The sequence below is a fragment of the Phragmites australis genome, chromosome 8 (assembly GCF_958298935.1).
Source record: "Phragmites australis chromosome 8, lpPhrAust1.1, whole genome shotgun sequence".
Taxonomy (NCBI): Eukaryota; Viridiplantae; Streptophyta; class Magnoliopsida; order Poales; family Poaceae; genus Phragmites; species Phragmites australis.
In genome coordinates, this window is record NC_084928.1 from 23,862,314 (window position 1) to 24,006,492 (window position 144,179).

Sequence of the window (144,179 nt, forward strand, 5' to 3'; positions counted from 1 at the left end):
GCTGGTGATGGGCGAGAGTAGTGCCATCTACTCGGGTGATGTCCTTTTGGGGTGGTGCCTCTGGGCAAAAGGATCCACCTATCTTTTGTTGTACTAGACTTTATATTCTACTACGTAGTATCTCTAAGTGGCTAGGAGGTTAAGTTGTGCTTTTGTCCTCTTGGCATACGTTTCTGTAAATGGATGAAAATTTGTAATAACTTAAAGACTTGTAATATAATTTTATTACTCGCTCTTTATTATACCTTGATGTGATAAATCATGTTGTAAAAGTTTGTGTTCCGATTTTGAGTATAAAACACTTGCCAAGACTACCAGGATTAGATTCTGGTTAATCATTATGGTCATGATTGTGTAAATAATCACTTTAATGATTAATTAGAATACAATTTGGACGGTTCCCCACATCACTCTCAAATGGATGGCTCTTGATCACAACCCTCCTCTTGTATTTATAGGCCTTTGGAGCTTTCTTGCATCCCAAATTTTCTAGATTTCTTGCATCCTAAGTTTCCTACATTGCTTGTATCCCAAGTAACTTAGATTTCTTGCATCCCAACTAATCTATATTTCTTTCATCCCAACTAACCTTCCTGATTATAACGCGTGTACTCTATCTTGTGATCTTGACCGCCAGCAAGTGTCTCCCGCTCCTGATCCCTCTGATCGTCATGTCACTTGCATCGACATCCCTTTAACTTGATTTTGTCAACATGCTATCTTCATCCACCTTCTCAAGCTTTGCTTGCTCTCCATGTGTATAGATAGGATCACTCTTGACTCTGTCCGACACTAAACACCTCGTTTAGCCTCGATCATCCCACCGTCGAGTGCCAAGTTGCATCCATCATCTACATATCATGAGACAAGTAGACAAGTTTCTCCAACTCCATTTCTCTTCATCTTCGGTTAGTCATAATCATAATCATACATTGTAATCCATAGATATGCTCATGCAAACCAAATTCAACTCAACTCAATCTTTATCAATGACTCATCACATATAAACCAAGGTACATGTCCATTTGGTTTTTCAGGTTGTATGTAATAATGATGCTAGCATCTCATAATCTTTCTTGTTTTCATTTTGAAATGATCAGGCAAGCTCACAATGATGAAGCAACTATATATAAGAGATACTAAAAGATTCCCTTCTTTTGAAATTTTCTTGAAAGATACACTACGTGAAAAAAGGTTATAGGTGACGGGTAGTATCCGTTATTAGTGACGGGTCCCGCACCTGTTACCCTGAATGTGACACTGATGAGTTGTCATTGATGATGGGTCTTACTGTCACCAATTCAGTCATAGGTGACATGTTACAAATTGACCCGTCACTTATGAAGGTCATCAGTGATGGGTCACTTATGACTCGTCACTTATGAAGGTCATAAGTGACGGGTCACCCATCACTTATGACTTTTTTGCATTTTTTGACATGAAAAAAGTAAAATATATATTTTTTCACTCGAGCCATCTAACACAGGGCCCATCACATATGTCCCACAAGTCACACTATTTTTCAAACCGCTTTCAGTCTTTGCGTTATTTGGGAATCAAACCCATGACCTCCCCTTACGCGCGTACCCCTTACCACCTCAGCTATCACATCGTTGTGATAGGAAGCATATATTTTATCCTTTTAACCTTCGTCGCCGAATGTCATAGGTGATGGGTCATAACTGTGACCCATCACCTATGACTGATTAGGTGATGGGTCACTATTATGATCCGTCACCTATGACCATATTACCAAATAGGTGATCTAGAGCGTTTTCGGTAAAACGGGTATAATTTTTACATACGGACTTCGATTTTGACGTTTTTTTGACTCTACCGACATCTAAAAGAAGTTACATATGTTTCTTCCTTGGTTTATCGGGTTTGGTAAATTTTTCGAGGCTAAAAACAGTTTGAAAGATTGAGTTCTCTCCCCCCTAAAGTTTCTACACCATTTTCGGAACATATATTTTGTGTCCATAGCCGTCATCTCTTACATCAAACTAAAGCAGAAATATACAATGATTCCTATTCTAATCCTGCTGAGGTGAGAAAAATAAGAGAAAAATAAAAGAAAAATAAAAAATTATAGTATCATGCTATGTACATATTTACTATATAAGAAAAAAAAAAGTAAGTTGTGATAGAAAATTGATTGACTAATATATCTAATGATTGATTAATTAAAATTCCTTCATCTGCTCTGTTTCATCAAACTGATCATTAGTGACGATCACAATTTGACCCGCTACTAATAACTCTTTAGGATGATCCGTCACTGATGAGTTAGTCATTAGTGACGGGTCACAACTTACCTGTCACTTATAACTAGCTTAGGATGACCTATCACTTATAACTGGCCTAAGATAATTCATCACTTATAATTGATAATAAGTGACAAATCACAACCCGTCACTATTATCATAAGTGACGGGTTATATTACGATCCGTCTCTATTTTCGTATCTACTTTGTCTATTTTTCACTTCGTGATAAGAACACGTACTTCTCGCTGTTGTACGTCCATAAGGATCCAGCTAATTTGCACTTAAGTAATACAGTACTTGTCAACAACGGCTCTCATACTTAATCAAATTTATGAAATAAACAACCAAGCCGTTTGATAATTAGTTGATTCTCTGGCTATTCGATCAGATTTTGAATATAAACAAATGAAAATGCTTGACACTGGATCCAGAAAAATCACTTTTCTTTTATGAATGAGTCAATATTGGACGCTGGCAAATTCACTAGGGGAATTGAGGAAAATAATTGGCGTTATATATATTCAAGGAGCGAAGAGATATGCACGTGCGTCCTGCATATAGATATATACTACAATACCTATAGGCAGGTTTCTAAAGTACATAATTAACCTTGCAAGTAGTTGCCGCCTCGGGCTAATTAATCTGCTAGTGTACATATTAATTATATGACACATCGTCTAGAGGATGGACAAGGTGAATCTTAATTTTATCTTAGCATGTGCATTCATATGCTGATGCAGATGTACCTGATCTTTGGACGCTGCTATTTAGCGCGCGAGTTGGCAACTCGCGCTTCCTCTCCGGCAACATACCGACACGTGCGTGCATTAGAGCGCACGAGGAGAAGCGTGTGCGGCTGTAGCGGGCTGGTGTGGGCTATCAGGCCCTTGGTGGGAGGATGGACGCTCAGGTGCGGATCTATTTTTTGGAAAAATTTCCACAAGAAAACTTTGACTAAAAAATTACAGTACAAAACTTGTTCACAAAATTTATACTGCAAACTTGTACACAAAACTTGTACTACAAACTTTTTTACAATTTTTTTTTTCGTGTAAAACTTATCTATAAAAATTATCCACGAACAAAATTTTAGTACATAACTTGTTCACAAACTTGTACTACAGATTTATTTACAAAATTTATACTACAAACTTATCTATCCACGATAACTTTACCATAAACTTTTCAAACTAGCCAATCGTCGCACCACGCCATACGTCCCACCCGGCCTCAACACACGTGTAGGCGCGCGGGGGGCCTAGCAGCACTTGGTGCGGCCAATTAGCACGCGTTGCCCGCCGACGATCGCTAGTTAGTCCATAGGCCGTTCGGACTAGATCCTTCGCGAGGGAAGAAACGAGCGCGCGCGCTCGAATCCGGAATCGCGTGGTCTCTGGACAAATGGTCCGCTGCATTTGCGTCATCACATGACAACATACGGCAAGATTAGATCTGATACATATCGCCGGCGGCGTACCTAGATCAAGTTCCCAATAACCTCATGCATAAACTCAGCAACTCTATGCGTCTGTTTGGATGAGAATGATTTGTCTAGTAACTTTTGAGATTTAGTTCAAGTTTGAGCTAAATCCTAGCGATTTGGATCCAAAAACACCTTTTCCAAATCGGTCTCCGACACTGAAGGCCAAACAAGATGTGATCAAATAAGGCTGTATAGGAGTGTGACTATCAATTAACTAGATCAAAATAATTCCTTGCATTAATATGATGCATGGGCAAGTTGTGGTACGATAGTTCATCGATCTTATCATTGCAGATTGGATGCCACATGCTCCATCACATGGTTTCTGTCATTCAGCATGTGGTAACGTCTGTTCCAATTAATCTTCTGGAACGGGGATTAGATTAACAACAGATAGAAAACAAAATTGCTTGGGGCTTCCGTACAAGATCGATCGAGTTGACCTTAGCACAGAAAAATCGCATGGTGATGGCGATAGCTTATCATCTTAATCGATTGTGTCCCGCCGTACGGATGATATGTGTAACCAGATCTTAGTGTCCAGCAACGTACAGTGACACACTAATGTACGTTATGCATGAACTGGATCGTTAGATCCTGATCTAGCTAGCTACTCTGTCCGGTCCGATTTACCTGTTATCCACGACATAGACGATTGTGGAGCGTCTCGCTGACACGTCACCATTGCCTGCATCGCCCCCATTAGCCCCTCGGATGCGCACAAGGTTGAGTCATGGCATCAGCAAACCCAAGGTATGACGGTACGATGCGGTACCTACTGAACAAGGGTGCATTCCTTGCAACTACTACCTATATCGCATGAGGAGGCTGCTAAGTTCCGTGAGTGGCAAGCTACAATGGATACTGAATATGAGGCCTTAATGCGAAATAGGACATGGCAACTCATTCCTCGTCAGTGCATCACAATGTTGTTGGTTGCGATTGATTTTCAAGGTAAAATATAAAGCAGATGGCAACTGGATCGGTACAAGGCGATACTTGTTGCAAAGGGCTTCACAGACACCACCATAGAAAGGTCATCCACGCCTCCTTTCATTGCCGGTTCTTAAGCTCCAGACGAAAAAAAAGTCATGCCAGTAAGAATGGACAATGATAATCACTATCACTGTCAGTTTATAATATGAACCGGCAATTATGTTCAAATTATCACCGCCGGTTCTTAAAAGATGTGCCTTTAATAAACAACAATGATAATATTTATCTCAACCGTTTCATATTTGAATCCGGCAGTGAAAAATGTTTATCATTGCCAATTCTAAAAAGACTTGCATAAAAAGACACGCCTTTAATAATCAATAGTGATAATGTTTATCTCTGTCAGTTCGTATTACAAACTAGCCATGATAATTTTTATCACTGCAGGTTTGTAAGCTGCACCGATAGAGCAATAATTGAGGACGACGAACTAACGATGTTAATTATTATCACTATCGGTTCGTATTCCCAACCGGCAGTGATATTTTTTCTATAAATTGAACCCGTCTCCCTTAGCTGCACCCATGTCTCATTTTTGCTCTCCCCGAAGCCACTCTCGGGATGTAGCGGCGCTCGAAGTGGAGTGGTCTCCACTATGGCCACCTCTATCCCTCGTGCCCAACTTCAACACCACTCACACAAGCTCCTCGCCACAGCCACCATTTACCAAGCTCGACATCCGTCGTGCCCGCAGTCTACCGAGCCAACTCGTGCCTTCCCCATCCCCTCATCTCATCTCCTCATGTTCTCCTCTCACCATCCTCCGAGCAAGTTACCACCTCACGTATGTTTACGAGCTTGCCATCTCTCGAGCCAATGCGCGGCCACGTGTCTTCTCTGTCTCCTCATCTCCTCTCTCCACATCTCCACTGCAAGAATGTTGGGAGAAGATGGTTGTGGCAATAGATAGATCTAAAGGAATGGCAAAAGGCACAGTTGCTTCGAGCTAAGTTTGAGTGTTAAAGATTGTGATTTTACCGTTCATTTAGACTTACTATTGTCACTCTCTCGGGTAGTAAATTCAATCGGCTAGCGCACAAGATGTATAATGGATGGGGGTCACTCTCTCGGGTAGTAAATTCAATCGGCTAGCGCACAAGATGTATAACGGATGGGGTAGGGCTGCTGTATCGGGAGCTCTTTGATGTGGAATGTCTGAAGATCTCTTGGTACAATAGCTTCACAACATCTGTTTCAATTTTTAGATTTAGGTCTAAATACTCTACCACAAACATTTCGGCATAGGATTTATGTTTTAAGTTTGACATCAAACTTAAGACAGATCCTCATGCTGAAGAGTTCACGATAGAGTTTTGCACATCTAAAAAGATTATCACTGCCGGTTAACGCCTTGAAATGGTAGTGATACTTACTATCACTGCCGTTTAATAAGCCAGCAGTGATAATCCATGCCTTGAATTAGCAGTGATAGTGGTTAAACAAACAGTTCAATACCCTCCCGTTAATTCATTGCCTGTTCAAAAACTGGCGGTGATGTCAATTTTGAACCAGCAGTGATGAACTTTTCTGTAGTAGTGACAACGGGAAGGCATTGATTACAGAGACACATTTAGCCTTGTGGTAAAGCCCACGATGGTGTGCCTAGTGTTGTCATTGGCAGTGTCTCATGGATGGCATCTATGATATAGATTTACATCCAAAATGCTTTTCTCCATGGAGATCTTTCCAAAGGCATTTTCATGCAACAAACACCGGGTTATGAGAGCTCTCAGCATCCATATTATATATGCAAACTTGATAAAGCTTTGTATGGTCTCAAGCAGGCTCCATGTGCACGAAATACTAAGCTAAGTATGAAGCTTTTGTCGCTCTTTATCTTGCATCAGCCACAATATGCATTTATATGTTGGTATATGTGGATGATATAATCATTGCAAGATCTAGTGTTAAGGCTTCAGATCAGCTTCTTAGTCAGTTGTCTCGTGAGTTCGCTGTTAAAGATCTTGGACCATTGCATTATTTCCTGGGGATTGAAGCTTCTCATCATCATGATGGAGTAGTGCTCACACAAGGAAAATATGTTCAGGACTTGCTGCGTTGAACCAATATGCAGTTGAGCAAGCCGTCAGACACGTCAATGTCAAACAGTGAGAAACTGTCAAAGAAGGATGGCAAGGCTTTGAGTGATCATGATGCATTGTACAGAAGCACAGTGGGGGTGCTCCAGTATTTAACTCTCACTTGTCCAAATATTTTCTTGTTTACTCGATAAACAAGGTGTGCCAATTTTTATATTGTCTAATAGATGTGCATTGGGCAGCAATCAAACATATACTCTGTTATCTGAAAGGTGCGTGTTATGTTGGACTGAAAATTCGTTGTTCTTCCTCCCAAGATCTTAGTGCCTTCTCGTATGCCGATTGGGCGGGGTGTCCTAATGATCAACGTTCAATGGGAGGTTTCGCAATGTTTTGTGGATCAAATTTGGTGTTGTGGAGCTCTCGGAAGCAACCAACTATCTCGCGGTCAAGCACAAAGGTGGAATACAAAGCTGTAGCAAATGCTACGGCAGAGCTTGTATGGTTGGAGTCAGTACTACATGAGCTGAAGGTTCCATTACTATAGCCACTAAGCTTCGGTGTGACGATATAGGTGCAACGTACCTTGCAGCAAACCTGGTGTTTCATGCTCGCACGTAACACGTTGAAATAGAATTTCACTTTGTGTGAGAAAGGGTTATGCAATAGCAACTCGAGGTTCAATTCATTTCTTCAGGAGATCAAATTGCAAATATTTTCACGAAGCCACTCGAGTTTGGTTCAGGTTTAAACCTGATTCAGTTGTGATCATATCCAGTCCCTATTGTAGTCGGTTTCTATCTGTAACTTGGTGAATATAAATAGAAGAGCTGCCCACAATTGACTATGAGACAAAACACCTTAATCATAATGTCAATCTTCTCATTTTCAGTGTTTAGTCTCACATTGCTACGGAGTTGGAGAAAGACCAACTTAAAAGGAGTTGTGTCCTCCATCCCCCTTAGCACATGTGGATGAGAAGACTAGAAGACGACGCACGCGCGCACTAGGGTGCGGGTGCACGCAGATGAGTGTGATGCCTTCCTTTTGTAGTTTTATTCTTTTGCTGCCACTACATGAAAAATAGATAAAAGAGACATAAAATTAGTGATAGGTCGTAACATGACCCGTCACTTATGATAATAGTGATGGGTCAAAATTGTGACCGGTCACTTATGACAACTCATCAGTAACGGGTCGTTGTAGGCCAGTCATTAGTGATGGGTTAAGATGTGACCCATCACTAATGATCAACTTATCAGTGACGAGTCATCCTAGACCAGTCATTAGTGACGGGTCAAGTTGTGACCTATTAATAATGACTAACTTGAACAGGGCTTCTGGTATGAATAGGAACAATAAGCATTATGCTATATACTTTTTAATTTTTCTCTTATTTTTTGTTACCTCAGCAGTACTAGAATAGGAATCATTGTACATTTTTGTTCAAGTTTGATGTAAGGTGTGGTGGCTATAGACACAAACGTGTGTGCTAAAAACGATGCAAAAACTTCAAGGGGTGAGAATTCTATCTTCCAGGCCGAATTTGGCCTCAAAAAATTTGCCAAACCTGACAAAGTGGAGGTGGGAACAATGGATGTAACTTTTTTTTTTTGATGTTCGTAGAGTCAAAAAACATCAAAATTAGAGTTTGTATGCAAAAATTATGCCCATTTTATCGAAGGCACTCTGTGTCACCTATGAAATTACGATCGTTGGCATGAGATATTAAAAAATTCATAAAATATTTGTACAACTATGGATGAAGAAAAAAATTATATGTAAATCAACAATTCACTGAATTTAGTATCAAACAATTTAGAACAATTTGGCAAACACCGTCATCAGTGACGGGTCATAACAGTGACTGTCGGTGACACAGGAACTAGGGGTCCCCGAGTTCCGAGGCCAGATCAGCAGATTGCCACGTGGCGCCCTCCCGTGGGGATTATCTCCCCGAGGTACGAGAAGACCAAGTCCCCGGAGAGGGTGCTCGGGGCCATGAACAGTGGTCCCTGAGTACCTGAGTTCCCCGATGACCCGAGAAGACCAAGTCCCGGGAGAGGGTGCTCGGAGCCATGAACAGTGGTCCCCGAGTACCCGAGTTCCCCGATGACCCGAGAAGACCAAGTCCCGGGAGAGGGTGCTCGGGGCCATGAACAGTGGTCCCCGAGTACCCGAGTTCCCCGATAACCCGAGAAGACCAAGTGCCGGGAAGAGAGTGCTCGGGGCTGCGAACAGCGGCCCCCGAGCACTAAAGTCCCCCGACGACAAGAAAAGCCAAGTGTTGGGAAGAGGGTGCTCGGGGCTGCGAACAGTGGCCCCCGAGCACCCAAGTTCCCTGAGGACTCAAGGGAAGTCAGTTCCGGGAGAGAGCGCTCGGGGCCGTGAACAGTGGCCCCCGAGCACTCGGTTCCTTGAGGACCCGAACAGTCAGTTCCGGGAGAGAGTGCTCGGGGCCATAAACAATGGTTCCCGAGCACTCGGTTCCCCAAGGACCAAGAAGGGCATATCCGGGAGAGAGTGCTCGGGGCGGCGAACAGTGGCCCCCGAGCACTCGGTTCCCCGAGGGCCTAAGAAGTCCTTCGCCGGTGGCCCCCAGAGAGGCCCAGCGGTGAGGTGTCAGCTGGTGAGAGGCCCGATGTTGTATTTAAGAGGGCGCGTGGCCTGTCACTTCCAACTGCTCCCCCCACGCTCGCTGCCAGTCCCTGCCACAGCCTGGCAGGGAGGCGTGGGGACATTTAATGCGCAGGTCCCATCGCGCGACATCCGGCGCGCCTCGGGATAACATCACGAAGCCCAAGGCGCCCCGCCTGCCGCCCTGCTGTGTCAGGCTTGCTCTAACCGGGCGGGCACGTCGGTCTGCTCGGTGGCTGCCTGGTGGGCCCTCCCTGCGGCGCCCGTTGAAACACGGCATGATGACGAACAAGACCGGACGGGGCGCGTTTTCAACCCTCCCCGTCACCTCGCGCAGCTGCCCATGATGGTTGCTTTCCATTTATGGCGCCTTAGAACTCGCGCCATCCCTTTCTGGGCACGCTACAGCCTCGGCGGGTATATATGCCGGGCGGGCTCGCCGAAGAACAGGGGAGGACTGAGTGAAGAGGACCAGTTCGTACCAGCTCGAACTCTCGACAACCGACGACGAACACCGAAGAACAAGGAGCACGAAGCTCTAGACTAGACAAATATTCTTGTAACCCAGCAGAACCTCAGAGAGACATTCTCAGAGCATTTATAGCATACACACAGGAGTAGGGTGTTACGCTCAGTGCGGCCCGAACCTGTCTAAAAATCCCCTGAGCATTTACTACTTCCTGCATCCGATCATTCCACTCCACCTGCATTGCATTTATGCCCATTTATTTCACCTGCAAAGTGAATTCAGAATCATCCCCCAGCCGAATCTCAAAGGGGGTCCCTCCGGATCCCCGCTTGAGGAGTTCACCCTCCGACAGTGACCCATCACCAATGACTTGTCATAAGTGACGGGTCACAGTTATGATCCGTCACTTATGACCTTCAGCAACAAAGGTTAAAATGATAAAATATCCAGTTTCTATCACAATGACGTGATAGCTGAGATGGTAAGGGAGTTTGCGCGAGAGGGGAGGTCGTGGGTTCGATTCCCACGGAACACAAAGACTAAAAACAATTTGAAAAATGTTGTGGCTTATGGGGCATATGCGATGGGTTCCTGTGTTGGGGTGCTTCGGGTGAATTTTTTTGACTTTTTTTCATGTTTAAAAATGCAAAAAAATGTTCATTAGTCATAAAAGACGGGTCACTATTATGACCCATCACTTATGTTCAGTCATAGGTGACGGGTCATAGTTAAACCCGTCACCTATGACCTTTATTAGTGATGGGTCAATTTGTGACCCACGACCTATGACCTCATTGGTGACGGGTGGGTCTTTACCCGTCACCAATGACAACTCATTAGTGACGGGTTCGGGTGACAGGTGCGAGACCCGTCACTAATGACGGTTACCACCCATCACCTATGGCCTTTTTTCACGTAGTGTGCGTGAGAAAATGATCTACGGTTGTATACTGAAATTGTGTTGCTTAAGTGTCCGATCGTGGCACGTCATCGAGTCCAATCATGAAACGTCTCAATCACGCGGTTCTCTCTATATGTATCTACATGCCACCACCACAAAAGACACACCCGATTTAGGATTTTGCCTCCTTCTATGTGATATGCCACCACAAGTAGATTACTCAATCCTATTGCACTGGCGTGCACCGATGATCGGGAGAGTAGGTCCCCAGAACCTGACGTCCTTAGGGTCCTACACCAGGAGAGGGCGAATAAGGTTTTTGGAAAGTGCTTCGCATGACTGCTCATGATATACTTCCTCATCGCCATCGACTACTCGCGATTTGCTTCTGTCGCCATCGATTGGTCGCTATCGATCTGCTTTCTATTTGTCATCGCCTTTTCTATCGTCATCATGGGGGGCTCTTGCATCCATTGCTGTCGATTGGTACGTTCTCTATGATAATTCTTTACTTAATCATGTTTGTCATGCTGAGCATTACTTTGATGTTCCTGCTATCAAGTATATTTGAGAGTTACATATGTAGTTTTGTTATATACATGTCTACATATATTGTATTATCGCTATAGGATGTTAGTTTATCAGTTTATGTTTATGATTTATTTAGGGATTAAACTTAATCTAAAAGTGTGTTTTTATCCAGCAGAGAACATGCTTTTGCTATTGTTAATTACCAGACGTATGTTATTATTCTGAAGGAAAATCCAAAGGTAGTAATATATTCTGAGAACAAATGGACATGAAATACATTATGATGAGTTGTTAATGAGAAATCAAGTTGAAATGTGCCTTCGTTTATATGTGATGAGTGACTGACAAGGTTATGGATTATGTTTGATGATTGTTGGATTGCATGAGCATGTATATGTAATGCAATTATGGTCATGACGAACCCAAGTTGTAGAGGAAATGGAATTGCACTACTACTACAAAAAAAACCCTTCACTGCTGGCCCATAAAAGGGTTTCGCTGCCGGTTTAGAGTTGGTAGTGGGCAACGGGTAGTGATAGTCCCCGACTATCACTGTCGGCTGAAGGCTTTAGCCTGCAGTGATAGTCGGGTGCCAAATTGATATTTTTGGGGCCAAAAAAATTGAAAAAAAAAATTTGCACCCAAGGAACCCCTACGCCCACGCCGTCGCAAGTCACAAGTCATGCAATTTTTCGCGCCAAATACGCGCGGTTCATGGCACTCTGATGATCCCATGGCTCCTTCGAATATGATCAATACCACCAATAATCCTCAAATCATACAAGGTCCAATTACAAGAGCACGTGTATGACAATTAGACCACCAGGTGAACTCGTTCCTTGCTGTTCATGTTTCCTTGGATGGATTACTAATAATTCTTGTGATGTTTTATTGCATAGGAATGTGAGAGAAGCACCACAACCTTACTTGGATGTCACTCCTTGATGACAAAGTCTACTCGGACTCAAGGCTGAGCTCTAGTCATGGTCGAAGTCGTGGTCGTGGTCGAAGTTTTGTTCCAGGAAATCACGTCAGTAAAACGGGCATAACTCTCATCCGAAGTCTGTTTTAGGCAATCTTGTATATTCTGAAAAACTTACGACGAGCTCTTTCCAATTGATATGAGCTCAACCAAATATCCATTATAGTTTAATTAGAGTCAAGGAATATGGTGATGTGTCATTGTTTTGAACCCTGTCGGGTTTTGTAATCGTGTCGGAGTCGGAGTCCAGGTTGTGCATGCCTCTCTCCACGGTTGCACAACCCTAGGTCAACCTCCTCATGCCCCCCTATATATACACAGTAACCGTCATAGTTTAGGCTTGGGTTTAGCTTAGATTATTCTATTTAATACAGTTTTGCCTTTTATCGGTTTGTTAAACCCCAAGCTCGAGTGCTTCATTGGTAATTAGCAATATTTAGATTGCATCTACCTTTTCTTGCTTGTGTTCGCGATTCGCTTGCAGGAAAAGCCTTCTTGGTGAGGTCAATTGCGTCTTGGCACGGTTGATAACCAGTTAGTAGTGGTGTAGTGGTTGCAAGAGTTCTTGATTTGTTCTGATCGGAGCCTTTGGATCATCAACTTCGGAACTCCACTAATCGACTTATCATATTAACTTCGAAAGATCGGGCAAACACGCATCAAGTGATATTAGAGCCTCGGTTGCCCGTTAGGTAATCTCAGTTATCCCTTTTGTTTCATCAATTTCCTTTACCTAGAGTCCAGAAAATTACTCCACAAAAAAAAAGGATTTAGATCTTAGTTTTCCGCTGTCCAAACCACTTTGTGCCTTTCGTAATTTTGTTTTCAGTTTTCACGTTATTGAGTTTGAGTCCATCAACAGTGTCTTGTTGCTGGTCGAGTCATCGTGTTCTAGTTTCTAGTGTCGAGTCTTTGCTAATTTAGTCATTGAGTTACTCGGCTTGCTTAGTCTGCTATAGCCGAGTTTGTGTCCCACTCGGGGTTTCGACCAATCACTCCGACCACCCCACGGATCCCGACCACTCACTCCAACCAGTCACTCGGGGTCCCGACCAGTCACTCCAACCACCCACCAATCACTCTAACCACCCACTCGGCGTCCGACCAGTCACTTTGACCAACCACTCGGGGTTCGACCAGTCACTTTGACCAACCAGTCGGAGTCCGACTAGTCACTCCGACCATCCACTCATTGTCTGACCAGTCACTCCACCACCTTCTCGAATCCAACCACTTAGTTAGAGTCGTCCGCCTTCTCGGATCCGACCATCATAGCAAAAATAGAGGTAGCCAGAGTTCAGAGAGAGAGGTCATCCACCTTCTTTTTATTACCATTATATCCCTACTCTCCGATAAAAATGTTTGTGACCCACATACCTCGCTGGTCTTAGAGAAGGTGGTAGAAGAGTTTTGAGTTTGTGTCACATTCGCAAAAAAAAAGAAAGAAAAGAAAGCAAGAAGCAAAGAAAAAAAGAGAAGAAGCAAGAGAGTGCAAAAAAAAGACAGAATTCAAAAAAAAGGAATCAGTTTGTATTGAGAATTTTGTTCCATTATGCTAGTGTCTGTTATAGTTTTCGGCTTGCTTGAGCTAGTTCTAGAAATGTGTTCGAGCCAGCAACTGTGACGAGTATTGTGGACTTTTATTCAGCTTTGCTAATCTGATTTCAATTATTGCTATTCCTTGCTACTAAATATTGCTTGTCCAAGCTACACCTTCTCTCGATCAAAATGGTTTCTCCCCTTGCAACTACCTCACTCGCACCCGATAAGGTATCACGAACCAACCACCGGTTGTACTAACTGCTGTGTATAGTAAGAACACTTGCAAGAGCGTGGTAAGATGCTTGAGAGTGTGTGAATCGACCTCCACCACCTAGTAGTCGATAGGGATAATATCTTTTTGTTATCTTATGTCTACTACTAACCATGGTAGGTGAAACATCGGATGTGAAATAGTTTGTTTTGAGAGAAGAACTTACAATGTTGTTGGATGATCATTGGCAAACTATTAGTGATGACATTGACAAGAAGCTTACGGAAACCAATACCGCATTGCAACGACTCAATGAAAGCATTGCAATACTTAATACATGCTTTGATCGATTGGTTAATCTGCCACCGAAAAATGATCGACTGGATCCTCATGTTGCAGCTCATGAACAAGAACAGTCCGTCGTGGATGAAGAAATTTTGAGGCAAGAACGTGACGCCTTTGATGCACGACTGTGGAATCGATTGAACTTCAACTGTCAAGGTATGAGAGGTAATGATTTTCAGCAACATAACCCACGTGTTAATGATGATCCATTTGCTAAGGTTAATTTTACTATACCATTTTTTGTGGGTGCTTATGATGCTGAAAAGTATTAAGATTGGGAGATGACGGTCGAACAGAAGTTTAATGCTCATTTGGTACCTGAAGTGCATAGAGTTAGGCAAACCACTAGTGAATTTAAAAATTTTGCAATCATTTGGTGGAATAGAGTTTGCATCGATGGATTAGCGCCTACGACATAGAATGCTTTAAAGGTTGCTATGCGTAACAGATTTGTTACACCCTCTTTTAAACATGATTTGCGTAAGAAATTATAGCGCTTAAACCAAGGTGATAGATCCGTAGAAAAATATTATCAGGAGCTACAAATTAGTATGTTGTGTTGTGATATTATTGAGGATGAAGAGGCTGCAATGGCACGCTTTTGTGAGGGTTAAGGCGTGAAATTCAGGACATAGTTGATTACAAAAAATACGATAGTGTTCCTACATTGTTCCAACTTGCGTGTTTGGCAGAAAAAGAATTGCAGGGATGACAACAAAGGCCAAGGAACAATTTTGGAAGCTCGACTTCTTCAAAATCATTGCCGGGTCAAGACAAAATAGCCCCACGATCAGCTTCACGGTCTGCTGCCCCCTTCTCGAGTAGGGCGCGTTCAGCAATACCCTCAACACCGTCACACGCTCCTGAGGTAAGCAAATAAGTAAGTGTGCAGGGTCCAGCCAAGAGCTCTTCTTCGGTTGCCTCTACAGGCCAATCAACTAGAATTGTATGCCACTGATGCAAGGGAATGGGCCACGTCATGAAGGTTTGCCCAAGTCAGCGAGCATACATTGCAATAGAGGAAGGTGGATATGTAAGTGCTAGTGATGTTGAGGATGAATATGCTCTTACAGCTAACCTTGCAGGTAAAGTGGACGAACTCAAGACAGATATCGACCATGAGGAAGAATTATACAACAATTATTGTGCAGTGAGTGTTAAGTACTCAAATGGAGCAAGCAGAACAGTTACAATACCATAATCTATTTCAGATGTTCCTCATAGTCAAGGACTTTCGTGTTCGAGTCATTATTGATGGAGAAAGCTGCAACAATTTGGTAAGTTCAGATTTGATCAAGAAATTTTCCTTGCCGATAAGAACACATCCTCATCCATACCGCATTCATTGGTTCAACAATAGCATTAAGGTGAAGGTAATGCACATAGCTAGGGTGCATCTTTCTATTGGTTCATACCATGATTGTGCTGATTTTGATGTCGTTCTCATGCAAGCATGCTCTCTTTTGCTAGGATGACCATGAGAGTTTGATACTGATGCAACACATCATGGTAGAAGTAATAAGTACACTCTTATGCACAAAGAAAATAAAATAACTTTTCTACTTTTAACCCTTGCTGAAATTATGAAATGTGAACAAGAGATAGCTGAAAATAAGAGAAAAGAGCTTGAGAATGAATCTGAAAATTAGCAAGTAGCGGAGAAAGTTTTTCCACCCAAAAAGGAGAAAGCAACAACAACTTCTAAATCCGATGGAACTAAACTGAGAGGGTGTGTTATGCTTGCCACTAAATCTGACCTTGCTGAAATTTATGATAATGAGCTACCATGCTCTGCTTTGATATGCAAAGATGCTTTAGTTTCACTTGAGGGTATATCTACCTTTTTGCCTCCTGCTGTTGCTAACCTTTTGCAGGAATTTGTGAATGTATTTCCAGCTGAGGTACCCCCGGGATTACCACCTATTCGAGGGATTGAGCATCAAATTGATTTGATTCTGGGAGCAACTTTGCTAAATCGTGCTGCATATAGGACCAATCTGGAAGAGACTAAGGAATTCAGCGACACGTTCAAGACCTTTTGGACCACGGGTATGTACGAGAGAGTCTTAGCCCTTGTATTGTTCCCATTCTTTTGGTTCCTAACAAAGATGGTAGTTGGCGTATGTGTGTTGATTGTAGAGCTATCAATAATATTACTATCAGATATCGTCACCCTATCTCTAGGTTAGATGACATGCTTGATGAATTGAGTGGTTCTATAATTTTCACTAAAATTGACTTGTGAAGCGGATACCACCGAATTAGAATGAAACTTGGAGATGAATGGAAGACTGCATTTAAAACTAAGTTTGGTTTGTATGAATGGTTAGTAATGCCTTTTGGGTTAACTAATGCACCTAGTATTTTCATGCGATTGATGAACGAAGTTTTACGTGCTTTCATTAGAAGATTTGTGGTAGTTTATTTTGATGATATCTTGATTTACAGCAAGTCATAAGAACAACACTTTGATCATTTACGTGCTGTTTTTACTGCTTTAAGAGATGCACGTTTGTTTGGTAACCTCAAAAAGTGCACCTTTTGCACGGATCGAGTTTCTTCTCTTGGCTATGTTGTTACTCCATAGGGAATAGAGGTGGATGAAGCAGAAATCAAAGCCATAAAGAGTTGGCCGACCCCTAAGACTGTTACTCAAGTAAAAAGCTATCATGGTCTTGCGGGTTTCTGTCGACGATTTATGCGGGATTTCAGCACCATTACTGCTCCATTAAACGAGTTGACAAAGAAATGAGTAATTTTTAAATGGGGACCTGCATAAGAAAAACATTCAAGTTGTTGAAAAAGAAACTTACCCATGCTCCATTGCTCCAACTCCCTGATTTTGGTAAGACCTTTGAACTAGAATGTGATGCTAGTGGGATTAGAATTGGAGGTGTGCTAATTCAAGAAGGTAAACATGTTGCTTATTTCAGCAAGAAATTAAGTGGGCTAAGTCTGAATTATTCCACTTATGATAAAGAATTGTATGCTTTAGTTCGTGTTCTTGAAACTTGGCAATATTATCTATGGTCCAAAGAATTTGTTATATATTCTGATCACGAATCGCTGAAGCATATTAGAAGTCAATCTAAATTGAATAAATGACATGCTAAATGGATAGAATTTGTTGAGTCATTTCCATATGTCATAAAACATAAGAAGGGAAAAGACAATGTGATTGATGATGCGCTTTCTAGACAGTATACCATGTTATCTCAACTTGATCATAAGATTTTTGGTTTAGAGACCATTAAAGACTTATATGATGTTGATTTAGACTTCAAAGAAGTGCTTGAACATTGTACAAAAGGGAAAACATGGAATAAATATGTGTTGAATGACTAATTGCTCTATCGTGCTAACAAGCTATGCATTCCAGCTAGCTTCGTTCGTCTTTTGTTATTGCAGGAGGCGCATGGAGGAGGATTGATGGCACATTTTGGAGCAAAGAAGACTGAAGATGTGCTGGTCGCTCATTTCTTTCAGCGAAAGATGAGACGTGACGTCGAGCGCTACGTGTCACATTGCAGCACTTGCAATAAAGCTAAGTCTCTTTTAAATCCACATGGCCTTTACATGCCTCTTCCTGTTCCTAGTGTACCTTGAGAGGATATTTCCATGGATTTTGTTTTAGGATTGCCTAAGACAATGAGGGGAAAAGATAGCATATTTGTAGTTGTGGATCGATTCTCTAAAATGGCACATTTTATACCTTGTCACAAGAGTGATGATGCTACAAACATAGCTGAAGGAAATAAAATTTGAACCGGGAGATTTAGTTTGGCTGCATTTGAGGAATGATAGGTTTCCAGAACTAAGAAAATCAAAGTTGATATCTAGAGCTGATGGACCATTTAAGATAATTGAGAAAATCAATGACAATGCATACAGATTAGACCTACCTGCAGGTTTTGGGGTTAGTCCCACGTTTAACATTTCAGATTTGAAGCCATATTTGGGAGAAGAAGATGAGCTTGAGTCGAGGACGACTCCAATTCAAGAGCTGGAGGATGATGAGCCCATGGCTCCTTCGGATACGATCAATACAATCAATAATCCTCAAATCATACAAGGTCCAATTACAAGAGTACATGCACAACAATTAGACCACCAGGTGAACTCGTTTCTTGATGTTCATGTTTCCTTGGATGGATTACTACTAAATTCTTATGATGTTTTATTGCATAGGAACATGGGAGAAGCACCACAACCTTACTCGGATGTCACTCCTCGAAGCCCAAGTATACTCGGACTCAAGGCTGAGCTCTAGTTGTGGTCGTGGTCATGGTCGAAGTCGTGGTCATGGTCGTGAGTAAAACGGGTATAACTCTCTCATTCAAAGTCTGTTTTAGGAAATCTTAGACATTATATAAAGTTTACAACGAGGCCTTTCGAATGGATATGAGTTCGACCAAATATTCCTTATAGTTTAGTCAGAGCCAAAGGAATAAGGTGTTGTGTCACCGTTTTGAACCCTACCGGGTTTTGTAATCGTGTCAGAGTCGGAGTTCAGGTTGTGCACACCTCTCTCCATGGTTGCACAACCCTAGGTCGACCTCCTCACGCCCCCTATATATATACAGTAACCATCATAGTTTAGGCTTAGGTTTAGCTTAGGTTATTCTGTTTAATACAGTTTCGCCATTTATTGGTTTGTTGAACCCCGAACTCATGTGCTTCAATGGTAATTAGCAATATTCAGATTGCATCTACCTGTTCTTTCTTGTGTTCTCGATTCGTTTGCAGGAAAAGCCTTCTTGGTGAGATCAACTGCGTCTTGGCACGGTTGATAACCATGGAGTAGTGGTGTAGTGGTTGCGAGGGTTCTTGATCTGTTCTAATCGGAGCCTTTGGATCATCAAAGTCGAAACTCCACTAATCGACTTATCATACTACATTCGGAAGATCGGGCAAACACGCATCACACTCGAACCTTGGGCGGGACACCAAGTCCATGTATCTTTACCGATTAACCAATTTCTCGACACTGGGGTTGATCCTAAAGAGATACCACTTCCTCATGAATTTATCTTGAATCGTGACCTTTTGGCTCAACTTTATCCTAGTTTTGCCGAAGGAGCAACCCCCTTTTTCACCTTGAATTGGTCCAAATACGCAGAATTTCTTACTTTTCGCAGAGGACTAGATCCAATAACCGGTGGCCTATGGTTGAGCGATATTGCGAACCATCATTTAGCTATTGCTATTCTTTTCCTGGGAACCTCTCAGCTCGCGCGATATGTCCTTACCATCCCACCATAGAAGTACTAGTGATACCATTAGCATATGCAATCCTTTTGACATCTTATGTCTGAAACTTCAAATGATTATTTGGATATATCAATGACATCAAATGAAAAAAGTTTCAACAACAAAGTTGTAGATCTCGTCGAGGGCTACAATTTTGATATAAAATTTGTTCCCATCCGATTTCATATAAAAAAGTTATGAATTTTTTAAAATAAGCTGTTATCCACTATCACTGTCGACTCTAGCCACAAACCGGCAGTGATACTATCACTGTCGGCTCTAGCCACCAACCGGCAGTGATACTTGATGACTATCACTACCGGCTCTAGCCACTAACCGGTAGTGATAGTCAAGGTTTCACTGTCGGCACTAGCCACAAACCAGTAGTGATAATCAAGTTTCACTGTCGTTCTTTTTTCATGGCTTTTTAGTGTCAGTCCTTAATACAAACCAGCAGTGATACTCCATCACTGCCGTCTCATAAGGAACCGACAGTGATGGGCCGGCATATAAGCCTATTTCTGTAGTAGTCTTGGAAAATTGTACACACCGAATGGTCTGACGACTGGAATTTTGAACTCAACAGATGGTCTAGCATTCCGATGGTGTACACACTAGAGCATTTCAACTCAGAAGAAACAGTTAAAGTACACGCCACATAGTCTGGTGATGGGCACTGTTAACACCGAAGCTTTTCTTGCAAAGAGGTTGTAAGTTGGCTCTAGTGGACTTACATGTGTCGGATGGTCCGGTGATAGGCATATGTACACGTCGGAGTATTTCATTCCAGAGGCAAAGATTAAAGTGTACACCAGGTGGTTCGACGATAGAGTGAAGTGAACACTAGAGCTTTTCTTGCAGAGAGGTTGCAAACTGGCTCTGGTGGACTTGTACAAGCCGGATGGTCCGACGTTCAAAAGGATGAACGTCGGATGCTTTGACGAATCATTTCTTGTAGAGAGGTTGCAAGTGGGCTCTGGTGGACTTACATGCGCTAGATGGTTTGGCGATAGGTATATGTACACGCCGGAGTATTTCATTCCAGAGGCAAAGATTGAAGTGTACATTGGATGGTCCGGTGATAGAGTGAAGTGAACGCTAGAGCTTTTCTTGCAGAGAGGCTGCAAACTGGCTCTAGTGGAAGTGTACTAACCAAATGGTCTGATGTTCAAAAGGATGAATGCTGGATGATTCGCCGGAGCATTTCTTGCAGAGAGGTTGCAAAATGGGTGGTTTGAAGAAAAAATACACGCCGGATGGTCCGTTCCTCAGGAGGAGTACACACTGTAACATCCGGCATTCATATTTTCTCTGAGATGTGCTTTGAATTGAGGACTTTGTCTTTGAGCTAACTGGAGATAGAGTTGGGATATGTGTTTTCTTCTCTAAGTTTGTGCAGGTGATGGATGCAACTTGGTGGCCGACGGCGGGAAGATTGGGGCTAAGCGAGGAGCTTGGTGTCAGACGATCGGGGAAGCCAGGCGGAGTCAAGGGTGATCCTAGCTATACACATGAAGGCTAAGCAAAACATTTGTAGGATGAAGACAATGTGGTGACAAACCAAGCGATAGGGATACCGCTGCAAGTGATAAGGCAGGCCGTGGGATCGGGAGTGGGAGAGACTAGCCGGTGGTCAAGATTGCAAGATGGAGGACACACATTGACATTGGAAGACTTGCTTATGGTGTAAGCAAGTGGCTGTGAGTCACACTTTGAGAAGTGTGCAAAGTGATATCTAGGTTTGGCTTCAAAAACCGTGGGAGGATAGAGTACTTATAGCATCATCATGAAGCTTGTGTCGAGGTGAAGCTAAATCAAGAAGGCGTCACGACTATCCGATGGTCGGAGAATAATTCAGATGAAACTACCCCCGATGGTAGGTGGGAGTGCATTGTAAATGAATGGCAGTTTAGGCACAGGATTGCTTAAAGGGTTACAGTTTAGGGACAGGATTGCTTAAAGGGTTAAGTAAGTCCCCTACGCCTATAAACAGAGGGGTATGGCTGGTGGAAACACTTGAGCCTTAGAGAGTTTTTAGAGAGTTTTGAGAGCCTTCCACTTGTGTTGTATGGAGAGGAAGAGGGGTATGCTTAGTCTATGTTTAGGTGAGAGCTTTTGAGAAAGTTACTTTGTAATCTGCCAAAAGAATGCATTCCTCTAAACTTAATGAAGAAAGTTGTTTTTGCATATGCTTGAGTTCATCTCCTTCTAGTCTCATACTTTTGGCTCTCGTGTTTTAGTGCAAGTTCTTCGTCTCTTCTTGTTGATTTTCATTTTCTTTAAGAGCTGCTCCTTTTGGGCCCCTTAAGAGGTGTTCTTCTTGTTGCTGGAGGGTTAATATTCTTATATGAGTTGGTCTTAAACCATTCCAACCCTCTGAATCTATCAATTTGGAGAATCTATTCTTCCGGTGGCAAGTTCTCTTATGTTCAAGAGTTTTCCTTCAAGTTGATTGCTTTCTTACGTTATGACTCTTGATATGGCCTTAAATGGAACCTAGAGTTCTCATCTATTGAAGAGGAGTGTTGGTTTTGGAAATCTTGCAAATCTATTCTTGTCTCTCTTGCTTGCGTATGTGGTTTTGAGGTGCGTTGGGTTCAAGGATAGGAGAACTCCATCAGTTTAGTAAGAAATTTTTTTAGGCGCCTATTCACCCCCCCCCCTCTAATCGTTGTTCTTGATCCTACAATTGGTATCAAACCCGGTTTGATCACTTTTTTACTCTAACTGGTTTTGTGATCCATGGGTGACAATGGAGAGACATGGGAAGATTCCTCTCTTTTAAGGTCAAGATTTTTCATATTAGAAGGTGCACATGGAGGCTTACCTTTTGAGCCAAAGAAGTGCAATATGGGAGATTATGGACTCCAACTATGAGATCCCTGCTACTCATACTACTTAGGTTCAAATTGAACAATATGAAGCCAACAATAAGGCAAGAAATATATTGTTCACAAGCCTAAGTCATAATGAGTTTGACAGAGTCCAGCACCTCCGTACTACCTATGAGATTTGGACTACTCTTAGTGTCTTTCATGAGGGCACTAACCAAATCAAGGCACGGCGTCAGAGCACATAAAATCAAGAATAGAAAATGTTTATGCAAAGACCCAAAGAATCTTTGGATGCTATATTTGCTAGGTTTGATGGAATTGTTAGCAATCTCAGATCCACCAGTATTTTGCCCTACTCTGATCATGAGAGGGCAATCGAGCTTCTCTATGCTCTTAACCATAGCATATGAAAAGTGAAGATCTCGAGCATTGAGGAGTCATCCAGTTATGACATATTGACTTGTGATGAACTCTTCAGTAAACTCAAATGCACTGAGATAGCCAAGGCGGATAGGATAGGCCTAGGAAAGCCCCTATCTCAGAACGTGGCATTGGTTTCAGGACCTAGTGTTCGTAGTCAGACTGGAGTTGGCTTCTCTTGTGCTAACCCTTCACCCAATGGCTTTGATTTGTCCTCTTTTGTTTCTATCACAGACGAGCAGGTGGACACACTTGATGATGAGGATCTTGCCTTGATCGTGAAGAAGTTCACCCGTTTCTAGAACAACAGAAGAGACCGGAGGAGACGTGGTTCTCAAGCTTATTATGAGTGTTGTGATACCACTCATTTCATGGTTGATTGCCCAAAGCTCAAGAAGAAGGAAGATTGCGGCCATGACCACGATAAGCACAATAAGAACAAGAAGTCCTTCTTCAAGAACTATGACAAGCTGGCCAAGAAGGCCAAGGTGGCATCTCGAGCTTTTGTGGTGGCACTTAGCGACCTCGACACTTCCTCAAGCGAGGAGGAGAGCTCGGAGGAGGAGGAGTTTTCCATGAAGAACAAGAAGAAGAACAAGGATTTCACCGGCCTTTTGCTTCATGGCAGATGACAACAATAGCGACCCCAAGCTTGATTCTTCCGAGGTATCGCTTTCCTACGACCAGCTTTCTATTCAGGTTGATACCTTGAATGATGCACTTGTTACCCAGGATAAGTTGCACAAAAAGGTGGTTAGTGCAGTTAAGGAACTCAAGTCTAGGCTAGAGTTTTCATCTTCTGAGCTTAAGATGCTTAAGTCTAGAGCCAGTGATGAAGAGTGTGATAGTTGCCTTGTGGTCATGAGTGAGCTTGCCGAGCTTCAAACTTTGCATGCTCAAGTCACCAGTCAGCTTGAGACTGCTGAGAAGAAGCTCTTTGAGGAGGAGTCTAGACTTACTCTCTTAGGCGCTTGCAAGAATTGTCCTTTGCTCTCAAAGGATGTTGATGTGAAAGCCAAGAGCATAAAGGAACTAAAGTCTAGATTGGAGAGTGTAGAGAGTTCTAAAGATGTGCAGCCAAACTGTTCCACATGCGTCATCCTTAAGGACAAACTCAGCTGGGTTAGAGGGAAAGTTAAGAAGCTCATGGTTGAGAATGAGTACCTCCTTTCTCTTGTGGAGAAGTGCTAAGAAGGTAAAGGAAAAATAGCTTTGATCTTGGTCAAGACCAAGATGTGTGCCGATAAGATGGGTTTAGCCTTAGGATTAGGTTTTGAGATGGTGTCTTATAATGGGGTTAGTAAGACTATTTTCACCTCACCTATTACCCTACAAGCCGAGAAGTCCAAAATAAATACCACACCAAAACCCATCAAGAAACCCCCACAATCCACAAAGAAGAAAGCCAGACAACAAATCAAGAGAGCTCCACATCATAAAATGAGAGCCCCTGTGAGAGAGCCTAGAGTGACCAGCAGCCAAGTTCTAGAGAGATGCTATCATTTCACCTAGTGCCAGAAAGAGGGTCACCTTGTTGGGTTTTGCTTTCGTATGAGATATGCGCGGTGTGAGTGGGAGTAGAGTACTCGGGACATGTACCGCCCCTCTATTGGTGTACATGAGTTTTTTTCTCGCTCTCGCCCATGAGTTTCTAATGCTTTTTAGTTTCTTCCTAGAATTGTGCCTAGCATGTATCTTACCATGATTCATATGGTTTTGGTTCACGTGTAAGATTTTTTGAGTTGCAACACTTTGGCATACCACGTTTTCCCTATCGTGGCACTCGCCCTTACCACACTAGTGTTGATCTACATGTACCTACTTTTACTGCTTTAGGGTAGATGACCTAGTACTGGATTCCCAAGAAGTTTTTGTCTTCAGCCCAGTACTGAGCCATCCACCTATTATTCTTCTCATATGTAGGTGGCAGGCGAGGGCTAGAGAACAAGTGGCTCATCGACTCTAGTTGTTCACGCCATATGACCGGAGATGCATTATGGTTCTGTAGCCTCACCCTGATGAAGCAACATGAGTACATCACTTTTGGGGATGATCAAAAAGGAAGGGTGAAAGCCAAAGGTATAGTAAAGGTGAATGAGAGTTTCACTCTCAAGAATGTGCCTTTGGTGGAGCATCTGAGATACAACTTGTTTTCTGTATCTCAGTTGCTAGATGAGGACTTAGAAGTGCGCTTCAAGCGCGATACTTTTAGAGTTCTTGATCCCTCAAGCGCTTTAATTTGCTGGATTTCTTGTGTTGGGAGAGTCTTTAGAGCTGATTTTTCTGAGTCTTTTGGTTTTACTCAATGCTTAATTGCTCAAATGTAACACCCTGAGTTTTAGCATTTTAGAAAAATAGCAAAATTCACTCAAAATTAAAACTTTTCTGATTATTAAACCAGTATAAAATTAATGAAATGTATATTTGAATATGTATATACTTGTATGTCTGTATTCAAATATACTATTTTGGATAAGTATACCAAAGATCACCAAATTACTTTCTAGAATTAATCGTTGCAATAAATTCAGCATATGCATTTTTGGTTTGTTGCGTTTATGGTTCTTTGCGTAGTAATTCGAATTGAATGATTCTCAATTCGAATCTGTTTTAGTTCCTTTCGGCAATTACTTCTCCAAATCAACCCATGAAAATCGATCTTCCAATCCAACTCAAATATTCTTTTTGAATCAATCTCAAATCCAAATCTTAAATTTAAATACTCCTATTTGAATTTAATCAAAAATATCTCAAATCCAGACTCTTTCAAATCATGATGATTTAGTTTTTGAATATAATTAGAATCATTCGAGACATATTCAATTCATTCTAGCATAATAGCTTCACAAAGCAATTCTTTTCTTTTCGAATCAAGTTCCAAATTCAAATCTCATATTAAATCCATTTCCAATTCAAATCCAAATTGAATGGCCAATTTAATTTAAATTAAATACATTCATTGAATCTTTCCAAAACCAATTACCAATTCAATTTAAATTACTAACAAATCCATCACAAATTAAATTACATCAATTGAATTTAACATTCAAATGCTCCCTCTCTCATTCTCTCTCTCTCTTACATCTTTTCCCAACATCTTTTCCTCTCCCACTCTCTCTCATCTCACTACTCTCTCTCTGTTCATCTGCATCGGCCAAAGCACAACATCATACAGCACCAGGAGAAGTCCATTTTCTCCTCTCTCCCTGATCTTTCTCCCACAGCAGCCCAAAGTCCTCTCACAGCTCAAAGCGCCGCCACTTTCTTCTGCATTCACACCACACCCATGCCTCCCCCTTCTAATCTTCCACCGGTAGGCAAGTGCCATTTCTCCTCCTCGCTCTTCCTTCACGTACAAGGCATTCTCCACACCACATACACAAGCACAGACACACCCACGACATAAGCCTCACACACAGTAGCAGAGCCAACACCGTCCAGTAGCCCAGGAGCACCGTTGCGCTGACCCATGTCTCTCCCTAAGTAGCTCCGCTGATTCCTCACCGGATCGAGCCACCCGAGCTCACATTCCATGGCACCAGACCGCCGCTCGCAGCTGCGCCACCCTGACCTTTGTGTTGTCCAGTCCGTCATCGTCACACACACTGCCTTTGTGCTGTCGCGTCACCTCGTTGAGCACCCCATTCCACCCTCCAACATGTCTCCTTTTTGCCGGTCGACCTCCCTCTCTATCTGTTCTACCGACCTGAAGTGCCCCTCAGCGCTGCCCAGCCGGCATACACCGCTCGGACGTGTGCCGTCCTCCTGCACCATCGTTGTGTACGCAGCCACGCTGCCACACCCTTCGCCACTCATGACGTGTCGTGCCATGCCCTTCCATCCGCCGCTGGCTCACATCACCATCCACGTGTGTCATGCCACAGTTAGCCCATGCCACCATGCCGCCCTCACGTCGCTGGTCCACGCCACATAGTGCGTAACATGTCGACCAGCTAACCCACCTAGCCGGTCTCATCCGTGCCATCACCGTACGTGGTGCCGCCTATCCATCTTCCTCTCCGTCCGTTGCCGTCTTCCCCGGGCCTCCCTTCCTCCGTGTCACAGCTCCGGCCTGCACTGCCACTCAGTCGCGCTCACCGTCGGCTAGCCTAGCGGGTGCCATCCCTACCGCTGCGCCTCTGTCCTCCCGTCGCTCGACCTCAAGCCGAGCATGCCCCATTCCATGCGCGCCACCACTTGCTAGACACACACGTGCGTCCTCCACGCCACAACTCCTCTACGCAGCGTCGTCACGCCGTGCGTCTTGCCGCCACGCCGCGTTGCGTGCCTCGCCCGTGCACCGGCATCGCGCGTGCAACCGGAGGAGCATTGTCCCATAGTCTGCCAATCCCCTCCAGCCTCGATCACCGTCGATCTCCCTTCACACCGGCCCCTTCTTTGTTGGCTTTTTCACCAGGATCGAACAACCACGAAGAAAACAAACACACAAAAGAACGATGAGATTTTTCTCAACACACGCTGCTACTTTATTTCTCACGCACGCACACTTTATAATTCACGAACACAAATCTTTTTTTTTACACGGCACCTCTCTTCTTCTCCTTGGCACGACTCTAGGGTGCCCCCCTCCCTTCATTATATAGGGGCCAAATACTAGACTCCTAATCCTACTCTGATGCAATCCTATTCCTACTAGGACTCTAATCCTACATACCAAAACTAAACCTACCATAAAACAAGATTAATTTCCAACACTCCCCCTTAATCTTGTTTTCTTCACATTCGATTCAGGATGATGAACACTTCTTTAACACCCCGAACGCACTTACACTTAGTTCAGGATGGCGAGCACACTCCTGCCTACCTCCATGCACACTTGATTTAGGATGATGAACACTGCTTCATCAACCTAGGATGGCGAGCACACCTCTTCCACCCTGCACTTGTTTTAGGACGACGAACACTACTTCATCATCCAAGGATGGAGAGCACATCTCTTTCACCCTGCACTCACCACACACCACTTTGGACATGAATGGGCACTACATGCATGACCACACCTCGACACAAGATCACACGCTTCGCACTGCATTACACCGAGGCAGGCCTCTACCAGGGCCCACGGGCTGCACACATTTTGCTAGCATACTTGGCTGCACAGGAGCCCCACAAGCCACAAGAGCCGCACAGCATGCATGCAAGCCCATCGAGACCACGCTCCCAAACCAGCCACCAAGCAGCCTTGCCTGCTACACGTGGCAAGACCTAGACCATCTCCCACACAATAAGCCAAGCACAGAGTCCGGACTGGACACGCTTCCTGCCCCGTCCCGCGATTCCTCCAGTGCAGCACTCCAACTTGGGCCCCACCAACCGATCCGGAACCGGCGCTCGATCCCAAAACAGACACCAACGTCGCCAACCAAGTATGACTCCTGAACAGCAGCCGGTCACACAAATGTAACCAAGTTGAACTTTCGCACTCTAGTTCAACTCGTAGCGCGACCGCCTAGATGACGCTGAATCGAGTCCGAGTCACCGAATCACCCACGCCATCAACTCCCCTGTCGATCTCCACTTTCGCATGAGTCGTGCCTGGCCTCGCGAGCCACACCACGCAGCTACGCCGCACTCACGCCGCACACCCGCGATGCAGCACCAGCCTCTGGATCTCATCAACTTCTACATCTTGACAGGCTCTGATACCAATTGTTGGCTTTTTCACCAGGATCGAACAACCATGAAGAACACAAACACACAAAAGAACGACGAGATTTTTCTCAACACACACTGCTACTTTATTTCTCACGCACGCACACTTTATAATTCACGGACACAACTCTTTTTTTTACACGACACCTCTTTTCTTCTCCTTGGCACGACTCTATGGTGCCCCCCTCCCTTCATTATATAGGGGCCAAATACTAGACTCCTAATCCTACTCTGATGCAATCCTATTCCTACTAGGACTCTAATCCTACATATCAAAACTAAACCTACCATAAAACAAGATTAATTTCCAACATTCTCTCCTTGGCTCTGTGAATCGCACGCCCGCACAAAGAGCCAGCGGGCCTTATCCCTTTAGCCCCCCTCTCACACTGACAGGTTGGCCCCACATGTCCACTATCCCAGTCCACCGTGGATTGCTCTCTACCATACGCCCTGGTCCACAAAAGTCACAGACCAAGTCCATGACTTTGGTGCACCATGAACTCCCCTCACAAGCCACTCCGATTCAATGCTTCGCGGACCAAGTCCACATAACAGTAGCTCCTTTTCTTTTTCCAGAAATTCTTTTGTGGCAAATCTTCCATCGTCCATAACGCCTCTACTTTAACTCTGATTTTGGAGATTCTTTCCTTGATATTCCCCTAAAATCATAATCTATCTTTCGGCCAATTATTATAATTTTTGGAGCTCGTTTAATTATCTCGTCCGGTATTTACTTTTGTGTCACGACGTTTAACTAGAAATAGCTTTGCCTTTTATTAATTAAAGTTGAGTTAGGTAATTCGATAACCATATTTAGGTTATAATCATAGTATAGTTGCTTATGTTAATGTTACTTAACCGTAGGTTTAATCCTTATGTTAGGTAAAGAATAGGTTTTTAGAATAACTAAAGGTTTTCTCTTATTTCATGTATAGAAATAGATTGTCACTTCATGCTATAGGTTGTATATTAATCTTGGTTTAATTAATGTAATAAGATTAACCAGTGTAGGTGCTTAGGGAATAAATACCAGTCATTAGAATGTGATAGAATAATTAACATTGGTAATTATTTAATTGAATACCCTTTTATAATTAATTAATTAGTTTTAAAGAATAGTTGAACCTAGTTAATCAATTACCTGCATGATTTTACAATAGTAATAGTATATAGCTTAATTAGAGTGGCAATTAAGTAACACTAAGTAATTAAGTTTAATTACTAGATAACCACGTTATAGTGTTGTAGATTAGAATAATTAATCTCGACACTTAAAGCACATATAATCACCTAAAGTTATACTTATGTATGTATGTATACATGCTCACATACATATAGACGTAAGTATCACACATACGTTTGTGTCTATGCACATGCACTCATCTACACGTAGAAACCCCAAGTCTCGCCTTCCAGTAGTTAACCTAATAGATGCTCACATAGTCGTAATAATTGTTTAGGCTTTCTCTTAAGTCTATAAAATAACTAGGTTATCAGCTTAATCTAGCTTCGCTAAATAATCTCGATAGTCTTTTTATGTCAGTTTCGCTTAGCTTAGAGTTGTCGATTGTCTTCCCGCTAGGTTAGCTTTCATCATTTTCTTAGTCGTTCTTCTTTCGCTTTGGTGTTCCTTTGGTTTTGTTCTAGTGTTCCTTGCTTAGTCGATGCGTGCTTTTCGTCATTAATCTATGTAGGCTCAAAGTCAAGGTTCTAAGCGAGGACATGAGGAAGGAACTGAATGCGAGGCCAATAATGAAGAACTCGGGATGCTCGAACGACAAGACCAATCATGAATTGACGTTCATAAAGGCATGTCCTAATTCCTTGATTATATTGAACCCATGTTTGCAATATAATAACATGACAAACTAAAAACATGGCAATTATATTTGCATGCTATATAAAGATTTCTCTTTAATATTCCGGTATTAGTTATAACCCATTTACTGAGCCATACTACAACCACTACTCGCAATACTCAAATGATAACCCTAGATTGCTCCCAATACCTGATACAATGATATTGGATGAACCCTTGCTAACTATTACGCTTAGGGTTGGATACGTTGCTCTCTTTGGAGATGTTTGATCTCTCCTTAGAGAGTACTTAATCACTTTTATTATGATCATATGCTTTTTAAATGAGTGAAATGTGTTGAGGTGTTTGATGGTGTGAGTAATGGAAAATGGTGTTGGTGTTAAAAAAAACCATGAAAACTGCTTAGGCGGGGGTGGGCGGGGTAGTCCTCTGAAAGTTGGAGGCTATCTCATGTGGGTATTCCTTTGGGAAGGATGCTCTTGGGGGGCTTGAAGTGATACTCAGTGCCAATGTTGAAGATGCTTACCCTAGCCATGTAAGGACCGAATCAATTGTGATCATGCTAAGCCACACCATGCAACTATGCGTCCTGTATGGGCATGACTTGATCTCACACCCCATTAGTTGAGCTACGTACCCAACTTGGAGGATGTAGTGCAACAGGAGCTAGGAAAAGACTTGTGGAAATCGAAGTCAGCTGGTGATATTGGATTGGGCTTGAGGCCCCTGGTATGTAAATCCCTGGCGATGGTTACCGCGTGGTGACATGCTCGATGGGTACGGGATCTCAGTATGATTCGGTCCTCTGCTTGCAACAGTTGGAGGCTGAGCATATCATCTGGGTAAAGCTGTACAACCTCTGCAGAGTGTAAACCTATTTGAATAGCCGTATCCATGGTCATGGACATGCGGAAGTTACAAACTCACAATGGTTAGTTTTGTGGTGTGCATACCCCTTGATGTGTGAGTGGGTAGTGTGCCCGTGTTTTGGAGAAAGCCAGTTGTGAGCCATTGAATCTGGTTGGACTAGGTGTCAACCAGCCAAAAGATGGGACTATGGGGAACGGATTGCTTTCCCCCAGGGCCAACAACCTTTATCAATCAAACCTGGTTTTTGTTCAACTGGTTTAAGCTAAGTGCTACACTTTAATTAAAATTGCATATAAAACTGGCTTTGCGTCCAAACTATAGCCTTATAGCTTTATCCTTGGTTACCTCCCTTATGCATCTACTCAACCCCCTTGAAGTAGTATTAGGACTTGTTGAGTACCTTCGTACTCAGTCTTGTTACTTTCAGATTGTTGAGATGGAGATCAACCTCAACCCGGATGAAGTTAAAGAGAAAAAGTCTATGGTCCCTTCCGCACCAGAGTTGCCTGTGGCATGGGTTGCGCCATTCGTTTCGCTCCACTGTGTTGTAGGCTCTTCGGTCTAGCTGGTCTGCTGTGGATCCTTATCAATAAGACCATCTTTTACTCTTTTTTAGGTAATTTTTTACTTTATTTTATTCAAAGTATGTATTTGATATCATTCTGGAGAATTCTGTGCGTATCAGCTACTTGATCAAGGAATTGATATAGGAGGCACAGGGGAACCCGAGGTTAGGGTCCTGACAGAGTAGTTTCAGCATACTTAGCTGTAGGTCGTGACCTTAGCATGGACGTTACCTATACTTTAGTGTTATTACAAACTATTTAGTAAAAAACTCTTCCTTACTCTATCTACATCTTGTTGCTCTTACCTTGACTTGGCACTCTGTTGTAAAACTTGTTGATTCCTCCTAACCTACCTCTTCGCAAAACTTGAACTGGAGAACCTTGACCAGATTAGGGCTTAAACAAGGAGTTGTGTCAAGCATGAACCATTACCCCTATTCTCTATTGTATCATAGTGACGGAAAATTAATTGTGATTGTTTGCGTTGAAGTGCTGGCTCTTGTCGGTTGTTCGTTGCGTGTTTCTTCATTGTGTGTTGTTACACATCTACCAAAATTGAATTCTAACTCATCTTATGCTTGCTACCTTATTCCTGAAGAACAAGAAGCTACCGGATATGTCGTTAGAGAAATCAGGCGAAGATGATCAACAACTGGAGGTTAAAACCCAAGCAACAAAACCAGAAGTTGTAAGCAGCCCATCAACAAAGTCCGTACAAGACAACCACAATTAGACAGGTGACAATGTCAAACAAACTGAAGAAGACGCTCAAGGTATTGAAAATTCCAGAAACACAGGAAGTTGGTAAAGGATAGGAATTGAGTAAGGAACAAGAGAATCAAGACAACCAGAATGAACAGCACATGACACTGTAGTTAGTGCTGGAGACTTTCTCACAATAACGGATAACCAGACCCAACTAATTCAGACAATTGCTCAAGGACTCAATAACATCAGTCAAGCTCTTGGCATAGGAAATGTTGACCAAGACCCCAGAAGCACCAAGAAGAGGAAATCTAACCAAGGGCAACGCCAGAGGGCTAGTTACAAGAGATGGAAGCTAGAAAACCAACATTCTATGCAGAGTGAAGCCCCAGGATCAACCTCTAACCAAGCAAATTCAATTCCCTACAACCAAGATAGTAGAAATCTGCAGCAAGAAGGAACTCCGAAGACGCCAGACCCCAACAAGATTTGTTTCTTATGTAAGCAGCTTGAGCAATGCATAGCAAGCTATCCAGCATCGACCCAGTGCAACACCAAAGGCATGTAGAAGCTCTGCTATATTTGCAAGGATCAAGGACACGTTGCAAGAAATTGTCCCCAAAAATAACTGATCATCGCGTCAGTTTACATCATCGAAGTATCGCCATCAACAACCAGAACGACTGTAGAAGATAATGTAGGCCCTTGGAATGGATACCCATAACTAGAAACCCATGAGTTAATGGATATCAATCCCAATGGATACTCCAGTTAGTTCAACTCAAGTCGTTATTTGGCTTTACCTTGGAATTGTACTTTTCATCACCCTTCGGAGAGTGTCTCCTGCCATGGAAACTCCGATGGCTGTAAAAGTCTTTTGAGATCCCTGAACTCAGAATAAGTATAAAATATCTTTTGGACACCTTTACATTAGAATCTCTTTAACTGGGGTAGTGTTTTTAGCAAACCCTATGGCCCTGGAAAGAAATGACAAATCATAATCTTGAAATTAAGTAATTGACCATCAATAAGGCAATGCGACCTAGGAAATTGGAAGTTTACCTCAATAACCCCAGGAAAGATTGAAGAAAAATCTTGACATCAATAACCTAAAACCCGAACTTAAAGGAGTTTGCAAGTTTTCTCCTAAAAGGAAGTACTTATAGTATGGAAATGACCGTAACCTAAAGTACTCCTAGATGAACGACCCGATAGCTAGAATACCCTATCGCATGACAGTAAAGGATCTACCTGTGTAGTTTTATAAAGGAACTAAGAAGTCAATCAATAGTATTGGACTAAGAAATTGAAAGGTTTAAAATGTGTTTTGTAGCAACATCAGATTAGTGAGAATCTATGAATGGATAAAGGACTATTGTGTCGCATACCATATGGAACACCTGAAGTTAGAGCCACTTTAAGTGGGGTAGCCCCACTTTGACTTTGAATGTTATCGTTTAAGGATACAAACACAAGTATGTGTTGGAATCAAGGATGATTAGCATACAAGGACAGTTAATGTCACACCCGGTTTTAACGGCCAAAACCAGATGCGGCTTATGTGTGCCCAGGATGTTCAACACATATAAAGACGTCACAGGTGAAGTAACAAAAGCAATACTTATATAGAATAAACGTTAAAATCTTATAGCAATTGACATATATTGTCTTCTATGAAGATATCTGCAGCGGAACAGAAGCACTGGTGCCCAACAACACCACAGGTAACCAACCGGAAGACACGCGTCTAGAATGTTACAACCTCGTCTTGATAGTCTTCAACATCTTCACTCACTGAGTAATAGCACACATGTCGCACGGTGTAGGGAAAATAGCAAGTGTGAGCACATGATGCGCTCAGCAAGTGTGGGAAAAATAATGATATGGAAGCTTATATCAAGAATAGGCTAACACATGGTATATTGCATAATGCAAGTAATGAAAACATATTTGGACTCAAAAGCATTAAGCAATTATTAAGTGAATGTAACCCATACAGTCCAACACCCAGCATACAAGGCTCCCCAACTTGCATATCATAACCATCTAGTACTCACTGTACCAGAACATAACCACAACCATCTAGTACTCCCTGTACCAAATCCATAACCACAACCATCTAATCATGTGAGGATCCAAGTCTCCCATAACTGCGGGTACGACTGTTATAACAATTTTTATACTCTGCAGATGTTGTCCAACTTTTAGCCACTAGTCGTGATTTCCATGTTGCCGTGTTTGCAAAACACTTAACACACACCAGTGGCGTGCCGCCAGGAGAATCACTACGAAGCATGGTCCATCAATTAGGTCCTGGTACTGCAACGAATGTCAGCCAGGTGTCTAATTGATATACTAAGCCTTACCCATATCGGCCTCGTGTTTGGTACGGTATTTCTTGGGTTGTCGCTCTACGAACCAGTCCTTATATGTGATACTTGGGCAAAGACTATCCAACCGGGAGATAACCAATAGAACCTAACATCTCTGCTTGGAACGTATCCACAAGCCCACCACCATTATCAAACCAACAAATTTCTTGGAAGGTATCCACAAGACCACCACATAAACCACCATAGTCAAACCAACTCCTTGCCCAAGTCCTAGGGTTCCATGTTACTAACAAGTTCATCATCACCATTGCATCTATCTACTGAACATGTATATGACACTTTCCAACATCCCAAAAGCATGGTTAAGCAATTCTACCCATAAGACACCTAGCCATTAACCACTTAGGCTCCAAGGGATGATAAGGAAATATCTAGGTAAAAATCCTAACACAGGTGACTACCCATCAAATTGACAGACATTACATGCAGTTTATGAAACAAAACATTTAAAAACATAGGTTCAATATAATCAAGGACACTTGCCTTTTACCCAATGCTACTTACTGTTGTCGAAATCTTGGTCTTGAAGTCCTTCGAACTGCTCCGGAACGTTATCGACTAATCGCGAGAACTACCGACAAACAACAAAGTAAACACTAAGAACAACATATCAAACATCATTAAAAACACTTTAAAAACACTATGGTTAGATAGGGATGATTTTAGAAACATTTATACGCAAGAATTGCCTAAATCAGAGTTAAGATGAAAAGAGAACAGCTTTTGAGAGATGGATTAGACTGAAAAGGAAATGCTGATTTTCCGGAACTATCTTCCTATGGGAAAGATTTTATCGCACAATCACTGTGTCAGGCTTGACAACATCATTGCGCAATATTCAAGAAGTGTAGGGCAGACCAGACTTCGCTGACTAGGCTAAGGAGAATGATGGGGTGCTGACTTGGCATGCTATGCAAGTAACATCTTGGATTAAAGAAGGGATACACTGAGAACTAGTATCGACCACCTATGATGGATCAAAAATGCTGAAGGTTGCGCTTCGAGGTTAAGGATACTACTGGTGACTCTATGTAGCGGTGGCGGTTCGGGTTTCGTCGAAGACAGCGATCGGGCGCGTGGCCACAGACATCGATGTTGGCTTCAGCGGTGTTTCAGTGAAATGAGGGAAGCATAGTGTAGAACGTGGAAAGACTAATTCAGCGGTATGGTTGGTTTTGGAAGGGGTCATGCGAGGTAGCGGCAAAACAGCGATGACTGCTGCTAGGTTTGGTGGTGACTGGGAACAGATTCAGGAACGAAGACGCTAGCATTCCCAGAGATTGGATATGAAATTTGAGAAACCGTTTGAATAGAGGTGTTCATATATCCCAGGGACACAATTTTATGGCATAGTTTTGGGTAGATTATCCACTGAGAGGAAGAACGATCAACGGAGATGAGATGGGTGATGGCTGCGACATGCTGTGATTGGCAATAGTGTCCTGGTCGTGTTGCTGCAGAAACGGGGATGGGCTCTTAGGGTCACGTACAAGACTCCATGGTACACGCTGTGACACGATTGGTGCATCCATACGACTTTCAGATTGACGGGGAATGCGAATGCAAATCCGGTGTGCTAGCAGAACGCGTCCAGAAACCGAATAGCGAGTATGTCGACCTTGATTATGATGGTTTGGCTACTCTACTAGCCGACCTGGTTGGTGAGGGTGTGGGGAACATCATGGGACATGTTTTGGTGAAAGGGCATGGCAAACGGTGCACTAGTTTGCCGGGAACGTCGATGCCAACGACGGCAACGATCGTGGCGGTGTAGATCGGGCTTTTACCGGGGCTAGGGCTTGACTAGAAACTTAGTATAATGCTAAAACAGTAGTAAGAGAGGAGAATAAGGGATCTTCACCTTGCTTTGATGGTTGAGGAAGGAGGATTCATGGAGAAGACGATGTAGCACATCACGGGTGGCGGCGGCGGCTCCGGCGAACGGCGGCGCTCCGACGATGCATGGACATGGCAGCAGTGACTTCTATGGTTTGGTGGCATGGAATAGAGATACGAGAGGGTGTGCAACTCATATTTATAGGGCTAGGGGTGGCTGGTTGACGTGGAGTCCAAACCGAACACGATCAGATTCGAGTTCGAGTCGGTTACGGTTTCCTTTTTCGCAGCTCTGTATTATGAGGATGATATCTCCATCATCCAGACTCCAAATTGGACGTTTCTTGATTCTAAATTGTAGTAATCAAAAATATCTACAACTTTGGTAGTCATTGGAACTTCTGAAAATGTCATCGTGATTTCCAAATATTCACCACAAGATAAACTGTTTGAACTCAGACTTATTTGCGCAGCACTGATTTTAGGGGTTATAACTCCTAGCTCTATTATCCAAAAGAGGACTTCCATAGGTTCAAATCGAATCTCTCTACAAGACCTACAACTTTGGTATTGTCAAGATTTACATTTGAGGCCGTTTTGAACTACAAAACTTCATGAAAGATGATGTTGTCGAGGACTCCGTAAAAATTTATAGATTTCATGGATCCTTTGTTGGGCCATCTAGAAGACTTGGCTAAGGGTTTGGACTTGAGCAAGATTGAGCCCAAATACACTTTAGGTATATCTAGGGTTTAGAAAAGAAACTTTTGCAGAGAAATTTGAATAGGGTTTAAATTTGAATTGAGTTTAGAGTGAATTTAAGAGAAACAAAAAAATTGAGGTTGAACAAGAATAGGAGTAGATAAGGAATTTGAATTTGGGTTTGGGTAAAATTTGAGAAAGAGGAGAGATTGACTTTAAATAATAAGTTGGACTAGAGAAGGATCAAGTATAATCAAGGATTGAATAGATGATGAATTCAAGGATTTTGAATTCCAACCATTCAGATCCTTAACTCATTCACTACTGAGTTTTGTAAACACCTTTTCAAACTCTTTTTCACTCAAAACACCAAAGAGAAAGAAAAGAAAAAGAACTCTAATGCATTTATCTGGCTCCTAACAAAACTCAACATGTAATACACACAAAATAATAACCTATATTGATTGATTGTTTATGAAATAAGTTTTAAACCTATTCTACTAATGAAGCTATTCAATAATCTTAAAAAAAATTAGAAATTTGAGAAATCTGAAAATCAGGGTGTTATAGCTAAACCACAGCTATTTAGCAAAGGTTATAAGAACAGAACCCAAGATTTATTGGTATATCTAATGGATTAAAGAAAATCATTGACTAAGTCTTGGTGGATGCCACACAACCCATGGATAATCAAAGTAATCAGTGGGATCATAGACAATAATATTGGTGTTCTGGAGAGAATAACACATGAAGTTTTGGATCATCTCATGTTTTATCACTGGACCAAATTTGATTAGTGGATATCAAACATACTTAATTGTTGGATATACTCAGAATGAAGTCCTGAGATTGGAAATGTTGGAATGTCTTGGAGTCATGGAAATATTCGGTGGAAACCAATACGAACTATACGTCATGACAAATTAAGGTTAGGGAAAAACGAATGTAACTTTTTCTGTAGATGTCCGTAGAATCAAACAACGTCGAAATCGGAGTCCGTATACAAATGTTATAACCACCGAAGGCACTTCGAGTCAACTGGTTTTTATGTCTATTGTAAAATTAACATTGGTGACGGATCATAACTGTGACCCGTCACTTATGACTTGTAATAAGTAATGGGTCATAACTATGACCCATCACTTATGACCCTTGGCAAAATAGCTAAAAGGATCTTTTATACGAGTCCCTTCAGGACGCACGCGAGGTTAAGGTGGTTAGGTAGCTACACGCGCGAGGGGCCGTCGCGAGTTTGATTCCTATGGAATGCACATTCTAAAAACAGACTGAAAAATAGGTAGAGACACGTGGCGAGTGGTGATAGGCCTGAGTTGGATTGGCTTGGGTGAAAAATATATTTTTTTGACTTTTTTTCGCGTCCAAAAAGCGTAAAAACCGTATATCAGTCATAAGTGATGGCTCACAAATAAGTCATAAGTGACGGGTCGTGACCGTCACCAATGACCTTAATAAGTGACCAATGACCTTATTAGTGACGGGTAAAAACCCGTCACTTATTACGTGTCATCAGTGACGCGTTCGGGGTGACGGGTGCGAGACCCATCACCCTTGTCCATTTTTCACATAGTGTGCTATGAGAAGGAGGTCAGGGTGAGAAGGAGGCAGAGGAGTGCAAACCTGCTAGTCGGTGCGAGTGGGCGAGGCCCCTACTGCACCAGGTCCCGCCTCCTCCTCTAGCTATCAACTGCCTGCTCTCCATGCTGGCATTTGTTGCCCCCCACGATGGTCGCTCTGCCTCCAAGGCGAGGCCCACGCCCAAGGGCAGTTTGAGGGCAGCTGCGATCTCGGCGGGGGAGGTGGATATGGTGCATCTCCGCCGAGGAGGTCGAGCTGCGCGAAGGCCTTAATCTACGTGAAGATGGTGGAGGAAGGGCAGTGATGGTCGGACTCAAGAAGGTCGAGAGAGATCGAGAGAGAGAGAGAGAGAGAGAGAGAGAGAGAGAGAGAGAGAGAGAGAGAGAGAGAGAGAGAGAGAGAGAGAGAGAGATGAGCGGTGGACACGAGAAGGTTGAGAGGGATGGGCCGGATCAGATAAGGTCTCGAGAGAGAGATGAGCAGCTGAGAGACCGTGCGCCAACATGAGCCGGGCGAGCGGATGTGAGCCAAAGGTGGATTGAACAAAAATTTCGGGTCTGCTCTAACCATCACTGTCAGCTCGAATTATAAACTGACAGTGATACTATCACTACCGGATTTTAATATGAGCCAGCAGTGATAAGTTATTATCACTGCCAGTTGTTTTTTAAACCGGCAGTGATACTATTCTTTTACAAACTGGCAGTAATACTATTATTATTATAAGGTTTTAGCGATCTGATAATGATAGATAGGTATATAAAATCTATTCTGTAGTAGTTAGGATAAGGCAAGCCAGGGGTTGATGTGACTCAACCCACACTTCAGCTTGTCAGGGCACATGCGGATGAATACAAGAGCAAATTAATGGTCTGCGATCTGCGCTGAGCTGAGTACCATTCAAAAAAATAGATGATGGTTTTTCCCTCTTTTTTATTGGTCTTATTCAGAAATATTCATTACATACATGATCATGTAATTCAAGATTAATTCAATTTTATTACAGTGATATAAGTGTGACTATACTGCATCCTAAGCTAAACGCTTAATTCTGATGGTCAGAAAAAGGCAGAGTAAAGCTAGGCCACTGCCAAACGAGAGCCGGCTTGTGGACCACCACAATATCTTCCTAATTCAAATGTTTCCAACATTATCTTCCTTGTTCAATATTCCAATTTCTTGTTACCAAACACCTGTGTCCTGTCTCGATCTGCAGCCCTGTGCACATAATACCAGCACCTCACATGCAAATGCAATGCAGGGAATCGGAATCATTTCTGGGGAGAAAAAGAAAAAGTGGTGCATATACAATTATGATCTTTTGCTAGAAAATAGCCTTTCTGTTGTAACTTTATTTTCAGGGGAACACTCTCCGGCATTTTCATTGCTCTACGCATATTCTTTTTTTTTCCGAATGGGGTGGGATTTATATTAAACCAGATATACAGTAAAAAAAAAAACCCAACTTACATCCAAGACCCTGAAAGAAACGGAAATAACAACCAGGATCCTTCTCCATGGAACAATCCCGTCGACCGCCGAGACGCATCGCCTCAGAGATGCAACGAAACAGCAGCCGCCGCAGTAGCTGAACCCTCCAGCCAACCTAGGTGACAAGCCCCAAACCTTGGAAGAAGCCGCAAAAACCAACGCCCCGGGCCAACGATCGGGACGCATCTGACACACTAAAAGAATAGTGGCAGTGTCATCGTTGAAGTCAGCCAAGGAAACAAGATTGACCACTGCCGGAGCGAGGCCCGACGACCCAAAAACAGTTCGGCCTTCATTGGAGCAACACTCGGTGACCCAAAGACAACAGCAAATAGCAAGGGGGTGAAAAGCATCCCCCCCCCTCCTCCACACACACAGAAATCCTACAAACAAACCCATCACAGTAGACACCGGTGAGCTCACAGAGACCATCAACGCCACCAGAGACAACAAAGATAAACAAAAACATCTAAGTCATGTAAGAGCTTGCACACATGGGGCCAAACCACAGGTAGATCCATAGCCATAGCAGCAAAATACCAAACCTCGCCCACAACCTCACCGGAGACATCTTGGAGAAGCAAAAGCCCACATGTTGCCGTCGCCGACACCACCACCGGAGAAACCAATAAACCAACCAGAAGAAAGCTACTGGCAAGACCACGAGCCGAGAGTTTCCTCCAGAACTGAGTTGACGGACAGGACGACAGGCAGACGAGTGCCACCAGAAGGAACTACCTAACTACTCAGATATACACCTAAACCAACTTCTAACTATCCTATAAACTACGGCTGGCATCGATCCACCGAAGCCCCAACTCCTCTGACGCCGGAGAGGCAGCCGGAAGTCGGAGTTTAGCGAGATCGACTCCAGATTCCCAAATCTCCTTAGGAGTCGCCTATGGCTACTGTAGTGGGGGATATTGCTCTATGCATATTCTTGATGTGTCAGCACTCATTATCCTGACAATGCTACTAAACTTCACAAACATCTTGCCATTTACATTTTCCTATTTTCTAAAAATAACACTTCATGTGGAAGAAATATTCTTATTTGTCGTGCTGGAAGTATATGATAATACATCTCCTAGCTAAAAAGTTGGGTCCGACTAGCGGACTAGGCATAGGACATCCAACCATTGGACATTTGATGCACTAGTTTATGTGCAATACTTTTCCATCTTACATGTAATGTTGCAGCATAACTTTTAGCATCATGTTTTGCACTGCAGTAGAACAATTTTAGTAAACTATTGCAACATTTAAGCCGAAATTTTGCAACATGTGTACTATTACTGGATTTTTTTTTTCAGATGTCTGTTGCTTAAATGTTTATCTGTTGCCATTATTTTATGAAATGCAAAAAAAAAAAAAAAAAAAAATCTCACTACGCATCAACTCGTAAAACTTAGAGAGTTCCATTAGGTTAGTCCCACGCTAAACATGACTATCTCTAAGAAACAAAAGTCGAGATCCAACGCATCTTGATACCATTTGCAATTGTTGCCTTTAGTGTTACACGAACGGTATTACGTTTTCGAACCCCAACATGCTAAAATGAATCAAAGTGGGACCCACAGATCGGGAATGGGTGAGCCCACCATCATGTTTTGTATGCGTTGCAAAGCAGCGTCAGATTCCGACTGAACTCCTGAACAATTGAAGCCCAACCACAGACGCCACAACTTGCTTGAACAAAAAATACTACTATGAACTTTGCTCTGGAGGCATATGATATTCTCCTTGACATTACAGAAAGGGGAATAATGCCATTGCCCCCTGTGAAATGTTCGGTGAACAAGTTGCAGGTGCTGGTTCCACCATGAAGTGCTACTCTGCCACAGGCACATATGCATATCTTTGCAGGCCTTCCATGCAAGAGTTACATGAAGCATTTGAGGATATACTGTAGTGGGCATAAGGTGATTATGATATTGCTCTACTTGCACGCCCATGTTTGTGTGCATCTTTATTTGGTTTCAAATTGCCTCCCAAACCACACGATTCTTTTCATCATCTATAGCATCAAAAGTTTCAAAACGATATGCGTGTAATTATGAAGGGGAGCAGAATTACGTCTATACTTATGTAAAAGAAGATTCTTTGAATAATATAGGAGCACGAAAAGAATCAGCAATTTTATCCACACAATTGGCCTGACATAGACAAAGAAATCGTATGTCCCGTGTGCCAAAAGAATGTTTTGGATCGACAGCGTGTTCAAAATAAAACATGACATTAAGCAGCATCATGCACCCAATACAAACATAAGGTCCACCATTGGGTAATGGGTACCCAACACAAATAGGAGATCAGACATCAGACATTACATACATATGTACAAACCATCTCTAGTGTCTCGAGTATCAAAAGAAACAAAGAATGTTTTGTTCTGAACTTATACAACATGCAATCAAGGTTCACAAAACCGTTTTAATCCAAAAACCGGTCTCTGGCTTTAACCAAAAATTCAGGGTTATTACAAAAATCGCTCAAAATTTGGTAAAAATTCGCTCTAAATTCACTCGATCAAATTTAAAATTTAGAGAAAAAATCACTCGAATCGGTATTCGGTAACTGATCAAATTGCACCGGTTACCGAGCAATTCGATGATTTTTATCGACCAATTTTTTCATATTTTCCGCATTGTCGGTAACCATTTGAATTTGTCGCTAACCGTTCGATTCTAGCGATTTTCTTGAATTTTAGTGAAGTTTAACAAAAAAAAGACCAAAAAATATCTCAATATTGTAAAATCAATAACTAATTCATTTGAGGTTCAAATCAAGTGAAATAAATTTTGTTAATTTACTTATAATATGATCTACATGGTAAAAGTATTTATACTCATAAAAGAACTAAATATTTTCTGTGAGAAAATATATTTACTAAACCAAGTTAAATACATAGTTTACTCTTTACTAATCTAAAAATTATGAAACCAATTTTGCTAGTCTTCTTAGATGATCATATATCTTTAAAATAATACATAAACTCATAAAATAGTTATTATAACATGTATGATTATATAAATATGTTGCAACTAGATTAATTCATAACTAACCCATTACACCTCTAAAATTAGTAAAATCACTTTTATTAGTTTACTTATACTATTTTTTTATGTAGAAAAAATAATGATAGGAATGAAAAAGTTAATTACAGTATTGTTTCTTAATATATTCATTTTGTTTTAGTAACTTTACAAAAATCATGAAGAAAGTAATAAAAATCTAAATGAAATCAAACTAATTTTAAAGATCCTCTTAAGATACACCCTACATAAAAAATAATAATATGTTTACATGTTAAACTTTTCTTTAATCTAAGTTAATAAATAAGCTACATGCTTCAAATTTTTTTTCAAACTTCATCCCTATATAATATGAGGCAAACGACATTATTTTTGAAAAAAAAAATCACAAAAATTTTTAGAATTGTCTCTAATTTTTTTAGGATATTTTGATTTTTTTTGAATTTTTTAATTCAAATTTAAAAACCGTTCGGTTGAACCCTACATGCAACACAACACAAACATGAGTCTTGTTCTGAACTTCTACAACATGCAACCCAACACAAAACATTGAGATCAAACAGTAGGACAGTAGGTACAAGTGTATAGTCTGTGTGGCAAGTCTAGATGTCCATCATAACGTACTGGGCAGCAAAATTTGTACTACGGAGCATTGTTGCTTATGCTTGTCTCAGTGCAAACCATTCTTTCGGACTGCAGAGGTGCGCACTGATATTTCAACAGTATCACTTGAGTGAAAGCAATGAGGTGCACATATAAGGAGCCAAATCATAATGTTTATTTCCTGAGTTCTGATAAGCAAATCTCCTATGCACTTTAAGGATCTAGGTTGGTCGCAAGTTCATCCCAATTATGACCTATAATCTGATATTCCATCCTCAGATAATTATGGGTGGGAGTCCACATCCACGGGATGCTCATTCCCTTCACTCCTGCTGAACACATTTCCTGACATGTTAGCATCTTGGGAGGAACCTGGCGATACATTGTTGCTGCCGTTGTTGGCCCCATCCTCCATAATATCTGAAAGATTGTTCAAACTGCTTGTGGAATCATCTCTAGAAGTAATATTTTCATCAAGGACAACTCCCTCGATCCCTTGAATTTCTCCAGAGACGCCTTTCTTCTCTTCACTTGCTGGATCAGTGCCTTCACGCTTGGCCTGTTGTTCAGTACTTGAGCATTGCAAATCAGCAGGCTCCACATGTTTCTTGTCAGTACAAGTTCTGCATTCCATAGCACCAGCTGCAATGTCCACATCACTAATATACTGACTAGTATTTTCCTGAGGGATCTGTTCATGATGACTACTTGCAAGAGATCTCTCTCCAGACATAGGTGAAACAATTCTAGTAGAATCAACATCATCATGCGCAACAGTTGCTGGAAGAGATTGGAAAGCATCCCAGTCATCATCATTTACTTCATTTTCGTCCTTCTCTTGACTTGCATCACAATCAGAAACTTCAGCAATGGATCCAGGTGTTTTACTGCCACTATCCTGGACATTCTGCTCTGAGTGTGCACTCATATTCACCGGCACCGTTATCTGGCCTTGACTGACCGAAGCTCGGACCATGTCCTACAGAATATGCAAGAGTATTGGGTACTTCAGGATGCTCAGTGACAAGTGTATAAAGTATGGATGGCACTGACAAACCTTTAAAATCATCATGAACGTCAGGCCTAAACCAACATGCATTGATACAGTAGAATCAGGAGATACTAACTTGCATCAAAAGGAAAATCAGCACATATTAATGGACAATACCTGAAGCTGCTGTCTCTTTTCAGGTGGTGCAGAAAGCAATATATCTTTGATCTGTACAGCAACAGACGGAATCTGAATAAAATGAGAGAACAGCTTCATCGAAATGGTGTTTACTTCAGCAAGTTCCTGAAACAGAACATTGTAGAAAAGGATAAACAAAACCAAACTGAACAGTAGATTTTCTGGTCGCAAGACGAGAGAAAAAAAATCCAATGCTACCTGTGAACTAGTATCACTGGACAGATAAAAACCCATCAGTAAGGACTCCAGCAGAAGAATTGTAGCATCTTGCTGATATTTCTTCGATTGAGCTAGTGTGTGGAAGAGGAAAAGTAGCTTCAAACATTCATCAATAATAATGACAGATTCCTTGTTTGAACATTCCTGGAATAAGAAGTTTGTCAGAGAATACGGCCCTATTTTGCAGAAATTTCAATAATTGATATCATTCCAAACAGTACCTTCAATCTAGTCTGCATCACTGAAAACACATCTCCCAGTAATTCCCCAAGCAACATCATAAAAGAATGCATCTTTGTTTCTGAACCTTCAGTTAGCTCTTTCTGTGCACAGCTTCTCAGTACATGTATACCCAGCATTTGCACCTACTTAGTGAAATCAACTTATTAATTACCCACTAATAAAGCATGAAATTCTAGGTGCCAACAATAAGCAAAGCCAGTTATTTACCTGTACGTTAGTGCTATGAAGGGAACCCTGAATAACCTGTATGCAATGCCTGAAGCTGCCACAAATGAGCACATCATTGCTACTTTCATTTTCACTCAGATAACCAATCTCATGAACAAGTTTTGCAAGAGCAGTGGCTTCTCCCAAACAGAAAAATAGTATCTTTGCCAACAGATTGTACGAATCAGAAATCTTGTTTTTGAGCAACGAGATCCTTTTATCACATTCTGTACAGAAGTATGCCACTAGGCTAACCAAAGCTCCAAAGACAACTTTAGGATTGGTGAGCTCACCATCTGATTCAGCTCTTTCTACAAAACAAATGAGCAGCCAATTCTTAGACTAGCATGATTGTTCTCCTTGACGAATTACTGATTCATTTATATAAGGGAAGAGCTATTTTTTAGTCTGGAAATTTGCTAGGTAGGTACCTTTTAAGGTACTTATTTAGGGTCCCTTTCAAGCCTTCAGCTTTCAGGTTTGCTAGACATATAAGGAGCTGTGACCTAATGATGGGGCATCAACTGATAAATTGGCCCTATTGTAAGTGGTCAAGAGACCTACCAGAATCAACATTCCTTTTCACTGATATTTTGTTCTGAACTAAATATTAAAGTACAAACTTTAAAGGAAGCAGTGAAATGGTGAAGCCTTATAAATGAATGGAGAAAAAGGTCACCTCAGTGCTCATCTGTGTCGACACAGAAAAATGGACACTACGGAAGATGAAATGGGTGGGGTAAGTTATAGGGAAACATGGGGAATAGTCCATTTCTATTTGTCCTTTATATTAGGTTACTAGGGTCCTTATCCCTTATGTATAGGTTACTATGGTCCTTATCCTGTACTCCTTCATATACTCTCTATATATTGCACCAAAGGCTACTATTGAATACAAGTTGATATTCCTAACATGGTATCACAGCTAAGGTTTTTTTGGACGTCACAACTCGTCCAGATCCAATCTATCTCGCCCGTAGTGGCTTTCTCCCTATGGTTGGCTGGCTCCATCTCTTCCCCATCGGTTTGTCTCTTGTCGATTCCTTGCCCGTAGTTTGGAGCTAGCTAGATCTGGTTCTTCCTCCACCCACCCGCCCACCTACATCACCATCGAGCGGCTCGTGCCATGCCCTTCTCTCCGATCGGCCATCGCTCCTACCGTGCGTGGCTCCCTCGCCGTGTGCTACTTCCCCACCGAGCGTCGTACCCCCATCATGAACTACTCCTCCGCCCGGTTAATTCGGATCGACATGCCTCGATCCGGCTCATCCGCCCGCTCGATGCGCCTGACCCGGCTCCCCCACCCATTAGACGATGCCCCTTGCCCAGCGTCACCTGTCACCTCCCCGCTCGATCCGATCCGCCCGACTGCTTTACCCCGAGCTGCCCCGCCGCCCCCAACGTGCCCATGCCGGGTGATGCGCCCCTCAGTTGCGCCAAGCAGCCACCTTCCGTTGCTTCATCCTCCAACGGCAGGCATAGATCCTACCACTCCACCATGCAAGGCCGCGGCCTCCGATTCGCACCGCCACATCGTTGAGAGGTTGCGAGCGAGCGCCATTGTCATTGCCTGTTGCTCTCATCTCGGTAGGTGAACATGCGATGGAAGAAGGTTCGAGTCTCGCCTCGCTGGAAGGCGCCCGCGTGGTCGCCACTTGCCGCCGAATCCGCAAGGCCGTCATTCTATGCAGGGCCGGACTGATGTTTGTCGCCACTGGGTCTTCAATCGCCCCCGGTCGCGGGCCGGGCTACCGTCTACTGTCATTGGGTCTTCAACCACCTCCCGTCACGGGCCGGGATTCTCTAACCGTTTGCCCATAGCTGAGTGTTGTTATCGTCATGTGCTCTGCCCGATCTGCTCAAAGACAGTACCGACGCCACACGTTTCCAGCCACAAGATCTATTACAAGTCTAGCAGCCACAAAAAATCCTGCCTGTCAAGCGTCCCGATCTACAAAGTGTCGTCCGGTTTCAGCGCCTCGATTAAGCAACCGAACTGATTTTTTTGGCCTGCATTACTACACGCACACCAGTGCTTGCGCACATTTCTTTTGGCAAGGAATATTATTCCACGCACATAGAACATACCACATCAAATTGTTGCATGCACACATGCCCATGTTTTTCCGTTGTTATTTTTTTTGAAAGGGGTAAACTCAACAGGGGAGGCCCCTACTGAGAAGTATATTAAAAGATAAAAGTAAGTAAGACTATACAAAACCCAAAAGAGGGTGGAAACTCCGAGGCAGGGGAAAAGAGAGGCCAACAGGTCACTAACAGAAGAGATTTAACTAGGGCAAACTGAGATTGTCCATTCTAGAAGCTCAGTTCTTAAATCTTCCTTGATTCTATTAGCTTGAAGTAGAACTTCATCAGCAAAGGTCTTTTTCCAAGAGTGGAGAGAAGGCTGCTTCTGATCAAAGATCATATTATTTCTTTGCTTCCAGATTCCCTAAGCAGCTATTATGAAGATTTCCATAAAGAAAGGCTTGTTGAAACTTTGTCTGGCATTTTGTATCATACTGAAGAATGGCAAAGTGCGAGTCCATTTTAGACCAATTGATTCCCAGCAAGATCGACTGAAGCTGCATTCAAAAAACAAGTGGAAAGCAAGACCAATTTTTCCGTTGTTATTGATGCAATTGTGCTATCTATGTCTTTCTGTAGCTTTAGTGACAACTTTATTTGTTGTCTTGCTACTCCTCATTGCTTAGTTTGCAATTCAATGACATTCTTTTGCTGCTATCATCACGACTCTACTCATGTGCTTCGTATAACACTTCTTCGACTTGATTCGACAGGATTACAAGGCTCCACTCTATGGCAGCTTTAAAAAGACGGTTTTTGGATGCATTAGTCTAAGTTTATTAATAATGTCACCTCTTCCAAATACAATGCTATTGCATACGCCTTGCATTGGGAGGGGCGGTGTTAGGAATATACTATCTCTATATCCCTTACGTATAAGTTACTAGAGTCCTTATCATTTACTCTCTCATATACTCTCTCTATATTGCCCCAAGGGTTACTATTGAATACAAATTGCTATTCCTAACACTTTATTACCTCATTTGATTTTGTTTAATGTCTTCATATGTAAAGCACAGATCAAATGGTAAGGTTAACGTGTTCATAACTGGACCACACTCCAAATGTTTCTAGAGTTATTGCAGCTTTCTAAGTGTATTTTTATCAAGTTTTTGGGCCTTCTTTTGTCATACTCATACCTGACATGCACATAAACACCTATTTTCATGCTAGTTCAAATGATTTTTGCCGGTTTACTAAATCCTGAAGGAAGAAATGAAAGGACTTTAACTGTCTTTTTTCCATTCCTGCACGTAATTTGCTTGCGAGCAAGCCATATCCACTTATTCCAATTCGCCAACACTAGATATGTTTATTCTTTTGCAAGGGAAATTCTGAAATTAATTTTAGGAGGACAATGGCAACATTTTCTCGTAAATAGAAGTGGATCAGGACAGGTGAACATGTTTGGAGAATAGTAAGTAAAATCAAGGGAAAACAGAAGATGATACCTTTAAAACACTTCCTCATGAAAGGAAAAACATTTTGGAGAAAGGAGATGATATTTGACAAACATAAATTAGTTGACACTTGTTGAAAAGATTGGTATGATGTGGATACCAGTAACATCATCAGCTTCCACAAATGCTGCTAGATGAGACGGGCTATTAGATTCCATAAATGAATGGATATAGTTCAAGGCAATTTTGCACTAGGTATAATCAGGGGAAGTGTATCAGAATATCAGATTGCCTGGTATCACTACCTCTTTTTTCATTCGACAAACCATCATCTCGGTTGCAACAGACAATTCAGAAATCAAAGTATTACTTGAACATTTCTGAGAACTTCCATCCCTACTGCAGTGACAACAGATACAGAACTCATTGCCAATATTGAAATTAACTGGAAGCCCAGCAATGGATTTTGAAATTAAGTACATTGAGGCAAGAAAGTTTGAAATGAAGTACATCGCAGCAAGAATTACCATTGAAGTATCATGGCGAGATACTGAGAGTAGAACTCTAATGCAGAAATGACAAAGGCTTCCACCTCAAAATAATTGTCAGGGCACAGACTGATAATCTTCATGATGAAATAAAAGTTAGGCGGTAATCTCATTAGAAATAAGCAACATGCAATTAAACATTTAGCTTATTAAAAATGTGTTGTTGGATTAGCCCGGGATATTACTGAACTATATCCAAAAGGGAATGGTACCGGAGACACTACAAGTCCTTCAAAAAAAGAAAAGCATTACTCACAACAATACAGATCCACACAAGTTAATTTGAATCAGGACAATACTAGTCTTGATCAATAACACCAAGACTCAATCATTATTAGAAGCTAGAGCACAGCAGCTCCAGCTCCCAATGAGAATCAGCTGTGCCTCCTTGAGTTAAGCCAGGAAGGTGTAAGAGAACAACCAAAAAAATATGTAGCCAAATAATGTCAGCATGCTAACATGAAGAATAGAAGTCCTAGCAGATAATATCAAATTTTGAACTCACAGAATTACGATTGGCGCTGTTAGGAATATAGAGTCCTTATCATATACTCCTTATGTACTCTATATATTGCCCCAGGAGCTACTATTGAATACAAGTTACTATTCCTAACATGATTTCAGAGCCAAGTTTTTTTAGGACGCGCAACTCGTCCTGATATAGATCTATTCCACCCACCTCCGTCGACTTCCTTTCGGCTCTACTCTTCTCGGTCTAGTGCTCCCCGTCTAGGTTCCACCCGACATTCTTCTCCTCTGAGCCGCCAATCTATGTCCCGATCTGCCACTCCACCTAATACGGGCCGCACCGCCATGCTTCACCCGCCCACCCGACCTCCCGTGCTCCTACTCAACCAGCGCTACCCTCCCGTCCGACGCAACTACCATCACCACTCCTGTCCAGGCCGCGACGACCTCCTCTTTGCTCGGGTCCGTTGGACCCACACCGTCCGCGAGTCCGCTTGGATCCCGGTCACGCCGTCCTGTCGCGCCGGCCTCCCGCGCTTGCACCGGTCTCCCGCACTCCATCGACGTCTTCCCATCTGCCTGTTGTCTCCCACAGCAGGCCACCTGCCATGCTGGCAGTCTCCCACGCTAGGCCTTCCTCGAATCTGCGCCACCTCCCGCCGGCTCGACATCCCCCTATGTGCGGCATGGCCACGCTCAATCCTCTTCGTTTGACTACGTTGCCGTGGTGTCTTCTCCGTCATCTCCCACTGCCAGGAAGTCTTGTGCATGGTCGTCTTGCAAGCTTCTTTGTGACGCTGGCTCTTCGATGCTTGTCCAACGCCGCCGATGGATCCGCCGCGCGCACCCCAGGGGGCTACTATTGAATACAAGTTGCTATTATTAATAGGCGAAACAGAGCAATGTTCCCAAGGAACAAGATTATAGCACACATGATGCAGACAATTGATTTAGAGAAATGCAATAGGAATAAAAATCTTAGTAAGCTTCAAAAACAAAATCCATATGAACTGCAAAGCTACCACATAGCGACTTCTACTTTTTCATTGCCGAATTAATATTTACCATTCATTCAAAGAAATGCCATCAATATATAAATATGATAACCTAAGGAATAGAAATTGGATATAAGAAAACGAAAATCCTCAAATTTGGGTCCAAATTCATATAATAAGCACCATTTCTGCTAAGTGCAAACAAAAAAACATCATTAATTTAGTAAGTTTCAAAATAAAACAAGCAACAGAACAAACATAACAATAAAATTTGTGCATATTAATCTCCTATGACAACCAAATTTCTTATCACAGCCATATTTTAATCAAAATGACTTATTATTAGAACTTGAAATAGATACAACCAATTCTAAGTATGATTTTGTATCAAATCAAAAAAAAAAACTCGACCAACCTTAGAGGAACTATGTGGCATTGCATATAAGAAGAAATAAACATCCAAATTCGAGTTGGAGAGAACTCGAACCTGGGTGGTGGGGATGTACACCCATACCTCCCACCAACTGAGCTATGCTCAAATAATTAGCATGGCACAATGTCAGTTATTACAGCTGTAAGCCAAAAGCGATAACACTATCAAGAAAATCTATTTCGCAGCCCTGGCTAACTGTGGCTTTTTTTGGGCCATAGTGTTGCTTTTTAAGGTCTCTAAAAGCTACAGTGTACCCATAGTAGCTATTCAGAACACAGCTTTCTGCATAAAAAACGAATGAGGCAAGACAGGTGTCAGGTGAACATGTGCATGAGCCCCACAACCTGTTTGCAAACATCATCAATATACCCGCTGAGACCAATAAGTCCATCAATTGGCCGGTTGCCACTAGTTTTTGGAACCATGCTTATCCCCACCACAGAGCGGTCACATTTAGGACTACTAACAACGTATGGGCAACAATGTAATTGTTCCTTTTTTTACTTTTTCAAATTAGCACTGAAATGCGATTGATATATCTAATATAGCATGGAAGTAATTATCACCAGAATGACCTTTACCTGAGTGAACAGACGAACAATAGGAGCACTTGAACAATCAGCATATGGAAGAGCCTGCACTGACACGTGTCAATATAGGAATGGTTTTCAGAGTAAAGGATACAACACAATTGGATGTGATTTCACCAACAATAGATATTAAGGGTTGCAAGAATAAGTTAAAAGGTAGATTTAATCAGATTGTGACATATAGCATAGCATAGTATTTTACCATTATTAAAATCTAGATGGTAAACACTCATCAAGAAGCATAATGAAATATCACAGTTGGAGCATTGAAGGTATTTTTGAAAGAAATGATAGATGATGAAAAAACTGCAATAAATAAAACCCAATTCCCTCAATGGAGAAACATTTTGAAACGATAAATATTGAACTATTTTGAAATGGGGTAAGTATCTATTTCTCTCAACGAACAAAAAACAATGAACCCAAACTATTTTGAAATGTATGGATCGTCTACTGATGTTAAGGTGTAATCGTTTGTCTAGTATTGTCCCATTAGCCTACAGCAGTAATAGATTAATATATCAGTAAAATCTATAATTTTATCATGACATTGGAATGAAGACCTTAAACCCGAACCCTAGCAAACACCAAGAAACCGCTAGACGGATGTTCAATCTGTTCTCCCTGGTGCAACACTAAGAAATCCATTATGAGATTGTTTCTTACAGGCCTAAGCTTAATGAAACAGCTTCACAGATCTGAGTGGGGGAAAAATGTATTGATCCATCAAGAAATACAGGGGCCTAGCCCCCACTCGATGTAGTTAAGCCAAGCTCAAAATGGCCTAGGGCTTAGCAATAGGCAATGCCAAGCTTGGCATTTTAGGCAGTAGGCACAAAAGCAAAGAGCGGTTTGGCCAAGCCTGAATGTTACACATAAATTACTCCCACTTCCCTTCTTAAATAGTGTTATTGACTTTTCACTATCTCCAAGACATGACCTTGATCCTTACCTTTTGTGCCTTATGTTAGTATATTAGTAACATTACAACATTATGAAAGTATTCTTAACAACAAATCTTTTTTTTCTCGAACCAGCAAGAGAACTGCCCGTCATTATATTAAGAGAGGGATGGGTTCCGAAAAGAAAAACCCCGCAACAATGAGCAAACAACAGGAACAAAAGGAAAAAGGAAGAAAAAACAACACACATGCTACAAAGTCAAGCACTCATCACCAACGCGTCTAAAACAACTCAAGGAGAGTCCACAACCTAAAATGACTATGGCCACAACAGGGTCGGAAACCTAGCGTCCGTTGCACACCAAAACAAGGCTTCATCTCTAATAGCCCTAAGGAGACCCTGCACGCTTGGGCTCTCGCCCTCAAACACGCAAGCATTGTGATGCTTCCAAATGAACCAAGCCACCAAGATCACTAGGGAGTTGAACCCTTTGTGTTAATTCCTGTCAACTTGTTATGCAGCAAGGCGCCACCAATCTTGGAAGGAGGTCATTGTCATGGTCGCCGGCGCCACATGCTGCAGACCGACCTCCTACAGAGCAACCCCCCAAGTTTGCCTGGCGAAGACACAACCGACTAAAAGGTGTGTAATGGTTTCTGGTTCTTGATCGCAGAGAGGACACGAAACAGGATGAGGCAATTGCCGTTGGGCTAGGCGATCGGCTGTCCAACAACGATTGTGGCAAGCCAACCATATGAAGTACTTTGCTCTAGGAGGCGCCCAAGATCTCCACAACCTTTTCCATGGCTCGAAAGTGATACGGCCGGTGAAAAAGGTCCTATATGCTGACTGAGTAGAGAAAACACCGGACAACATGCCCAGCCATCTATGTGTATCCTCCACCCCCTCCTACAGCTCTATCTTTGAAACTAGGTCCTATAATTTGTAGAACTCAGCTATGACTTGTACTGATGCATTCCCTCTAATGTCGTTGATCCAGCATCCATTTGTGAGAGCATGTTGGATGGGGCAATTTATAAAGCGATTGGGCACTAAAGCGAGCATATGAGGGGCCAAGTCAGCAATTGACCTCCCCAGAAGCCAGCGATCCGTCCAGAACTTAGTGTTAGAACCATTACCAATCTCAGAGTGCATCATGATAGAGAGCATGGCCACAAAATTAGCAGGGACAGAGAGTCCAAGGTTTGCGAGGATCCGATTTCAACTGCCACAAGTATCGCATCCGCAAAGCCCAACCAACAACCTCAAGGTTGTGAATGCCCAAGCCCCCAAACTCCTTAGGCATACAAACTTTGCTCCAAGCCAAGAGACAATGACCACCATTGACATCCCTGCGGCCTTTCCACAAAAGGGCTCTCCTTCTCTTGTCAATTGCTTTGATTACCCACTTAGGAATATCCAACGCCATCAATTGGTAAACTGGAATGGCTGTGAGAATCACCTGGACAAGTGTGGCTCTGCCAGCAGGATGGATTAGGGCAGCCTTCCAGGACGGTAGCTGATCAGCAATCTTGTCCACTAATGGCTGCAGTGCAGATTTGGTGAGCTTCTTCACACAGAGGGGTAGCCCCAGGTAAGTGCAAGGAAAGTCAGTGACAACACATGGCAGTTCCCTTCGCACAATGTCAATATCAGCTTTTGCACACTGGATTGGTGCGCAGAACACTTGCTAATGTTAGTCCGTAACCCAGAAACCTCTCCAAAACAATGAAGGATCCTTTTCACAACATCAAGCTCCTCAGCAGCAGACTTTAGAAACAAAACCACATCATCCGCATACATTGATACCCGATGATTTAGTGCTCTAATGGAGAGTGGCTGGAGCAGACCGACCTCACTAGCCTTATTTAGAACTGAGTTCAAGACATCCATTATTAGAATAAAAAGCATTGACGAGAGCGGATTTCCCTGCCTCAAACCCCTCTGATGATGAATTAGCTCCCCAGGATCGGCATTCAGCAAAACCCGAGTAGAGGTTGTGGCAAGCAAATTACTTAGCATATTAAACCAACATTCACCGAAACCCAGATACTTGAGAACCTCCAAGAGAGAACTCCAGGAAACTGAGCCAAATGCCTTTGATATGTCCAGTTTCAGCAACACTTGAGGTTTCTTTTGTTGATGTAAGTAACGGGCAGAGTTCTGCACCAACAAGAAGTTATCTTGTGTACAACGGCCTCGGATGAATGCGCTTTGATTAGGAGCGACCAGAGCATCCAACTTCGGAGAGAACCTTCTTGCCATAATTTTGGTCACCAACTCGGTGAAACTATGGATTAGACTTATGGGCCTATAATCTTTCACTTCCATAGCATCCAGTTTCTTTGGCAAGAGTGTCAGGAAAGCTGAATTCAAAAGATAGAGCTTCCTCAAATCTCCCTTCTAAACAGCAACAACCGCATGCACAATGTACCCCTTAATAAAAGCCCAACAAACCTAGTAAAATCTACCTGTAAACCCATCCAGACCTGCCACCTTATCCAAGGATAGTTGCTTAATAGTGTCCCAAACTTCTGTCTCAATGATTGGATAGGGTGCTGAGAGATCATGAGGCTGCTGATAAAAGGATGCAAGACCTAAAGTGATTGCCCTCTCTTCAGCCGAGCCTAACAAGTTAGTATAAAAATCCAAAATAACTTTGTGCTTCTCCTGCTGACTTGTGATCAATTGGTCACCAACCTTCAGTTTGACTATAAAATTCTTACGCTTTCTATAGCAAGCTTGGGAGTGGAAGGAAGCAGTATTCGCATCACCCTCCTTCAGCCACTCGGTCCGACAGCGGAGGCGAGCGATTGTATGCTCCAAGGATGCTAATCCAAGGCTATGCTTCCTAAGTTCCCGGCGCAACCACTCCTCTTCCATGGACAAAGGCCTGAAATCTTGCGCGATCTCTAATCTGTGAAGAAACTCTTTGGCCCACAACAACTGTGATTTGATATTACCCACTGTTCATTGACTCCATGACTGGAGAGCCCTGCTCAAATTCTGGAATTTAGCAGCAAGACGAGCGGGCAAGTTTCAGCAACCGATTGTGACCAAGCTGCCTGAACAACCTCCTGAAAGCCATCCATTCTAGGCCAAAACCCTTCAAATTGAAAGCGTCTCTTCCCCTACGTGTTATCTTGAAGCCAGAGTATCAACAAACAATGTTCCGATATAAGGGAAGCAACACTTTGCAACAAACAGTCCGGGAAGAGAAGGTCCCAATCCAATGTGCAGAAAACACGGTCCAGCCGCAAGAGTGGGCGCCTCCCGTTCGTTCGACCATGTAAATTTTCGGCCAATTAAGGGCAATTCCTGTAGTTCGACCTCATCTATAAATCTTCGGAATCCACCCATCATTGCTTGATTAAAATTGGCGTTATTCTTGTCTTCAGTCCTGTATATTAAGGATGGCACGCACAAATCGAGAAATGGTCCAAATTTTTCCACCCTTTTGCAGGCCGCCCCTGATAGTGGCCACCAAAGCAGATACAAGTCCAAATCTTGTGTCATGGTTTACTCAAGGAGGGCCAGTGGACAAAAATGTTCCTCCGCACACACGCAACAGGGCACCACACTATCAACCTAGCCTGCTGAAACTCCGACGGCAAATTTCGTTAAACATCTCACTTGCCAGGTTGATGGCCTGCTCAAGCACCCTTTGACCCATGGTCGTCGACATTCGCCTAACTTCGTCCTGCGCCAGAATAAGCGACCAACGCGTGGTGCGACTTCCTCGAATGACCGCCGCACGGTGAAGAGGATCATGAACATCCATGGGATTCTAGGTGATGGGGAGCAGATGGACGACTAGACGCAACATCGTTATGCCAAGCTTTTTGAACAATAGCTTTCACAACGACATTTAGAGGCCCTTGCAGCACTCTTCGGGTGGAGGCTTCTCGAATTGACTCAACTGCTATCCGAGGCTGAACCAGAGTCCCTATAGGTGGGAGTTTCTCTTATCCCTTCGGTCGGTTTTGTTTCTTCTCAAATGAGTATCTCTTCTATTTTGATCTGGAACGTTCGCGGCCTTAATATGCGTGTGCGACGCGACGCTATCCGCGAAATGGTTCTTTCTTTGCAGGCTGACATTGTTTGCTTCCAAGAAACAAAGCTACCAAGAATATCCTGTCGGCATCTTCTTTCAGCCCTTGGGTCAGAGTTTGATCGGTTCGAAGCTCTACCAGCTGAGGAAATCAGAGGTGAGATCTTGATCGCTTGGAAAAGTGTAGCTTGTCGAGCCTTGGGATCGCGTATTGATAGATACTCAGTGTCAGTCCAGTTCGCCACAGTCGATGGCCCCAGCTGGTGGTTATCAAGTGTCTATGGACCGCAGACTGACGCTAAAAGTCCCATTCTTGCAGGAGTTGAGGGATGTTCGTGCTCTATGCCAAGGACCATGGGTCGTAGCCGGAGACTTAATGACAAATCTAGTGATATAGTTTTCATATGACCAATCTAGATAATTTAGAAACTATTTGTTTGAGTATATTCGGCTGTTATGGTAGGATACGATTTGATTAAATCTGATTGGAATGTCTGATACAATTCAGTCTTATCTCTAGGATTGTCTCGCGATCCAAATCATGTACTATATATAAACACTTCCACGAGATTCAATAATACATCTACAATTATCGCAGTATATTCATCTTTCTACATGGTATATAAGATGGCGCCACTCCTTAGCCGCCGCCTCCGCAACTTTCTCCACGCCGCACCGCCCCTAGGAGATGATCCGTTGTCCATGATCTCTCTTCTAAGGGTTGCGCAACCCATAGTTTAGTCGTGTCGCCAATCATCTGATTGGCTGCCAATTAGAATTTTCTTCCTGATCATCTCTAAATTATGTTTTCACTATATTTTTTCTGATCAAAGATAAATTTGCATCACCAACCCTACTGACCCGTCGACGCTTCTCCGCTTCGAACTTCACCAACTCGACTTCGACGACTCCGGTGTCTCCTCTCCTCCGATGATGCCGCAGAGTGACACGATGTGCTCATCAGCACAACCCCTTCTCCACGGCCTTCCGAGCGCTTCTCCAGAGTACCAGAGTCACCACTTCAAGCCATCGGTTCCGCCACACCTTCAGTCTTCGTCCACCACAACCTCATCACCAAAGTCACAATCTCTTCCCCATCTACACTTCGTTTACTCCGACAACCACGGGTTGCACCAGCACATCCTTCTTCACCGCTCTACGCGCCACAACTATCTCGGCGGCCTTCTCTGCTAGTCCCCTCGACATTGGCACACGGTTCGTGATGGTCCCATTCTTCACACGTCCGTTACTGGCAACACTGATGTGTGTGTTCGTCCCCGACGCATCAGCAGGCCTGGCAAACCCGGTGGGGTACCTTGTCTTCGACGGCTTCGACACCATCACCTTCCGGATCAAGCTGCTCCTTCACGATTGCCTACCTTGATCACGTCACCGTCTTCTTCCCAGGTGCATCCTTGCACCCTCGGCTCCATGGCGCCTCCTTGCACTCTCAGGTCCATGGCGCAACATAGTTGATTAAGATCCCATATGTCAATGACACGAAGACTCACTAGATGTAATATTCATTTTTAACCCAAAGGATCAAAATGAGATCAAAACCGAAAGTTGTGGGAGTAAAATAGCTCTATAGTAGAGCCCAAATAAGAGATGGCCAAGATAGTATTTTTCGCCTAACTGCCTCAAAAATGGCTCTTTTTTGCAACACTGCTCAGTGCCAAAAATGTTCAGATATATTCATGGCTTATAGCTCCACTGCCCAAATCAACAAAAGGTGTCCCTACCGGTGGCAACTGGCACTGCCGTCTCTAATGCAATGACAGACTTCCAAGCAGAATTTCTGCCAATCTAGGGTAAGAAGCTTTTTTTAACAGTTCGGTTTTGGACAATTTCAGGCCTGGTATACCAACTATGCTAACCTCTGGAGCTCTCTATGTTGGTCAGAAACACTGACCAGTGGCTCCACGTCAGATATGTATCTAAGCAACTCATCATTTGGAAATGCGTATAATGTTTAGTTGGGTACTTCCTTGTGCATGAATAAAAGCAACTACTATCCCTGGTCATAAATACATGTTGTTTTGGACATACATTCGATCCAACATTTGAAACTTTGACCATCAATACCTTTTAAATATTTATATTAGAAACATGAAAAACATATGTATAATATTAAAATATAAATTAAGAATCAGAGTTACATTTTGGAGGCCATGTCAATATCAAACAACATGTTTTTCTGACAGGAAGGAGTATCTTATATTAATATAGGGAGTGTTACTAAATAGGAGTCAGCAAGTTTTATAACTTAGGAAACATGAAGGTAACAGTAGCGGACTGACCTGGAGGAGTTCCTGGCAAATATCCACTGAAAGGAAATTCTTGCTGAAAAAGACTTCAGTCGTGAGGGATAACAACACAGGTAAGACCTGATCACATGGTTTTGGCTCATCTAGTCCATGAACAATAAAGTCCCCAAACTTTTTGCCTTGTCTATAGCCAAGGTTGATCTTTAAAGCACTACTCTTCACTGATTGGCATGCATGAAATAGCACAAGGACGGATAGTCCCCAAAGAAACTGGAATTCAGTTCTTTCCAGTTTGAGCATCCTATGCCCAGATATAAATGTCCGTTCAAGAAAATCTTCAGACTCATTCATGTCAAACTCCATAGGAGCAGCATCAAAAGCTGTTGCTTGAAGAATTAATGGCCAAACTTCATCAAGATACTTCTGCACCTTTGATGAGACCAGTAATGACTGAATACCATCAAGAAATGGCTTGTACTGTTTAAAAGAAGACAATGCAATCATTATGTAATTATATAATCCTTGAGATCAATAGTTGAGGCATGATACATGGTCTTACATTAATTTTTGAGTGCAAACCAAAGCTTATAGAAATATAATCCTTGAGGACTCCAACCCAATATTTTCCTAGTAGAGTTGAGCTATTTGCAAGTAAAGGTACTAATTGCTGATGTTCATCAGAAGCATTTTCCTTCATCCTCAAGAATTGATAGGTGTAGCACTTAACTGCAGCATGGGCAGTAAGAAGGCGAACTTTTATCTGTCAGATACACAACCTAGGTTAGATACTCAGACACTACCAGATATCCAATACAAAAATGGATGAGATGCATCGCTACATAACGCAATCTAGGAGAACTGAAATACCTTGCACACTACCCAGTCAGCAAAAGATGGATAAAATAGGCCCTCTATGTCACTTAGTGGGCGTGATATCAGCACAAACAAACGATTAAGAGCTACTCTGTCCCCACCAATTATGCTGCTTGTCATAACCTGGTTTTTTTTAAGCATAGATGTTTATCAATGACAATGTATAATGAACATTTGTGGTGTACAAAACAGGAAAAAAATAATCCAGACCCTTGTAGCGAGTTCAAGTCCGGCCTCCAAAAGAAGTGGACCAGAAGCAGTACTTATGGCCATTCTAACAGCAGAAACAAGTTGGGCCTGCATTTCAAAATATACAAGGGTCCTATCAAAAAAATCGGTCCATTAAATGTTTAAATAATACCTATAAAGGTAGCTATTAGTATCAGTATTCATAAGAAGTCACAGGCAAATTTTCTTCTTTCAATCATGCGGATATTACACGTCAAGGCATCAGATTTCCCCTTTTGCTCCAAAAAGGGAATATTAAGAAGTAAGGAGATTTGAAAATCACCTGAAATTGTTCCAACAAGATATGCCCAGGAAATTCAGGATCCACCGCCATCGCAAACTAGAAAAATAAAATAAACACAATAATCAGGATAGATTTTGTAACAGAACATAAGGGGACTGGAAGGCATTATATACTCGTAGCAAAAAGAGTATATAAATCATGTCCCAAAAAAAATAGATCAATCGTTAACATCATAATCCATAGCACTAGTTGAACAATCATAAGGACTACCACATGATTTGCAAAAGCAACTTTTGACTTAGAAACTAAATTATGATTTGGTAGACAGGCCAGTCTGACAAATATATGATTCCTATCAAGAAAAAAACACAAGGCAACAAATAGAGTAAGCGGGATGAAGATCAACAGTGCAGCATAGATGGCCCAGCCACATATGTGTGCATGTAAACAGGCACAAAAGCGTAATTCATTGGTCAAGAACCTATAACTTATGGTTTGATTCTTAATACTCCCTCCTGTCAAAAAGTCTTTGACCTTCGGGGTTACTATGGTCACAGAGATGCAAGTGTAACCATTATTTCTTATCACAATATATTTATAAAGTCGTATAAATATAAGATTTCTAAGGTATTTTTTATGATGCATCTAGTCATCATCTTCATATGATCAATCTAAATATTCAAAAAGATATTTTTTTGGTAAAAATACAAATATTGGATGCACAATTTCAATAACAAGAATATATCTGAAGTACAAATATGGTGAAATAAGCGAAGGAACTTTGGCATGATCATATCAATTTGGTAGTTGATCAGATTGTCTCTAAAATGTGTATTGATATACCTTCTTCACGTAATGATGTGCACATGAGTTGAATTTAGAGATTAATTGCCAACAAGTCACTATCCATCACTCGTGGATAATCAGGTGCCTAAGATTGCAGAATAAGGGTACAACAATACTCTAACACCCCAAATTTGTTACATAAAAATTTCTCTAAGAAATAAACCCAGAAAATGAATTGTTTGCAATTGGAAAAGACGAAAAACAAAAATAAAAATAGAAAAAACCTCACCCGGGCCCAATCTCTCTCTCTCTCTCTCTCTCAACCCAACCTTCCCCCTCTCGGTCCAGCCCGCTCCCGCACTCAACCTTTTTCCCCTCCGGCAAACCTCCCCCGCGTTGTCCCAATCCAGCCACCTCGGCCCACGACCGCCTCTCTGTGGCGCCCGGTCCCACACGTTAGCTTCGCCCCCTACCCCCTCCCCCCCCCGCTCCTTCCTTTTTCTCTGCGCCCATAGCCGATCCGAAAATCTCGTCGATCCACGCCTACCGAAGGAAAGGGATCCTTACGCGACAGTATAGATGAAATCCGCAACCGAAGAAACGGAAGGCAAATCAATTATGTGATTGGAGCTCAGAGCATGAAAATCCTACAGCGATTGCCGCCGGCCGCCGAACCCTAAACCGATTTGAGATTCGCCTCCCGTGAAATATATACCCCCCCCCCCCGGCCCCCCTTGAGCACCACAATCCCCCGCAGCATTTCCCCTCGAATCCCAAGCAAAAGCATCACCCGAGAGCCCTTTAGCTGAGCTCTCGCCGTCGCCAAGCCACATGAGACCTCCCCGGCGTTCACATGCCTCAAACGGGTTCACCGAAGCTCGGAGACGCTCTTCCGTCGCTCGCCGTCGCAAGCCGAGTGTCGGAGCTCGATTCAAGCGGTCTCTCGAGCTGCACCGTCGTGTTTCTTCGTCGCCATCGCCGCCCGCTGGAACCTAGGTAAGACCGATTTCCACCGTCCGATTGCGCATGTAAGGCTAGGATTAGAAGCCAGCGTATCGGTTCACTTTGTTAGATCTCGACCGTTCAATCTGAGATCGATGACCTAGATGTAAATAGGTTGAAGCCCAGTAAGCTTCGCCACGTAAACCAGCCACGCGCGCGCTTTTGTCCGACATGGCACCTAGTCAACAAAACCTCACCTCGTCAGCATCCTAGTCAGCAGGCTAACATCACCATTGCACAATAAACTTATTTTCCTATAGAAAAATAATTCGCGAAATCCTAAAATCTGAAAATACGTTTTTCGTTAATAGAAAATTTTGGTAAATTCGATAATAAATTAGATAAAGATTTAAAAATGGATAATAAAAAATTGAATAAATGTTTTAGAAAAACTAGAATAATTTTTTTAATGTTTTAAAAATATTTAAATCAGAAAAAATGGTAAATAAATATGATTAAATTTAGAAAAATTTAGAAAAAAAAACTTTTTTAGTTCTTTTCAATGTTTCTTTAATTGCTAATAAATCTTTAAATGCTAGAAAATCCAAATAATTCCATGAAACCTCCAGAAAATCCCAGGAAAATTCCTACGCCTTCCCTTCCAAGCCATATCTCCACCGTTGTAACTTCGATCTAATCGTTTCTTTCGCCAATAATTCACCAAAAATTATAAATTAAGTTGTTCTTGGTGTTTTTGGCTTTTTCTTGGCTTAGTGTTTATTTCCTTGTTTTATTTTGCGCTTAGACGTCGACGTCCAAAAGAAATTTGTAGGTTTTCAAGACTAGGAATTCAAGGAACCCGCTAAGCACCAAGGTGAAGGCAAGTTGTCCTTGATGCATTTTGCTCTTATGTTTTCTAAATGATTTTGTTTTGCAAAGTTGCATGCTCATAGTTGTCAATGGGAAATCCATGTTAGACTATACCTTAGTTTCTCCATATCTACCTTGTCGCCTCGGTTTTGATGGGGTCAAGGGTAGTATTGCTTTACTTGGTTTGGGGGTTGGATCATGACATTGGTATAATAATTTTGATAATGGTACTATGCAACATGAGATAAAATTGGTGAAAATGTTTTTAGCAACATGGACTAGGAAATGGAGCAAGATGGTTTTGGTTGCATAATGCAGGTGGGTGGTAGTTATTTACAATTTGATTAAGGATCGGTTCATGGTGTGATCGGATCGAGCTTTACAGTACAACCATAGACCTGATATGAGACGAGCCTAGCCAACTAATTAGTTTTCTTCAAACATAGTGTAACTAGATGGTGGAACGGGGAACGAAATGATAATTTCACTGGATCCGTATGGCACAATAAGGAGTTTCCGTATGCTCAATTTGATTAAGAACCGGTTCATGGTGTGATCGGATCGAGCTTTACAATACAACCACAGGCCTGGACAACTAATTAGTGTTCTTCCAACATAGTGTAGACTAGATGGAACGGAGAACGAAATGATTATTTCACTAGATCCGTATGGCGCAAGAGGGAGCTTCCGTTGTTGAGGTATTATTCGTGCGGCAGTGAAACCTTATCGGATAGACACTTGTTGGGAGATTTTGTAAAGGCCTTACAGTGGATTCCTGTCGCACATCTCGGAACTGTGCAAAAGTTTTTTGTTGGCCAACAGATACTCAGCAAAACAGGATGACACGTCTTGTGGGTAAAGTGTACAATCTCTGCATAGTGTAAAACTGATTAATCAGCCATACTCACGGTTATGAGTGGTGAGAAATGCCACATATGATTAGAATACACCAGTAATGGTTTGGTGGTTCATTCATGGTTGCGAGAACCATGTTTGAGGTGGTCAACTACGGTTGAGGTGGTTTATGTCAAGAGGGTTAATTCTTGAGGTGGCTTTTATTCAGTTATTTACTTTCGCTTTTATTAAATGTTTTGTTAAATTTTGCCCTTATGCAAATGAGCCCATGTAAGCCTTATTATTGTGAATGCATTCATTTCATCTTTTACCATAATTTATGGAGTACGAGACGTACTCACACTTGACAGGATATAAAAGATGTAATAACTGAAGGTATATAACTTGAGAAGTGATCTCGTACTCCGCAAGTGTTGTAAAAGATGTAATGAAGGCATCCGCAATAATAAAGCTTACAGGGGATTATTTGCATAAAGGCAGAATTTAACAAAACATTTAAGAAAAGCGAAAGTAAATAACTGAATAAAAAACACCTCAAGAATTAAACTTATTAACATAAACTACCTCAACTGAAGTTGACCACCTCAAACAGGGTTCCCACAACCATGAATGAACCACCATCCCAAAGTTATCCATCCCAAACCATTACCCGTGAACTCTAATCATGTGGTGCTCTACATCAACTGCCTGTGGGAGATACGGAATAAGTTGCACTAACTGCGGTGTTTAATTGCTTTTTGACCCTCAAATGTCCCCTCTGTAATAACGACAACATTAAGTTATGACATTATGTTTTGTTATCATCTATGAAGTCTATATATTGGGTGTTGGTCTTTCCTTAGACCGGTCCTTTGACCCTCAAATGTCCCCTCTGTAATAACGACTATTCACATTAAGTTATGACATTATGTTTTGTTATCATCTATGAAGTCTATATATTGGGTGTTGGTCTTTCCTTAGACCGGTCCCGACAAATACACCTCACCAAACTATTTACCATGGTTTTTATGGTGGTAAGGCGAGGCGCGGCGACCCACCCCATTCCAGCCGTTGAGGCACTTAAGGTGTGCGGCGAGATGACGCCATATATACATAAAGAGTATCCAGACTAGAGGGAAAATAGGAGAAAAAAAAAGAAAAACAAGAGACGGACCAGTTTAGGGGTCAGTCCATTCAACCTAGCAAGCCCACTCAACCTAAGCCAACACATCGTCTTCTCCACCCACCTTTGATTCGATTCTAGCTCCTTCACCCACACCTGCTCAGGATTCAGCTCCTCCACCATATATTCCGCCTATCACCCATGTGTATACTCGTCGCACCACGGTTCCCTCCAATCTTCCATCCATTCCCACCTCATCGGCCAGTCCTGATGCTCCTGTCTTTACTGATTCTAATGTTGTTGATTATCAGGAGGCTTCTGGTATTTCTTAATGGTAGTCTGCTATGTGTAAGGAACTTGTTGCACTTGATCGTATAGGAACTTAGGATCTTGTTCCCTTACCATCTCATGCTATTTCTATCACATGTGAGTGAGTGTTTAAAATCAAGATAAAGTCACATGGTTCTATTGAGAGATACAAAGCTCGTCTTGTTGCCCGAGGTTTCCAACGGACTAAGGGTCGAGATTATAATGAGACATTTGCTCATGTTGCTCATATGACCACAGTTCGTACTTTGATTACTATGGATGCTACTCGTTCTTGGATTATTTCTCAGATAGATGTTAAACACACCTTCTTCATGGTGACTTGCATGAAGAAGTCTATATGCAGCCACCCCCAGGTGTTGATGCTCCTTCAGGATATGTTTGACGTCTTCATCGTGCTTTATATGGCCTCCAACAAGCACCTCGCGCTTGGTTTGAGCGATATGTTTTTATTATGCAGGTTGCTGCTTTTTCACCTAGTGATCATGATCCTGCTTTATTTATTCAATTATCTCCAAAAGGGCGTACTTTGCTTCTTCTATATGTTGATGATATGTTGATTACAGGAGATGATATTGAGCATGTTGCTCATGTGAAGAAGCAACTCAATAAACAGTTTCAGATGTCTGATTTAAGCCCTACTAATTACTTCTTGGGGATTGAAGTGTTGACTTCTGGAAAGGGTTTCTATCATTATCAATCTAAATATATTCAAGATCTCATGACTAGCTCAGGCATTACCGATACTTAGCCAGTTGCTACACCTATAGAGCTTCATTTGCAACTACGTCCTACTGATGGCACACCTCTTAAGGATCCCTCTCGATATCATCGAATAATGGGTAGTCTTGGTTATCTCACTGTTACCAGACCTGATATTGCTCATGCAGTTCATATTTTGAGTTAGTTTGTGAGTGCTCCAACATTTTTGCATTTTGGTCATTTGTTTTGGGTATTACGTTACTTGAGGGGGACATCATCTTAGTGCTTGTTTTATACCCGTTCTAGTTTGCTTCGGCTTTATGCTTACTCAGACTCCACTTGGGCGAATGATCCGATAGACCGTCGTTCTGTCACTGTTTATTGTATTCTTCTTGGTATTTCACCTCTTACATGGAAGTTTTTGATGTATAACATTCCAGTACAGAGGCAGAACTTCAAGCTCTTGCTACTACCACCTCAGAGATTGTATGGCTTCGGTGGTTGTTGGCTGATTTTGGCGTCTTTTGTGAAGCACACACACCTCTTCTATATGATAATACTGGTGCCATACAAAGAGCTCATGATCATGTGAAGCATGAACTCACAAAGCATATTGGTGTTGATGCTTCCTTTACTCAGTCTCATTGCCATCAGAAAACTATTGCTCTTTAGTATGTGCCCTCCGAATTTCAAGTTGCTGACTTCCTCACTAAAGCACAAACTCGAGAGCATCATCGACTTCATTTGCTCAAACTCAACATTTCAGAGCCTCCTATACCACCTTGAGTTTGAGGGAGGGTGTTAAGTATATATCCAGCCCATATATATTCTAGGCCCAAGTTGGCCCATCGCTAACTCTATATATTGAGAGCCAGTCTTATGTATGGTTCTCTCTCTCTTCCCACAATTCCAGTCAAGGTAACACTTCCCATCGCCCCCAATGCTCCCTTCCACATCAAGAAGCGCCACCTCAACTCCTCCGCTCCTGTCAACCTACTTCGCTCCTCCACGCTCCTTGCGAGGGTGGCACAGCCAAAGAAGGCGGGAGACAGCAAAATCAACCGGAGATGGACAAGTGATGATGAAATCAAGCCGGAGGAGGGCAAGCAACAGCGGCAGACCGTTGAATCGAGACGGAGAAGGGCGGGAGAACGAAATCAAGCCAAAGAAGGAATACATGTAAGGCGATGAGGCGACGCCTTGCCCCTGTGGCGACTGAGTTGTGCCTTGTCGCCTAGATGACGCCTTAAAAACCATGCTATTTACTACACATTCACCTAGTTTTAAATGGCATTAAGTATGCACAGTTGACAACCCATGTAGGCAACCAGTTATTTTATGTCCTAATGCAAGTTTCGGGTGTTTGTCTCATTTTAACTATAGATGGAGTGATTAACATCGCGGTACATGACTAGATTATGTATTTATCTCCAAGCCACAACTCAAAATTAGCTGAGATACCTTGTCCATAATCAAACATAAAAGCTTTACGCCTATCGGTTGCATCCCTTCAAACTGTCCAGTACTTATCTGCCACACAAAGGTAGTGATCAGCCTTCAATTGGACAAATTTGACCCAAATCTTCTACCAATAGTTCTACGGTTAGAACTTAAAATCTGATTTATGTTTAGACCTGATATGAAAGTGAGACCAACTCCTGTAGCTTAAGCACTAGCCAATCATTTGACAAATGAGTCCCTTTAGCTATTGCGCTCCTTGCCAACAAGAGGTCAAAATGAGCTGGTTCTGCTCCAACTGCAATTGGTACATGACTAACACATCTGTTTTCATACAAAAAAGAAATCATTGCAATAATAATAAGTGAGAAAATGCACATCTTCAGGACAAATTGGCACTTGATTGAAGCCAAAAAACAATGCATCAGTAGCAAACATACTCTGCTGCAAAAACCCTGGTGCGATATCTGAGGTGCATATTTCTTTGAGGAAACTGGCTGGTCCTAGAAGCAGACCAGTTTACTTGCTCCTGCTTTGAGCTGGAAATCATATTGTCATCATCTTCTCCATAGTATACATCATTCTCAGATGTACTATCAAGGGGATTATGTCCAGAACTGGACAGACCTTCACTTGTGTTTCTTGTAATTGATGTAGCAAGAACCTAAATGATATCGAAAAATAATGACATAAGTTTGCCAACTCCAAAACAAAATTTCCACCTGAAAAATCATGCACTGATGAAATGAAGGAACTAACAAGACTCTGATCCTCGTGTATACTAGATGAATTATTAAGTTCCAAAAGTAACCAACACAAAAAAGATCAGTGTACGATTCAGAATTCAAAGGCAACAAATGTCAAGGGGCATATATTCCAAAAGCCTTTCATCAATTGATGATAATAAACAGACTGTACATAATTTATCCAGTGTGAATGTAAAGAGGGAGATACTATGCAGAATAGAGATGCTAGAATTAAATAGTACAAAAATCATGCTAGTTAAAACAATCTAATGAATTGGCACCAAAAAACAAATGACAATAGGAGCATGATTTTTGTATGCAAACAATAGGAACATGATTAAGACTTCACTTACTAAATTGTCAAAATTAAGAAATGATATGTGATACTCATCACAAAATTAATCATTGGAACTCATATGTGCATTCATCTTTTCATGTTGCTATCCTGTGCATCTGCATCTACAGCGGGAAATAATATATGCAAACCACTACATGTTACACAATATAGATGCAAAGTATGTACTAAACATACCATATTTCGCAAAACTGCCAACCACCGAGATGGATGTAGTGGACATGATGTATACAGTAAGCGAATAATAGTTGCACGAACCAACATCGCTATTCTACACATTTAAAAGTTTAAATGATTAGCATCATTTCACAATTCAAAGCAACTTTTCACAAATGAAAGTTAAACTGGACAATTGAATTAAATTTTAATAACAGAGAAAGTAATGACAAGTGAACATTAAATAGGATACAAATTATCGAATGTGCGTGTAAAGAACAACAAGAACTCCTTCAAAGTAATGATTTAATAGAACTCTTAAACCAAAATATGTGTCAGCAATTCAGTCACGTACAACCATTGAATTAAAGGTGACACGATATATAACATAATGGTTCGCTGGAACTACAGATGCATGCCAATGTGCACTGGTGGCATTGTTCCCAATGTTATGCACCAGCCCCACAGTTTGATAAATACAGATATAACAGAAAACATACATCCAATGTATCCCGATGCAGTGGATGCATCTGAGAGAGCAAGATAAATTCCAAGTCCACTGCCTTAAGACATCTAAAACGGAAATACAACATCACAATTGGCCAGTAATACCAAGTGGGTACTTGGAAACAGCAAACATTATAATTACACATAGATACCATTTTTCACCATAAGGAAAATAATATAGTGCATAAAATATATGCAAATAAAATAACGTACTCAGAATCAGTTTCCTCATCAAGCATCCTGAATAGATTTTCTTCAATGTTCTCATCAACCATTGCAGCCTGATAAAGAAGATTCAACGATAAATAAAACAAGAAAATTATAATTGCATAGAAATCTTTCAGAACAGAAAAATCTAGTTTAAAGACGCATTAGATTGACCATAAAGATGTCAGAAAAATTATATTAGAATTTAGAATAACCAAAAATACTGATATTTACAAGTGGAAGAGCTAGATTTAGTTAATTAATAAATTGGCCGTCCATCAAAGTTATAAAAGAATGAAATAATACCACTGATTAAATAAAGCATTGAAAATTATGGTGACACAATGAATGTTAACTCAACTAAAAGAACTCAAATCTTGCTGAATACGCATGTATAGACTTTTATATAAATTTACTAGCATCCAAAATAGTACAGTTTGTTGAGAAAAAACATGTTAACTGTAGAACAGAGAAAATTATCAATAACAAGGCTTCATGGGTGTCCTAAGAATTCTATCCGCATGAACAACAGGAGAATGTGAATATAGAGAGAATGTGAATATAGAAATACAGAATATCCAGACTACTGAAAATCTAGCAATCTAGTGGATTTATTTACTAAGGCCTTGCCCGCTTCTACCTTACGAGACAGTTGTTTTCTTCAGAGAAGATTTAGTCTGCGTATGCTATCATCTTTGTATAACATCTTGTACTTTATTTCTTGATTAAGTTTTATACCAATGAGTTTTGTCAATTGAAAGTTTTTATGAAGTAACATGTACAATCACAAACCACGCAATCTATATAATCTTTTCTCCAAATTGATTCTTTAAATTGGGCCTTGAAAGGATTTTTAATGAGGCATATGCATAGCATCTACAAGTGTCCAACGGGAGTGCAGTGGAACAGTTCCTTTGGATGTTGACACTTACCTAAAGGATCATATATGGCAAAAGCCCATGAGGCCCATTAGTATCATAGCCTCACATGGCCTTACTATATTGAAGGCCTGTTCTAGTGTGCGTGTTTTGTGTTGTTGATCTGGTCTAGGTCCGGAACACAACCATCACTAAAAAAATCACATTATGTAGACATCTCCTTTCTATAAAATATATACTTCCATTAATCCATTTTGTACTGCGAGTACAATCTTGTGCAATGATTGTATATTACTGCACCTACTGTACCTTATTTATTGGAAATTTTAGGTTTTTGCTGTTGCGTCAATTACAGCTTAGACATTTGCTACTGCTTTTGTAATATTCAGGTTCATGCCACCGGTTCCAAAACTTTTTAGGCTCATGCAACCAAAGCTCTGGCGTCGTCTGGTCAAACCATTTGACCGTGCCAAATCACCTTGTTACCCTCCGTCACCCTCTTTTGTCTTCTCTCTCGGACTCTCGTCACCTCTCATTTCCTCTCTCACACCTCTTCCTGGCCCCACCACCACTATTGTCTCTTTCCTTCTCTTCCCCCTCCCATGTAAGCTTCTGTTCTTAGTGGTGAGTGCTAAAGGAGCCACGCCATGCAAGGCACGTTTGGTTCTCCTCCCTTGTCACCCTTCCATCCCATCCTTAGATTCAAAATTGTTAGGAACAGCAATTGAGAAGGAGAAGCGGTGAGAGACAGCATGGCCAGGGGGAGCCAGAGGCGATGGCAGGCCAAGGCTGGCCAACCGAGTGTGCAGTAGCGAGCATGAGCAACAGGAGACGCGCTGTGCAGGGAGGAAGAGAGAAAGAGAAAACCAGCAGCGGCGGCTGGCTGGATCAAGACGACGTGCAGAGAGGAAGAGAGAGAGAAAACCAGTAGCGGCGGTTGGCTAGATCAAGACGAGTTGCATCATCCAAAAAAACCTAGCTCTAATACCATGTCAGGAATTGCAACATGTATTCAATGTGTCGAAGATTAGTTTCTGACAATATATCCGTAATTGACTAGAGTACTTTCGAGATCAGGGATTGAACACGAATCATGATACGCAATGTAGACAGGTTCGGACCCCCGGTTGAAATAATACCCTACGTCTTGTATGGATGATGATGTCTATGTATATCTCGAGTATAAGTAATGTGTCTAGACTTATTACAGGGAATAGATCGGATCTAAGTTAAACTAAGGATGATGTCACCGAGTATCTTCTATGATCTTAGTGCTTGTGTCGAGTTGCAGATGCATAAGTTTTTTTCCTCCTCGGAGATCTGGGTCCCCGCTTTATACAAGGCTGATATGCCGCCTCCTATCCAACTGTAGTCTATAGAGAGTTCTTCATCTTATCTACCACGACAAAGCAGATGAATCCGACTTGGATACTAATCGTTCTCGAGTTAATCGACACCTTCCTAGTATACATCTTTTATATTTCCGGGTGTATCAGGTATCGCAGATTCGGTTCCATAGTATCCGAAGTTATTATACATGCGCACGGTATAACCTGTCCATATACAGTATAGTCCTTATGCGTATATATCCCATAGTTATATATTTGACACAACGGTTGCCCCATGGGGACAATATATAGAGTACATGAGAAAGTACAAGATAAGGAGTCTAGTAGTACAGGGAAAGGACTTTAATAACCTATACGTAAAAGATAAGGACTCTATTCCTAACAAAAATAAGACCATTTCACGTACATAGCTAGGGACAAATGAATATGTAACATCCCTTTTTCACTCTCTCCCCCTCTCCGCGACACTGCCAGGTGGGCCCCGTTCATCGGCTGCCTTCTTCAACCTCACATCAATTCCCTTGCAAAAACAGCACCGACATCAAAAGACCCGTCGATCCCGCACCAATTAATGGCACTAAAACGCGAATTAGTGCTCCCTGTTGGAAACCGACGGCCACAAAGGGAAGACCCGCACCAATTCCGCGAAGATCCTGAGCAAGAAACAGGGAAACCGACACAAATTCCCCCTGCCGCCGTTGAACTTCTTTTTGTTAGTCGTTGAATTCTTACTCTTGGTAGTAGCTGAATTCTTACTCTCATCGAGAGAGGATGACACTAGGAGTTGGGGCAATTTTTCCTTTATTTCTCACACAAATGCCATACCAACCTGAGGGGTTGCGGATACATATTTATAGGCCCATGGCCAGCCAAGTATATGCCAAGATGCTAGTCTAAGATGCTGTCCTAGATGCTGTCCTCTAGTCTAAGATGCTGGTCTAAGATGCTAGTCTAAGATGCTGTCCTAGATGCTGTCCTCTAGTCTAAGATGCTGTCCTAGATGCTGTCCTAGTGTCCTAGATGCTGTCCTAAAGCATATGGGCAGCAAGACCACCATGTGACAGCCCCACAAAGACCATGTGCTGCACAAGGACTTATCCCATCATTCTCCCCCTAAGTCTTGTGCGTCGTCTTATGGGAAGATTGAACCATCCCGATCCTGGAGCAGAGCTCAAGGAACTTGAGCCTCCCAAGAGGCTTGGTGAGCAGGTCCGCAAGCTGATCCTTGGTGTTGATGTAGCTCGCCTTGATGCTCCCTTCCTCCAAACAGCCTCGGATGAAGTGGTACCTCACCCGGATGTGCTTGCTCCGTTCATGGAAAACGGGGTTCTTTGCCAGGGCTAGAGCGGACTTGTTGTCCACCCTGAGCTCCACCGCTCTAGTGTCTCTGCCGAGGAGATCACCAAGCAGTCGAGCGAGCCAGAGCGCCTGAGTCGAAGCGGTGGAGGCCGCTATGTACTCGGCCTCGCAGCTGGACAGGGCCACCACCTGCTGCTTGACCGACTGCCAGCTAACGAGGCACTTGCCGAGGAAGAAGAGGATCCCGCTTGTGCTCTTGCTGGTGTCGATGTCGCCGGCGTGATCAATGTCGCTGTACCCGACGAAGTGTGCCGCCCCAGGGCACCTAGGGTAGTAGAGGCCGTGGTCGAGAGTCCCCGCAACGTAGCGGATGATCCTCTTCACAGCCTGCTGGTGCTCCGTCGTCGGTCGCTGCATGAACCGACTAACGTAGCCGACGGAGAATGCCAAGTCCGGCCGTGTGTGGGCGAGGTAGCGAAGGCTCCCCACAAGACGCCGGTACTGCGTAGCGTCCACCTCCTCCGTCGTGCTGTCGCGGCTCAGCTTCAGCCTCTCCTCCATCGGAGTGAGAGCTGGGTTGCAGTCGGTGAGCCCAGCTAGCTCAACGACGCGCTTGGCGTAGGCGGTCTGTCGAAGCGTGATCCCGGAGTCATCCTGGTGCACCTCGATCCCCAGGTAGGAGAGAGGTCCCAGGTTACTCATCTGGAAGGTGGCCTTCATCTCTTCCTTGAATGCCGCCACCTCCGCATCCTTGGTGCCGGTGATCACCAAGTCGTCGACGTAGACACCCACCAGCAGAGCAGTTCCTCCACTGCCCTGTCGGTAGATGGCCGCCTCGTGTGGGCTTTGCTCGAAGCCCATCCCTTTTAGCGTGGAATCCAACTTGGCATTCCACGCCCTCGGTGCCTGCCGCAAGCCATAGAGGGCCTTGCGCAGGCGGAGCACCTTGCCCTCCTTGCCGGGGATCGTAAATCCCGACGGCTGGTGCACGTAGACCTCCTCCTTCAAGTCGCCGTTAAGGAATGCCGACTTGACGTCCATATGATGAACACGCCAGCCCTCCTGGGCAGCTAGCGCAAGGAGGAGTCGCACGGACTCCATCCGTGCCAGGGGAGCGAAGGCGTCGTCGAAGTCGACCCCCTCCTGCTGCACGAAACCTCGTGCCACCAAGCGAGCCTTGTGCTTGACGATGGCGCCGGCTTCATCCCTCTTCAGCTTGAACACCCACTTAAGGGTGATCGCTCGGTGACCACGAGGGAAGTCAGCAAGCTCCCAGGTGCGGTTCTTCTCAACCGCATCCATCTCCAACTGCATCGCGACGCGCCATGCCGCGTGTCTCTCGGCCTCTGCAAACGACCGAGGCTCGCCGTCGTCACACGCAAGGTGCAACTGCGCCTCCAGATCGTGAGGCACCAGTCCCGGCACCGGCTGGTCGCCGAGAAGGTTCTCCATCGTACGGTACCGCAACGGCTCGCCGTCGTGGTACGCGTCGATGCGCTCCTCGTCGTGAGAGAGCGGAGTAGCGAGCTCAACCGGGCTGTGCTCGACACGAGCTGGTGTTGGAGTAGACGTGCCCGGAGAGGTGCCTGTCGGTGCTGGAGTGCGTGGCGTTGCCGGCTGTGGTGGAGCCGGTGAAGAACTCATCGCAGCCGAGGTCCTGGCTGGAGAACGTGGTGCTGTCGAAGTAGCAGGCGCCGGGGTCGGTGGAGGCTCAGGGACTGGGGTAGACACGCTCGTCGAAGAAGAGCTGCCTACTCCCCCAGCTCCCTCGAAGTGGACGTACTCGACAGTGAAGTCGTCGTACGTCGGAGCCGATCTGTCGTCCATCGCCTTGTCCCACGCCCATCCTCGCCCTTCGTTGAACACAACGTCGCGCGCCGTGTGCACACGCTGTGTCTTCGGGTCGAGGATGCGGTAGGCCTTCGAGCCCTCTGCGTAGCCGATGAACACTCCCGGAGTGCTCCTGTCGTCGAGCTTGCTGATGTGGCCAAGCTCCTTGGCGAACGCGAGGCAGCCGAAGACCCGTAAGTGGGAGACCGCCGGCTTGCGCCCATGCCAAGCCTCGTACGGCGTCCTGCCGTCGAGCGCCTTGGTAGGCGAGCGGTTGAGGATGTAGACAACGTCCTCGTCCCGCTCCCTCCCCTATAAAAGCCACCCCACCAAGACCCCTAGAACCTTTCCCACACCACACCGCCTGTTTCCCCTAACAAACCATCGCGAGATTGCCACCGGAGCACCATTGCTGATGCACAAGAAGTCCTTCGCCGCCCCTCATCGTCGTCTCCTCTTCGCATTCTGCCACTCACCGTCGAGTTCCACACACCGCCACCCCGGATCCAAGCGCCCAAGCCAAGCGCCACCGCGAGTAGAAGCCGTTGCGTCTCTGCTGACAAAAGTCGAAGAAGGCAAGGTTCGAACCGTCCGATATGTTTTCTGCGGTCTAGATTAGAAATAAGAATACCTCTTTGATGATCTAGATATTGGTTGTCCGATCCACGATTTACAACATAGATTTAATGAACCTTATCCGCTTCAGTCTCGCCTAGTCAACATGCCTCGTTAGCACGCCACATAGGCGATTGTGTCCAACGTGTCGCCTAGTTAGCACCAATTTGCCTCGTCAGCATCACAGTTAGGAGGTCGACATCATAATTGGGCAATTAAACCTTTTCCTTTAGAAAAATAATTCACGAAATTCCAAAAATCGTAAATAGGTTTTCTTATTAGAAAAATTAGGTAAAATTCATAAATAAATTGTCAAATATGATTTAATGTGTTTTATATGTGTTCTAGGTTTTTATTTCAGTATAATAATATTTAATATCGCTTTTAGTGTTAAAAAATACAAATAAATTTAAAATAAATGTTTTAATTTTGGAAATAGTTTTAGAAAATCTATAATTCTAGTAATATTTTAATTAGGTTTTCTTTAGTTAAATAAATGTTTATAATATGTTTTAATGCAAATAAAATTTGTTTTAATTCCTAAAAATGTAAATAAATTCTAAAAATTCCGGCTAATCTTTTAATTAGTTTTATGTCATAATAATTCTGAAAAATTATAAATAAATGTTTTTGACCTTTTAGAAATTCAAATAAATTAAAGTAAATTCCAGCCCGTTAAAATAGTTTTCGCATCATAGCTCCGATTTGATCGATTCTTACACCTAAATCTTTCTAAAATCGTGTTCTAGCTAGCCTTAGTGTTTGTTTGTTATTTAGCTTTGTTTGGTGCTTGTTCTTAGTACGTTGTTCTCTCCGCGTGTTGACAATCCTGTCCCTGAGCCGTTCAAGAATATTCAAAACCAGGACTTCGAGGATTTCGAGCAGCTTAACAAAAGGCAAATGTCCTTCAACATCTTGTACCTAGTTTTGTAATGTTTTTGTTTTACAAATTGCATTCTTGTCAAATATGTGCGATGACCTATGGTAGGGTTTACTAATCTTTCCTGACATTCCTTATAACCATAATATGATTATCATGGTATGGGTACAACATGCCTAGTCATGCTTACTTATGGGTAGTATAGGTAAATGATGAATTTGACTAATGATATATGGATCATGATGTTAACTTCGGTAAAAGTGCTTGGACACATGGAAAGTAGGGTCTAGGCAAGAGTTGGCATGTTGGTTGACCTGTGGATGTGCTCCAGGCAATTATGGGCTTGTTGGGATAATGGTGATTATCCTTTTTTGGGATGACGGTGGTCTTGCCCAGATCATGTTAAAGACCGGTTCATGGAGCGACCATGAAAACAGTACAACCACAAGGCTTATATGGGTACGGATTGGTCAAGTAATTGGATGTTCTCCTAGTAGTGTATGAGTCAGATAGATGTGTAGAGAAGGGATACTTCATGGATCTATCAGACACAAGAGGGGGCTTCTGGAGTAGAGGGTTACTCCCACGATGATGAAACCTCGATGGGCAAGTACATGATGGGAGACTATTTGGAAAGGCCTTGTAGTGATCTCTCGATACACACCTCGAAAGTATGTAAAGTACCAATAGATACCGACGAAAGAGTTAATCACGACTCGTGGATAAAGTGCACAACCTCTACAAAGTGAAAACTGATATATCAGTCATGCTCACGGTCATGAATGGCATAGACCCTCACATGATTAGTCGGGTGGTTTCATAATGGTTTTTGGTTGATTTTGGTGGGTCACAGCGGTGGGAGCTGTGATTCAAGTTTGGTTTTGGTTAGAGGTGGATGGAACCTCGGTTTGTGGAGCAAAGTGATTGGAACCTTGGCTCAAATTTTAGAGATCATTCACATAGTAAATAGGTTGCTTTTATAAATGTACTACTAAATGGCATTTGTGCAAAGAAACCCTGAGTTAAGTCTATCTTGATATTGGCCCACATGTCACATTTTCCTACACTTGTTGAGTATTCCATGTACTCACACTTGCTATACTCAAACAATGTTACTCAGTCGGGAAAGATTTTAATGACTTCGAAAGGATGGCGCATTCTAGGATGTGTTCTCCATCGATTGCCTGTGGAGTCGCCCAGTTGAAGATGAGAAGGGTGACGACGAGAGATGGACAGGGTAAGAGACGAAATGGATAACGACAGAGAGAGATGGCCGAGGTGAGAGATGAGATGGGCAGCAGTGAGAGATGACCAGGGTTTTTGGAATAAGTTGGGTTGCCACGTCAACAAAATAGCCATGGTGATGGACAGAATGAAACGGTGGTGGCATAAACTAATCATCTTTTACAAACCAATGGCATGAGTCTAATTAATTACAAAAGCAGCGACAAATATCTAAACCGCAATTGACACAATAGCAAAAACCTAAATTTTCCTTTATTTATTCTCTTTCTTTATGAGCAACTTCCAATGACATATTTTCCAGAATCTACACTAAGTTTGAACAATTTGTCTTGTTGCCATGCACTATTTACTTTTAGAACTGAACCAAAAAATGCATCTTGAGAATATATATGATGAGTGCCAAAAAAGGGGGAATTTTTTTTTTACCATTAAGATACCGCAATCGTTTTTCGCATGATTCTAATTTGCTACTCGTTCATTAGATGCTTGATTCTTTTTGCAATTGTCATCAATTTGACCATTAACTGACAGAATTTGAATAAAAGAATGCCAAAAAATTTATCATTACGTCAGGGATTTTCTCCGCAAGTAACAAAAGGTACACCCAAGGTTCTAAATAGCTTGCTATAGCTGTGTTATAGCTCCGTTATAGCTGTTTTTGGCCCCAAACACAAAGCGAGACAGTCCAATTTACCGCTATACTAGCTACAAGCGCAACAGTTCCAAATAGCTCCGCTATCCTACATTTGTACCAACAGACTTAATTAGAAGCCCAAATGTATCTCTTGTAAGCCTCAAGTATGAAAAATTAGCAGGATACCTTATCTTCCTTTTCTCCAACATTCACTTTTCTAGTTGATCGATACTTTTCAGTAAGAATATTATTATTTGGTCTTATATAGTATTAAGCATATTATAAAGCCTCATAGTTTTATAATTTCTTCGAATGTGAGTTACATTATTACATATTTCACATTTTTGCACTTTTTTAATACTAAAACACGAAGAATGATAGCTTTCGCGTTAGCTAGCGATAGCTATTGTAGCTTTTTTGGGACCCTGCAGCGAAGCTGCAAAAATCGCAATTTAATTACCTTGGGTACACCCTATGTGTATATCATTGCTATTTGTGGCTGTTGGACCTATCTTCTCTAAGTAAAAAATGCCTGCTAACTGACGGCATTTGGGCTAAAATGGCAATTAAGTGGCAAAAACAAACAAGCACCTAAAGGAGTGGCAAAAAGAAACATGCAAACCAAGAATCAGGTTCAGGAAAAGCAAAATTGTACCAAGAAAACAATACAGCGTTCAGAAATAATACTCCAGTTTCAGCATTATGTAGTTATTTAGGCACCGCATACACGAGGAGAAAAGTATCATACATGAGAATATGCTGACTGAAACTAGCTACTGTTTGGCATTTGAACTTAAGTAAAATAAAATCTCTCGGTTTGCAGGCCTTACCGGGTCTCGTTCAATCAGATGACGCAGTGTGGACACTGCCAAATACCTTAGGCTCGGCTGTTATAAAAAATATTCCACTATGAGAGAGGAAATGCTAATAAGAAAGCAAACAACAGCACCTATTCCACCATGAGAGAGGAAATGCTAATAGAAAGCAAACAACAGCACCATCTACCTGTCTTGAGTTAAGGGTCGGAATAAGACCTTGAACATGGGAGTGCACAGGAACAGCTTGAGGAGCAAAAAGAACGAGCTGCTGAGCAAATCTAACTGATCTGCAAGTTCCATTAGATTTCATGTAAAACATTACAGAAAATGCATTCAAGACTACTTACTTTGACACCTCCTAAACAGCTGTTTGTCAAATAAAAAGGCAAGTTGCTATCTTCAGTACGTACTCTAAAAGTGTAGCCATTTCATTCGAGGAACTTATCTCTGCAATGACAGACTGAAATTGGAAAATAAAAAAGGAGTCACATGAACCAATTTCTTTAGAGATGAAACAAGAAAATTAGTTGAAAGACACATGTCTATCAAACACAAAGAGTACTCCCTCCATTACTAAGTACATGTCATTATAGCCTCGAGTATGAGGGCAGGCATAAGGAGAATGGCAGATCTTTACCTTATCCAATATACTCTATACATAGTCCCCAAAACAACAGCCACTCGTTTCGAAAAAGTGCTATAGTTTACCAAATGGTGGAATGACATGTATTACTTATTAATAATATGAAGTCTAGAATGATAAGAATCCAGTAATTAAGGGGGTAACTGTAGCCAGATCTTTTGGAAAAGTAGGTTGGATCTTTTTCTTCTGGAATAGGGGTTACAGCAGAATGTTGCAGTAAAAATAGTCCAACCTTGCAGCGCGAAAAGAATGTGCTACCAGGAGCAAGCTCAGGGCCAAGAACTGCTACTATTGCATTGATAAGATGACCAATTCTCTGTCTAAGATCCCCGTATCCATTTTCTTCCGAGAGAAGAATCTCCATAGCAAGGAAAAGTGTCCCCTGTGTAACAAGATATCAAAGCACCCATTACAAGTTTACAGTCAACAGTACAAGGACATGATGTTTCAAGCTTGTCGCAACCAAATAAGGCACAAAAAGTGACATTAAGAATTTATTCCAAAACAAATGAGGTTTTCAATCTGTATGCTGGCAAGAGCACAAAAGATCCTTATGTGCCTCTTTCAGTTTCATCAAAGGATGTCTCCTGGTTAAATATAGTGTGCCCCCTCAGTAGAAAAAAAAAAGTAGAGCAAAGATTTGTAGGAAATTAAGGATAAAATAGGATGATTAGGTGGCTCTTTACAGGGTAGTCAGATGGGAAGGTAATTAAGATGGTTATAAGAACAGTACCAGAACCCTTTTCACCGCCAGTGTATCTGCTATTATTTCCTCACATTTACAAATGCCAAGCTCATGCAAAGCATGGCTTCAGAAAACTATTACTTGTAAACTTAGTACTCTAAAAAATAATGCTGCACTTACAACACCAGAACTTTTTTTAAGGGGTACAATACCTGAACTTGGGAGACGTAAGACAAACCAGCAGCTTCAATGGTTAAAAGAAGAGCATGCAGTGACCACAACTGCAGATTGGAATTAGAACTTTTACTCAAATGAGATAACGAGTTCACAGTTGGGGTAACCAGGGTGGATAATGCCATTCCTCCAGCACTGCATCAACATAAACTACATCACTGCAATGACCTCAATGTGTCAAACATACTCAAGCCACTACAAAGTTTCAAGCCTAGCAGGCACAAAAGAGTCATCAAATTAGATAAACGGTGGAATGGAACATTATTTGTTGTATCATGGTTTTAAACTCAAGAATAGCATACAGGTCAAGTAGAAATACATTGAACTAGATAATTCACTTCGAAGATAAATGAGAATAGTCGTCAACACTAAGAAACTCATTTCCATAGAGATCAAAGTTGCTTTCCGTAAACAGTCGCACAGATGAATGGGCAAAAAACTAATGGCTCGTAAGCTTCTCCAGCTTTTACTTTAGAATCAATCCAGGCTCATCTCAGAAAGAAAACAAGATACTTGAGACAAATTTCAACAAGTATGTTAAAAACATTCAAATCCACTTCCAAGGAAATGAACTAGTACGTCAATCCATGTCAACAATAGGACATAATGAACAAAGTAACATAACTCAAACAAGCATGCACATATATGCCTGCACCCTATGGAGATAAACTAATATTTCACGGAGATTCAAAATTAATAAAACAAAGATGTCTTGATATACTGAACCTTCGATGGATGCAGCCCAGTGAAAGCACAACCGATGCTATATTGCTGAGATCTGTTGCTGTTATCAGCTCTCCAAGAAGAGAGCGAGCCTAGCAAATTGAGAAGTTACTTCCATCACTAAAAAGAAGAGACTGGGAAATCTATCAGGGATTCAGGGGAGAAAAATCAAATGCCCCATCTCATCCAGATGAAGCATGAAGAGTACAAACTATTTATATTGATATAAAAAGTGTGTAAATTACAAAAGATAAAACATACAAGATTTGCTCAAACCCAATCAATTAAGATGAGAAAAGAATGGAATTGGTGCTTCAAAACTGGATTACAGTTTTGGGAATTGCCAAACATAGAACATGCTAGAAAACTGAATAGCAATTTTGAGAATTTTCACTCTATAGAACATGCACAATGACTGGTATAAAAATGTGCATACTATAACAATGCAAATTATATTTCTTGTAATTTTAGTGCATGTATATATGTTATGTGCTGGAATTACTGTTCACCGACGTGTACTGTAGTGTCAATGCTGTATCGCGAGTTTAGTAGATGTTATGTCAGGACATCAAGCTTGTTATTTAACTAGGAGATAAGTTTGGTAGGAGTTAGATTTGATTTGGTTAGGAGATAAGTTTGATTTAGTTTCCAATTCAATAGGAGATAAGTTTGATAAATTAGGATTTGGAGTTGATTTAGGATTGTAATCTTCCATCTATATAAAGAGGCAGCCGCATATCATTGTAATCAAGCAAGAAGAATAGATTTAATTCCCAGTCCCATTCTCTAGTCTCCATCAATATATTATCTCCTCAATCTATGATCTAGTGCATTTTTGGCAGAGCTCCCAAAACAGCTCCCAAAGTGGAATCAAGAGGAGCTCTGTCAAATAGTAATTTTCAATTTTTAGCTCCCAGAGTGGAATCCATGGAAATGATTCCCTAAAATGAAATAGATGTTGGGAGCTGAAAAAAGTAGTTTCCCCTGATTCACTTCCCATACAGAATCACTTTCAGCCACATAATCACTTTTCTCATATAATCACTCCCTCCAGAGAATTTGGATCAAAGAGAGTTCTACCAAACAGGCCCCTAATGCCTCCCTTAGCAGCTGATGCCCCTCGGCTATCCTCTCAGTGGATATTTACCCTAACAATACAGGGTAACTTGGCCTTGTGACTTGGCATGATTGATTAGGCAACTGCACTCCGCTTGACCACTTGTGGACCTTTTTCTTTATCATTGTATTGTATAAAGTCTTGTCTATACTCACTAGGCCAGATGCTGCTCATGTTAGCCAATGCTCATACAGTTTTGGTTATGGAAGTTGGCAGTAGCCACCAGTTTTGGTTGATGGTCTGCACACATACTTTGAGATCGCAGCATTCCAGGAATCATCTGGTAAGGGTCTACAAGAACTAATAAAAATGGAATCTTCAATTTTCAGAGAAAAATGAAAAGATCAAAAATCTAGTGACAAAGAACAGAATCAACGTTTTGTATAGTAGTAAAAAGATATATATGTACAGTAAATAAATATTAACACTAAGAAATATTAACAACAAATACAAAACCATAATGAAGACACAAACCATCCTTGCAGTGAAGATATCATTCCCAACTCGTGCTAATAAACCGAGACCCTCACATGCTGCTCGCCGCTGTGCTGTAGAAGTTTCAGTCTCTGCTAAAATGCCCTGAAGCAGCAATCGTGTTAAATTTGAAAGAGAAAAGAAAAGTGAAGGGGGCATGTAATTACAGGTTCTTAAATACAGTGTATCACATCACCTTGAAAATGGATTGGATCATACTTAATATATCGATAGGCAATGATTGAGCACCACGTAAAGTGAGCAATTCCTGGAACATAGCATGTACAATATTAGAAAGTAAGGGAGTAAATGATATTGTTGGAGCTCAGAATACATAACAAATATGAGAAATACCTTTAACCCTGACAACAGAGCAACACATGCATTTGTAACAAGAAACGTAAACCACAAGTGCTTCTTCCCAGACTTGAGGCACTGGTCAAGATTGTTCAAGAGTCTTATCTTGGTAGTGTTGTCCTGTCAGTGGATGTGTTAACATTAAATTCTAGAGAATCATCCAGCAGAGAGAGAATTTTCAAATAAAAAGGTAAGTGGATCCCTGAAGTTGAGAGCGCACCTGACATGCAAAGATGGAACCATAACACAGAAGCATCTGATTGACGAGCATTTTGCTAACCGATTCTGGCTTCATATAAGAAAAAGAAACGAATTATTCAGAATCTGCACTGACCAGTGAAAGTCAATGGCATACACATGGATAACTGTTCAACGGTAGGAAGTGTAACTGAAGTTTGACTAATATATACTACACGTCACTAACGACTAATCAAAATCCTTAATGACATTATAAAGATAATGCAAGCTGGAAAAAATGACATCTGTGTGTAAATGACAAGTGTTCCTAGGGTTCACTTGTCATCCTCAGATAGGATGCTATTTTCTAACCACACATCTTTGCAGTGTTACCAAGTCAATTTTCCCTTATTATGCTGTCACAAGAAAAAAAAATGCAATTCAGGGACGAATGGTAATGTACTCCCAGTTTGGACATCTAAGGGGGTTCAAGGTGTGCATGTGTCACCTTGTCATCGAAAAAAAGGGGGGAGGGGGAGGGGTTATTTAAGGTGCATATTTGTTAAATACAAAAAAGGGGGAAAAAACCTTACCCTATTTACTAATGCTAAATAGTTTCTTCCAGAACCAGTTCGCATTAGTTCAGAAATGGCCTAGGGTAAGGGAACAATTTCTCACTCTAGATGCGTAAATCGGTAGTATCAATAGTTTTGAGCAAGCATAAGCATATTGACAGTTGGGCTAAATCAGAAGACAGCTACCTGAGGAAAGTTGCTGATTTCATCATCCCACATGCATGGCAGAAATCCGTCAACACCACCATCAAAAGCACGTAGTTCATCCTCAAATGAATCCCTGTTAGACAAAAATCCATCAAAAATATCAAATGAAACCAGAAAATTTGCAACACCTCAGCACAAACCCGTACTCACAAATACCTTCCAGGTATCCACGGGCCCAGAGACACGTCTCTCTTATCCAGCAAAAACTTCAAGCATGAACTTTCTTCCCATCCAGAAGGATCACTAGGTTCATCAACCATAATGTTAAATACACAGAACAAAAGGCAGGTAATAGAACATTCCAGAATGGGATAAGGGATTTTAATATTAGCTGGAAAATATTAAAAGATTAAACTCATGCCAGCGAATTCCAATGTTTTTCATCAAAAAAAGAAAAATTATTATCAACAAGGCAATTATGCACAGATGTCCTATCATATCAGGAGTTCATGTGGGTAGGTTCAGATGATGAAGTGCATCTGAATAAAAGAAGCCTCATATGGAGTAATTGAAAATCAGGAATTGAACCAAAGACCACAGTAATACAGATACAAAGAATTCCTGTCGCACACAATAAAGTCAAACTTCTTGGCAACGCTGAGGAAAAAACGATAAGCCAAAATTGCATTATAAGACCCTAGACAATATGAAGTCGTGCAATAAAGATCTAAAAAGTCTAATTTGTTTATTTTAACCCCTCTGATGTCCATCTATGTGAAACACGGCCCCTTAGCCTGATTTTGTTCATTTGAACACATCTACTATTTGAGTTCATTCTTAAACTTCAGTAATGAATGCTGGCATAGACATTACTTAAATCAATGGGGATTGTTAACCTAAAACTCAAATGTGTCATTTCTAAGTGTGCACGAAAAATATAATTCAACACAATTTTACATGCATATTGAGTTCCTGAATAGATAGAACTACAGGCAATCACGCCAGTGTTCTAAAATAAGTAATGCATTCTAAAACAAATTAGGTTGGTGTATTCAATAACATTGGCATTTTAGTGTCCACATTTCAATTATAATGAAAAATATGTTGTCTATGAATAATTTATGCATAGCTTGCCAGCCCCAGTTGAAGTTTAGCTCATCCTCATGTAAGTACGCGGCATGTCTGGAGACTGGGATTTTGGTTTAGAGACCAGCACATTTTGCTGATCCTTTTTTTTCTCGAACCAGTAGGAGAGTTGTCCATCATTATATTAAGAAGAAGAAAAGATCAAATACAAAACTAACCTAGCAGGGCCAAACACACATAGAGCGCACACACCCCAGAAGAAAAGGAAGCAAAAAGAAAAGGGAAAGGAATACTAGAAGAGGAATTACATATGCCACAACGGAGGGAAGATGCCCCTAGTGTCTATGGCTCAAGAAAACGACCTAAAAACCAAACCACACTCAAGACCAAAGGGATTCCAACTCAATGGCTCCTGCTGAGCACCAAAGAGCAGATTCATCTCTAATGCTCTGAACCAGAGGAGATACACTAGGGCTTCTTCCCTCGAAGACACAGTCATTGCGATGTTTCCAGATGAACCATGCTACCAACATGACCAAGGAATGGAATCCCTTTCTCCACCTTGAGTCAACCAAAAGCGTTGCTTGAAACCACCAATTTTGGAAAGACAGATGGTTTTGGCTCACGGGCATAGACTGCACTAGGCCAACCAATTGTAGGAACTGCATCCAAACTTCTTTAGAGAAAACGCAGTCGACCAACAAATGTGTGATTGTTTCATCCATCTGATCACAGAGGGGGCATCTTGTAGGATGAGGTAGACTTCGTCGTGCGAGACAGTCAGCAGTCCAACAACGGTTGTGGCAAGCCAACCAAATGAAATATTTTACTCTGGGAGGTGCCCATGATTTCCAAAGCCTCTGCCAAGGTTCAAACTTGGTGCTACCCTCAAAGAATGCCTTATAAGCCGATATGGAGGAAAAGATGCCGGATGCAGTAGCAGTCCATATGTGCATATCCTCCACATCATCATGCAATTCCACATCGGCTAGGAGTTCTAAAATCTGAAAACACTCCTCCAAGATCTGAACAGTAACAGTCCCTCTAATATCCTTGATCCAATTGTTGCCAGACAAGGCTTCTCTGACAGTCCTCTTCTCATAGATGCGCTTAGAGACCAAAGCAAATGTGTGAGGTGCTAAATTCTGCATAGATTGGCCCAGCAACCATTTGTCAGTCCAAAATTTAGTTTTTCTTCCATTACCGAGCTCCGTTGTGACCATGATGGAGAAAAGTGCTACTGCATTACTTGGAACTGATGTGCCAAACATACACCAAGATCGGTCAAGATCAGTCCTCTGTATCCAAAGGCATTTCATTCGCAAAGCCCAACTAAGGACCTCTAAATTATGAATTCCGAACCCTCCTAACTCCTTAGGTCTGCTCACCTTAGTCCAAGCAAGGAGACAATGTCCACCATGAACTTCCTTGCGCCCTTTCCACAGAAATGCTCGCCTTCGCTTGTCTATGGCCTTGACCAACCAACATGGCACATCCATTGCCAATAATAAGTATATGGGAATGGCTGTGAGCACGGCCTTAACAAGCACAGCTCTGCCAACCGGGTTAATGAGGGCCGCTTTCCAACCGGGGAGCCAATCTACCACTTTATCAATCCAAGGAAGCAAGACTACTTTAGTCAGCTTCTTGACTGATAGAGGGAGACCAAGATATGTGTAGGGGAAGTCCACAATAGCACACGGCATAGATTCCCGAACAATATCAATGTCTGTTGTGGCTGAGCACTTATGAATGTTAGTCTTGAGCCCTGAAATTCCACCGAATCGAGATAGAATCTGCTTTACCATATCAAGATCCTCACTGATAGGCTTTAGAAATAAGACCACATCATCAGCATACATGGAGACTCGGTGGCTAACTCGTTTAGTGGACATCGGTTGAAGTAAACCCTCCTCCGCTGCCTTAGCAAACAATGAATTCAGCACATCCATAACCAAAATGAAAAGCATTAGGGAGAGAGGATCTCCTTGCCACAATCATCTACGATGAATGATATTTTCTCCCAGCACACCATTAAGTTGGATACGAGTGGATGATGTGGAAAGCAGATTGCAAATCATAGTACGCTAACGAGCCTCAAAACCAAGATGATTGAGAATTTCCAAAAGAAAACTCCAAGAACCGAATCAAAAGCTTTAGATATATCCAATTTTAGAAGCAACCGGGGCTCTTTTTCTTGATGAAGAAACCGAGTTGTACCTTGCACCAAAAGAAAATTGTCCTATATGCTTCGACCTTGAACGAATGCACTTTGGTTGGGTGCAACCAACAAGGACAGCTTTGGGGCGAGCCTATTAGCCATAATTTTCGTCACAAGTTTAGCAAAACTATGAACGAGGCTTATAGGCCAATAGTCCATGACCTCCAAAGCATCTTTTTTCTTTGGTAGTAAAGTTAAATATGCTGAATTCAGCAGCCCCAATTTTCTAGAATCACCATGCTAAAGTTAAAGATGCTGGTCCTTTTACTTGAGTTCTAATTTGTAAATGAACGATCTTGTAATACTCAACTCTGTACCAATGGCTTTGGTTGGATGACAATTCATGCTCCCTCCAGGAACTGAGTGAGCTTCCAAAATAGGAAAGAAAACTAGGGTCTCTAGCATGGTATTTCAGCAAGAGTTTCCTCACGCACGATTACACATCAGCAAGTCAGCAAGTTTTGGTAATGCCTCCTCATGATGTCAAATACCAACTAGCACTCCAGGTTGGCACAAATATGTCATCAAATCTATCTGTTAGTTTTACGAATAACAAGACCGACCTAACTAGATATTACTGAGTATTACATTCAATAAAATAGCAATAAGGTTTTAGTTTCACAAAATAGTGTAGTAGGTATACTCAAATAAACTACCAGTTCGATCACACAAAACAAATCCGGTGGAGAGTATAATTTTCTAGATTTTTTTTTTTTGTGATAAACAGGTGTAGGTGTTCACTATATTTAACTGTTTCAACACTTTAATGCATAATAACATGTCAAGTCTGAAGACAATAAAACAACGCGATCCAAGAGGTCACCAACCTGAACGGGCTTGAGCATAGCTGAAGCATCTGCTGGTGCTCGGATTTATATACCACAGGATTGGAAAGGGACTGATATGCCATCAATGTTCTAGTTGTGAATAGGTCCAATGCAGACTTGACATTTGGCACTTGCTTAGAGCTCAACGAAGATATAAGGGATAGAGCTCTGGATGACGTAGGTCAGACTTAAGCACCACAAGAATACAGATCATAATAGGAATTGAGCAGTAATTTTTTACGCACCCACCGAGGTAGGCCAGCACAGGGTTAAGGAAGATTCCACCATCAGCAGTTGTGATAATTGGATAAACAAAACTTCTTATAAAGGCAGTAAGCGCCTCAATTGCAACTGATAGAACTCTGTAGTAGACATACTAACAAGTCAGTAAACCTATCATCAATTGGAAGAAAATGAAAATTATTGCAATGAGCCCATATAAAGCTGTTGTCCAATGCAAATTTTGTCTTCATCTCCATTTTTTTGTATCTACAATATCAAAGCATCGTTCTATTTGCCTTGTGCTAACTGCCTAATGTTTAAGCCAACTCCATACTAAAGAACAAAGTGATGTCAACGAACTAGATCTTTAGTATGGACATCCAAGAAGATAACAGATGATATTGCTCAAAAAAGGAAGCTACTGTGCTATGAATTTGTAAAAACATGCAATGATGCAAATTCAATCCATATGCAATCAATGAAACTAACCGCAGTTCTGATGCCCAATCCTGTATATGATGAAGGTACGATTCAGGATTTCCGGTAAAAGGACCAGCCCATAGCAAAAGAACGTCGAATACCTGGTCTTCCAGCTCCTGCATAGATAGTTACGTATCATAGAAAGAGTAATCACTATTAAAGTATCCAACTATTTTACATACATGACAGGGTATCTCTGATACCTCTTTTGGCATGGATGCTAAAAGAGAAGCTAACAGCAACCACCCAGCTTCACGCACTGTGATAGCAGCCACTGGATTTCGACTGAAGCCATTCAGCATTTTTTTGGACAATTCAAGTACAGACTTGGGCAGCCTGCATGATTTATTCAACAGGCAAAAAACGGCAGATGTACATGAGGGTCAAATCATTAAAGGAAAAGTTGAAGCTTATTTATATATATCAGAACAGAGCATTTTCCCATTACAAAAGAAGGATCCTATGAAGCCAAAATAATAGTAATAACTTTAAATTATTTTCAGACTATCTTACATGCCTCTTCGAGTTAGAGAAATGTTTCACCTGCCACCAGAGATAGTGCATCGTTGCATTTGCTAGTGGAAACATACAGCACTAACGTTCTATGCCACTTTCAATAGTCAATAGGGGAAAAGACCAAAATACCCTAGTTTGATAGGGACTCAGTGGAGACCTCAGCTTGATTTGGTGACAGCAACAACAGCCACCAGAGGCCAACCTCGCCTATGCTCCGGCAATGCCTTAAGAATGTTGACCATTGAAAGTGGCACAGAAAATTAGTGCCATATGTTATTTCCAACAGTAAGTATGCTTGGGTAGTAACAATACCCAAACACAGGTGACAGATGCAACATTTTGCGAACTCGAAGTGCATAATCTTCTAGCTCTGTCATAAGAGTACATGATTCAAGCACAGTTGACTGTCAAATACCACAGCTAGGTTGTGTCAATATAAGCACACTAACACTGCCTGATGGCACACCAACATATGTCCGACACACACAACTTATATATGGCCTCCATGCTAATGCTAAAAGCCTACAGCCATTCATAATGTTTTCTTTTACATGCTGAATATATGGTTCAGACTTCAGAATGTTGCTTTTATCCATTGCTTGTCTTGTCTTGTCTTCACATGAATTGCAAGATAGGTTGTGTATTAAGTATCAACTACAGAAAGTAAAACTCAGGTGCTAGGTGCGTAAACAGAAATACAGCTAACTACTCGTGCTGTGCTGCAGGCAAGTTCCTTTGGCATGGCGTCAACAGGCTGACACAGTATTAATGGCATGATTCTGGGGATATATTTTTTTATCAAACATATTTTTCGAGTGTGTGCATTCTTTATGTTTGGCCGTGGTTCTGCCAGGCTGCCAGCATTGTTTTAATAGATTTTCTTTGCATTTTTCAAACTCTGGAAAATTGCTTCCCATAATGTTGTTATATTAGATTGCAGCCATGTTCGGAATGCACTGTTTAACCTACAATCAGGGATTACAACCAAGAAAGCTTGCTGAAATATAATGAAGCGAACCTTGCAGGATAACCAAGAAGCAACTTCGGCGAGATCGCAACAAGAGCAGCTAACACAGTAGCCTGTCCATGTAGTGAATCGAGCTCAAGGTTCAAATTTTTGCCCTGTTTTAAGCAAATTTGTCGAGAGGGTAAAGGTTAAAGCAAAACTGTATCATGAAAATGTGACGGCAAATACAGCACAGAAGGAGCAAACGATTGATAGAAAATATTAACCAGAAGTTATTGACAAAATATTACCTAATAAGCACTGAATAATATGTTACATAGCTAGTGCCAGTTCATTCATGGGAATTTTAAGTCGAAAATAGGTCAATTAACATCTGCAGTGACTAATAAGGGAGTAATTTGAGCAAAACAAGAGTACAAGACCCCGTCTATCAATTCTGCATGTATCCATAACACAGTTTAAGAGGTACTTCTGCTGTATGGACAGTGCATATTGTGCACAACTTTTTCCCATTTTGGAGACAACAGAAAATGATAGTGAAGTTGCACAAGAGACGCAGTTACCAAGAGTGCAACTTGTTAGAACTTCAACTGCAACGAAGTAGGTAGCATTGATTAACTTCATACATTTTAAGATCGATGATTAACTTCAGAATTTTTGCAAAATATAGTCAAGCATGTTGCACCCTCCATATATCCTTAAACACACTGTTTGCTATAGAAAATGTTGCTGGTACCTTCTCATGCATACTATTTAAATATTGGAATAGATTGCAGTTTCAAAAGCCTAGAGCTAGGATATTTGGAGTCCCATGCAGATGTGAAACCAGTGAGCAGAGGGGATCTTGGGAATATGCTGCTTATTAACATTCTATTAGTGGGACAGACAGGCACGCACATGCGTCACACACACACACACAGACACCTTAGTTTCATGGTACCTACTCGGATTCTGGAACAAATAAACATGTGGAATACCAGTTGCAGATGAAAAGAAACACTGGAATAAAACTAAACACCAAAACACAGCTTTAATACAATAGATTAAATCAAGGTAGCAATCAGCAAGGCTTGGCATGTGACTGATAAGAGTAACACTATACCTTATCAAATGATACATTCTCTCTAAGAGCATGCAATGTTGTAACACCATATGAAACTAAACCACCAACACATGTAGGATCAACCTCTGCTAAAGCACGCAATGTTAAAGCTGCCTCAACACGAACCTATACAATATCAAAAGTATATATCAGGGTTGATCAACAGCTTCATACAACAGAATGAAAAAAATGATAGCATAGTCAACAAAATAATATAGGATGGAGTAAGTTTCATGTTTTCATTTCAGGAAACGAAATGCACATTGCAAATGGCACAGGTACATCAACAGCAGGCTGTACCAAAGTAACTACTATTGCATTCAACTTTCAAGTCATTCACATTAAATGAACGTTGCAGAAAATAATGGAAGATAAAGTAGCATTCAGTTTGCCTCAGCACCCAGCAAGATTAGATGCACAGCAAATGTTTCTATGTAGTATGTGGTAACCAAATAGTATGATGAAACCTGATTTAAGACATTGCATGTAAGATTTGTATCTAAAGGCAGGACAATTGGGTGATAAACTATGGGTTTTCTTTACAGGGGACAGGGTTAGTGGTGGATCCAACAGGGTTGTGGACTATGTAGAGCAATCAGAATACCACATCCAATCAAAATAAGTGCCCTCCTAGAATGCATGCCGACATACTATTTTAAAATTGACCAATAATGTATTTATGAATATTTATATCAGCAATACAAGATTGTATGCATTGATTTGTCTAAAAAAAACACTTATCATATTATAAGTGTATTAGGTTTAACAAACATATACAATAGAAATGGGTGGTCAAAGTTGTGTTTTCAAGACCATGTCAATATCCAACACGGCACTTACTTGTAACTAGAGGGAGTATTTCATTGCTGTTTCAAAAAAAGAATAAGATGCATTCATGATAGATTAAAGTATGGCAACTACTATTGCATAAGCAAGTTTTCCTGTGCTATGAAACTAAATGGTTATTTAGCCTACCCTTAAGAGTTGAAAAGGCACAATTGAATAGTATCTATTATGGTTATTTAGTCGGATATAGCATGTATTTAAGCGCAAACTATAATGATTTGACAGCACAAGTATCATAGCAGAGATTGTGTGCACAACATACATGAGCTGAAGAATGAGATAATGCTGCAACAACTGTGTTATCAAGAACATCCTTGAATTCAGCTGGAACCTGGAGGATAGCACAGGCCATGTATTCGTAGAATTAGTAAAAAAAAAGTTGTCCATAAAGAAGTTGAACATTTTCCAAAGTGAACATAAAACATAAACACACCCTAAATTTAACTGGAAATGCACTTAGTACACTTAGTTTGCTACAGTAATTATCATGTGGGGCGCCGGCACACAGCCGCACCACCCCCGGCTTTGAGATAAGCCAATTAACCTTTGCTTTGTTTCCAAGTTCACTCAAAAGTGTTCTGAATGAAAGACAAATTAGAGATCAGGAGGGTTTTGGAACAAATGATTCTTGAAGGGATTTTGTAACAATTGAATCATATATGGATTTTTCTTATGGTACCCTTCGGATTCTAGGAATTGTGCAAAAAATTCTATGGGAACTTTCCTTTCCACCACTATTTTGGGGATTCCAAACATGAGGTCAATTTGCATGTTGAAATTCCTTTCATAACACCAAAGAAACAACTCTTTCTCTCTCCCATTTCCTCCTCATCCATGAAATTTTACTTCGAAATTCCTATAGTACATACAAAAATTTCTCTTGTAAAATTTCTGCATTTTTCAACTCCTGTTGGAATGCATTACGCATGACAACCAATTCTTGTGTTTTCCTATTGAGCTATTCCAATGTTTTTTAAATCTGCTTCCAAACAGGCCCCAATATTGGTACAAAATTAGAGCTAAGATTTACTTGTTTAAATTAGATCTATCAATCTCTACTGAAAGAGGTGACAATTCATTTGAAGGCGAACAAGAAATTATCTCTGATCCTCTTCCTCCGACCCCTCTGTGCCCACCCAATCACTGTGCCCAGACGTCAAGGTCCTGGACCTCAGCCGCCCATGTCTCACAGTTACCCATTGTGTTCCTTACATGAGGGACGTGACAGTAATTGGTCAAGTTCTTCCCATGAAGGCTGCAATAAACTGGGGAAACACCAAGCATGGAGAGATAAAGTTCTGTAAGTGCAAATACCTCACCCAAGCTTCTCAACAGGTAAGACAGAATACGTAATGTTGCCACTCTCATCGGAGTGTTGTAGTTTGAAGACTCCAACTGTACCAACAATGCATAAATTATGTAAAGTAGTAAACTCTATTTCTTAATGATTTTATGGCCAGAAAGAATCTGCCAAACCTTTCTTCCCAGAAAAACCAAAAAATCACATTGTGTTGGCTCAGTCATCTGATCTGCAACACCAACTCGAAGAACATATAGAACACATGCCTGCATTTAGATAATGAGCGATACGAAACTTCAAAATTAACAGCAGTTGTGCAACAAAATAACATTCCTGGTATCTGACATATTTTCTTCTTAGAAAAATAACTTTGTAGATTTTATGAGAGTGCTAGAAGCTAATTGAAAATAAGCATCAAACTGCTACTTCCGCCGTTCTCTTCTAGTTATGACAAATATCTTCTCTCAAAAAGGGTATCTTTGGCACAATCCATTCGAACTAAATAATAGGACACTAATTCATGGCTCGTCAAATATTAAATCGTAAGTGCAAACACAAATTAACAAACACGGATACCAGTGCATGTGGATCAGGAGTATCATTCCCTTGGAGAATTTCCATCGCTTGTATGGCATAGTTTTGAAGTTCACTATCTGGGGTGCCATACTTCATATGAATCATCTGCACCAAATAACCATTGTAAATAAAGGAGCAAAATGAAATACCAATAGCCAACAAACTAACTAATCTAGACAAATTATCAAAACATAAGAGTCTATGCTATGAACATAACCAATACTTGGCTTGCAATTAGAGGGCTCTTATGGAGACGCATGTAACGGAGAAGGAATATGATTAATAGAATTCCTCCAGACCTTCATATAAAATAGGTTAAAGTGGGAGAAAAGAAATATAACAATAACAGTGTCATCTTGTTATATCTTTTGTGCATGCTTGATAATCAATTAGGTACAGTGCTAATTTACTTTTGTTTGCATAGTACTGTATAGCATCAATAGCTCACTATTGTGCTTTTCTAGCATAAACTGTGCCATGTTATTAATTACAGTGTTTGTTTCAGTTTTTTGCTCTTATTCTCTTTCAAATCTTTGTACTTATTTCCTAGTTTCGCTTCCCCTTTTTCTGAACAAAACTTACCTGCAGAAAGAACACCCACGATAAAGCCAAACCAATCCGGAGTTTCTTCACCTTAGCTCCATTTGCTGCAATTAAAAAAGAAAATTCCACTCAGTGCATAGTTGTCACGGCACTACGTTGAGTTGCAGCAACCCCAAGGCGACTGGACGCCTAGGCAACGATTAGACAATGCCTGGTGTTTAGCAAATTTGGAAATATAGCACATACATTTCAAAGAATACAAGGAAAATGAGGAGAACTAGGCCACTACTCCACTCAGCACACTGTCCCTCTCAAGCCCAAAGCCCATCTATGCACCCCCTCCCTCCCCTTCTGTGCCCTAATCCTACCAAGAACCAGCAGCCGCCACTTCCTTCCTTCCCCATTCCCTCTCTCTGCAGCAATGGATCACCAGATCTGCAGCTGGTTTCTCTCCCTTTCTCTCATGGGGAAGCAAAGAGAAGCTACGAAAAAAGGGGCGAGCATCTGATCTGGAGCTCCAATAGGACAAATAAGAAGGAGAATCCAGCAGGAGAGGGCGCAGACAGTGAAATCGACCAGCGGCAGCTTGGATTTGCAGTTTGCAACTCCTCCGACGGTCGCTGCTCCTTCCCTCTCCTGATTCCAGGAAGCGGCAGGGTCTGGTCACAGCCTTGAGGTTGCCTAAGTCCGGCAAATTCGGCGAAGGCCCTTGGCGTCCTCCTCCGGCCGACTGGACGCCTAGGCAATGCCATGACAACTCTGACTCAGTGCTCATAAGAATGGACTATTCATCGTACATTGAAGCTATCTTGAGCCATGCAGGAACAGTCCATACATTCAAATTTGCAATATCGTTGAAAGGGCACCATAGCACATAGACTCTAAGCATTACAGAACACAAAGGAGAAGATAGAGAAGAGAAGGATCATATTCCTATCTTCTCTAAGGCTGATGTTATGTGTTTGGTTTGGAGAATGCCGGCTCCGGGTCAGACCCTCGGCATGGAAAGGATTTATCTTTATACTTCTTGCTTGAGAATAGCGATTGCAATAGACATCCTTATATAGAGGACCCTCCTAACAATTATTGATAGAATCAATCTAAATAATAACCTATCTAACTAATAGATAAGAATACCAAATAACTAACTCTTATCATAGGAAACTAATCAAACTATTTAAGAAATAGGTAACTTAGATGGAAGGACAATTAGTGCCTAAGGACAACTTTGGATCTTTGGGATCGATGCTACAGAGTGATGGTAATATTGATGAAGTTGTTAACCGTTGTTGGGGAAAAATAGACCAGCTTGAGGATAATAGTTAGCGGTCGCTATCAAATGTCCCTCCAGAGCCTTCGGCCTCCAGACTCAACAGGAGGCTCCATCCCCGGAGGCTCCAAATCCCTTCGAACCACCTCTTCGGCTCATACGTGGCCTTTTCTAAAGACTCGGAGCTACAGCGAGTACCCCCGGAGCCTTCGGCCTCCGAACTCAATAGAAGCCCTTATCCCCAGGGGTTGCGGACCCCTTCAGACCGCCCCTCTGGTGCCCATGCGGCTTTCCGAAACCTAAAGGCGCAACCGGCCTCCGGAGATAATATTAGGGAAGAAAGGACACCCCCCTCTCTACCGCCAACCTGACGCGAGGTGATGGGTGATAAATACCGGTGCAAGTGGTGCTTATCCTGACACCCCAACACGATGCAAGTCGTCCTGACACCCCCGGCAGAGCGGCGCCGGGCCATAATTGGCAGCCGACTCACCCCTCAGGGGCCAAACACCAACATAGTTACCACGGTAGATATTTATCTTCTATGTAGGGTAAAAGGTAGTTATTCAGGATAAGGTCTAGTAATTCGGTCAAGTCCTAGATATTTGTACATCGTAATAACTTGTACACTAAACTACGTATTGTCTTATAAATAGGGGGTTGTGGTCACCTGGAAGAAAGGAGGAAAGAAGAGGACACACTCAACACAGCACGAAGGAGCATAATCACAAAGCTTTCCTGTGATACTCCCCCTAGCCCAATCCATATCTTTACGATCAATACATTCGTGGTGTTCTTTCCTCTCAAATTTCGTCTCCTCCTTAGAAGAAACTCTCGCCGTACTTGCTAGGACAAGAAGATCTCTTGCTCCAACAACCGTAGAATTAAAGCGGTGTGGATGAAGTGGCGTCAAGCATTTGACATCTTTTGTGAATGAAAGGTACCCACAAAAACTAAAAGGTAAGTTCTCTAGGACAACAATCAGGCTTGCAATGGTGCATGGAGCTGAATGTTAGCATACTACATGACAACACATCCAACAAGTTAAGTGTAGCCAGACACATATAATTGAGATGGCATGCTATAGTGAAGCCAAGACATGTATGCTTGAGATGGTATGCTTCAATGTAGCCCAAATGTGTATGCTTGAGATGGTTTGGGAATATCCAACAGAGACCTCCCAAGGGACTGATGCATAGCGAAATTCTAAGGTGTGTCCACAATACAAAGAGAGGAAGGGGTCGGCCAAATTTGACATGGGAGGAAACAGTAAAAAGAGACTTCAAGGAATGGAATGCATCCAACAAATTGTTTTGAGTAAAGTTCACAAAACAACACTACGATTGTAAAAACTATCACAAAACTACATTTTTATAAAGCTATTTCACACAACTACACTTTTCTTGTCCTTATGTATCACAGAACTACATTTTGAAGAATAAATTTCATAAAGCTACACTTTCATTGGCAATTCGTATCACAAAACTAAAAATTTTATAAAAAAAAATCCATATCGAAAAACTAGAATTATATTGTCTTTCTATTTCACAAAACTACACTTCTGAAATTGTAGTTTTGCGATACCAATTGACAAAAAAATTGTAGTTTTGTGATATAAAATATCAATATAAGTGTAGCTTTGCGATACAGATGCCAAGAAAAGTGTGGTTATGTGAAATTGATTCTTGAAAGTGTGGTTTTGCAATACAGAGTAACAACAAAGTGTGGTTTTGCGATATAGAGTAAAAACAAAGTGTGGTTTTGCGATACAGAGTAACAACAAAGTGGGGTTCTGCGAAATTGATCTTTAAAAGTGGGGTTCTGTGATTGTTTTTTCAATCTTAGTATAGTGTTGTGAAATTCACTAAATTGTTTTTGGATAGGAGCACGTCGAAATTAGCAATACATGTGCCAGAACCATGACCTACAAAATAAGTTTCTTTTACTACTATTATTATTTACGAGTAATATATAAAAATTTTATGGTATTTCTATCTTCTTTAGTTTGTGTGGCTCTTGATGGATTTCACCTCTACCTTACCACAACTTGCTTGGGCCTAAAGGCTTTGTTATTGTTGTGGATGGGAAGGGGATGCCTTCCTAATCCTCACTGTGGGCCTGCTGCTACAGTACCATAACAGCTGCCTACAGGAGAAACTTCAGAAGAGTAACATGTCATCGATGTTTTGATAGCATGCACGGATTATATATGCCTCCCCTAAATCTTAACCTCGCTACAAAATTATAGAATCCTGAAAACAGTCCAAGTGAATTTGCTGGGTAATAAAACAGACATGAGCATTGTTTGTCGGATTTAAATTTTGGTAAACACCAGTTGAACTACCAGTAGTTGATTGCTCAAATTTATCTTCATTAGAAGCAAGCCAAGTGCAGATAAGATGGGGCATGGAAAAAGTTTTAAAAAAAATGATAGCAAGGGGTTTCTATTTCTCCGTTTTTCCAATAACACAGAATTGTTTCAAAATTTTCATTCAAGAATGATAGTTCAAATGTAAACCTTGCTTTTCAGGGAACTATATTGAAAATACCAGTCTAGATAGCCAGTTAAAAACATTACCTCCAATAATTTATAAAAAGAAAAGTAATGTACTGCAACAAAGTGTGGTTCATACTCTAGTATATGACATACTCAAATATTATGAATGTTACTGGCATATATTACGCAGTCAAACAAAAGGATCAATATCCATTTTCGATACAATGTACTACTATATGATATTTGTGAACTTGTGGTGATCGAAGTTCAACATCAAGTTAAATAAGTGATTTCAGAGGTATTCAAAAGATCAGTAAATATATAGATTCACATGTCTCTGTCTCGAAATACTCTGACATTAGTTTCCTGTCTGAATAAAGGCAACAAATATGCGTAATTGTTAAACCGTAAAAAATTGCAGCATTTGAGTTGACTTACAATGGCAGCCCATTCATGTAATTAGATGTATTTGACCATATACTAGGAAAGGGGCAGAATTTTGCTTCACCTTTGACAAATGGCAAAATCAAATGCTTATGTATGCCATCTTCAAATTTCTTTCCAGAAGCAATTTGCTTTTTCCCTCCTTTCTTTACCTATCAAATACACTCATATGTAAACTGTAACAAAAAAACGGTTAAGAAAAATGTGAAATTTATATACATGGGCATCTGGGTTCACTGAAAGAGCAAGTATGGCACCAAGTGCTTCCACAAATGAATCTCTGACTGATGATACATTATCTTCCAAGCCCTGTGGCATATCATCAATAAAATGAACAGATTCAGCAACTAGTTGTCAGCTAACTGACTTGCACTAAAAATGAGAGCAAAAAAAGGCAGTAAACAATACCTTGACACAATAAGACATAGAAGTATCAAGTTCAGCCATCCCCAACCCAGGCCCACCAATATTAGCAAACGCCTTCAAGCATCGTGCTGCCGCTACTCTTACAATGAACAACTTATCACTTATGCCTCCTCGCATGATGATTCGGAAAGCCTCCAAATAAGCTGCAGCGCCACCACCACCTCCAGAGCCTTCCAATGCATTCTCAAGCAAAAGAAGTGCATCTTGTCTCACGAAGTCCTAACATTTTTGTTTGAGAGAACTGTCAGAATTTCTTTTACTGGTAGAAAATGAAGCATGACACATGAAACATTCACCAAAACAAAGAAGGCTCAACAACACAAGCAACAGTTCAAGAAAATCACATGTCCTTCGAGATCAGAAAGAAAGCATTAAACAAAAAATCCCTAAGGTAAATCCATTATAGTAACTTCCCCTGTATTATAGGAATGATTGTTTCTTGAAACTCAAACAAATATTTTTCATATATCTAAACCAAAATGATGTATTGCAAGAGAAATTTTGAAAAAAAATATACATGAATAATAAAAAAGAGTTAAATTTACTAAAGAGACCAGAATGAGGAAGGAAATAACAGTAACTGTAGGGAAAGCAGACAACCTCATGATACTTCATGAGTTTGGCTACAATGCTTGTTGTCTCGATCAAGCCTGCAGTAATCTTGCGCCCGAATAAGCGGTAAATTTCTCCCAGACATTGTGCTGCACCTGTTAGGAAATTATTGAGCTCTATAACATTAATAAAAAAAAAGGCAACAAACTATCAAAATGAATAAGCAGACCACAAGATCATATATATCACTATAGTCTGCAAACAAACCAGACGAAAATTTGTTACGTCATCATGCTGGTGCTTTTTCGGGCAGATAAGACTGGGGGCTCTCTGCTCAATCTTGAAGGTTGTTTGGATGATCACTCTTCTTCAGCAGAGGGGGTGAGACTGGCACTAAAAGATCCTTCGTTTGTGTCCCAGTTGTCCGATCAAGCTAATAGCTAATGAAATTTTCATAAACAAATTTTGAGGAGTTTTGTTTTGGTTTGCTGGCACTTGGCTGTCGGGATTGTAACTATGAAATACTGACTTCCAAAAGACTGGGCTTACTCCAGGGTTTGCCAAAACTTTAACATAAGGCCAAGGGAGAGGAGATGACCAGGTATGTTTAGGGCTCTCATGTAGCAATCAAAACCCAGATTGCAATATTTAATACCCTTAAGCCTTGGCAGCTAAGAGCAATAAATTGAGCACTTGTATTTTAGACGAAACAGAGTTGGCACCTCTGTCTTCGAGTTTGTCCATACTTTATTGAATTCAAGAAAGAGGTATGGACTTAATAAAATGGGAGTTATTGAGGCCCATAAAAGTAAGTACCACGGTGTACAAGAAGTTCTTGCATAATTACATATTTATGATATTTGAAACTTGGAGCCCATTAAGGATAGCTTGCTCAAGAACAAGGTGCATGCATCATCTGAAGCAGCTTACAAAGCCTATGCATCTGATAAGTCACAAGTGTTAGCAGTAGTCTTTAAAACAATACCGCCCAGCCGTGTCACTTGGTCACTTTTGTGCTGATCATGTTTAGTGAGAGAAAATAGGCTTATTCTAAAACACAATAACTATTTCCTCTGGTCCCAAATATAAGTTCATTAAGACATTAGACACGGTCTTCAATATGCCACTTTGACTTGCAATATCTATGAAAATATATTATTTTAAATAGAAAGAGACAAAGAGTTATATATTATGAAAGTATTGTTCATGATACATCTAGTAACATCAATCTTATGTTATCAATCTATGTGATTTTTCATATATCGATGGTCAAAGCTAAAAAGCTTTGACCAACAATAATCCTAAATGGACTTATATTTAGGATAAGAGATAGTACTTAAAATAATAATCTTCTACTTCCTAAAAAATCACTTCTCCCCCCTTCTTTTCTAAACGAGTGAGCAGGGGCATTATAGTGACAGCCACCATGGCAACTGGCCAACTGTTGACAATGGCAATGGCTTCAATGGATAAAGGCGGTGGTGTCATCAACGAGAAAGTGAAGCTAAGGTGGAAATGGTGGCTCTTCAACTGGAGAAATGAGCTAAGGTTCTCTGCAACTTTGAGAGGTAGCATCTTGGAGGCTGAGAACCCGTTGGCTGTAGAGGCAAATAGTGTGGTAGGAACGGCTTTAAGCATGGGTGATCCCTGACTGTAAATTGATTTATTGTAGGAGTATAATAGTTTCGCTTTGCCATTAATAGAATGTTGAATGAGTGAATTTCTAAACAGATGGATAACAATTTCCGATGCAGTTCAAACAAGAGACCTAGAAAGATGAATTGCAATTCCTAACCTGCATATGCCATGGGCTCTGCTCTTTTTCCATCTACCAACCACCCTTGTAGGGTACTCGCCCTTGAGTATACCGATATTGCATCGCCTTTCTCAATTATTCGCCCCATCGCTGATGATGCTAAGCGCCGAATAGGGCGCCTGGCCCCAAGGACGAGCAAGGATTGGAGAGCATCCTCGCATTTCCTTTGCCAAAGCTGTATTGTCTCCTGCACAGTAACACCAAAACACAAAATTCAACATCAGAGTTACACAACCGGTCTTGCATTCATACCACAATCACCAGAACGGGTGCAAATCATTTAGGCCCTGTTTGTTTCAGCTATAGATTGTGAAAAGCAGCTTATAGATTGTGGATTTTAAGAAGCTGGATTGTAAAACCTGGATTGTGAAAAGCTGGATTGTAAAATCTGGATTGTGAAAAGCTGGATTGTGGATTGTTACAATCTGGTGGAAAGCAGATTACTGGATTGTTACAATCTGTGTGTTGGATTGTAACAATCCAGCTTTTTCAACCAGCTGTTTGTTTCAGCTTTTGGATTGTGATCAGAATTCAGCTTTTACAATCCAGCTGTTTGTTTCAGCTTTTGGATTTTGATCACAATCCAGCTTTTATAATCTGAAACAAACAGGGCCTTAGCCTGTCTGTTCTGTTACCCCCTTCATCACAGTTAAACCCAACCACATGAACAAAGCAAGTTGATAAACTGGAATTCACTATTGCTTTGCGAGAACAAGTGCAAAAACTAGCAGCGAGTTACCGACCAAGCGACAACACTCTCAACAACGAGCCAATTTCAGGCAGATCGCGGCAGAGCATCACAATTCGCAACTCGCTAGAGATTCACCGGGCGGGAACCCGCACTAGCCAACGACAACAGAAGACGTACAGGTACACGCATTGTTATACTGGGAGAGATCTGGGTGGTAGGGATGGGACCGTGGGAACAGGAGGGGAGAGGCGGACCTTCGTGGCCTCGTCGATGGCGGAGGAGAGCTCGGAGAGGAGGTCGAAGCAGAGGAGCGCGTCGGGGGGCTTCTGCCTGGCCGACGCCACCACGGACTCCAGCTGCGCCACCAGCGCGCCGAACCGCGACAGCGGGATGGGCTCCCCGCCGCTGCCCTTCGCCATGGCAGGGGGTGAGAGCGCAGGGGAGGGTGGGAGACGGAGCACGTGACGGGTGTACGGGGGGCTCCTGGTTCGAGCGAGATCTACGAGTGCCGCGCCATGGGGTGTTACGATTTGAGAGTGGTGGCACGTAGGGTTGAAAAGAGACGGGATAAATTCCGTTTTGTTTCTATCTGTTTACAAATTTTTCTCGATTGTTCTTTGGATTTTCGAGTTTTATATGAAAACTAGACGAAAATAGAAAAATTAATTCGAAAATATGACTGAAAACGGTTTAGTTCTTGTCCAGTCCGTATTATAGAAATCCTGTTTTATTTCTGTTTTTAGCCTGTTTAGTCGTGATTTCTCTCGCCTCCCCCTCTCTCTACTTTCCGATTCGAATCCATGGCTAGATGGCGTCCCCCGCCACGGTGGTGTGGCTACGGGAGTTAGCGTCGATGCCCATGGCAGAGCTCTCCGTCACCGACGCGGCCGTTTTGCCTAGTTCTACACAGGCCTCCTTCACCCCGGCGCACGAGACGGAGCTCTCCGTCGCCAGCACGATGCTATATGGGCCTTCTCCGCTGATTTATGGGCTAATTGTGGATCGAGTCACACTTATTTTAGTGTCTAACTTATAATTTTTGGTGCTTTGTTTCTAATTTAATGTTAGTTATAGTAGTTAAATTAGAGCTTATGCAGTTGCCTCAAGGGTTAGTGCATGGTGTGATATGGATCGCTAATTTGATCAACAGGCTACTTGTAGGAAAGGAAGATGGTTACCAGCTTTTAGAACATTGCTTCTAGTTTTGTGCTTATTCTCCAACGAGATCTGTAGGCACTATTTTGCCCTGATTACACCAGATATCATCGCGGGCTTGAATGTAGATGTTAGAGTTGCATGTTATATCCAGCTATGTATGGCTAATCTGTTTAAAATTAGTTACTGCAGTGGACAATAAATCCATCACAAGCACTGTCCAGTTATTGTATAAGTTATAATGATGTTTTTTCATAAAGTATTTGTTTCCATATTAAGTTTATTTGATAGACTGATAAGCTCTTCCTATTATTTTTCATAAACTTGTTTTTTTGAGTCAGCATGTGTGTGTGAGACTGTCATCTACTCGTGTATATCACAGTTATGTTCACGTATTGATTTATTTCATAAACAAGCATCCAAGACATTGAATTGACACCTCAGTTTGGGAAATTTGATAAATTCTTATATTGAATAGGAAAGATACATTTTCTGAGATTAGCCTGCAACAGAATCATGCCCAAGGGCACAACAAAGAACAAACACATGGCAGACCAAATAATGTGGAATGAGGATTGCATATCATATCAGAGTTCACTAGAATCAGGACGAGTAGGTCTAGTCTTCACACTAAGATGAATGTCTCTATTCATGCTTCCTAAATCATTATGTGTACTGTTTGATCATGCATATCTAACTCTGGGAAGCGTATCGGAAGAGTTTTATTCCACAGGCAAGTTTCATAAAAAAAAAATTGTATGGTTTTAGCTGATTGCTTATATAAATTGATTGTTTATCCACATGCCAAGGTAATACATGTACATCCTGGAAGACAAAGCTCAAACAAGTGTCCAGCTAACAAAATATAAGCTGGAAACTACAACGGCTACTCTGGAGTCTGGATACAACATACATCACAATCCTCTAAACTCTATGCTAGCACCTCCCTTATCATTTTCTTTTCCTTCTTGGCCTGATGATCATCTTCATCATCAGAGGAGTAGGGAGCATCCGGATCACAGCAGAAAATGCGAACCTTCTGCATAGAGGGTATCATCTTGTAGCGTGATATCGGATTTCAAGTAAGATCCAGATACTGAACTGCAATCTGCAGATAGGGTGGAACAGAAGAGAGGACTACATACCGAGTAAAATGTTTAGACAAAATCAGGAGAAAGACCCCTGGTCTGCACTACAACTGCAACACAGAATGTAACAAATAAGAAACAGAATTGTCTCTAACTTGTGATCAAAATTGGAGACATGAAGATCTGGTTTCTTCGTTGAAGACGCCTCAAAAATCAAAATTCTGGCTAACTGTTTGAACTTAAAGGAGGATGGCTGTCGAACTCAATCCGCCCAGACCAAACCTATTAGCATTCAAATCAGACAAGATTGTAAAATGAGGCCCCTTCAAAGTCAAAAAGGGGAAAGCTTTTAAATCAAAATCCAAAACAGCACACTACTACAGAAATAGACTTATATACCAGTCAATCACTATCAATTCTTTACGAGCTGACAGTGATGGAGTATCACTACTGGTTCGTATCAAAAACTGGTACTAAAAGGTCATTCGAAAAGAACCAGCAGTGAAACTTGATTATCACTGTGGCTCTAGCCACGAGCCGGCAATGATACTATTACTGTCGGCTCGTGTTATGAATCGACAGTGAAACTTTAATTCGTGTTATGAATCAACAGTAAAACTTTGACTATCACTACCGGCTCTACCCACAAACCGGTAGTGTAGAGCTGGCAGTGATAGTGAATGCCATCTTATTTTAAAAAATTTAGAACTTTTTCATACGAAGTCGAATGAGGACAAACTTTATACCAAAATTATAGCTCTCGATGAGATCTATAGCTTTGTAGTTGAAATTCTTTTCATTTGAAGTCATTTAGATATCCAAATAATTATTTGAAGTTTTAGATAGAAGATATCAAAAGGATTGCATATGCTAATGCTATCACTAGTATTATAGTGGTGGGATAGTAAGGACATATCGCGTATACTAAGAGGTTTCGGGTTCGAGTGCTATGAACCACATGTATGCGTATTTCGCACGAAAATCGCTTAACTTGTGACGACACGAGTGTGTGGGTTCCTTAGGTGCAAAAAATAATGCTTTTTTCAATTTTTTCAGCCCTAAAAATATCGATTCAACACTTGACTATCACTACGAGCCGAAACCTTCAACGACAGTGATAACACCTTCATTGTCGGTTCCCGGACCGATAGTGATAGTCCAAGACTATTACCGCTCGTTGCCCATGGACAACAGTGATAGTTGACTATCACTGCCGGTTGAAACATTCAGCCGATAGTGATAACATATTTACTATCGATCTCCAAGCCGGCAGTGATAGTCTGGGACTATTAGTGTCCGTTGCCCACTGCAGCTCTAAAACTAACAGTGAAAAGTGTTTTGGAGCCGACAGTGAAAAAGGGTTTTATAGTAGCGGTAGATACTCGTCGGCATTTCTTTGTTCGAAGTATACTTCTTTGCAATTTAACACTTGCCAAGATTGATTGTGATTTGGGGATTCTTGAACCCTTACTACCCCAGGTGTGGCAAAGTAGGAAACACGGATCTAAATGCAGGAAACCCAGAGTACTCCCCCCCCCCCCCCCCCACAATCCAAATCTGAAACCATTGTACATTAGTAAAGGGAACTTTCTAAATTGATATGGATGGACTGAAATTCGAACACTATTAGAATATGAAACAGTTGTGCATCCAAAACAACGAGCATTCAGGTAGGACACACATTGTTACATGGGTATCCCCAGATTTGGTTCAGGAGCAAAATTAATGTGACTAAACTAAAGAAGCACAAAAATTACTGCATTGGCATGGGAAGATTTTATTAGTTGTGTCCTGGCAACCAGCATATTTGCAACCGTAAGAAGACAAGAAATCATTTCTTTCCTTCTTTGGGGAAGGAGAAAAGACAAAGCTTTGAATCTCAAAACTGTTCAAAACTTTAAATACCATAAAATGGCAATGCTATGAATGCTTCTTGGCTTATGCTTGGTGAAAGGGTTTACCTGTTCAAAACTTCAAATACCATAAGATTAGCTGGCTTGTTACAACTGGACATTTTAGTTCCACATATTTAGTCTGTGTTGGTAATGGTAATTTGTCATTTGCATTCGCATTGGCAAATGGTGGTTATTTGTTCCTCATTGATGTAGCCAAGAGAAGTGACGAGTTGAGCAAAAATGTTACTGCAACAGTACTTAAAACAGCCTAGAGGAATGAGGAGCAACCCAATAAGGTTGCAACAGAAGGATGATGCAACAGAAGGATGATGACTATAGGGGTACTTGAACTGGGAGCAATGTCCTCGGGCACGCGTCGAGGGATCAAGGGATAAGAGGCCGGCCACGCGGGGGCTGAGGTCGGCAGTGTGGGGGCTGGTCATGCCAGGTGCGAAGGCCAAGCTCGCGGACCTTCACAGGTTCCGTTTGGATAGGTTTTGCCAATCATGCTGGAGAGCACTCTGACTTATTAATCTACCATTGTGCAACAAGGGAAGCCGAAGTGGAAGCGAGGTAAGGCTCCGTTTGGATAGGGTTTTTTTTCTAGTTTTTTCTTAAAAAACTCAGAAGCTATTCAATCTGTACATACTTAACTAGGCAAGATGATTGTCCAATAGGTTTTTCTGGTTTACCCAAGTGAACCGTTTTACATAACAAAGATGATATTTCAGGAAAGGCACATACGTAACTAGGGTCACTTCATTCACTCGGGCTTGCAGCCTGCAATGCTGATAGCAGTACTCTATTTTATTTTATTTAAAAAAGAATCTATTTTATAATTTTATTTCTGAAGGTTCTACAACTTTGCCAATAGTTTCCAGAAATAGTAAAAAAAAAGTCAAAAACACACACACAAAAAGCTCACCATTTCCTCTTTTCTTCTCCCCTTGTGACTGTGGAATTGCCTCCGTCCACATTGCATCATAAAATTCCCCTCTCTAGTAGGCTAGCCCCCTCTAGCGGGAGGGGGTGTGATGGTTCTGTTGTGGTATCGGGTTGATTCCAAAAGACAAAAAAAATGTGACGCATTGCGGTGGGGGAGGGGGATTGTTGGATTCAATCTAAGGGATTGGATGGGGTGCTCGACACCAAACACATTAGCACCTTTATAGTTTAGATAATTACTTAAAATAGATAATTTAACCTTTCCTAAAAACATTTTAAAAAGTTCATGTCATTACATTTACACCATAATGACTAGGATAGCCCAATTTACACCATTAATTCAACTATTGTAGCGGATGACAATAACCCATGATGCATATGTAATATGCTAACAAAGATAGAGAATTGAAGGTAGATCAGTTGGTAGAGGGTCTAAGTGAGAGGCATGCTCACACAGGCTCGAATCCAAATACTACTTTAGTAGGAGAGGGTTTTCCCTCTCTTATTTCTCTTGCAAATCTAAGAAATATATAGCATTTTGGCTGAATTATCTAGCACCTCAGTCGTATATTTCTCTTTGTCTCCTCCGTATAAACAAAAGAAATGGACCTGGAAAGGAAATGTAACAGCCCAAATTATCCATTCATGTCCTCTAGCACTCATGCGCATCATGTTTACATTCCTAAGAAGTTGCGTGATCGAATAGAGTATAATTCAACTATTAAACCAAGTACAAATGATGCACTATGAAGTAACTCAATAATTCACTCTACAACTTAGGGTTCAGACTAATTTTAGAAATTATTCATGCATTAAGGTAAATATAAATGAATTTTTCCTAATTGTTGGGAATTAAATTGAAGACCTAAAAATTTATGCAACAGTACTTGAAACAACCAAGAGAATGAGAAGCAACCCAACAAGGTTGCAACAGAAGGATGATGCAATAGACGGATGATGACTATAGGGGTACTTGAACTGGGAACAATGTCCTCGGGCGTGCATTGAGGGAGCAAGGGGTAGGAGGCCAGTTACGCGGGGGACGATCATGCCGTGTGCGGAGGCCAGGCTCGCCGACCTTGTAGGTCGTGCGCTCCTAGAGCGAAGGCAAACACGCTGGGGCCTGGGACCAGGGGCAGAGGTGGGCGCACCATGGACTGAGGATGCTAGGGGTAGAGGCGGGCGCACAAGAGCTGTAGGTAGTGGATGCCGGGGGCGCCGGGGACAGGACGTGCGCGGAGGCAAGGGGAGATGGGGACTGGGGCCAGCGGTGAATATTTTTGAGTCGGCGCTATCGTTGATTTTTTGCAGGTGATGGAGAGCAGGTTTACGGATACTTTTACCCCACCGATGCTAGTGATGGGAAAGAGAAGAATCCGACTCTACATGGCTAACCCCAATGTTGCTTAGGGTAGCAACATTATCGGTCTTTTGTTATATTGTAGTAGTTTTCACTGCGGATATAATGATCCACTGCTAGAGATGAAATGGTTGTGTAATTAAATCTCTAGCTCAGCTTTTGACCTACTTGAGAGTTCGAACTAGTTGTAGTTGTTGCTCTCATGTCGAGGCTTGTATGATGTAAATTAATTCAAAACTCGTAATGTACGTAAAACTTGCACTTTGAGATTTTCTTAAGTTGAAGCTTATGTTGTAAATTAATCTCTTTAATGCCTTAATGAGCTATCACCGGAATGTGGATTAGCGTGTGGTGTGTTGAAAGGCACGCGTGTTCTAGTTCTCATCCTAGTGGGCACCTGGCAGATCGGTTAAGTCGAGGACAATTTGGACGACTCTCCATATAAAATTACTATGTAGACAACGACAGATTCAACAAGGCGGTTGGGGGGGGGGGGGTACCCGCTGGTGCTCTATGGAAAGGAAGAAGGGGGGGGGGTTTGGGAAAGAGGAAATGAGCCCTCCCCCCCCCCCCCCCCACCCACAATCTATCCTGTGTTCACCACTATATGTAGATAGCTAAGAACAGGACAAGCTTACCACATTGTAAAACTCTGCCATGTGTTGGAAGAATAGGACAAGCATACCACATTGTAAAACTTAGCCACCTCTTAATCTTCTAAAGTCTAAGAATTATAGGTATGACTTCAAATAATAAACTCTCACTCAAATACGAAAATAAGAAGAAAAAAAGGTGTTGAAGCTACCTATTTTTTTATGAAATGTGTTGAAGCAGTCTTGCCGCTAAAATACGTTGGTTGGCCTCTCTAATACTCTTTTAATCATAAATACTTAGCATTTTAGACAATAACACGGTCTTCATTATATAGCTTTGATCACTCTCACTCTTTTATGTTAGAATATAGGGGCATTTGCAAATACCTCCTTGATTTTTTATTTTTTGCAAGGATGCCAATTGAATGACAGTTTTAATGGTATTTTTGTAATTTTTTATGGCAAGCTTGCAATAACACCAGGAGTAGTGGTTTCTTTGCAATTGTCCCTAGAATATATTATGAAAGTATTGTTCAAGCTAGGCAAATAAACACATGATTTTCATGTTTCCAAACTATGTTTAAAAATTACTGATAGTCAAAGTTTCAAAAAGTTTAATTGAATGCTTGTGTAGATCATCAAGTATTTGTGACTAAAGGGTGTAACAATGTATTCACCCTGCAGCTAACTAGGGGCTAAGCCATACTAATAATATAATCCATCAAGAAGATTTGAACTTAGTAGGTTGCATGCATGTCGATGTGGTACTTGTTGGAAAAAAAGTGCACTTTTAGATTTAACTTAATGCCTAAATAAATCGTGAACATAGACTAACAAACTAAAATCATGATGTAATAGCAGTATAGTCTAGACATGTATGTAACAAAACTGCATATGTTACTCTCGAATGTATTAGATAACATGAATAAAAGAATAACAGTTGGTATGGTAAACATGATTAAATAAAAATTGATTCACTACCACAGAACAGACTTTTCTCATGGGTTTAAAACCACCACGAAAATGACCAAAACCGCCACAAAAATTATTCCCGTCGGCTAACCATGAGGCAAAACCACTCACGAAACTGACGCCACATAAATACATATTATGTACCGTTCATAGTAGGATTTGTGCAACCTACAAGAAAATTCGACAGGAATATAATTCCTGGTGGTACAAAACTGCTATGGAAAAGTATTATTCCCTATCGGTACAAAACCGCCAGGGAAAAGTATGATTCCTTGTCCCAAAATGAACCCTCAAGAAAAAGATATGAACCTCCAAGAATAATATTTTCTCTGTCCAGCTGCACCGCTAAGAAAATGCTGCTCACCCATAGGAAAATATGTTTTCAAGGAATACAAGAACCGCTAGGAAACTTATTTCACCCACATGGAAACTTATTTCCAGGAATTCTTGAATCGACAAGAAACAACAAAACCTTCATGAACGAACCGGGATACATGAACAACCACAATACAATTTACAAATACACCTCAGCCACAATCAATTCACCATGAACAGATGCAACCCATCCATGAATATATGTCCAACACACTCATTCTAGCAACATCCATATATATATATATATATGTGTGTGTGTGTGTGTGTGTGTGTGTGTGTGTGTGTGTGTGTGTGTGTGTGTGTGTGTGTGTGTGTGTGTGTGTGTGTAGCACGTGTACACATCCATGAAATATATTAATCACACAAAATCACCAAAACCATGGATGGCTATGTGTCCACAAAAGCACAATAGCCATAGTTTAAATCTACCAAAATATCAAAAGATTCGTTGACTCAGTTAACATGAAACTAGTCACTAGTTACCAAAAGTAGTCCTAGTGCATCTGTTCCGCTTGAACAAAAAAGAGGTCAAAAGCATTAGATGCTTCATCCAGTTTAGTCTTGCATCTCCTAGCTGCCACCATTGTCTCCACAATCCATCTCATCACAACCATACATGCCATCACAACCCTCATCACCATAGATCACCGTCATCACCATTGTATCCACCATCCATCTCATCGCAACCGTACATGCCGTCATAGCCCTCATCACCATAGATGTCATCGCTGCCCTCGCCACCATAGTCAAAGTCCATGTCATTGCCATTGCTGTGCAAGTCATCTGGGTCAGAGGCTACATGTGATGAACCTATCCCCTGCAAAAGAAACACAATGTCAAATTTATGATAAAGATGCATCAGGCACAACTTCATGTGAAACTTCACTTAATACTATCATGCTTGCTTCAAGTCTGAAACACCACACTGGATAGTCTTTCTATAACCAAAAGAAACACACACACAAGTACCTAAGGCATTCATCTTTTTGCAGTCACATGAACCAAAACAAAAATGGAAGCATCTATGATTTCCTACACAACCCTAAAGTTCGGAATTTTGAAACGGATCATATGGAAATCTATAGACAAAGTATTGAAAATGCTTCCAGATGGAGGTTAGCATGGAAGCCTAAAGGCAGTGCTACTATCAATGGAAGCACCATACCAATTGAACAGGATTTTCTTCATGCTAAAGTTGGTATATGGGACAACATCATTGATATGCACAATTCCTTGCAAACCATGCTAAGAGAGTAAGCCCATATCTCTCTCCATGGAGTTAGTTTCACTTTTTTTTACACGAATTTACGCATAATGCTTTGACTTCTTTTTTGCATATGGAGTTCTAACTTGATTATCCTGTATGTAATGTTTTCTTTAACTTGCATGAAGGTACCCATTAAATGGATATGTGATGGAGCCAGATAAATCACAATTAATTGAGGCCCTGAAATTTCATTCTAGGGGGATGAAAAGATTGGTGTTGGAGTAAGAGAAATTAAAGGTGGCAATTATAAATCTTACTTTTCTTTTTGGAATAGCTTTGACATTCTACTCATCTAAACTCTGATAATTGTGAAATCATGGACTATGGATTCCTCTTTTGGTTCCAAAAAATAAAATCATAAGTACAGGAACTGAAAGACTAGCTACAAGACGGTTCTTGTTCTGACTTGATGACGACGGGCATCAATATTGGCTAGACGGTTTAGCATATCAGTAGGTGGTTCTTTTCCAAAGTTCACATAGAACCTCTGCAATTGAAAAGTAGGCAAATAACCAAAGTTGTACAGGACTAAAAGATTGTTGCAAGCAAAGAAACAAATATTACCAGGATTAGCTCACAGTTAACACTATTTTCTTCCATGAGGAGCACATTTGTCTGCTTCAGTTGCTCATTTGTCTCCAATTGCTCATTTTCTTCGACTAGACTTCTATGAGCTATTTTAGTTGGGTGGATATTATTGGATTTCATAGCTGCTAGAATGTTAGCCTTTTTTCTACAGCATAATTGTACTTAACTCGATGTTTGGATTTAGAAAAAGAAAAGGCAACATTTGCATTCATTGTAGAAGATTAAAATTCAGTAGACTTAAAAACAACCTTCTTAGGTTCAAATTCAACAAGTGTTTCAAATTTGCCACTACCAAGAGCCCTAACAATAGTGGGTGCTTTTATCTTAGAATGAGCAGAGGGATCAAAACCTAAACCTTAGTTATAAGCTTGAGTTAGATGATTTTAAAATCAGGTTCAGATTTTTCTTTCCCTTCAAAAAATATTCTAAAGTTCCTTTCAAGTAATCAACCTGTTTAGAAAGAGCTGTGCATTTATTACAAGCAACATTCATGAGTTTCTTTTGTTTACAACAATGAGAGCATGAAAGAACTTCATGAGTAAACGTGTCATTAGCTATTTGAGAAACTCTAGCATTAGCATCATACAATTTCAATTCTAGAATTGAGCAATTAGAACAGGAAGTTGAATCAAGCAAATCAGACGTTGAACAACGAGCATTATTAACTTGTCTGCAATTTAACACAACAAGTTTCTCATTCTTCTTAATTTCATCTCTGAGTTTCTCAAGAGTAGAATCATAAACATCTCTAAGAGAAGTGAGCTTAGTATAAATTAAGTCACATGATTTGCAAACATCATCATTAGAAATTAAAATCTTAAGTCTTGCAATTTTAGAATTCAATGATTCAATTAAAACATTATGTTTCTTAAAAATTTTACGTTTCTCTAAGAGTGTACCAAGATGAATAATAATATTAGATAGATCATCATAAGTAGTTAATACCTCATTACCGTTATTGTCAAGTTCATCCTCGGTTGAACTTTCTTTGTTGCTTGACATGAGATACAACCCAGTCAACTCATGCAATGTCTTGCTCTTGAATGTTGGACATCCTCGCTGCTCTCCAAATCAATGTCGTTCAAGTTGACTTGTTCAAGTGCCGAAAGAACTCGATGCACAACCTTACAATTGAGAAAGCTTTTCTTCTTTTTGTCATTGATAAAGCACTTCTTTTTCTCATTCTCATCTTTTGATACCTTCTTTGCAAGCTTCGAACAATTGGAATGAATATGGTTGAGATCACCACATTCATAGCATCTTTGAGGACCTCCACTTCCTCTCTTTCTCATACACACATTCTGCAATGCTTTAGAGAAACGAGTAGAGAGTAGTGCTAAATCTTTTTCAGGAATCAACTCAAGCTGATCATCAGTTAGTGAAGTTCGATATGAGACATGCTGGGTTGAGAAACCAAATCAATTGATTTATTAATATTCTTCCTAGCAAAGATGTCTAGTTCATGAGTTTTTAATTTAGAATAAAGAACATCTAATGTAAGGGTACTCATGATAGTAGATTCTCTAATAGATGTAACTTTAATCTCCCATACTGATATATCTAAAGCTCATAGTAATTGACATGCATTGTCAGCATCAATATATATAATATTAACCAAATTACTAAGAATTTTTTTAAATCGAGCAAAAAATCATCTAGTGACTCACCAGGTTTCATCTCAAATTTAATGTATTCTTTCTTATGTAAATCTTGACATATCTTTTTAATAGTAGTTGAACCTTCATGGAAATTATAGAGTGCTTTTCATACCTCGTACGCTGATTTGAGATATATTACTCGGTTGAAGTCGCTCCTTCCCAAGCCTTGGATGATCAAGTTACTCGCCTTACTATTTGCCTCGATGGATGGAATGTTCAGTGACATCACTTCATTATTCTCCGGTACTATGTATGGCTTGGAGACCTTTTCCCAAATTGCAAAACCCTGTGCTTGAATGTAGGCCTCCATCTTCGCTTTCCAAAACTGAAAATCAACTCCATTGAAAACACAAGGTTTTGTGGAATACCTATCTGAAGCCATGTTTCAAATTATCGATTAACATCAATTAGAAAAGGATTAAGTCTCTGATACTAATTGTAGGATCGATTACACTTTAATAAGCCAATCAGAGGGGGGGGGGTAAATGATTGCAGAAACCAAATTCAAGGATTAATTCACCCAAATCGAAAATTGATTTAAACTCAGTATTCCACTCGAAACAGATTATACATGTTCTAGTAAAAACAATGTATAGAAAGAGCCGCTAGTCTGATTGCCCTCAATTTTTGATAGCTGAAAGTAGATTCAAATACAAAACTAACCCAAGAAGAATCGAGCCAATCAGATATATGGAGAATTATACCTAGTCGAAGCAGATTGTATCAAACAGAATCGAGTAGATCGAAAGCTAGTCGAGTTGACCAAAAAGCTACTCAAGATCAAATCAAAACCACTCGAAATTTTCTCATATCAAACACTAGATATTCTATTAAGGTTTTGGATGGATTAAACTAAGATTAAACTTGATAGAAACACGAAATTAATCAAAAATAAATACTAAGTACGTATAATATAGAACAAAAAGAAAATTCCGAATCAGCAACTCATCAACTTACGAAACTTGATTTTCATTGCATAGATGAGTTTACAAGATGCCTCTCCAAATCATCCAACAAAGATTTCTATGAAATCTCAAACCCTAGACAGATCTACTCCCTAGATCAAAAGTCTAAATCTGATCTCGTTCTTGGCTCACCTTACCCTGACCGAGACCCTCCAAACCATCCTTGGTTTGGAAACAACCTGGTCGTATCCTACCTAGATGCAAACCATACCAAGACACATCCACCCATAACCGAACCCAACTCATCTCGAGTCCAACTCAGACTAGCACTCAATTCCTTATGGGACTGGACTCTTCGACCAATTAGATCGCAGCCTGACCTTGCCATGTACTCGAACGTCTCCATCATCTGAAGACACAATCTGGTTGCCCACGACCTCGCGTACGTCTACCCTTATCTGCAATGCACCTAGTCACACACATGCAACCATGTCTTCACGTACACTGTTCTTTAGCCTGAACGTCCCACATGAAATCCTGCATCACTACGACCTCAGTTCCTCTTGAACTTAGTCGCTAAACCTCAGTTATTTCCTGAACTTAGTTCACCGATCTGTCATCAACCACGTTCTCCTTAGAGCAATACCTGCACTTGAATCAAGAAACGAGTATGAGCATAAATTCTTTCTGAGTTGACTAAGATTAGTTCACGCAACACTACTCACACGAGTATATTGCATCATCTCTATGCTAACGCCAGCGTATAAGCATATCTAAGCAGCAACTTAGTAACTCATGAACATTATCCTAATATCATTAAGGTAAATCACTTTGCTCTACCAATTTCATCATCCAAACTAATTTTTCATCACATGATCTCACAACCACCGAAGAGTAAAAATTAGATTGTAACTTGGGCTTGTATCATACTTGAATGAATTTTTTCATTTCTTGGATGGGCTTGTGTTGCTACTGTGGTCGTAGAGTCCCTAAATTAACTGATCCTCCCGCTCACTCCGAGCCCCTGACTACATCCATCGATGACACCAACGACCAGCGTAGTCATGAAGTGGTGACCGAATGTGAACTCGAGTTCGTGGTCGAGTGAGAGAACCTGTAGAGCGATCTGCGAGGTGCGCCAGTCTTGGCCTAAACTAAGCCACGTGTAGTCTTGGGTTAGCTGAGTGAGACTCGACCAGGTGACTCCTACGTGTATTGCGACCTGTTTCTTTGACCAGCTTGTCAGGAGGAACTGCTCACAGTGTAGAGGGACTTGGAGCGGATGATAAGGGAAAACAACCAGTGGCAGGTGCATTTCTACGATTGCCTTAGTCAGACGTTCACCCCTTTCGACTCACTACTTCGGTTCACCAGCGTTCAAGTTCACCCTACTCTTGGAGACACTGTGACTGGTCATATCGATTGGCTCTTGGCGGCCTTTGAGGAGGAGGGTGTACTTGAGCAGAGGCTTCACGAGACCATTGGCGACCACCTTTTCGAGGTCAGAGTCTATGGCGCCTACCTTGCCCTTGCGTGCTTCAGCGAGTACTTCTCCGACCTCGACCTTATTCTGGTTGTCTCTAAAGGTTTTGTTGGTGCCCAGAAGACTACAAAGGAGCTCCATGATCTTGCATACACGTTTCTTTTCGCAGCTCGCTCCCTCCTTTGGACCATCCAGTTTGAACCGCTGCCAAGCATTTTTGGATCCTGGGGACACTAAACAGATAATTCGAACCATCCCCCGGGCATTACCCGGGCGGTCATTTTGTAATATAAGGACCTACATTTATATAAATCTTCACGTTCATCTAGTGAGTAGACTCTGATTGCTTGTTATTTCTAGGGGAACCAAGGCTTTTTGCATCGCTCGCTAGTTAGGTTCGCGATGCCTAGGACAACCCTTAGCACGACAAGCCTTTCGGTGGCGACCAGCATTCGACCCGAGTTAGGACTTATGGTCTCGTGGTCATTATCCCTCAGCCGTTCCTAACCCTGACACTATGCGAGCAACATTTTTCATCCCTTCCCAACTGATTTGGTACTCACCATATGAGTGAATAGTCAAAATAAATTGGCAGCACAAAAAGGAATCCTAAACTATTCTATCCCTTTGACCGTCTGGTCGGCAGATTAGCTGCTGACTAGGTAGTCTAACCTCTGAACCAGAAAAACTTATAAACTGATGAGAGATTGTTCTTGTCTGGGAGATCTTGCAAAACAAAGCATTTGGTTATTAAATCAGAAAAACTTACAAGTCGAGGGCAATCATTTTTGTCCAGGAGATCCTGCAACACAATGAAAAATAGGCTCTTGCTCAAGCGATCTTACACATAGAACCTGTGCAACTGGTTTATGTTCCATTAATTGTGCAATTCACGGTCGTCCTCCATGGCCAGTGACCATACCAGGTTGAGTAACTTCGACTACTGTGTAGGGCCCATCCCACTTGTGGGAGAGCTTGTTCCTATCTGCCTTATTATGAATTTTCCTTAGGACGACGTCACCTATGACTAGGGTTTGCTCCCGCACCTTACGGTCATGGTAGCGCATGAGTCTCTGTTGGTATCAAGCTGCTCCACCTTGGTCTCGCGATGAGTCCTGTGGTCTTTAAAATATCTACTGTCAGCTGATATTTGGCGGTGTGAGACCCGCCTTGTGGGGTGCCCCCCTTATCTATTACACAGACAATGTTGAAGAAGTAGGAGCTATCTTCGGAGCAGGTGTGATAACAAAAAGTAGTGGATCATCCTCATCATCACCGAGAGCTGGAAGGTTGCCATCTACAAAGATACTTTCACTCATCTCTTAATCACCTGCACACTCTAGAACAGAGCTAGCACAAAGGGCTGATTGATCAAAAGTCACATCGCAGGACTCCATGATAGTGTTAGTGTCAAGATTATAAACTCTGTAACCATGACCATATACCAAATAACCCAAGAAAATTCCATTGAGAGAACATGACTTGAACTTATTAGGATTGTCACGCTTTAGGATGAAGCAACGACAACCAAACACTCTCAAGTGTGAAACCTTCGGCTTCCTCCTAAAACGCAACTCATAAGAAGTCACACTCAAAATTGAGCGTAAGAAAATCTAATTTGAGATATAACAAGTTGTGCTAATTGTCTCTGCCCAGACCCTCTTACGAGTCCTATGCTCATCAAGCATTGTCCTAGTCATCTTAACCAAAATTCTATTTTTCCTTTCAACCACGCCATTTTATTGAGGAACACGTGGAGAAGAAAATTGATGCTCAATGCTATGTTCAAGATAGAAAGCATCAAATAGAGAGTTCTTGAACTCGGTGCCATTATCACCGTGGATTGCTTTTAATGCATCAGGGAGGTCCTCGAACAATCTCAAAGCTAAGCTCCGAAAGTGTGAATACACATCATCCTTGTTTGCAAGAAAGAACATCCAAGAATAGCAAGAATAGTCATCAACAATGAGAAGTACATATCACTTCCCACCCGCCAAACAAACTCTGGATGGACCAACGGTGTCCATATGAAGAAGTTCTCCTGATCGTTTAGTCATCATCATATTTTACTAGTGGGTGAGAGGTGGCAACCATCTTGCCATGTTGATAAGGAGCGTAAACAAATGTTCTCCTCAAATTTGAGCTTATGCAATCCTCAGATCAAGCAAAGGCCACTCAACCATGTGGGCAAATCGAAACTCATGTGCCCTAGTCTCCTATGCCACATCCAAAGCTCAGAAGAAGGTTTATCAATCAAACACCGAGAAGAACCAAAAAAACTCAGAAAAGTTGGCTCCAAAAACTCTCCCAACTCGAGAAATCCGATAAACTAAAATACCCGAAGAATCAAGAACTGGAGAAACATCGCACTTGAAGCACACTTCCAAGTTCTCATCCAACAATTGAGATACGGAAAGCAAATTGTACCCTAGATGCTCCACCAAAGACAACTCTCGCTTACCTTTACTATACCTTTGGCCTTTAGTCTTCCCTTTCTGTCATCCCTGAATATGATGTACTCATGCCGCTTCGTCGGGGTGAGGTTGGAGAACCATGATGCATACTCGGTCATATGGAGCGAATAACCGGAGTTAATGAGCCACTTGTTCTCCAGGCCTCCACTTGCCTCCCACACAAAGTATGAAGAGCCCGAGTACTCAATGTTGGGGTAAGTCAGAATTTTTTTGGAAATCTAGCATTGAGTCACTCGAGGAGAAGGAGTAAAAATAGGTGTATGTAAATCAAACCTATCACGATGAGGGCAGGTACCATGATGAGAAAAATGTGGGCTGCCAAAACGTTGTGACTCAAACCCTCTGACACGTGGACCAAAATCGTATGTAACATGGTATGGTCTACACTAGGCACCACCTCTAGAAGGAAACTGGAACCCGTCGGAGACACGTGAGTGAGGACGAGAAAAAGACTCATGTACACCAAAAGAAGGATGGTACATGTCCCGAGTGCTCCACTCCCAGTCATTTCGCTCATCTCTCCTGTAGTGAAAATAGAACTCAACTATGTGACCCTTCCTCTAGCAGTAAGTGCAAAAATAGTGTCTCTCAAGAACTAGTCTACTGATCACTCTAAAAATCTCTCATAGGGGCTTTCCACTTAAGCTGAGGAGCTCTCTTGAGTTGTGTTTGTGGAAGCTCTCTCTTCATTAGTTGTGGTATGAGATTTTTCTTTTCTGGCACAAGATGTGTGGTATTGATCTTGGATTTGTCAGTCTCAAGGGTACTGGATGTGATGAATACAATTTTGCCAAGTCTGTTGTAAGCCACTCTCTTAAAACCCAAACCTAAAGCTAATCTTGTTTTATCTGCACACATCTTGGTCTTAGCCAAAATCAAATCCATCTTGCCCTTGCCTTCTGAGCACTTCTCCACAAGAGAAGGGAGGTACTCATTTTCAACCATGAGCTTCTGAGCTTGCTCTTTTACTCAGGTGAGTTTGTCCTTAAAGACGATATAGGTAGAACAATTCGGCTGCACATCTTTAGAACACCCAACGCTCTACAATCTAGACTCTAACTCATTAATGCACTTGACTTTTATTTCAACATCCTTTGCGAGCAAAGGATAAATTTTGCAAGCACCTAAAAGAGTGAGTTTAGACTCCTCAAAAATCTTGTTCTCAGCAATCTCAAGCCGACTGTCAACTTGAGCATGTAAAGTCTGAAGTTCGACAAGTTCAATCATAACTACAATACAACTTTCACACTCCTCTTCCTCATCCTTAGCCTAAGATCTAAGCAACTCAAGCTCAAATACCGAAAACTCTAGCTTAGACTTGAGTTCCTTAACCTCTCTAGCCGCACTACAAACCAACATATCTTGACTAACCAGCACATCAGTTAAACGATCTACCTCAATAGAAAGCTGATCATAAGATGGTTGTACCTCATGTGAATCAGTCTCTAGGTCATCGTTCCCACCCACCATGAAGCATAGGTCAGTGAAATCATTTTTCTCCTTCTTGTTTGTCACGGGCTGATCCTCCTCTTTCGAGCTCTCATCTTCGCCTGAGGAAGTGTCGACGTCGATGAGCGCCGCCATGAAGTCTCCTGAAGTCGCTTTGGTCACCTTCTTGGTCATCTTATCGTGGTTCTTGTAGAAAGACTTCTTGTTCTTCAGGTGCTTATCATAGTTGTGGTTGCATTCTCCCTTCTTATTGAGCTTGGGGTAGTCCACTTTGAAATGAGTGGTGTCACCACACATAGCAAGCACGAGGACCGCATCTACTCCGATGTTGACGATTGTTGTAGAAGCGGGTAAATTTTTTCATGATCAATGCCAGATCTTTATCATCAAGTTCATCCACCTGCTCTTTTGTAATAGAGATCAAAGAAGACAAAGCAAAACTACCAAGTGAATGATTAGCACAAGAAAAACCACCTTCCAACTACCACTACTAGATCCTGAAACCAACGCTATGTTCTGAGACGAGATTTCCTAGACCTATCCTAGATGTCTTGACTATCTTTGTGGACTTAAGCTTACTAAACAGCTCATCACAGGTCAGAGTATCATAGCTAGAGAACTCTTCAATGCTAGAGATCTTCAGCACCCAAATACTACAATCAAGAGCATAAAGAAGCTTGATTGTTCTCTCATGATCAGAATAAGGAAAAGTCCTGGTGGCTCTAATATTTATTGCAAGCAATCCCCTCGAACCTCGCAAACATGACATCTAAAGACTCTCTGGGACCCTGCACCAACATCTGTTACTTATGATTGTATGTGTTCTGATGCCTAGCTTTAATCTGGTTTGTGCCCTCATGAAAAACACTAAGTGTGGACCATATCTCTCTAGCGGTGCGAAGGTGTTGAACCCTATCAAACTCGCTATGACTCATACTGATGAACAAGATATTTCTAACCTTATTGTTGGCCTCGTATTGATAAGTCTAGACATGAGAAGTACGAGCAGTAGGAATTTCGTAGTTGGAGTCAACAATTTCACTATATAGCATTTTTTTGGCTCAAGAGATAAGCATCTATGTGCACCTTCCAATACGAATAGTCACGACCGTCAAAAAATAGTAATTTTCCGTTTATCTCCATTATTGCCTATGGATCACAAAGCCGGTTAAGGTCACCTAGTGATCAAACTCGGCTCTGATAACAATTGTAGGACCAAGAAAAATGACTAGAGTGGGAGGGGGTTGAATAGGAGACTTATCAAATTCTTGGCTGACCTATCATAATCTTTCACCCAACACGCCTCAAATAAAAACAGAAATAAGAATAAATTACACCAGACATCTCCAAAAAGATTTTTGGTCAAAAGCTGCAATGGATAGATCTGAACCCTAGGTCCTATAGAAAATCATTCCAAGTGTCATAGCTCACAAAAACATGCAACTCGATGAGAAAACACTTAAATCCAAAGAACTAAGCACCGGGTGAAGAAACTCTCCAAGTTGATAAATCTAGAGATAAAGGATGGTTCACGACCAGCTTATAGATGATTCTTATCCCTCTAGCAATAAGAAGAATAACTTCAACATAATGCAAAAAATCAACTCTCCAACAAAAATGAAAAACACAGCAAAACTAAAAAACTTGCAATTATGCAAGGGAGCTAAGAGTGGAAAAATAGAAGGAGATGAACACACGAATAAGATGCAACACACTATTCATTACTTGTAGAAGAACGCTCTATTTTTGGCTGATTACAAAGTGATTTTAGATATATAGCTCTCACCTAAACTATAGACTAAATATTCATCTCTTTCTCTTCTAAAACGCTAGGACCCTCAAATGGATAGCTCAAGGAGGCTCTCACAATCCTCCCATCATTATAGATATTAGGAGCTTTCTTGCACCCTAAATTTCCTAGATTTCTTGTATCCCAAGTAACCTAGATTTCTTACATCCTAAGTAACATTCCTGATGATAACGCATGTACTGTGTCTTGCGATCTCGATCGTCAGCAAGTCTTTCCCGCTTTCGATCCCTTAGGCCACCTTGTCACTTGCACCGATATTCCTTTCGTTTGACTTTGTCAAAACGTCGTCTTCCTCTACCTTCTCAAGCTTTGCTTGCTCTCCACGTGTACAGTTAGGATCACCTTTGACTCTGTCTGGCCTCCTCAATCGTGCGACACCAAGCAACCCGTTTAGCCCTGATCATTCCGTCGTCGACCTTCAAGTACATCACATTCCGGAGCGCACGAGAGTGCACGGGAGGCGTCAACACGAGATGCAAACACCTGCCAAGCTAAGAAAACATGGGAGGCGACAACACCCGCCAAGTAGGAGCGCACGACCGAAGGCGGATGGAGGTGACACCAACCGAGCAGGAGGGCGACGCGATGGCGAGCTGCTGTAGATCGGGATGGAGGTGGCCAGTCGAAGAACCCATGCTGGTTTTGGGAGGCAGCGGAACTCGGTGGAGAGGTGACGGGAGAACCTCATTCGAGGTGGTAGAGCTTCATCGGCGACTGGATCAGACCTCTCGTTTCTAGATTGGGGAATTGTTGGGGCAAATTGAGCCGAACATAAAGGGTACGTAGAAGGGGAAGGGAGAGAGCCGTTCGGGGAGAACCGACGAGTAGATCGAGAAGGGTGCGTGGACTAGATGAGACGAGTTGCTACACCCTTATTAAAACCTAACTCTAATATCATGTTAGAAATAATAACTTATATTCCCTTAAAGCCTTAGGCCTTGATATATACATGTATATGTAATAATATGTAAAGAACCGTTTATATAACAAGGATATTACACATATGACTATATTATATCTAACAATGTTAAAATGCTTCCATAGCATATCTACATGGACAATTTTATCATGTAATTTTTAATGCTCAGAGAGATTTTGAACGATGATGTATTGATCTACCTGGCCGAGTTGCCAACACCTTGCAAAAGAGCAGCACCATTCCATTCCGAAAAACTTACCACCACCCAAACGTGCGGCAAGACTCTAATTTTGAACGAGAATCCTCTAACTTCGTGAGAAATGAAGGGACTGTTTGGCAGAGCTCCAGAGCAACTTTTCGGTTAGAATCAGAGGAGCTTTGCCAAACAGCAGTTTTCAGCTTTTAGCTTCCTAAGTGGAATCCGTGTGAATGATTTTTTAAATGAACTAGAAGCTAGGGCTCTGAAAAAAACAGCTTCCACTGATTCACTTCCTACACATAATCACTTCCTCCATATAGTTTATTCTAGAGAATCACTTTCAACCATAAAATTATTTCTCCTAAAGAATTATTCTGCACAGAGAATTTAAATCTAAGAAAGCTCTACCAAATAGACCCGAAATCTCTATGATTTCGCCTATAAATCAATGGATCGTAAATATACGGATAAGATCAGATAAGATTTAGTGCTACATGGTGAATTGGACGTGCGTGTGCAGGCCTGTCACTCATGGTGGTCTTGCATCCTAAACTTGGAGATGTTCATATTCAGCTGAGCCCTGCGTACGCGCTAGCTTTGGAACTCCATGTGGGCTTGGCCCTCTTCACGCTCTCATTCATTCGATCAAGCTAAATCTTGAGCTTATTCTCTATGATTTTATTTACTATAAGTTATTGGATCGTAAATAGATGGGTAGGATGAGATAAGATTTAGTGCTACATGATCCGAATCCCCTATTTCACCGCGGCACGGCCACCGAACACCCGAAAACCAAGAAAAAAACGCAGCCGACGCGCTAGCGATTCCACACCCGATCCAGATCCCCTTTCTCCCCTCCCCACCTCCTCCCAGCTCCCACCCGTTCGGCTCAGCGGAGCCGACGGGAGGGACAATTCAGAAGGCGGCAAACTCTCCAGTCGTGGCGCCTCCTCAGCCCCACCCATGTCCTCCGCCTCCTGCCTCGCCCCTCCCCCTCCACGGCTCCCATGCCCTAGGGTTAGGCTCCTACCTCCCTCGTCTGCCGTCGCTGCCGCTAGGCCGTCTCTCGACTTCGGGCCTGGGAGGGCGTCTCCAGCCAAGGTACGGCGCAACGAGACCGGTCCTCGATCCTACCTGCGTGCGCTGCTGCAGTGAAACCTTCTATCAGCAGCACAGAACTTGCCCTCTTCCATTTTATGGTTTTGCGGGAAAGGGCCGTCGATTTTTGGCGAATTTTGCACTTCGCTGGTTGAGTCTGGGTTCCAGTTTTGTTGTGCGTGCTCTCTGTTTGCTAGGTGGACCTGTGCTCTGGTTGAAGAAACTCTTACCCTGTGGTGATCAATGTGTTTAGTTCGTTCTCATAAATGCAATGTTTCTCATCACAGGATGAGTCTATATACCGAGCCAATCTGTCCCTCCTTGTGCACTTTTTTTTGTGGAATAATTTGATTTGTTTTCTTGTTCTCTCCCTTGCTTTGAGCGTGTAGGGATGGAGATTAGTGCGCCTCTCGTGCTTCAGACATGATCAGGATGGGCCAACAACATCTGATGATGATGGCGGCTTCAAGTACGTTGCCCAATCCGGGAACTCCGGTGGCACAGAGGCGAAAGAGGAAGAGGTGGAAAGTTCCAGTGGGGAACAGGAGCGGAATTTCAAGGACGGGGGTTGGTTCGTGCAAGTTCAGAAGGCAAGTCTGATTTATTTGCTGCCTCCCGGTTTCTTTGCAATTTGTACTCTAGATTTGGACATAGAATGTGCTAGTTGGATAGGATGATTGAAAGAAGAAAGCAGCATTGCATTCTTTAAGATATAACAGAACTTAAACTAATTCATGACTGAATGGCCGACTTCAATTGCCTATGTCACACACAATTCTTTGTAAGAAACTGAAATAATATTAAATAGTTATAGTTTTAGAAATCTCATACAATTTACAGTAACGATTAGTAGTATAGAACTACCATATCCGGATATTCCAGGGTTTTTTGTTATTCTCGAGGCATATCTTCATCTTCGGGAAGGGAATCTCTGGACACATGGAAACTGCTTGTAGATACCCAAGATATCTCGTAAATAGGGAAGTTTATCTCTAAGAACGGGAAGGAAGGACTTCAGAGACCGTACGACAATCCCCCTATATATATGGAGCCACTAGACCCTACGGAGGACGAGCGCTTACAATTCGACACAAGCCATCACATGCCCTTGAAGTCTGCACAAGCTCTGATCCTCCAAGTCTTCTACCATATAGATCTGTATTGGCATCTCCTGACTACTCGCAAGGGAGCCATCCAACTAGGTTTAGATCTATCTAGACTAGCCATACACCCTCTTGTAACAGTTACGGAGAATAATACAAGATAAATAGCACGTAGGGCTATTATGCTAAGGGTAGTTTGGATGGGTCGAGCTAGCAGTAGAACCATTTCTTGTGCCACCCTGACTAGGAACTCTTGGCGGCGAAGTCGATGTACTCCGCCAACTTTACTTCTCGAACGCGGAATCCGGCGCCGCCAGCAATTTTGCCCTAAAACCCCTTTAGGAGGTAGAAGTACCTAAAGAGGTTGGCGGATGGGCACACGCCCAGGAAGGCCTCGCATAGGTGCGCAAAGACACTAAGCATGACGATAGAGTTGGGGTTGAGGTGGATTAGTTCAAGGCCATACTAAGCACTTGAAGAAATAAGTTGTAAGGGGGGGGGGGGGGGGGGGAAATAGAAACCACAGCGGAAGAAATCATGGAAGACGACAGTCCAGGTAGTGTCTAGACTGGGGATCACCTCCCCCACCGCCAGTGCGCAGGCGATTAAGGCGTGAGGAGATGACCTCATCGCGTTTCGCCTTGGCCAGAGCCTCCTCTGATATCTCGGATTTCAGCTAAGGCGGGATCGTGGGCGCCATAACATTGGCGGTGGAACTCTCCACTCTCTTCTTGCGGCCCATGGCGTCGAGAGGAAGCAGTTGGAGGGCTTTTAGGGTTTTGTAAGCAGTTAAAAGTGAGAGACAAGGGAATGACACGAGGTGAACGATGGCAGAGGGAGTAAACGTTGTGAGGGCTCCCTATCGCATTTTATGCGGGGACATCAACTCTCTGGATGGCTTTTCAACTGACGCTATGACGGTTCCGAGCATGAATCGAGGTCACGATCTCGTGTTTAAACATCACGTTGTATTTAATGCCCGACGCATGCGGGGGTAGTTGGAGTAGTAACCTAGGGAACTCGGCGCACTACGACGCCAAGTGCGTATGTTTTCGCAGAGTCGTCATGATCTTTTGCCATGTAAAGATTCTCACTAGTACCCGAAACCACCACTGCGACGATTCAAATTTCAAACTCGGCCAGCGACAAGTCTTTTCTCCCTCGTCTTTTCACAAGACTGGGATGGTGTTTTTCGGGTGAATCAGAATTCCTACTCGGAAGGAATACCTTCCCGAGGACTCGCTTGAGTGCTCGAAAGTGTTCAAAATCCCGAATAGATGACTCGAGGATCCCGAGAACCCGGTAAGACGTGCCATCCTAATCGGGAATCCGAGTTCTACTCGATAATACGGTCGGTCAAAATACTTATCTTTGCTGACCAAATCTTTGATTCGTCGAAACCTGGGGCATATCTCGGGGCATATCTTCATCTTTAGGAAGGGAATTCTTAGACGTATGGAAACTACCCGCAGATACCCAGGATATCTCGTAAACAGAGAAGTTTATCTCCAAGAACGGGAAGAAATGACTCCAGAGGCCGTACGACGATCCTCCTATATATACGGAGCCAGGGGACTCTACGAAGGACAAGCGCTTATAATTCGGCACAAGCCATCACACGCCCTTAAAGCCCGAGGAAGCTCTGACCCTCTAAGCCTTCTGCAGTATAGATTTGTATTAGCATCTCCCCTGACTACTTGCAAGGGAGCTATCCGATTAGGTTTAGATCCATCTAGGTTAGTCACGTACCCCCTTTATTAATCTTGGATATAATACAAGACAAACATGACATAGAGCTATTATCCTAAGGGAGGTCCGAACCTGTATAAAAATTTTATGTGTGTTTTGCGATTCATCTACTCGAAGCATCTTCTATTATTTCTACAAGTTCGTAAGATCGGCGGCTCACCAATCGTTGATATGTAGATAGTGTCCATTTAAGAAATCCCAGTGCAGTTTAGGTCCATTTAAGAAATCCCAGTACAGTTTATGGGTAGTCACTTAAGATGTCATCATCCAGTTTATCCTTGGAAGCCAATGGTGAATGAATCATTTTTTTAATTATTTACTCGTTTTTACGTAACATGAGTTTCTGTAGTGTTACTTGTAATGGACAACGGCTTTCATATGGCAATTTGCATACTGAATTGAATCCATAACTATTAATCAGAGCAGATCACAAAATGAGTTGCACATGAGTTTAGTTTGTCTTTTTCTATGGATGAATGTTTGTATATTTGAATATTCTAGGTGTTTAACTGAAGTACCAAACATCATAATTGTAACGAGATGAAAAATGGAAGTGTCATTGGGATTTGATTAAATTTGATTGAAGTTATGCTAAACTGCGCTGATGTAAAACTAAACAAAATGACATTATGATCTAAAAATAAATAACTGAACTGACAGATAGAAAACGTCACACCTCGAGGTACCTGACCTATGGATATCCAGGTTTGACAGTCTTTGCAATCTCCAGAAAAAGCCTAATATAAGCATAATTGTTACGGCGATGTGGTGAGGTGCGGCGACCCACCACCTTCACACTATTACAACGCTTATGGTGCGCGGCGTGGCGACGTCATACATATATCGGCGTGGTGAATACATACATCATATTATAGGATAGTAGAAAATTATATTGGCAAAAGGCAACGTAAATGTAGCTCAGAAGTGATAGTCTAGGATTTTAGGAAATCAAAATAGCAATGTAAATGTAGCACAAAAGGCATAGCAATGTAAATGTAGCACAAGAGACATAGCAATGTAAATGTAGCACAAAAGTCATCCATTATCACATGGGACCCATGGTCCATGGACTCAAAAGCTTCAACATAGCATGACACAACACAACTTCATCCTTATCCTCTTATGAGCTCTATCGCCACTCTCTCTCTCTCCCTCTCCCGAGCTCGACGTGGGCGGTCGCGAAGCTCGGGCGCTGGCGGGCATGGAGCTTGGTGCGGAGCTCAGGCGGGCGGCGGCGTGGTTGGCGAAGGCTAGGGTATTGTGGGGCTCTCGGTCCCCTACCTCATCCCCTCCACCCAAGCGCTATTGCACCCACAACAAAAGAATTCTTCACCACAGGATGCCTTCTCGCCGCCACGTGAACGCCACGCCTATATGGTGGACGCCATACGTGATCTCGGCATGGCGTCGGCGTGGTGAGACCCAGATTTCTGCCACGCCGATATGGCGATGAGAAGGCAATGCCATGACAACTATGAATATAAGTTCAGTTGCAACTTGCAAGCATCTCTGTAGTGTCACTTTTATGCACCATTTTCTGGAAGTTTCATGATAAGGCATGTGTAGTATGAAGAGCAAATAAAGGAAATGGTTGCTCATACATTTGGTTCAGTTCCTTCCATTTACTTTGCTTGGAACAAAAGGTTGGATTTTGAGGGGTAATAGGAAAATAGTTTGAATTGACAACTTTTATCCTATTGTTTTGTACTTTTATGTTTCTTCCGGTAGGATAGGATTTACTTGTTTAAGTTTGTGCAAAGGTCCACTGGACCATTCTACATCAAACTCTACTCAAATCAACTTAGTATCTACTATTTAAATGCATGAAGCAAATCGATTTTCTGCCAGGCTGTATTTGGTTACATGTTTATCTGAGTTTCTAGGGAACATTTAGGATGATCATTTCAATGTTTAAAAACTGTAACAAAATATACTAGCCCGGTATAAAGTTCCAAGAACTTAACTTTTCTGCCTTATGTTATACTTAATTGTCAAGCTAGTTGTTTGGCTTCTTGCATGTTTTTTCACCAGTAAATCTAAATTGCCCTTTATTTTTAATGCAACATTGACACAAACAGTCAAACATTGTACGGAATATGTAATTCATGCGGCAAGTCATTCTTCATTATCTTATTGTTAATATACTGTTAAAAGTTGACTGCTATTACTATTTTGCTTCTTCAAGCGATAAGGGGCAGTTAATATCTGATTGTTTAGTCTTCACTTCTAATAATTATTATCATTGAGGCTATTTCATCCTCTGGTTAATGAGAATTCTCTATTTGTGTTTCAGATAAAAGAAAATTTTCAGGGCAGAATATTAAGATTTCAGCAAGAACGCTGGACGGTACCTTGGACTGGGGAAACCATTGCTCAGGTTAGTTCTTCCATCCATGTCCTGAGGTGCTCCTCTGTCTGTTGCATTAATACTTACTGGCAGCTTATTTGTTATGACTGAATTTTGCATTGAAGTATTTCAACGACATGTAGTATAGATATATTTCACATTGAGTATCTGTAGACTGCAGAAATTTGAAAAGCACAATGTGCTGTGGACGTGGGTCCAAAATTTCTACTGTAATCTTGAACGCTTATTTATACAATTATGATTTTTTCTAGGCTTTAGCAGATTTTATAGCATGTTCCTATATGTACTTTGTACACTACAGATAACATTTTCAATGTTTTCATCTCTGTTATATATTTTAATATTTAGTAATGATATATCCTTTCCCTCATGAAATGGGCCATGATATATATGCTAGCAAGATTTGTACACATAACAGAAAGGAACGATGAATGGCATATCATCTGTGGCCTCATTCCACCTACAGGGAATGTTCTGGCCATTGATTGTCTGGCTAAAGGAATTAGTTAAATCAGAGACACTGATTAAATCTAATGATCTCTTAGGATCTTAGCACTTCACTTGAATTGTGGTATTAAGAAAAAAAGGACTCATTTATAATTTATGAATACAGGTCATGATTTTATGGATTGCCACATTTTGGCTTGTGGGTTCCTGGATAGTGCCATTCTTGGCTCATGCTGCTGGCTTTAGCAAGGAAACATTGACACACAGGGGCCAAGCACTATATAGTCTCTTGACAGACATAACTGAAGGCCTTGCTGGGATTGCTATCCTTCACCAGTGCCTTGGTACATTCCGGCCGCTTCCTCCAGGATGGTTTGAGTTCAATTTAAAGGGTAGATGGCATTTGGATGTAGCATTGGGATGCCTATTATTCCCGCTAGTCAATTTGCTTTCTCACATCAACATCAGTCTAGTTCCAATGTCACCAGGTCCAGTCATCAGGGTGTCCAGTGTAGAACAATCCATTGTGGCTCGTGACCCGGTGGCAATGGCCTTATATGCTGTGGTAGTGACTGTATGTGCACCTATATGGGAAGAGATTGTATTCCGAGGTTTCCTTCTCCCATCTCTAACACGGTACATGCCACTTCCATGGTCAATCCTAGTAAGTGCTGCAGCTTTTGCGCTCGCACACTTCAATGCACAGAGGGTGATGCCCTTAATATTTCTTGGGGTGGTGATGGGAGGGGTCTTTGCAAGATCCCGTAATTTATTGGCATCAATGGTGCTGCATAGCTTGTGGAACGGTTTTGTGTTCTTGGATTTGATGAAGTGAGCTATGCCGATACTGTTGTTTTGGTTCAGACTTGGACATCTCAAGTGGAGTCTCGTCTGAGTATGTTTTGAATTCACATGGGGAAGATTGAAGCGATTCTATTCAGGATGAAAAGAAGTTATGTGGTGCAATGTCTAAGTAGAAGAAATCATGTAGGGTGAAGAGAAGAGGGAATAGTCGTGCAAGTTCAGGAAAAATAGACAACAGAACACATGTTTTTCAAGATTTTTTTTTGTGTGTAGGGCAATGCATTACTGCAGCCTTAGGACTTGTACCCGGAAGCATCTTTGTTGCCTTGATGTAAATTATGTACGCGGGAGAATAATTGTCTCATCGTGTATAGAATTCCCAACCCATATTCAACTGTGTATTCGATTACTTGTTATGTGTTCTCTCAGAAAGGAAATCCTTGACTTTTGTCGTACTAAGACCTGTATGTGTTCTACCATTCTTTTTTGTAAATTGGATTAATAAAACTGTGGAGTATTCAAAATTCCAGGGGAATTACTTCATGTTACTTTTGATGTCGTGAACGAGTTATGTATCAGAATTTGAATGAATATTGCTAATCTTGTGGCTGGCAGCAGCGTGTGCTTGTCCTGAGCTTGACTACCTGAACGTCAAGCTTGCTTAGCGTATCAGTTTTTCGTAACATAAATTTTATTATGTTCTTGACAGAGAAGTCTAGCTTATATAATACTGGCATTTTTATGGCAACATGTTTGTAAAAGATGCTGTACTACGTACCAGTTCGGTGGATTGTATCCAATTGAGAAAACATATTTGCAAAAACCTTGTAAAAGATTTGCAATTTTAAGATAAAACTCAATGTCGGCCGTGGTACTTTGCCTCATGGCCTGCACACTACATAGGCCCTGTTTGGCGTGGCTTCTCAACAAAATAAAGTGCTTAGCCTTTAAAATGGCCAGCTTATGTGCTTGTGTCTGAGCAAAGTGCTTTCCCATTTGTGCTAGAAAGCAGCTTGTGAGAGAAGGGGTTTCACCCGCTTGTTGTGGCTTTTGATGGTGCTCCTGGTTAAGCCTAGTCCTGGTTCCCCATAATGCGTCGAGCCTAGGCCTGGATCTGATTGTAACTGACGAGCCTGGTCCTGGATCCCACGTAGTGCAGCCGAGCCGAGCCGATCAAGATTTGCCGAGCCTGTTGCTAGTGCTGATCGTAACTGACGAACGGACGTGATAAAAAGGGTCGAACAGACGGTTTCTCCTAGACTCTTGCGTGCAGATCACGCTCGCTTAAGCCTTAGATCGCGTCATATCGTAATTGGCGGCTATAGAACAGCTGAGGCCTAGATCACGTTCGTTGAATCGAGGAGACGATCCCCGGCGACGTCTGGTCTTGCGGCGTCGCGATTGACCACTGGCTGGTCGTTAATCGTCGGCGAGCGTGTCCGATCCAGGACGCCGGAAGTGCCTACTCCACCATCTGGATCCCAGACGTGCGCGATGCCGGCAACGACGTCCGCAAACCCTGCGACGCAGTCGTCGCAAGTCGTAATTCCAGCGGCGACATCACAGAGCCTGGAATACTCCTCGGGTCCTCCTGCATCCCCTAGTCCTCAGAATACTCCTGCACTTCCTGTGGTAAATCCGGCAAGCCTGCACATGGAGACGCCTGATCCGAAGAAGATGTTGGTGTATGTAAGTGCGCTGAATTCCTGTAAGGGATATCATCAGTTACTATATTGAAGTGTAAAAGTTACTACATTTTTTTGTTTTGCCTCTATTCGTTAGCAGATGAATATGAAACCACACGAACTAGAACGAAATTGAGTTACTGTAGTTGAATGGTTGATTCACAGTAGATTGATATATAGCTATCAAAAATATGTTAAGACTTGTCAGGATGTAGAATGAAGCTGGCGTGTATACATTTACGAGAACGACGTGTAAAGTTGCACGGGCACTATTGAGAATGGTTGTTGTATGGTTTTATTTCAGGTAAAAATTTAAATAAATTGTCAAGTAGAAGTTCCATTAATGATTATCAAGTAAAAATTGATAAGCGTATGTTAGCAATAAGATGTATAGGCAATTACTATAGTGCATTGTCGTAATAACTAGAATATTACTACAATAAGTCAGTAGCGTAGTGTTTGATGTACTATAATTATGACATTGAGAGATAATAAGATGTCTAAGGTTCAACATAAAATGGATTTGTAACTTGGATCGTACGGACATGCGTGACATTACCGGGTTTGAAGGGGTGCAAAATGCATAGAGGGAAAATCAAATGACCAATTCGTCAAAATTACCGTAAAATCGATGCGATTATAATACGAAGACCGTTGGGTTACTATTTTTATTACCATAAGTTTACTATTTTTATTATCATAAGTTTATTGTAAGATGTGTCATCAATTACTGCAGACTTCAATACTTACTAAAGTATTCTATACTTCAATGTTCACATGAATCTGAGCGGCATGACCAAATTTTTACCCGTGCCAGAGTAGTACTAGAATATCTTTATGTATGAGTGGCTTGAGGCCTGGGCGAGGCCAGACCTCAGATTAGTACTAGTAGCAGACTACCAGTGCAGCTCTTGATGGATGAGGACTCGAGTTCAGCGAGCGTGAGCGCGTGAGCACCGATTCCTCGTTCACAAGCTAAAAGTACATTAACGAGACCCCTTAATTCTGATCTAAAGAACGGTAGTTGTCAACTGCGACGTAACAGAAGGGCCGAAATCCACCAGCAACTCCAACAGACAGAACAAAATCAGAACGTACTGCGACGCGCGCCAGCGCCCTGAAAATTATAAACAACACATCACGGAACAGGCACCAGCAGAACTCACGCTGCAATCAATTGTTTCGACAAGAAACATTCTTGATGCAGGCGAAAGACAGTACGTGCCATGATTTACAAAATCTGAGCGTTAGAAAACTGAACATAGGACCAGCAACACGATAGAGAGACATTTATACTGCATCGAAATATAGAGTTTTAATTTCTTGTGAAATTTTCTTTTGTTAGGTTGTTTGGCTTAGTGGATAGAGGCAGTAGTTGTGGATCGTCGTAGAACGTCGGAGTTGCAATTGTGCTAGGCAATGATAATCTATGGTGGATTTCATCAGTTAAAGTGTCAAGTGGTTATTGTTACGTTTTATGTAGCTGTAGGTTCGATTTTTCTTATAAACTGGATCAACTCTCGTCTTCTAATATAAAATTGGCATAACTCTTGCCGTCGTTTGAAAGAAAACAAAAGAGAAGAGACATCCCTTCTGAGTTCAAACAACTTACAAATATGAAAAAAAAGAACATGGTGTGTGCTCTTCAAACACAGCATTGAAGAACGACCATATATATATATAAATATATACATATATATACACATATATATATATATATGTATAAAAGGTACACAGATGTTCGCAACACGCATGACACAGTGGTCCGTTATTACGATGATAAATAGAAAGTTGCATTCAATTAGATGGAAATATTGTAAATAATTTTGTGACATAAGTATTATTGAGGGGATTGAAACATAGTTTGGGTCAAGGTCACGGCCTATGTCTCCAGGCCAACAGGAAGTTTCTTGATCTCATTCAGAGGTGGTAAAGTATATAGAACAGAACCTCAGCCCTGAACAATGTGTCTATACCATACAATGGTAAAATGATTTAATTGTAGTTAGATGAATGAAAATTGCAACTGCAAAAATAGATGAATATGAACTTAGTTGAAATGAGAAGACTGACCAAAATTATTGATGTCTCGAAAGCTTTGACCCTGCCGTGGAGTTGCCAGGAGGATTAATCCCCTAAAAGAAAAACATGATATAAAGAATAGTGTTGTGCTAAGCTCCCTGAAGACAATCAAATGAGTTGCACACACATTGCATGCCTGAGCAATGAACCTGCACTATGAAGCAGCTATAATTTGGAGGGCAAATTACCGTAACAGAACAATGCCCTTTCTAGAAGCCCAATTTTGGAATTACGACAAATCAAATTTGCTAGAACTAAATAACATTGGAGCAGGGGTTTACTATAAGCCTAATCTAAGTTACGATATTGTTCAGAAATTAGGATTCCCAGCATTCACAAACCAATCAAAACCGTGAACACAGTGGACATGCAACTAATAAATCAAAAAAATAGTGAAATTAATGTAACCAAGTGACGTGAAAAAGGAAAATTCAATGGTAGGCTCAGAACTCCAAAATCATCTTGGCATGGAGTAATCTATTCTATGAAAATCTAACAAGAATAATGATGAACGTAACCCTACGGGGAACGATAAAATGGAGGTTGTTGTGGGGGATGCACCTATGCGTGCCTGCTCACCTAGAGAGGTTTTGAATCGAATCCGAGATGGCTGTTGGCTGGGCACCCTGGTGCCAAGGACGACGGCCACCAGACGCCGTGGGTGCTCGAATCCTGTTGCTTCCGGGATGGAACGACAGACGGAGGTGGTGGGACTCAGAATGCCTGATGAGGTCGGAATGGGGATGAATTTGGCGGAGAATCATGGGGATGGAAGGTTTGCCACTGTGATTGATTGTTGTTGTGGCTTTGCGATGCTTCTGGGGGCGATTGCGTATGAAGCGAAGATTCTAGGTTTCAGCGGGTGAATCAAAAAACAAGGATCGATTAGGGGGCTGCTCGGTTGGTTGCGATGGGAGGGTCAAGCCTAGCCGGGGATGTAGATGGGAGGGGAAAGGGCTAAGCCGAGCTGGAACAAGGTGATTAGGATGATGCTAGAAGGGGGGAGGGGGGCAGTTGGTTGGGCTAGTAAGAGATCGATCGGTCGAGTGCGCTCCCTTTGGGTCCGACTATAGAATTGCTGATTCTATAGCCGATTATAGATAGATAGATAGATAGATAGATAGATACATACATACATACATACATACATACATACATACATACATACATACATACATACATACATTTAGCTCTGCACCAATAGGTTATGCTGGTTCTGCTACTCCCTCTTCTGTCACTGAGAGACCACCTTTTACGTAGTCAAGTATTTCACCTTGGATTCTTGACTCAGGAGCATCTTTTCATATGACTTTTGAGTCTTCCAGCCTGTCTTCGCTTCATCCTCTTGTTTCTCTTGTTTATGTCATTACTGTTGATGGTACTTCTCTTTCTGTTGCTGGTCAGGGCACCCTTAGCACTTATTCTTTTAGCATTCCTTATATTTCTCATGTTCCCCAACTCACCATGTAGCTAGGGGTGTAATCGAATCGGGTATAGACGGATATCATTGATCCTATATTCTATCTCACATTGTTTCATTAAAATCAGAGCTGAACACAGATGGCCGAATTTCTAAAAAGGGGTCTCTCGGGATCCCTGCGACAGGAGTTAATCCTCCAACAGTTGGCGCGCCAGGTAGGAGGGAACATCCCTGAATCTGTTTGTTTGTTTTCTTCCACAGAAAAAATGGCCGGTGGTCACCGCCTCCAGTGTTTCGGCTCCAGTTCCAGCGGGGAAATGCAGCCCCTCGCACAGGAGGCCCCAGCCACTGTTGCGTCCCAACAACAGCCGCGTTCTGCACGTGCGGCATTCCCCTCCCAAGGGGACCAAGGCGCTGGGCCCAGCAGGGCCGCCGCCGCCGCCGCAGGTGCACCATCCAACCCCCAGCTGGTGGTCGAAACTCCGGCCGCCAGGTCCGCCTCTAGACAGCGCCGGGTGCCCCTCCGGCGTAGGCTCGCCTTCGGCGAGGCCAGCCCCGGGAGCGCGCTGCTTGTGGCGCACGCTCTCCTTAGGCATCCGCCTGTCCAGGCGACGCCGAAAACCCCGGAGGGCCGCTGGATCCAAGAAGTCGCTGCCCTGGTCGGCACTGCTCGCCGCCAGGTGTTGGCCGAGAGTTCTCGTGCCATCACCCAGCGTGGCGCCGCCAGAACCGGCCCATCAACGGGCAACGTTCGCACAGGCCGGGGGGCCTCCAGGCGGAGCGCCACCCCCTGGCCGCGTCCGAAGCCCATGACCTCCGCTTGCGTCTCAACGAGCGAAGGGGCCACGAAGATGCGCGTGTTACTCTCGAGCGCCAGCAGGAGACCCGGCAGGAGGCCAAAGCTAAGGACCAGGCTTCCTCTTTGTCGGCCCACGATCGCCAGGATTCCCCGGCTCGTCGGCGTTCACCGCCAAGGAACGCCACCCGCGCCACAGGGTACGGCACTGGCTGCCGTGCCTTCACTAGTGAGCTCCGCCGGGTCAAATGGCCCTCCAAGTTCCGCCCTGAGTTGCCGGAGAAGTACGACGGGTCCATCGACCCCGTTGAGTTCCTCCAAATATACACTATGGTCGTCCAGGCGGCTGGTGGCAGTGAAAAGGTGATGGCAAATTATTTCCATGTTGCCTTGAGGGGCTCTTCCCGTTCTTGGCTCATGAACTTACCCCCAGGGTCTATTAGCTCCTGGGATGACCTCTGCCACCAGTTCGTGGCTAATTTTTAGGGCACATTCACGCGCCCCTGCTTGGAGTGTGACCTCCACGCCGTCAAGCAGCAGGAGGGGGAGACGCTGCGGTGCTTTATTCAGCGCTTCAGCCAGGTCCGCAACACCATCCCGCGGATAGCCCCCCACGCTGTTATCGTCGCCTTCCGGCAGGGCGTCCGCGACGAGTGGATGCTCGAGAAGCTAGGTACGCACGAAATCGAAACCACTGCGGAACTCTTCGCGCTGGCCGACAAGTGCGCCAAGGCAGCGGAGGCCCGGGCTTGGCATGCTCCGCGCCCCGAGCGCCCCGCCACCGACCAGCCAAGTTCTTCCCGCTCCGACAGGCGGGAAAAGAAAAGGAGAAGAAAGCGCGAAGCTGCTCCTGTCGAACCGGCCCAGGGCCCTGCCCACAGGCCGGTCCAAGAGCCCGACCGCCAGCAAGAATGCCAGGCGGCCGCCGACAGACGGCCAGCGCCCGCGAGAACCCCGGCCAAGGCCCCTCCTAGGGCTCTGGCTCCCGCGAGGGCCCCGGCTCCCTCAAGGGCTCCGGCCCCCGCCCGGGCTCCCGCTCCAGCGAGGGCTCCCGCTCCTGCGGGGCCCGAGCCAGGCAAATGGTGTCCAATCCACCAGACCAGATGGCATGACCTCACAGAGTGTCGTACGGTCAAAGGCCTTATCGAGCAGTGCCAGAGGGAGCGCGACGAGTCTCGCAGGGGAGGCGACGCTGAGGCCGCCCCCGGCAACGCAGAGCTCGGCTTTCAGGAGCCCGAGCATACTGTCGCCTTCATCGACGGAGGCACCTATACGCCTTCCTCGCGGCGTGGCATCAAGACCATGCGGCGCGAGGTATGCTCGGCAACCCCGAGCGAAGAGGCCGCCAGGCCCCTGAGGTGGTCGGACGCTCCGATCACGTTCAGTATGGCCGATCACCCCCGCCAGTACTGCAGGCGTGGGGCGACTACCCTTGGTGGTGTCCCCCACCATCTGCAATGTAAAGGTCGGCAGAGTGCTGATCGACGGGGGTGCAGGCCTCAACCTCCTATCCAAGGAGGCCTTCGAGAAGCTGCAGGTGCCTTCCAGGCGTCTAAAGACGTCGCTTCCATTCTGCGGAGTGACACCTGGGCACTCCCTGCCCCTCGGGCAGGTCGAGCTACCCGTGACCTTTGGGAGTCGGGACAACTTCCGTACGGAGAACGTCCTCTTCGACGTCGCAGAGCTCCCCCTCCCCTACAACGCCATTCTTGGGCGTCCGACGCTCGCCAAATTCATGATGGCTGCGCATTATGCGTATCTCATGGTCAAGATGCTGGGCCCAGCAGGCCCCATCTCCGTGACTGCCGACTCCAGCGGCGCCGTTTCCTGTGCTGAGCAGTCATACTTGGCCCTGGTCTCAGCTCAGGCCGAGGTCGAAGGCTGTCCAGGGGGCTCGGGACCCTCTTCATCCAAACCCCGACTCGCTGCCAATGCCTCTGTCCCTACAAAGGAGGTCGTGGTGGGCAAAGACGCTTCCCAGGTCGTTCGAATCGGCGGTGACCTAGGCAGCAAATAGGAAAGCGCGCTCGTCACCTTCCTCCGGGCTAACACCGACGTGTTTGCATGGCAACCGTCCGACATGCCCGGGATCCCTAGGGAGGTGATCGAGCACCACTTGGCTGTGCGTCCGGACGCACGCCCGGTGAAGCAGAAGGTCCGGCGGCAAGCGCCTGAGCGCCAGGAATTCATCCGGGAGCAGGTCAGCAAGCTCCTTGACGCCGGATTCATCCGAGAGGTCCTCCACCCCGAGTGGTTGGCAAATCCAGTTATCGTCCCGAAGGCCAACGGCAAGCTCCGCATGTGCGTGGACTACACCGACCTAAATAAGGCTTTCCCTAAAGATCCTTTTCCCTTGCCCCGCTTAGATCAAATTGTAGATGCAACCGCTGGATGTGATCTTTTGTATTTTTTAGATGCAAACTCTGGGTATCACCAGATTCACATGGCCATAGAGGATGAAGAAAAAACTGCTTTTACCACCCCGGTGGGGACTTATTGTTATATGTCAATGCCTTTTGGTTTGTGCAACGCTGGGTCTTCTTTCCAGCGCGCCATTCGCATCACCCTTGATTCGCAGGTTGGCCGCAACGTCGAGGCCTACATCGATGATCTCGTGGTCAAATCCCGAGACCGCGCCACCCTGCTCGAAGACCTTGCTGAGACTTTCAACAGTCTCCGCACCACCCGCCTTAAGCTCAACCCCGAGAAGTGTGTCTTCGGGGTGCCGGCGGGCAAGCTCCTCGGTTTCTGGGTTTCCAGCCGAGGAATCGAGGCCAACCCAGAGAAGATCCAGGCCATCGAGCAGATGCGACCCCCGGCTCGACTCAAAGAGGTCCAGCGTCTCGCCGGCTGCATGGCGGCCCTCGAGCGCTTCATCTCCAAACTTGGGGAGCGGGGGCTCCCCCTCTTCAAGCTTCTGAAGAAGATTGGTCGTTTTGACTGGACACCGGAGGCCGAGCAGGCCTTTCGCGATCTGAAGAAGTACCTCACCTCACCACCCGTGCTGGTGGCTCCGTCCGAAGGCAAGCCACTACTACTCTACATATCGGCCACTCCTCAGGTCGTAAGCATGGTGCTGGTGGTGGAGCGCGACGAGTGCGCGGGGCCAGGTGCCGGGTCCTAGCTCCCGACCGCCCCCGGGCACTCCCCCGTCCTCGTGGCTCTCCCCGAGCAGGGGGTCGAGCCCGAGCACTTGGCTCCCCCCGAGCAGGGGGTCAAGCCCGAGCACTCGGTTCCTCCCGACCAGGGAGTAGAGCCTGAGCACCCGGTCAGCCCCGACCACGCCGCAGAGCCTGGGGGCTGTGACAGCCCCTCGGGTGAGGCCGTGGTCCGGGCCCGCCAGGTACAATGACCGGTGTACTTCATCAGTGAAGTCCTCCGGGAGGCCAAAACAAGGTATCCCCAGGCTCAGAAGCTGCTGTACGCCGTGCTCATCGCTTCCCGGAAGCTGCGCCACTACTTTCAAGCGCACAAGGTCTCGGTGGTTACCACGTATCCACTAGGTCCTATCCTCCGGAACCGAGAAGGCACCGGGTGTGTTGTCAAGTGGGCGGTGGAGCTGGCGGAATTCGACCTGCACTTCGTCAGTCGCCAGGTGATCAAAAGCCAGGCACTCTCTGACTTCGTGGAAGAGTGGACGCCCGTCCCCAAGGTCGTCCCAGAAGAGATTTCTGCATATCCCGGGCACGATGCGCCCGGGTACTAGATCATGCACTTCGACGGTTCCCTCTCGCTGAAAGGCGCGGGGGCTGGAGTGGTTCTCACCTCCCCAACGGGTGAAGAACTCCGGTACGTCGTGCAGCTGCAGTTCCGCGCATCCAACAACATGGCAGAACATGAAGGCCTCATTGCTGGCCTCCGAGCCGCGGTGGGCCTCGGGATTCGTCGCCTCCTGGTCAAGGGAGACTCCCAGCTGGTGATCAACCAGGTATCCAAAGAGTACCAGTGCACGGATCCTCAAATGGCGGCGTATGTGGCAGCAGTCAGGAAGCTGGAGAAGCGCTTCGATGGCCTGGAGCTGCGGTACATCCCTCGCCGCGACAACGCTTTGGCCGATGACCTCTCCCGCCTGGCCTCCTCCCGTGCGCGTCCCTGCCGGAGTCTTTGAAGAAAGACTCACACGGCCTTCTGTCCTACCTACCGAACAGGGCGAAGGGGAAACCTCGAACTCAATTCAGGGGACCCCGGCGGCGCTCTCAGTGGGAAGCCCTGTCAGGGTGCCGCCGTCCGGCGAGTGCACTGCACTTGCTGAATGTTCTCAAGATGCCTCGTGGATGGACGACATCCGAGGGTACTTGAAGGAAAAGTTCCTCCCCGGGGATGAGGCGTCTGCCGAAAGAGTTGCTCGGCAGTCCAAATGCTATGCCATAGTAGATGGGGATCTCTACTGGCGTAGCGCAGGCGGAATTCTCCTGAAATGCATCTCCCGGGCAGAAGGCGGCGAGCTTCTCGCTGAGATCCACGAGGGCGAGTGCGGTGGCCATGCATCGTTCCGCACGCTGGTCGGAAAAGCCTTCAGGCAAGGTTTCTACTGGCCTACAGCCCTCCAGGATGCTTCCGAGCTGGTTCGGCGCTGCAGAGCGTGCCAGTTCCACGCAAAGCAGATTCACCAGCCAGCTCAGGCTCTTCACACCATCCACCTGTCATGGCCTTTCGCGGTCTGGGGGCTGGATATTCTGGGTCCATTCCCCCGAGCAATCAGAGGCTATGAGTACCTCTACGTCGCCATCGACAAATTCACCAAGTGGCCGGAGGCGATCCCAGTCATCAAGGTGACCAAGAACACGGCGCTCCAGTTCATCTGCGGCATCACCAGTCACTTTGGTGTCCCGAACCGGATCATCACCGACAACGGCACCTAGTTCACAAGTGCCCTGTTCGGGGACTACCGCGAAGACCTCGGCATCAAGCTCTGCTTCGCCTCCGTCGCTCATCCTCGGAGTAATGGGCAAGTCGAGCGCGCCAACGCGAAGATACTGAAGGGCCTCAAAACCCGGACCTATGACGTGCTCGCAAAGCACGGGAAGGGATGGGTCGACGAGCTACCTGCCGTGCTATGGGCCAACCGGACCACGCCAAGCCGCGCCACCGGGGAGACTCCATTCTTCCTCGTATACGGCGCTGAGACGATCCTCCCCTCTGAGCTCACCCTAGGCTCCCCTCGGGTGCATGCCTATTCTGAAGGCGAACAAGAGCAGCAGAGGCGCGACGACGTCGATTACTTGGAGGAGCGCCGGCGGCGTGCCGCCGTTCGGGCAGCTCGTTACCAGCAAAGCCTACGGCGCTACCATCAGCGCCATGTCCGGGCCCGATCTCTCGAGGTGGGGGACCTAGTTCTCCGACGCGTCCAGTCACGCGAAGGAAAGAATAAGCTATCCCCTATGTGGGAAGGTCCCTTCACTGTGATCGGGGTCTCGCGAGAAGGCTCCTTCCGGCTGGCTGCAGAAGACGGGCAACCGCTCTCCAACCCATGGAACATCAAGCACTTGCGCAAGTTCTACCCGTAGACGGCCATGCTCGCGGCTCAGGTCAACCAGGCCGGGGGCTCCCCCCCTCGCCCAAGTTGACCGGGGGCTACCACTAGCTGGGTAAGTCACCCAACCTAGTAAAAAATTGTGAATTCAGTATGAATGTTAATGTGCAATCATGTGTTAATTTCTTTTTTCTGGATTCCATATGTTTAATCTGTCTGGTGAGATGCTCGATTGTGCGAGAAAAGTTCGCTCTCTCATTTTCCCCGCTGATAAAAGAATCCCGATCGGTATGCGTGCGGGCAGTTGCCGCTAACTTACGTCTGATGTGGTAGGCTGTGCTGTTCGGTGTCGTGGCAGGCTCTCGGGCACTACCGAGTCCATGGGCGCCCTGGGTAATCCTATCGCTCGAGCTGCTCGAGTAGTCCGGAGCCTAGGCCCCAGGGGCGGGCTGTCGGTGCTCGGTCTGCTCTGTCATACCCGGGCGCCACCGAACCATAGGACCTCTGGGTTATGCCTCTGTCCGCTCTTGTCCGCCGATCTGGGTATTCGAGAGGTCTCGGGTTGAAAATGAGAGCAGTCTATAACAAGTACCGCACTAACAGAGCGCACCAAACAAGGATTTTCTCCATTCTCTCTTAAGTCACAGATCGACAATCAAAGCAAAAGCAGCTCGACCGCGAGGGCCTCGATGCGAAGGTCGCTGCTCGGCCCCAAGGGTCCTCGGGTGGTCCTACCGCTTAGGCATGAGTGGTCGAGATCACCCGACCCCGGGCTCCTCACGCGCTCCTTGATGCTCGGG

At 42.6% G+C, this 144,179-nt stretch overlaps 2 protein-coding genes across 12 annotated transcripts; one reads left to right on the forward strand and one right to left on the reverse strand.

The window, feature by feature from the left end:
• Positions 1-44,351: 44,351 nt before the first annotated feature.
• On the reverse strand, positions 44,352-103,785 carry LOC133926819 (protein SWEETIE-like). Of its 11 annotated transcripts, none has more exons than XM_062372934.1 (48): positions 103,474-103,782; positions 102,508-102,715; positions 100,761-100,867; positions 100,143-100,379; positions 99,954-100,043; positions 99,799-99,886; positions 95,563-95,627; positions 94,981-95,085; positions 94,581-94,670; positions 94,419-94,499; positions 93,367-93,435; positions 92,259-92,384; positions 91,208-91,311; positions 89,877-90,009; positions 89,683-89,789; positions 89,217-89,333; positions 88,972-89,139; positions 85,054-85,140; positions 84,877-84,970; positions 84,159-84,227; positions 83,936-84,058; positions 83,778-83,849; positions 83,582-83,686; positions 81,994-82,082; positions 81,246-81,402; positions 80,581-80,730; positions 80,116-80,165; positions 79,893-79,992; positions 79,718-79,774; positions 70,164-70,231; positions 69,465-69,558; positions 68,627-68,850; positions 68,363-68,510; positions 68,190-68,258; positions 61,184-61,240; positions 60,883-60,969; positions 60,667-60,795; positions 60,359-60,559; positions 59,833-60,276; positions 52,570-52,623; positions 50,072-50,169; positions 49,850-49,940; positions 49,596-49,731; positions 46,057-46,367; positions 45,828-45,971; positions 45,586-45,750; positions 45,367-45,492; positions 44,352-45,177 (listed from the first exon to the last, which is right to left on the reverse strand). In XM_062372934.1, exons 1-48 carry the CDS (start codon positions 103,636-103,638, stop codon positions 44,482-44,484), a joined length of 6,555 nt encoding a protein of 2,184 aa, XP_062228918.1. In that variant the 5' UTR covers positions 103,639-103,782; the 3' UTR covers positions 44,352-44,481. The 11 variants fall into 11 exon arrangements, with proteins under 11 accessions (XP_062228918.1, XP_062228917.1, XP_062228916.1 ...); XM_062372933.1 differs by having other exon boundaries at positions 49,596-49,734; XM_062372932.1 differs by having other exon boundaries at positions 49,850-49,943.
• Positions 103,786-125,128: 21,343 nt separating this feature from the next.
• Positions 125,129-132,382, forward strand: LOC133926821 (uncharacterized). The gene is made up of 4 exons (XM_062372943.1): positions 125,129-125,455; positions 125,842-126,042; positions 130,598-130,681; positions 131,286-132,382. The coding sequence occupies exons 1-4, from the start codon at positions 125,318-125,320 to the stop codon at positions 131,952-131,954; spliced, it is 1,092 nt and encodes a 363-aa protein (XP_062228927.1). The 5' UTR covers positions 125,129-125,317; the 3' UTR covers positions 131,955-132,382.
• Positions 132,383-144,179: the final 11,797 nt, after the last annotated feature.

What these genes read in the sequence shown, in the direction of transcription:
- LOC133926819 (XM_062372931.1), bottom strand. Translation starts at nt 103,638, where the DNA reads ATGGCGAAGGGCAGCGGCGGGGAGCCCATCCCGCTGTCGCGGTTCGGC. An exon ending in CTTCTTGGTTATCCTGCAAG is followed by an intron (nt 90,010 to 91,207) that starts GTTCGCTTCATT and finishes TAAATCATGCAG; the next exon opens with GCTGCCCAAGTCTGTACTTG. An exon ending in ACCAGGGTTTTTGCAGCAGA is followed by an intron (nt 68,511 to 68,626) that starts GTATGTTTGCTA and finishes GTATGAAAACAG; the next exon opens with ATGTGTTAGTCATGTACCAA.
- LOC133926821 (XM_062372943.1), top strand. Translation starts at nt 125,318, where the DNA reads ATGTCCTCCGCCTCCTGCCTCGCCCCTCCCCCTCCACGGCTCCCATGC. An exon ending in GGAGGGCGTCTCCAGCCAAG is followed by an intron (nt 125,456 to 125,841) that starts GTACGGCGCAAC and finishes TTGAGCGTGTAG; the next exon opens with GGATGGAGATTAGTGCGCCT. An exon ending in GGTTCGTGCAAGTTCAGAAG is followed by an intron (nt 126,043 to 130,597) that starts GCAAGTCTGATT and finishes TTTGTGTTTCAG; the next exon opens with ATAAAAGAAAATTTTCAGGG.